General features: G+C 41.9%; 3 protein-coding genes across 7 annotated transcripts; 1 reads left to right on the forward strand and 2 right to left on the reverse strand.

Annotated features, from left to right (window-relative positions):
* The first annotated feature begins 3,818 nt into the window (after positions 1–3,818).
* On the forward strand, positions 3,819–20,007 carry BTBD2 (BTB domain containing 2). The gene is made up of 9 exons (XM_088149469.1): positions 3,819–4,577; positions 6,691–6,810; positions 7,945–8,101; positions 8,957–9,062; positions 11,469–11,666; positions 14,715–14,907; positions 15,979–16,066; positions 16,294–16,440; positions 16,851–20,007. The coding sequence occupies exons 1-9, from the start codon at positions 3,850–3,852 to the stop codon at positions 17,010–17,012; spliced, it is 1,899 nt and encodes a 632-aa protein (XP_088005595.1). The 5' UTR covers positions 3,819–3,849; the 3' UTR covers positions 17,013–20,007.
* Positions 20,008–20,674: 667 nt separating this feature from the next.
* CSNK1G2 (casein kinase 1 gamma 2) lies at positions 20,675–91,467 on the reverse strand. 4 transcript variants are annotated; one of them, XM_088149472.1, is made up of 14 exons: positions 91,190–91,467; positions 89,051–89,164; positions 82,743–82,874; positions 59,293–59,839; positions 46,079–46,119; positions 44,015–44,084; positions 42,805–42,953; positions 42,095–42,329; positions 39,271–39,356; positions 37,721–37,805; positions 34,107–34,255; positions 33,369–33,452; positions 25,033–25,139; positions 20,676–24,405 (listed from the first exon to the last, which is right to left on the reverse strand). In XM_088149472.1, exons 4-14 carry the CDS (start codon positions 59,477–59,479, stop codon positions 24,351–24,353), a joined length of 1,248 nt encoding a protein of 415 aa, XP_088005598.1. In that variant the 5' UTR covers positions 59,480–59,839; positions 82,743–82,874; positions 89,051–89,164; positions 91,190–91,467; the 3' UTR covers positions 20,676–24,350. The 4 variants fall into 4 exon arrangements, with proteins under 4 accessions (XP_088005599.1, XP_088005598.1, XP_088005597.1 ...); XM_088149473.1 differs by lacking the exons at positions 82,743–82,874; positions 89,051–89,164 and adding an exon at positions 27,316–27,423 and having other exon boundaries at positions 20,675–24,405; XM_088149471.1 differs by lacking the exon at positions 82,743–82,874.
* Positions 91,468–103,958: 12,491 nt separating this feature from the next.
* Positions 103,959–128,931, reverse strand: SCAMP4 (secretory carrier membrane protein 4). 2 transcript variants are annotated; one of them, XM_025168644.2, is made up of 7 exons: positions 128,801–128,931; positions 115,786–115,842; positions 115,312–115,440; positions 113,433–113,589; positions 112,948–113,049; positions 109,733–109,850; positions 103,959–107,623 (listed from the first exon to the last, which is right to left on the reverse strand). In XM_025168644.2, exons 2-7 carry the CDS (start codon positions 115,790–115,792, stop codon positions 107,453–107,455), a joined length of 684 nt encoding a protein of 227 aa, XP_025024412.1. In that variant the 5' UTR covers positions 115,793–115,842; positions 128,801–128,931; the 3' UTR covers positions 103,959–107,452. The 2 variants fall into 2 exon arrangements, with proteins under 2 accessions (XP_025024412.1, XP_007431429.1); XM_007431367.4 differs by having other exon boundaries at positions 128,614–128,931.
* Positions 128,932–133,243: the final 4,312 nt, after the last annotated feature.

Here is a 133,243-nt window from a genome sequence, read left to right on the forward strand (position 1 = left end):
AGTGTATTATTTGAAGGTTGGGGTTTATATAAAACATGGCTTAGCACAATGTGCAGACCAGGTTGATGAGTTGCACTCTGCCTTGTCTCTATCCAAATTTTGATGGAAGTAGTCAAAATTAAAAGGCACTGGCTCCGCTACATCGCAACTCACAATAGTGTTTATCTGTCCTCAGTGGTGGCACACCCAGAACAATGACAAAGAGTTGCAAAATGCCTTTTCTTATTTTGAGAATACAGACCTTTTGCATTTGTATTCAACTTAGAAACTGATGAGGCAAGTAACTATTCTAATTTATCTTTATTTTGCATTATGGGAAAACGTTTACAGTGTGTTTTTTATGCTAATGCTGCTCAGGTTAGTGCTGTTTTTTAAAATCTGTAATTCAGCCTCCCCCTCTCCCACCACCCCCTCCGGAGATCCAGATGGCCCCAACCCTGCTGGCCTTCCAAAGGCGGTTAAAAAAAAGGCTTTTCCCATAGGCATTAGGGACAGGTTGTTAGTGGAGCCCAAAATTGGTAAATTTATGGCTGCAGATTACACACAGTATGAGGTACTCTCGGCTTTAGTATGTTTATTTGGTATTGATTATATTTGTATTCATGTGGTTTTTACACTATTGTTTTATATTATGAGCCGTCCAGATTATTTGCTTAAGAGGGATGGCCATATAAATTTCTAAATTAAATATGAATAAATAAATAAGATGACCTACTTCTAAGAATGTGGACAATGCTGTGTAAGAATGTCTCTTCAGGCGGACAGACCAAACTTTGGAACTTTATATCTGGAAGTCAGCAAGCTTTAACTCTATGTTCATGCATACCCTGGCCTGTAGCTACCTCTAGTGTCCAATTGATGCATTTTACATTATGGCTGCCAGAATTTCTAACATACAGTACAGTGTATTTTTCACTTTGTGTCTGCAATATCCACAGTCCCAGAATTTGGTGGTGGTGGGGATGTTATGTTCCTCCAAATAAACACATTGAAATTGATCTTCCCGATTGGTTGCTGGCTGACCAGATTTTTGCCCTCTGCAAGATAAAATATAATTTTCATCTAAAAGTCCCAATAATTTTCCAGTCTTTATAATGGTGGTTGTTTTTGCATACCAAATTGCATAATAATTCTGTAAACATATCTTAGTTGGAGTTACACCAGTTGGAGCCTCAGGAGGATATACCTTACCTTCTTCAATATTTAATTTGCTGTTAGAAGCTTTGTGATGGTTATTAGTAAGACAATCTATTGATATTCAAGGCAAATGGCAGGAATCAAACACAAGATGTTTTTATATGCTGATGATATCTTGGGCCTTTCCAATAATTATCAAAAAATTTATGCAGATGGCACAGAAATATTCTGTAAATACTCTGAATATACAATTAATTAGAACAAAATTAGCATTTTGCTAATTGGTAATAAGGTATCTATGAAAATATGTAAAACATGTTTTTGTTTTCTGCTCAGACTTTTAAATACTTGGGGATAAGTGATCTTACAAAAATATTTTGTTTGGTAAATGTTTCAAGCTGTATACCACAAATAAATGCAGACATTACTAGGTAGATAAAAATACCCCTAAGTTAGTGGGGAAGAGTAAATGAAGTGAAAATGAATGAGGCTTTAAAACTGATAGGTAAATGATGGGTATGTTGATTCTACTCAGGTATTTTAAACAATTATAATATTGAATAAATAAGGGTCCAACTGGAAAATTATGTGGCACCCTTGAAATCCTGGCAAACATTCAGTTCTGAATACAGTAGGAATTGTTTGTACTTCTAACACTGAAGTTAATTAGGGCACAATTGGGCAAGAAATTAAAATCTGACTTTTGTTCTCATGACAAACCCTGGCTAATCCTTATTTAAAAATGGTCAGGAAAACCTTTATTTGGGAAATAGGAGTGTAAAATAGTTCTTTGTTGGCTTGGTGTGTTTCACAAATTCCCCCCAAAATGTATTAATTCAGGATTGTTCCCTAATTTGCCCTCCTTGCCTTTCACTTAATGTTTGTGCAAATTTAATAATATTGATAAACCAAGAGATCAAAGACATTGATTGCAGGAAAGAGTTTCCTTCTGCAGTAAAACAGACACCTTTTTGCATTAGGAAGAGTCTGGCAGGCATGTCCAATTTCAAGAAAAGCAAGGTACCTTCAGTGATCAGCTGGATCCAGAATCAGACAAAGGAGTGGTGTACTAATACCCTCCCTTTGAATGGAGTCCCCAGCTCTTGGAGAACTGAGGTTTCAGGAAGCCAAGGAGCATACTGAGCAGATGAAACCAGAGAACACTGAAAAGCAGCTACTGACAGAGATTGCCTTCCTTCCCCTCTGCGGGAGAGTCCTCCTGACATTGCCCTTTGAAGACCAGAGCTCTGCACATAACTTGCAAATGAAAGGTGATTCTTTTATTTATTTGCTATTTATATTCTGCCTGTCACTCAGCTCGAGGTGGCATATATAGTGCTCTTTCTTCCCATTTCCCCCCAAAAACCTGTGGGGTAGGTTGGACTGAGAAAATGATTGGCCTAGAATTCCCTAGGGAGCTTCCATAACTGAGGATGAATTCTGAGTTTCTTTGTTGTAGCAAGTCTCTCCATTTCTCTTTCTGTTTTGTCCAGCTGTAGCTAGCCACTGCCACACACTGAGCTTCCACTTCAATTTTCTCATTGAACAGAATGTGCTATTCTCTAAACCCCTTGTCTTTCTCTCATTGAATTGGATAATGTGCTAAATTCTGATAGATTACTGCTTATTTCTATGCTTGGCACAAGAATTCCTTGTACTACCTTCCCCACAGATTATCAACTGCTTATTTGATTGTCCTTTACACCAAGAATAATTTAATTGTATTGATCAGTTATTGATTAGTCCACCAGGGAGCTTCTGTGGCTGAAGTGGTGGGGCTACCCTGTCCAAGTCCAACATCTTAACTGCTACACCACAGAAGACTTCATTACAAAGAAAATTCAGGATTCAACTGTATGCTTAGAAAAATGCAGGGACAATGTCATTAGTTCTCCTTCAGGACTAATGGTAACTACAGTTAAAATTCTACTTTAGAGTTTAAACTTGAATTTAAATCTGTTTTTATTCCATGATATCCATCACCTGAGAATTGTTATAAAAAGCCTTATAAATAGAGAATAGGAGGTGCAATAGATATTCCTATACAGTTTTTCCTATTGTGCCCCTGAATTAATTTATCCCTGAATGAAATATTATTTTTAATAGGAAAAAAACATCATGCAAACATTTTAACTCCTTTTCTAAAACTGTCAGAAAGGAACTCTTTTTTCCTTTTGCCTGCTTGAAACGACAGTCTCACAAAACCGCATCCGTCATCAAACAATTATGGGTAGCTTGCAGTACTCCTATTTACAAATTCAAACAGCAAGGGATAAGTATATAAAAAAAACCCTTTATTTGATGAAGAGAAGCGAGCCCTAAAAAATCAGAAAACCTTTTCTGTCATGAAAAGGCCTGCATTTCAAATAGGGACTTTTTTTTTTTTTTAAACTTCAAAATCCCTGCTTCCAGGGAATCATGACCTCCCAAATCCCGCACCGCCTTTTCTTCGTAAACACAAACCCGCCCAACCACGTTTTCAAAGCCTCTTTTCTTTCCTGAAACGCCTCAATTCCACTATACATAATTTTTTTTTTTAACCAGAGCCTCCCCTCAGTCACAACCCAAACGAAGAGAAAAAGACGCACTTCTCTCCCCTTCGCCCGCCGCCGCCGCCTCCTCCTCGTAATTAATAGCGGGGCAGGCATGGCAGCCCCTCCTCCTCACCCGCCGCCGCCGCCGCCGCCCTGCCCGCCCGGGCTCCTTCGCCTCATGGGCCGCGGCCGCTGCTGCTGCCGCCGCCGCCGCCCGCCTTCCCCCGCCGCCCAGCCGCCTTCGGGCCTCCTCCTGGCTGCTGCCCTCGTTGTCCTCTCCAGCGGCTCCGGCGGCCGCCCCCTCCTCCTGCTGCAGGCGGCCCCTCCCCAGCAGCCGCCACCGCGCAAAATGGCGGCCGGAGCCGGGCCCGTCGGAAGCGGCGGGGGCTGCGGCGGCCTCTCCTCCAACGCCTCGGCGCCGTCGCCCCCTCAGGCCAGCAATGGGCCGCCCCCGCCGCCGTCGCCGCTCCCCGCTTCACCTGCGCCACCGCCGCCCTCCTCCTGCTCCAACAGCGGCGACGGGCCTCTGCTGCTGCTCTCGCCGCCTCAGGCAGCGCCGCCGTCCCCGCCTCTCGCCGCTGCTTCGCCTCAGGCCTCCTCCTCCTCCTCCTCCTCCGGTCCCACGCACAACCACGGAGCGGGAGGAAGAGGCAGCAACCCGCTGCCGGTGGCGGGCAGCGGGGCCGCGGCGGCGGCGGCGGCGGCCGCTGCTTCGCCCTCGGGCCCAGTCTCCTCTTCGCCTTCGCCACCGCCGCCCGGGCCGCGGGAGCCGGCCTACAACTGGCAGGCGACGAAGCCGACGGTGCAGGAGCGCTTCGCCTTCCTGTTCAACAACGAGGTGCTCAGCGACGTCCACTTCTTGGTGGGCAAAGGCCGCGCCGGCGCCCAGCGCATCCCCGCCCACAGGTCGGAGAAGGGGGCCTGGGGGGCCTCTGCTTCCGAGGAAGGGGTCTTGGGGGTTTGGTGGAAGAGGAGGGGGGTCGGGTTTTTTTCCTTGGGGAGGTGGTTGGGAATTGGAAGGGGGCAAGGAATAGGGTGTGGTGCCCTACCCCACCTCAAAGAGGAGGGAGATGGGGGTCCTGTCCTTGGGGCTATGGATAGGGTAGCTAGCAGTAGGAGTGATATGTGGGAAGGGGAGAGATCTGTAGAGGCCGGGAGGTGATTGGGGGATGTCAGTCATTTGGGGTGGAATTTATACCGCATCCTAGAATGGGAAGGGGTCATTGAGGTCATGGAGTCCACCCCTCCTGTTCAGTGCAGAAAACCAAGTTAAAGCACCCCCAAGGGATGGCTAAGTTGCCCCTGCTTGAGCACTTTCAGCAAAAAGGAGCCCCCCACTCCTCTGGCCATATGCTGGAGGAAGGAAAGGGGTGGCAGATTTGGGGTGAAGAGAAAGGGGCTTGGGGAGACCGGGGTGACCAAGGTAGGATGGGTGGGGCCGAAGAGGGGGCTGGGGTTGAGGTGGGGAAAGATGGGAAGGGCCAGAAGCTGCAAGGTAGAGTTTATGTGGACAAATGGCTTTGAAAAGCCTATTTTCTATTTTGTGGCTGTTGGTGGAACTGGGCTCAGGGCAAGGTGGGTGAGGATTGTGCACAATAGGATGAAAGGGTAGTTGTCCGGAGATCAGGCGAGGCACAGTTGAAAATGCCCTGGCTTTCCCAAATAAAAGTCTGCAAATGCAGGCTTCAGATACACTGTGGGGCTGCTGATCTTTCTGTACAGTACTGCAGAACTAAACTGAAGAGGCTATGGACCATTTTTGCTTAATGCACCGATGGGCAAAGTTTAAGTGTGCCCTACTCACAGTATGTTAGTTAGGGGATGGCTCTCTTGGGAACTCCAGCTCAGGGAGAACTTGGCCCACAAAAATTCCAAGGGCTTTGGGCTGTGGCTGCCCTGTTCATTTGCAGCCAATGATCAAGCACCAGAATAGTTGGTGCCAGTCTGCGCTGGGTTGTTTGAGGTTGATTCTCTGCTTTTTTGCAGGGAGGGGCTTTTTTGTGGTCTGACTGTGTTATTTGATCTGTACAGAACTATTGAATAAAGAGTTGTTCCTGACTTATAGTTAGGAAATGATTTCTGTGTGCAGTCTTTTAACAAGGTGAATTTATTTCAATAAGTTTGCAGTATCATGTGTTTCCTCAACATGTACACACATTAACGGGTTGCTACAATGCTTAAATCATATCTGTTTGCTACTGCTAAATAGAGCCTTTGTACTACCTAAGAATGGAATTCAAAATCCTGGCCATGCGTACAATGCAGTTCATGTCGCTTTTGCACAACGGAGCTGATGCCTGCTAAGAGTAAGGGGAGCAATTGTAAAATGAAAGGTTTCTGTTTAAAACTCTTTTTATGTATGTAAAGATACTAAACAGAATATTTTCCTTGAAGATGAATTGCAAAGAACTTTACAGAATCAAAGGCTAGTACTTACATGACAAAGTAATGTTTTTCCAGAATATGGAAAGTTTTAAAACCAGTGCTGTTGGCTTGGTCTAAATATTCATTTTTGCATCATTAGGACAATAATATGTTCACCTCTCATACTTAAACTGACTTTGAAAGTTATATTTTTGTTCTTGCTTTGATTTTTTTTCCTATAGAAAAACAGCTTTTGATAAAAGGCCACGGATTTGGTGTTAAGGACTAACAAGAGTAAACCTTAATACAGTTGTAAAACATTCAGATACCTAGTCAGGTAATGAAACGCTTGCAGTCAAACAACCAAGCTCAGAGAGCACCAATGACTCTACATTCAGATACAGTTTAAACTACGTTATATAGAAATTATGTAATATAACTACAATTGTTAAAGGACCCACTTTTGTTCCAAGCTGTATGACCTGTGCACTGGAATCTGTGAGTGTGCAGATTTTCAGCATCATTCTCTATAGTATAATTTATGTAAATCTTAACTTGGGGGGGGTGTGAAACATGGTAGAATAAAGATAGATGAAAGATCGAGAATGGAATCCAGTCAAGCGAGGCTTTTCTTGTTTGTGTTTTCATATGTCAGGTTTGTGCTGGCTGTGGGCAGCGCGGTCTTTGATGCAATGTTCAATGGCGGGATGGCTACAACCTCCACAGAGATAGAACTACCTGATGTAGAGCCTGCTGCTTTCTTAGCTCTGCTGAAGTAAGCCCTGCTTCCATGCAAGTAATGTGATCCCTCCAAATTGCAACCTGTCTGCAATAGGGTTGGTGCAGCGGCGTTCCATGCACTGCTTTTATGTTATATATTTTAAAAAGGCCCTAGCTTATAGTTCTTTAGGAAGACGTGTTGTGTCTTAGATGGCAATCCTGTATTTTTAGAGCTCTTTCCAGTTTTTTAACTGGATTCCTTCCTTCCCACCTGTATTCATATGCTTCTCTTTCTGATTTTTCATACATTCCCTTTCTTATCCTGGATCAGATTAAAATGCACGCGTGGGATGTTGGGGCTTGAATCTTAAAAGATCAGAAGCAGTATGTTTAAGGGATGCCCCTTCTACTTCTTAGCTTCTCCTTTTACTTAGTTTCTACTTCCATGTTCAGTATCACACTTTTTACCTTCAAACCTGGCAATATGATGACATCTGCTTCTGGTCTTGTAAGCCTGGTTTGCACTCATGTATAGTTTATAAACCCTTAGGAGGTAGCAGTGAAGATGATGAGTCACAGTCCCAAAATTGATCAGCCTGGTATTGCAGTTTAATTAACTGCTACAGATATATTTGGATATGAAACACATTAAGTGTCCTGTCAGAAAGGCAGGATATAATAGAGATTGAATTAAAAGTTATAAACCATAAAGACACTACATAAATATAGACATTTTTACAACAAAGATGCACGTTTTCAGGTTTGCCAGAATAATGTTTGGAGAGTTGGATTAGATTCGGTGGATTCCCTGTAGAAATATCTCAACTGCAGAAGTCATTGAATGACTTGGTTTTAAGATCTGCAAAGGAAAGACAGGACCATAGTAAATAAAAATATGTAGTCCATATGCTCGTGTGCTGCCCAGTGTAGCATACTCTGTCTAAAGAGTTCCAGTTTTAAAAAGATGTTTCTAGTCTTCATGGACTTATAGGTGAGATGAATGGTCCTAGTTTAAAATAAACTGTGGTTGAATTGATACACAGTTGGAATTTACTTCTCAATTAGGCAAGGATCTTCTGCATCACACCTAATGATCAGACATTTCTGATGCGTTTTCTTCAATAAATAATGTTGCTTTGATTGCAAGAATATTTTTTCATTTCCCCCACCCCCCCACTTCCCCCCTCAGGTTTCTTTATTCAGATGAAGTTCAGATTGGGCCAGAGACTGTGATGACGACTCTTTACACTGCAAAGAAATACGCAGTCCCTGCCCTCGAGGCTCACTGTGTGGAGTTTCTGAAGAAGAACCTCAGGGCAGATAATGCATTCATGCTTTTAACCCAGGTATATTTGAAAATCTTTGCCTATGGAGTAGCCTTTTCTCTTAAAGGTTCTTGGCACGAGTTGAGGAAAGTGCTGGCACTAATTGCCCACCTTCCCTGATCAGTTCTCTGCAAAGCTGCCAGTTGTCATCTACTGCTGGGGTGGATCCTTGTGAGCTTCCATAGCACAGCCTAGTGACTTGCATGGCTTCTGGTTAAAGTTAAAAAGGAGAAAAAAAACAGGACAGCCAAGTTAGTTATGTTTTTGGTGCTTGCTAGCACCAGTGGAGTATATGTGAAGCCACAGTGGATATCCAAGTGAAACAACTTTTTCTGGGGTCGCTCACAAACCATGGAATGCGCTTCAGGTAGAATTAAAAGGGAGCTTAGGAAGGGATCTACTTCCATGTCTTATTTGTTCCTCTAAATTGAGGCCAGTGATTTTAACATTCAAATAGGGGTTTATGTTTACATTTTTATGCAATGTTTTCCTTTGATTTGTTGCACATGGCCTTGGTAACATTTGCAGTCATATGGTATATGAATGGCTGAAATAATATTAGCAAACTGCTGACAAAGTGGTGAAGTCTTTAAGCTCATCTGGCTTGGATGCCATGACCCTCTCAGATCTAATGTAACCAAATACCAAATGTATAAACTATGAAGTGTGGTCACCATATGAATTTTGTAGATGTTTATTTGTATAACATTTTTATCCCATCCTTCTGTGCATTCGGAGCATTTGGGGCAGGTATAGCTATGACATCTTCACCCTCCTACAAAGTAGGGAATGGAATAGGGTAAAAAGTCCTGAAGTTAACACACCCCTCCGAGAAACCCTCCCATTTATTCTTGCTGGTTGATGGCTGTTTCTTAGGCGAGACTCTTCGATGAGCCCCAGCTGGCGAGCCTTTGTCTGGAAAACATAGATAAAAATACCTCTGATGCCATCAATGCAGAAGGCTTCACTGATATTGACCTAGGTAAGTCTTTCTCGGAATTGAAAGATGTTCCGATCGTTTCTGCTAGTTTTCTTTTGCTTGGGTGTTTTTCCGTTCTGTTCTCTGAAGCGACAGAACTGAGTAGAGGTATCTTTGTACATGCTTCTCAAGGGTACAGTGCTTTTAGAGGGCTTACATGGGGAGAAAGTTTTACTTCTCAGCTGTAAGAATTAGTAATTTAAAGTGGGCAGGGTCTGTTGAAACCTCAAATGCGTATTTATGTCCCTGCCATTGGCAAGTAAAATTAGAATAGATGATGCAAAATTGTCAATCTGTTCAGTTTGTCTTATTTATACAGGTTAAAGATTTCAGTTGAATTTCTAGTGCAGAGTTTATTTCTTTAAAGCAAGTTTATTCTGCTCTTTAGTTTCATAGCTCTTGGAATTGTTTATAGTTATCTGTAAACAATTGCAAGAGAGAGACCTCTTTTCCACAGGCTTTAAAACTCCATGCAAAAAAAGAGAGAGAAAGACAAAGGGAAGAAGAAGAAAACAAAGGCATTCAGACCCCAGTCCTTAAAGTTAGTACATTTAAGTGATGAGCTTGAATGTTTACAGTTTAGGTGCAGCTTTCAGGTTCAGTCTCATGAAAGCACATTTCAAAGTTTTACTGCTTTGGGTTTTACACAGACGCTTTTTAAAAGCTCTGGAGTTCAGCAAAACTTTCCCTTGGATGAAGCTAAGAGATTCTTAGTGGAGATCAAAGTATCAATCTCAGAAATAGAGGCAAATATTATCCCCTGCGTGACTGAATGTTTTTCCATACATAATAACTTAAGAAAAATTATATCCATGGAAATGTCAAGAAAGGGGTTTTTTTTAATAATAATTTTATTGAGTGTTACAGTTAAATAGATAAAAAGCTAATATAAACTACAAAAAACAAAAGAATAAAAAGAAAAAATAGAAAGTCCAGAAAAAAAGAAAAAAATAATATAGAAAGATTAATAGAAAAGAAAAAAATATGGCAAAGAAAAAGAGCATATAAAGAAGTGACTTCCACCTTTGTCACAACAAGTATAAACCATTTTATGAACTTATCACCTTCTCTTAAAATATAACAAACGATTTCTTAATCCCATATCTCATCTCTTATCTTTAAACAGATTCTTAAAACAGTCCTGGTCAGCAAAAGTCCATTAAGGATTACCAGAAATAACAACATATCTATTTTAACCTTGATCAAATAAACCCACTTTATATTCCTTCCTTTTACTGATGTCTTAATTAAAAGGGACATACAAATAACAAACCAGAAGGGTGACTTGGATAACTTTCCTGTATTGGATTTACGAAAGAGAGCTGTTAAAGTTTCGAAGAATTTTGTGAGAAGGGACAAAGAAAAAATGAAAAGAAGTCAAGTTCTAGGACATTACTTGAAGCGATTAAAGACCAAGATGAAAAGAAAACAAGCTCTAGGACTATTTGAAGGGATTAGTTATTAAGACTGTCAAGAAAAGTTCTGATTTAGCCTGACTTGTGAAACACTAGTTTCTTTGTGGAGGAATTTTTTTTTAAATTTCTGGGTAGAGGAGCATATAATCATGTGAGTCCTTTTCCTGCAGCTTGAAGTGGAGCAAACTAGATGCCTGCCTCTTGAGCTGCATTGGTGTACTGACCAAGTCAGTCTCAACATTCCTCCCCATGCTTTTGCATCAGGCGATGGACAAAGAGGACATTTGGTCCTAGCTTTTCACCAGCAGCACAAGATGTCACAAAATGCATTCTCTTGCTAGATTTGCTATATGGAAAGTTGCCGGCAAAAAGGCTAGGTTTCTGCTGTTAAATTCCTCCAAGCTCCATAAAACAACAGGACAGTTTATGTAGGGAGCAAGCAGCTTCTGGAAGGAAGATAACAGTTGCAGCAACTTGCCATCGTTGTCTGTGTGTGATGGATGTGAATGACCTCCTTCCGCCTCTTGCCAGTTGGTCATCTGGAGGGTTGATTTACAAACTGTTGGGGGAGCTCTGCTTTTCTGGGAAAGACAGCCTACCTGTCACCATCTAACTTCCCTCTTCAAATTGCCTTGGGTTCTGCTTGTGATTTTCCTCCAGGCTTTCCCTGGCCAATGTGTGAAATACAGTGCTGCACTCTACCTTGGCTCTCTTGCAGGTGTATTTTTCTGGAAGGTGCTCTAAGCTCAGATGAGGCCCGGCAGGTGCCTGTATAAATTGCAGATTCCTCAGGACCCTCTGTAAAAATAGAGGCGTGGAGCACTTCCTGAGCAGGCGGTTCAGCCTATTAAGTACTTGAAGTTAGGAGATTTTGAATACTGGCTGATTTTGATAGAGAGCAAAGGGGAGTGGAAGCACCCCCTTTTTAACCCTTATGCAAAAATAGCTACAAATGATGAATCTTGCAGGTAATGATGTTCTCTTTGTCGGATAGACACATTGGTCGCAGTTTTGGAGCGAGACAGCCTTGGCATCCGGGAGGTGCGCCTCTTCAATGCAGTGGTCCGGTGGGCAGAGGCTGAGTGCCAGCGGCAACAGTTGCAGGTGATACCAGAGAACAAGCGGAAAGCTTTGGGCAAAGCACTTTCCCTCATTCGCTTCCCCTTGATGACAATTGAAGAATTTGCTGCAGGTATTTGGGGACTGTTTCTCAAAAGTGGGGTTTTAAATCTGCAGAGATCTGACTGGTTAATAGCTTTATGCCAGGGTGGGTATTTCTATATTAAAAACATTTTTACTCCTTCGTTTTGATTCTGATTCCCTGTCGTCAACAGCTACTTACAGATAAAAAGATATGGCAGTTTAGGTAACAGGGCAGTTTACAAACTAAGCATGCTTACCCACACCAGAAATACCTATTAGAAACAAAGGAGCATGTTTGGCGAAGGTACAACTGTAACCAACCTATGAATACCTACCTTCATATGTATCCACAGTCACCCAGATGAAACCAATTCATGCTTTCTGTCTTACATATAATTCATACTGTAAGCCCTTGTATTCATAATTAAAACTTCCATGCATTCTTCTGATGGCCCCTCATATCTGAAACAGCCTCCCTCCCCAGATATTTGGATCACTGTCTCCCTATTATATTTTTAAAGAGCCATGACATTTATTTATATAATATAAATAATGTTATATTATCTGTAAGATGTTTGTAGCCTTCAGATATGGAACAGCATATAAGCTGAAGAATAAAATAAATAAATCTTCTTATAAGACATCAACTATTTACTTCTCAGAATTGTCATTTAGCTAAGAAGCAGCCACATTCCAAGTATTTGTTGGGGAGCGCGGGGTGTCTTTACAAGAGTTTTCAGCAGTTTTAGAAAGTGAATATTTCAAGTTTTCCTTACTGGAGCCTCCAGAGTAGAGAATGGTGGGGCTAGAGCTCTTTGGTGAAGAGGATGAAAGGCAAAATGGTCAGTTGTCCCCTCTGTTATTCCCCTTCCTTTTCTCCCCTCTGTCCCCCTTTGATGGGCTGTTGACTAAAGGAGAGATTATTCTTGCCATCCGTCTGTATTTCAGGAGAGGATGAAATTAGGCTAAAGACCAGAGATTGCTCACGCTTGCTCTAGAGCAGTGTTTCTCATCCTCGGCGACTTTAAACTCTGTGGATTTCAATGCTGGCTGAGGAATTCTGGGAGTTGAAGTCCACACAGCTTAAAATTGCCAAGGTTGAGTCACACTGCTGTAGAGCATCAAGGGAGCTCATTTAAATATCTTTGGAGTGACCAGGCACTGCAGATTTTTTAAACTGGACAGAGGATCTATTTTATACTTTTTTCTCCTAACCAGTGATGTTGATGGTGATGGGTTAAGGAGATGTAAAACCAGTTTAAATAAATATGGACAAGAAATGAATATATGTCTGTAATAGATGAATCAGTTTGGACAATTTTTTAGGGATAACTGGAATCATTTGGTAAAGATGCTATTTTGCTGAGAGATAGCATGTTATGCTGGTCAGATAGATACTATAGTATGATAAGCTAAATCTCCGTCCATTCTACCATATTTCAGTTTTAGGCATAGATTCAAAATACTTTCCCTTCCAGTAAAAACATAGTTGAATTTTTATTTAAAATTTTTTTACATTATTGTAGCTATTTGGGTACTGACTTTAAAATATGGCTTGATTTTTACCTGCATTGTTCTTCTCTGATTATTATATTAAGACAAGTTAAAAAAAAAAAAGACAGGCAGAACTTTTCTTGTGTTGTCTGCCAATTAATTTCATATTATGTGCTTTCTTTATAGCCTGCATCCGTTTATAACTTTTTGTAAACTAGAACATTATGGTAGCCTGGTATTATGCTTAACATTGAACAAAACTGGGGAGATCTCTTCTGCTCAGTGTGTAGAACTTGCTTGTAAAACTTGAAGTGTTACTTTGTCTTTGTCTTGCTTCATGTTAGACCAGTATTTCTTAACCTCAACAACATTAAGAAGTGTGGACTTCAACTCTCAGAATTCTCCTTCATGCTAGCTGGGAAATTCTGGCAGTTGAAGTCCACATATCTTAAAGTTGCTAAGGTTGAGAAACACTGTGTTAGATGGTCGTTGTGAGAACACTGGACAACAGTGGACATGGGGAGGGGGTATACTCCATAGAATCACAGAATTGTGGACCTGGAAAGGACCACAAGGTCCATTTAGTTCAACCCTCTGTAATGTGCAGAAAAAGCAATTACAGGTAGTCCTCGAACTACGATCATTCGATCAGCAACCGTTCCAAGTTACGATGGTGCTGAATGAATGGTGGTTACAACCAGTCCTCGGAGTTCTGGCCATCCAAGGATCCCTGCGGTCATGTGATCACAGTCTAGTGCTTGGCAACCTGTTTGCACTTACAACCAATTGCCAAGCACCCTGCGATTGCGTGATCGCCATTTGCAACCTTCGCTACCAGCTTCTCCAAAAAGTAAATGAGGAAGCTGGCAGGGAAAGTCGCAAGTCACTGGGGTAAGTCTCCCCCACCCGCCCATCCTCCCCCAGCCCCCCTGCGCTAGCACCACACTGGCCACTTGCACACCTCGCACACGCTCCCTGACCCACACTGCGCCTCTCGTGCACCTTCCCCAACCCGCACTATCCCTCTCGCCCCCCCTCCCCTCCCCTCCCCTCCCCCATTGTGTGGTGCCTCTTGCACACCCCTTCTCAACCCCAACCTGTGCTGCGCCTCTTGTGCACCCCCTCACCCCTTCACACACCCTCACTGAACCTCTCTTGCACCTTTGTGCACCCTCCTCATGCTGTGCCACGCCTCTTGCATACCCATACCCACCCACCCCCACACTCCCTCTCCCACCCGGCAGCAGCAACTGATCTGCTGGCTGGCCTGGGCCTTGCAACTTCCTGCCAGCTTCACCACTGACTTTGGTTGTGGGAAGCCAGCAGGAAGTTGCCTCGGCTAACGACCATGGGATTCAGTTAACAACAGCAACCAGAACTGCAGGGATTGCTGTCACTAAGTGATGCAGTTGCGCTTTGCAACGCATTGCTTAGCAATGGAAATTCCGGTCTCAATTGCCATTGTAAGTTCAGGACTACCTGTAAATCATCCTTAAGAGATAGCTGGTCTCTGGGAGGAAAAGCAGGAGAAATGTATCTCAGTGAAAGTAGTGATCTTCTCACTATGGTTATCAGAGTTCCTAAGGTGTTCTGCTTTCTCCAGGGCCAGCTCAGTCGGGGATCCTCACTGACCGTGAGGTGGTTAGCCTGTTCCTTCATTTCACTGTCAACCCCAAGCCACGCGTAGAGTTCATTGACCGCCCTCGCTGCTGCCTGAGAGGGAAGGAGTGCAGTATCAACCGTTTCCAGCAGGTGGAAAGCCGCTGGGGATACAGTGGGACCAGTGACCGGATCAGGTATTCTTTCCAGCACCGCTCCATTGATCAAGTCAGTAAAAACATCATTGGGTTCTCAGGTGGGGAAGCTTTGTGGTTCATCCAGCTGCCTTGGGAAATTTTGGAAGAGCTTCTGAAATTATTAGAGCAGCCTGTCATTTAGAGCAGTTCTGGATATCTGAACTACATTCATCATCAGACAGAGTAGCAAGTAATAGCGCTCCTTTGTTGGGGGGGTGGGGGGAAGAAGCCTTGGGAGGAGTCCAAGTTCCATGTTTTGCTTTTGAATGGTGTGCTCAAAAAGTAGGTGGGGTCAGGATAAAAGTGGGCAGGAACCAGGAGAAAATTAAATGAAAAAATAAAATTTTAAAAAGTCTGTAGTTTGAGCAGTGAAATATAATCCTGGGAATGTCATTGTGGGACTGAAGGCAGAGAAATGAGGCTAGCTCCAGTTGATGGACTCCAACCTGGGACATGGCTAGGAAAGGGAGAAATGTGATTCATAGGTGCAAAGGGTCAGGTGTACCCCAATATGAGCCTTGCTGTCTTCCACATAGTTAATGTGTACAACTCACTTCTATCTATACTTTGTGAAAGTTTAAGCAGGGCTGAGTGTGCCCCCGAGCAGTGGAGCATGGCCAGCAGTGGATCTGTTGATCCAGCATTGATAAGTGGGTCAATAATCCCAAAACATCATGTAATCTGCTGTTACCTTGCAGCTGAACAGGTTGAAATTGATGCTTATCAGTTTATTCACCTTTTTCTTGTGTACTGTAGCAAAAAAGCATCTGGGAACAAAACAAATGGTAATTAGGTGCAGAAAGCAGAAAGCATCTGGCACTGCTTCAAAGGTTTGCCCCCTTTTTTGTTTCCATCCCATTAATTTTTATTTGAAATGATGGTGTGCAGATCTGGATTGGTGGCTATTGCTGACTTACATGACCGAATTATTTTCAAATCTCAGGCTTTGGGTATTCAAAATGCGAGGGCTGTCTCCCAGAGAACAGCGGGAGAAGACGGCGCAAACTTTATAACTGGAGTAGCCTCTTTCCCATTGATTTGGCCTCTCTTTTTTTTTTTCAAACTCTGCAGGTTCTCTGTCAACAAGCGGATATTTATAGTTGGATTTGGGTTGTATGGCTCGATCCATGGCCCCACAGATTATCAAGTAAATATACAGGTAGATAACTTCCTGGATTTGATTTGCATGAATGGGTTGTGAGGCAACAAGAGTGAATGTACAGGTACTTCCCCGAGATCTTGTTATCAAAAAGGAACATTGCTGTTTTTGCTATAAGAGAAGTTGCAACTTCTTCCATTAATGCATATTAGAAATTAGAAAAGTGTATTTATGTTCCCAGAAAATCATAGTTAAGTTTTCTGTCTCTTTTCCTTCCACCTTTTCAGATAATTCACACAGACAGCAACACAGTCCTGGGCCAAAATGATACTGGGTTTAGCTGCGATGGATCCTCCAATACTTTCCGGGTGATGTTTAAAGAGCCTGTTGAGATCCTGCCCACTGTCAGTTACACAGCCTGTGCAACACTGAAGGTGCTCTGAGTCTGGGAGGAGGGAATATTCTTGAAAAAGCAATTCTGGAGCTTTTTCTGAAGTTGCTTTGCTTGGTGGGGAGAAAGCAAGGAATCTGCATAGCCCAGCAGGCTGACTTTAAGATTTGGTGATAGGGTGGAAGCAAAGAGCCTGGGTGATTGGTTATTCTTGTGAGGTACTCCCTTGTGTGTGGTATCTTGCACTCCCAGGGGAAAGGCAGAATATAAATGCAGTAATTAAAAAAATAAATCACTGGCTGTGTTCACTTTGGTGGGTTGCTCAGTGTTCAGGCCTGCTGTGGTCTATAGGAGTCAGGTGGGTGGCCCGAGCCTCAGTAGATAAGCCTCAGGGCTAGATAAAGGGATGCTGTTCTTACAACTTTTTTTTTTCCTGTCTGATGATTCATGTAGGGACCCGACTCTCACTATGGAACCAAAGGGTTGCGGAAGGTGGTCCATGAGTCACCAACAACAGGGACAAAGACCTGTTTTACTTTCTGTTATGCTGCTGGGAACAACAACGGCACCTCAGTGGAAGATGGACAGATCCCAGAGATCATCTTCTACACATAGCTGCTGCTGCTGGAAATTCGCCACCAGACAGGCTCGGCACTCCCCTCCTGCCCCCTCCACATGCCCTTCGAAGCCGAGATCGCCAGCTTGTTTTCTGCTATAGTAATAGGATGGACTCCGGTCAGCAGACTCAGGGCAAGCACTCCCAGATTGCATGTACTGTACATGGCTGGTGTGGGATATGATGTTCACAATCAGAAGCATGTCGGCCTTGCTTGCCAGGCTGAGGCGGGGCTGGCAATCCCTTCTGTATGTGTGGGCAAACTGGCTGGGTGATTTTGTTGCACTGAATGTAGCTGCTTTTCCATCTAGCCATTCTCATGGAGGCATGCTTACTCTTACGAGAAGTGAGCCCCCACCAAAGAGACCCCCCTCCCCACATTTCTGGCAGGTAGGAGGCTAGCATGGGGGGTGGAGAAGGCGGCTTAGATGGTAGTTTGGTAAATAGCAGCAGCGTGGCAGGGCTTTATTCAAAATGCACTTGTCCCCTCCCAGTTATCTAGCAGGACAAATGGTTATTCTCTTTGGGGTAATTGTGTACAGAGTCTGAAGGCAGGGGCGAACATTTTGCATGACAGGCAGCATTTCAAGACAATCCTTGACATGGAGTAAATAGCAGAGCTAAACACAGGCCACTCAACTGACCTCCCAGTGTGTGTTTGCTAGCTTTCAGGGGCAAGTAAAATAGCCCTTAAGGCATCCGTTACTGACCTGGTGTCTTCCTGATATGTTGGATTGAAACCCCTATCATGTCCAGACAATACAGGCAGCCCTGCTTGGTGAGGATGATGCAGGTTGAAGGCTACTACTTCTGGAGGGCAATATTGGGAAAGGAAAGGCTGTCTTAAGATCTCCCTTAGATGGCTTTTCCTACTTGGGTGAGGTTGCTGAACAGTCAGGAAAAGGTTGTGGATTTCCTTTGGGACAGCCTTGGCCATGAGGCACTTCATGACCATGTGTACTTGATCATTGTAGTAAGAGAAGCATCTGAAATTTCTGGACTTCTATCCTCAGAAGGTTTCTGCTGCTGCTAATATAGTGCAACTTAACAATGCATTTTGATTCTTGTTACCTTAGTGACAGGCTGGTGCTGTGGTTAGTTTGTGTGTGTGTGTGTGTGTGTGTGTTTTCCCCCTAAACAGGGAGTGAGCTCACTGTGTCTTAAGCCATTTTTTGCAGGAATCTAATTCAGAAAGAAGGGTTTCAGGAATATTTTTGGTGGGGGGGAAATGCCCCTTTATGTTCACCGATTCTTAAGCTAGAACATGATTCTCTTGGAGTGGGCAGAAAAAGCATGCCTTGCTACCATTGTTCCAGTGGTACCGAAGATGCATTCAGGATAGCCCTAGGCAACATCAGCTGTTTGGCAGAACTGCTTCCCCAGCTGTCCTGTGTTCCTACTTGTAAGCCTCAGCTGTCAGTGTGCCATCGATGCTACATACCTACATTTGTTACTTTGGGGAAATTGCAGTATGAAGCAATCAAACCTAGAAAGTATTTGAAGGGGTTGTCCAAAACCTTTATTCTGGCAATAAGGGTTCCCCCCCACCCCAAAAATGGGGTGGGGTGGGCTAGTGGGTCAGCTTTTCCTTCTGGTTGGAGGGCAAAACTAAATCCTCCTGTGATGATCTACAAATTCATTTATCCATTGTTACTGCAAAATTGTCAACATCCATGAGTAATTGTTTTGGTCAAGGATGTTGTGTGATTATTTGCACCCAAACCATATTCCAAACCATATACATGCCCTTCTCCAGAGTAAGTAATCAGCAAGAAAACAGTTCAATTCTCTGAGAAATAGTTCCTCATATTAGAGATCTGTGTAATTCATCTAATACTCAGATGTGTTGCGATATGTTTGTTTCTCAGATGTCCAGACTGCAAGGAAATGATCCTTACTTGCTTTCTCCAACCTGGTGCCTTCTTGAGGTGCTGGACTTCAACTTCTATCATTCTCCAGCCAGCAATCAGGCCATTACTTTGGGAAGACTGCTTTCCAACAGGACACATTGGATTTGTCCTGATGGCACTAAGGCCATGTTGGTGCTCCACAGTTGAATCCACCTTCCTCTGGTTCTTGCTAGCAGAATATTTGACCACAAAAAGTCTGCAACCGGGGCAAAATCTTTAATGAGGAAAAAGGGTTGCCCTGGTTTTCCGTCTGCCACTGTCAGTAGGTGCATTTCCCTTTGAAACTGCTTGTGTTGGGAAGTACGGATTTTTCCGCAGAGGTCCTTGAGGCTTATTATGTCATTCAAGTCTGTTGAGTGTCTCCCTGTATATTGTCACTCACTATGTAATACATGTGTGTACATTTCTATTATGGCCAGTATGAAGAATGGAACCATTCTTCATTTACTAGCTCCCCATCAGCAGAGTGGAGAAAATACGCGCCTCAGTGGTTTTTATCAAAAGGCTTATTCAGTATCCATATATTAGTTTGTAGGGCTATAAACTTTATAGCTTGCTTTCCTGCTAGACCAAAAGGATTCTCAACATCCCCTTATCTCCTCCTCCACCCTTCATTTTTCAGAGACATGTTCTCTCAGCAATGTGCTAATCTGTTTTTCTGTAGATAGACAAAAAATAATCATTGACTACTTTTTTTAAGCCTACTTAAAAAAATAGCTTAAAAATAGTTTGTAATTATGATTGCAGGCTACTTTAAGTTGGATGACTGAAAGCGCTTCTGTGCAGTCATCCTTTGAAATCCCTTTGGGAAGTGGGTCTCTGTGTATCAAATCTGATGTTTATTAAAATGTCACCAACTGAAGGGAAAGTTCAGTTTAAATTCTTGGAGCTTGATGCAGATTCTACCATTTGCAAATTAATCTTGGTGATACCAAGAGACAAACTTCCAATAGTGTCACCAACTGCTCATGCCATGCTATACAATAATAAATGTATCAGAAACTGTATTATTCAGTGTTTCACCACCTCTCCTTCCTTCCTCCCTATTTGTAAATAGCAAATGAATAAAGGCAGCAAAATTGTCTTTAAGCAGGCTTTTTTTTGTGTGACATGAGAGAATGGGCATCCATGGCTAAGTTTAAATTGCAGAAGGCAGAATATGTTTTGTGTGCAAGAGAGCCCTGGTTGAAGCCTAGACGTTTGCAAAAAGGCAAATGGGAAAGCAGAAGAATTGTTGACAGATAGCACGGACAGTGCTCAGCGCGATGGACCAAGAATCTGACGTTGAATAGAATGGCTGCTTCTCTTCTTGAAACTATTTTTGACTCAGTAGATTGGAATTCAGACACCTGGTATCTACTTCTGTGAAGCTCAGCCACTGGACTGTTTTGATTTCCAGATTTTCTTGATTTTGTAAGATACGTAGAAAACCATTGTTAAGAGGAGGGGGGGTTTGTTGTAAGTGACCACTGGTTTCCCCAGTCTGAGTTCAGGGATGGTAATTTTTGGCAAGGAATACTGGTAAGGAGAGATGCACCCTCTGGCACGTAGGTATATGTTAAAACCTATACCACTCAAACAATATTCTTACCAAAGAATAGCAAACGTGTTGGAGCAGAAACAACTGGCAACTCTGTCAGATGATCCTACGGGGTTTCATTTGGGAAGCACAATCACAAATGTGTGAACAAGCATCAAATTATAAGGATGCACTACCTCCATTGACATGTTCTGGAACAACATGGTGTTAGGCTAAAATGGGATTCAGTCATTATACAAGCCACCGCATTGCGGGATAAGATGGTTTATTTGCTTGGGTATAGCATGTTAACTGAGCACAGAAATTGGTTTTTTTGTTAAGCTGAGTTTAAGGTTAAACATTTGGGTGAGTCCAACCTGGGTGTAACAGAGTAGTTATTCGTGGGTGGGTGGGTTGTACACTCATGGGTAGTGAGTAGGAAGGAAGGAATTGAATCTTCATTTTTGAATACTGGGGGATTAGGGGAAAGTGGGAGATGCTCATGGGCTGGATCTCATGCCACGCTCACAGGCTTCCTGGAAGCATCCGTTTAAGGGAAGGATTCTAGAGACACAATACTTTCTTCCTGTATCATTACAGCACTGCTTTTCCAAAATAAAGTCACTGGAAGCTACTTTACTTCCACTCTTCCTCTTAAGACAAAACATCTGTACTTCAAACCAAAACACAAGGAAACATTTTTGCAGAATTTATTTTTTAAGGTTTTTTAATTTTTGGTTTTTCAGGTTTTTTTTTCCTTTTTTATTATTTTTTTTTAAAAAGCCCTAACTTCTATGGCTTCAAAGAAGCTTCAAGAGAAACTTATACACCATATCCTGTGTACACTTTTTTTTTTAAAGCAGTAACTAAACTTGCAATGCCACAGTCTCTCTTCTGCTTTGGAGCTACACCAGTACAAATTTCATTTCTATTCAGACTTGAAATAACCTTTTTCTTTTGTTACACAATTAAAAAAACAAAACAACCACACAATTAAGTCTGCAAGATTCATTTCAATGCAAATCAGACAGCATGGGCCAAAACTTACACCTGATAAGACCAGAGAGCTGGCAGGGCCAACTACATCCCTCACTGATGTGTTTTTGTTTTCTGTCACTTTAGTTGTCCCTTAAAACTTTGTCACATTTAAAAAAAAAGAAAAAAAATGAATAATCCACATTGCAACTGGTAGTCCAAGCACACTCATGCACTCTTTACATAAACATTTTAATATTTTTTTTAAATTTCTTTTACACCTTCCTGGGACTGGAACTATATATTTTTTTCCAGCACAATGCTTAAGGCTGTATTCTTTTTTCTCTTTGCATTGTTTGGGAAACAAGTTCAAACACTGCACATACCTAAGCAATCCTATTTTAATGGAAGTCGCCCAAATCAAGGATTTTTTCCTAGAAACTCCACTGCTGTATCCTCTTGATTCTGTTTAGCATGGCAGAGGCACTGCTGTAATAAAGTTTATAAACTAAGACCAATAAAGTGAGATAATATTCTGAGTTTTAGTCCCTGCTTTCCTTTCGTTTTCTACTTCAAATGGCCACAAAAACATTCATTCAAATAGGGCAAATAAATTATTATCCACCTTTGAAAAGCACAAAGAAGTAAGTGCCAGCTTTTGCAATAAATGGTTGGGTTGAGAGGATCTGTACCCACTGCATTCCCTTCAGAGCCATCTGCAGGACTGGCATCAGTTACGCAATCCGAAAGGAGGGGATTAGAATCTTAAAACCCACATTTTGGGGGGGGGGGTTAAATCTAATCCTAGAAAGTGAACAACTTCAAGGCTATTAGGTGAAGAGGCAGTAACCCTCTCATAATTAGGAGGGGTGAATGAAGTCCGATATACATGATTTAGCACTAATGATGGGGGGTGTGGCAAATTTTAAAGATGTACTCCTTTGGTCTGTAGCACCACCCACCCACCTGAGTGATCTTTAGTTTAGCAGAGACCAAAGTACTCCCCCCCCCCCACCAGTACTACCCCCACCCTGCCACTTCCCCAGCAGGCCACTTCCTGACATCCCAAGTGCCGTAATTACAACACAGGGGCGAAAGACAAGTATTTTGGAGCAACACAGGGCCAATTGTCCTATCCCTGGTGTAAAAGTATATGTAAGGAAGTACTGAAGCCGCACTGCTATTGTCACAATGCTGAAGCAACTCAGATGCACGTAGCTTTGATGGCTGCAGACCAGCTGTTCGTTTTGACCTGGCCAACGGGAGGACCAAAAGGGACGGGTGTACGCAAATCCAGGAGTTATGCAGTCAACAGACATAGTACGGGCTGCAGTGTAACCAGGCACATCTTTGTCTCGCACAGTGGAAGGTTGGGGCAGACGTGTGAGTGAGTGATGAAATGCAAAGGGGTAGACATGCTCCTCCCACCATATGAAAGCCAGAAGCAGGCCATATTCTAAGCCCATCTCCTTCCCTAGCAAAGTAGATTTTGGCTTGGCTTGGATATTTTTTGTAACAGACCCGCTAAACCTTTTGCTCATTTCCATCCTCCTAACAGTCATTCCGACGTTTCTGCAGGAGCTGATTCAAAGTTAGCCATCACCCAACTGGGAAGCTGGAAGTGCAAGTGGCTGATGGATTTTTGAGAAAGAACAGACAAAAACAACAGAGTGGATTGTCCTTACACAAAGCTTCATCAGAGGGCCTCTCTCCACCCAAATAGAAGTTTGTGTAACTCTTGCCACCTATTTATTTCAAATAAAATTGGCAAGTACCTCCGATGCCCCAGGGGCTGTGAGGGCCACCATATGGAACGATCTCACCTAGTGATCCTGTCCATGTAGGTTTCACTTTGGTCATGAAAGGTCCCCTTCTTCTCCACGATTCTCTAACAATGGACGTTGGCTTTGGGGTTATGTTTGGCAGGTTGCCGTTCCTGAGATCCAAGACTTTTGCCCTTATTCTCCCCCACCTGGGAGTGGGTAGGTCTTATTTAACATTTTAAAAATAAATCTAAAATTGGATCATTTTCAAGACACAGATGTTGCTGGTATTGCTACAAAAGAAAGTGCACTGAGAAATGAGGAAGTGTAATTATTCCCCGACCCCTGCACGATACATCTATTTTGCCTCTCGCGTGATTTGGGGAAGGGGGGCAAAGCTCCCCTAACGGATGTCACCAATGAGTAATTTGGCAGGGCTGGGGGAATTAAACTGAAAGAGGGCAACCAGGCAGACATTGTGGGGGGAGGGGGGAAACATCCTTAAAAATCAAAGCAAAACAACAAAGCAAGACCATTTGCATTGCTACAACGGGAAGGGTGTAGGGGTGGGGAGATGCTCCGGCACGAGGACCAAAAATGCAATTTTTAAATTAAGAGAGACTGAAGCAAACAGAGAAGAAGAAATAGGTGCAGGCGTTGTTCTCAGAATCATCACTTCGCTTCTTCTAAAGGTAAACAAGTAGAATTGATTCCCATTTTCTGTTTTTGTTCCAAAAGCTATTCAAGGAGCTCCAAAGAGGGGTGGAGGACAAATAAACTGACAATGGGGGGGGGAGGGGGGAGAACCGCTGCATAAATATTAATGCTTTTTTTCTCTATGGACCAGGAGGAAGAGGAGGAGGACACTTGAGCAAGAAGTCCAACGTGCTTTTCTGTTTCTGCCAGTGCCCGCCCCACCCCTCCGTTTGCTTCTCCTGGGAGGAAGGGAAAAGAAAAAAAAAACGGATGGGGGAAGCCCCCGATGTGCCTGCTAGGAGAGTCAAAGCCGCTTGTGTCCCTACCCACCAATAAAACTGGAGTGGGAGAGCAGGCGGGGAAGCTGTTCCCCCTTCCATTCAATCAAGATCCATTATCCTCAGCCAGGAAGTGAAAGGAGGGTGGGGAAAACGCAGTCCCAGTAGGATCCTGGCTTTGGCCAACAGGAATATTTCACTTGTGGCGCTGGGTGGTTTTCCTCTTCCTCCTCTTAAAGAAACAGCAGCACCTACGGAGAAAGGATATCCAAGTTATATGATTATTACTTAAGCGAAAGGAGACATTTTCTGCTGGTGAAAGGCTAAGTTGAAGATGATTACAGGTATGTGGAGAGGGAAAAGCCAAGTTAGACGGAGGGCCAGAGAAAACCCATTCTTCATGGGGCCTTTGGCTCTATCAGACATCAGAAGGATGGCTAACCCTTAAGTCAGCAGTTCACACAAGTATTATTTGACCAGGGGAAGTCAGCTTAGCCCCAAATCAGACTGGGATACAAATGAACATCTTGTGGGTTATGGCTGGGGCAATTAACTTAGTCTGGGACTGAGTTATCGCTCCTCATTCATTAAAACAGACTCTGTGAGAAGACTGGTAGTAATCTGAGATCTTGAGATAACTGAGAATGTGGGCTCTGAACAGATATTTGAGAATGTGGATTCCTGATAAATTTTAGGTCAAAGTAAGTTATGCATGAAGCTACTACAGCCGCTGTATCAGAACCACGGCCGTCAGCAGGCTGTCATAATCACAAGGCAGTTCCCAAACACCATCCTCCCCATTATCTTCCATTTTATAGTGTTTAATCCGAGCCACAGAGGCTCCCAGCAGAACTAGGCCAGGTCAACAAGCTACTCACTTTGTGTCGTCTGCCACCTCAACCTCGGCAGGTGCAGTGATGGGGGCATTTGAGTGGCCGGCAGTGGGGTCATCCGTGTTCAGCTCCCCATTGGTAGAACTCATGACCTAAAAGAGAGCAAGCAGGTAAGCAGCCAAGAACTTCGGGCAGGTGTCCAGGTAGAGGCGCTTAGCATATCTGCCTCTGTAGCAGCACCACAAAGGGGGGAAGACTGGAGAGGCAAGGCAGGCCTCAGACGCGCTCTGGCCTCATGCTACTAATGTATAAATCAAAACTTTGCTCCGCTTCTTGTCTTGTTCTGCTCCCTGCAGAAAGCAGCCACAGGAAGGGGCGTGTGCTTGCATCCTCTTATGATTCCGGCCAGGCTTTCAAAGAAAACGAGGCAAACTTTCAGATGAGATGTGAAATTCCATCCAATAAAAACCTGCCTCCAAATGAAAACTAAACTGTCTTTGGATGCACAGTATCTGGCTACGTAAGAAAAAATCTAAAATAAAGGAATACATTCTTGGGTGAGGTTGAGCATCTTTATCAAGCGGGCAGGGAGATCCTAAAATTTTGAAAAGCTGCAGTGGTATTAGGGCTAAAGCTGTTTTCCTGCACAGTGTCATTTCATATTCAGGAGATTCAGAAATAATGGTTCTTTCCTAAACAAAATGCTCCCTTCCTCCCTGGCCCAAACCAAGGTTTTACCTTACAGCTGCACCAATGCAAACCAGTTACACTCACTACTGTGTATGCAGACCCAGTTCAATGTATGGTTTCAATTGCTGGCTTATGAGGGTTGACACGCTTGCATTAGCAATGGCTGGTGCCGGTCACAGATGTGCGTAGAATGGGAAAGCAGTGCATACAAGAGCTTGGGGGAGGCAGAGATGGAAGGGGGAGGCAGGGACAAAGACACAGAAAAGGCAGAAGCTTCTTTCCACAGGCTGGCACTTTAAGGAATATACTTAGCCAGGACAGCTAGAAATCCCGCACAGATGTGATTAGGCAAATTTTCTATCCCATGTTGGCAGAATCATACAGATGCTGCTGATTTGAGAATCCCAGCATTTAAAGTTTATCCACTGTGAGAGTTTATTGCTAGACTTGTATCAACTATTTTAATTTTGTCAGGCTTACCTTATTATTAATATTACTAGTATCATTATTATTTTAATGTGTCTAGTCCTCATGGAGGTGGAAGAGTCCTGCAAGCAAATTTACAAACTGGAAAGAGCACCTGAATAAGGGGAAGGATTCCTGCACTCAGCATGTTGCCCAAATATTTAATTACCTGTTGCTGGTACTATATGCCAAAAAGCTTTACCGAGGAGACATAAAGCATACATTAAATCTTGCTATAAGCAAACCTTGAACATTAAGGTGCAAATTAGATTAAAACAAATATTAAATTCAGTAGCCCAGATGGGATTCTCAAGTTGTAGAATTCCAGACTCCTGGGATGGGCCTCTGTGCAGATTTCTGGATCAGCAAAACCCAAATGAAACCAAACAGAATGTGATGAACACCTGCAAATCCAGGAATTTAGGTTTCTTTCATTGTCCTGGTGCAGATTTTTTGTGTCTCCAAAAGCAGGCAGATCGGCCTTGCACAGCAATGACAGGCAAACACAGAGGAACACATACTGGTGTTTTCTATATATATGCATACATTTTTTCCTAGATACTCTCATGGTGGAACTAGCATCTTCTGCATTGAAGTGGCAGACACACACACACACAGGAACACATCTCAGCTTTAAGCATGGTTTCTATTCCTACCTATATTTACCAAGATTTTGCTAATGGATTATCTTCATTTCTACAAGTGGCTTTTAAGAAGACTGAGTATGGCTTTCACATTTTCTTAAGTTTACAAATATGCTTATATATTTGGACTCCCAAGTTGTTGTTAATTTCTTCTTTTTCCTTTGCTTCACATCATTAAAAGTTTAAATGCGGCCTGAGGCCAACCTGTAACAGACCTGATTTCTTACAAGCATCGTTTCAAAGAGAGGAATTTTCTTTGCTCTTCTCACACATCCTTTGGGAGCCAAGCAGGATGAGCAAATGGGAGAAAGGAAAACTACACATTTCACGGTGCCCAAGGCAGGGCTTCTGAAACAGCCCTAATGCCATCAAAACAGGACTTAAAAGCAAACTGGTGCAAGGGTGGCTGGACACACAGAGGGTCAAGGGGAAAAAGCTTGGAACGCTTCCACTGCATGGATGGGGTCCGGCAGCAGCTGCTGGGTCACCCACGCCGCCTCCCACCTCCCGCCTCGTCCCTCTCATGTACCTGAACGGAACCCCCAAGCCTGCTGGCTGCCAAGGGGGTTCCTAGAGTGTCCTCAGCAGGCTGCTGGCCAGCCTGGGGATCCCAAAACTCCGTCCCCTCGGGTGACTGCTAATGACGGAGGCAGGAAACAAAGGGGAAAATCATAGTAATAATAGTTTAAAAAAACATGGGGGGAGGGAGACAGAAAGAAGTGGGATTTTCAGGGCAAAGGAAAGGGGAACAGAGGTGAAGAAAAGGGGGAAAAACAAAAACGCAAAAGCAAAAAGAATATAAAACAGGCTAGAATGCAAATCAATATATCCATCCCTAAAAAATAACCAGCATTGCCAGTTAGAGAAATGGGCATGATCCACATTGGAGTGCCGATTCTGTTCCCTACTCAGTTCAGTTCAGAAGCTCTGAGTCTGCAAGCAAGTGCACATTCGCCCACGCATTGCCCAGCTTCTCATATCTGTGGTTTCTCGATGGATTTCCATAAATATTCAATCTCAGAAAACATCACAGGTGTATTTTCCATCCCTCCCCCACACACTTTGTTTACAATGGCTGCGTTTGCACAACATACGTCAGCTGCTCCCCGAGGGGGAATGCCTTCGGCGTGCCAGCAGTGCTCAACTGCAGATGCCCCTACAAACAAGAAGTCGTCCCTCAGCTGCTACGTAGTGGATGGGGTCACTGAGCAACATCCCCCTCTAAAATCCAGGGTGCTGCACTCAGGATCTGAGCCACTGCCACCAGTCAGGGAGGGTTACCCACCCCCTCCTCTTCTGCCTATGTCCCTTCCAAGGGGCGGCCAGAGGGAAGGCATACAGTATGTAAAAAGAAAAAATAGGTGGAGAGACTCAGTCCTTACACCAGCCCTGGTTTTATTTAAGCTTCCTGTCCCAAATCCTTCGGTTTTAAAAAAAAAAGATCCCTGTCACTGTTTGCAACCACTTATTTCAGAACAGAAGAACCTAAGAACTGCCCTGCTGGGTCAGGCCAAGGCCCACCTTAGCCCAGAGTTTTGTTTGGCCACCAAAGCCAACCAGATGTATCCATGGTGCCTCCATGGCAAGGAGGCGAGAGAGACGTGCTACCCCAGCACTGCTGCCCTGTGCCTGGGAAGTGGAGGCACGCTGCCCCCAGACCAGACACAACCTGGAATCTCCTGGCCCTTGATGGACCATGAATTTATCCAATCCCCTTCTAAAGCCCCCCAAGTTAATAATCACCATCATGTTTTATGATCATGAACTCCACAGGTTCATGACACACTACAGTGGGGCAAAAAAGTATTTAGTCAGCCACCAATTGTGCAAGTTCTCCCACTTAAAAAGATGAGAGAGGCCTGTAATTTTCATCATAGGTATACCTCAACTATGAGAGACAAAATGGGAAAAAAAATCCAGAAAATCACATTGTCTGATTTTTAAAGACTTTATTTGCAAATCATGGTGGAAAATAAGTATTTGGTCAATATCAAAAGTTCATCTCAATACTTTGTTAGATATCCTTTGTTGGCAATGACAGAGGTCAAATGTTTTCTGTAAGTCTTCACAAGGTTTTCACACACTGTTGCTGGTATTTTGGCCCATTCCTCCATGCAGATCTCCTCTAGAGCAGTGATGTTTTGGGGCTGTCACTGGGCAACACGGACTTTCAACTCCCTCCAAAGGTTTTCCATGGGGTTGAGATCTGGAGACTGGCTAGGCCACTCCAGGACCTTGAAATGCTTCTTACGAAGCCACTCCTTCATTGCCCGGGCGGTGTGTTTGGGATCATTGTCATGCTGAAAGACCCAGCCACGTTTCATCTTCAATGCCCTTGCTGATGGAAGGAGGTGTTCACTCAAAATCTCACGATACATGGCCCCATTCATTCTTTCCTTTACACGGATCAGTCGTCCTGGTCCCTTTGCAGAAAAACAGCCCCAAAGCATGATGTTTCCACCCCCATGCTTCACAGTAGGTATGGTGTTCTTTGGATGCAACTCAGCATTCGCTCTCCTCCAAACATGACGAGTTTAGACCAAAACGTTCTACTTTGGTTTCATCTGACCATATGACATTCTCCCAATCCTCTTCTGGATCATCCAAATGCTCTCTAGCAAACTTCAGACAGGCCCGGATATGTACTGGCTTAAGCAGGGGGACACATCTGGCACTGCAGGATTTGAGTCCCTGGCAACGTAGTGTGTTACTGATGGTAGCCTTTGTTACTTTGGTCCCAGCTCTCTGCAGGTCATTCACTAGGTCCCCCCATGTGGTTCTGGGATTTTTGCTCACCGTTCTTGTGATCATTTTGACCCCACAGGGTGAAATCCTGCGTGGAGCCCCAGATCAAGGGAGATTATCAGTGGTCTTGTATGTCTTCCATTTTCTAATTATTGCTCCCACAGTTGATTTCTTCACACCAAGCTGCTTGCCTATTGCAGATTCAGTCTTCCCAGCCTGGTGCAGGTCTACAATTTTGTTTCTGGTGTCCTTCAACAGCTCTTTGGTCTTGACCATAGTGGAGTTTGGAGTGTGACTGTTTGAGGTTGTGGACAGGTGTCTTTTATACTGATAACAAGGTCAAACAGGTGCCATTACTACAGGTAACGAGTGGAGGGCAGAGGAGCCTCTTAAAGAAGTAGTTACAGGTCTGTGAGAGCCAGACATCTTGCTTGTTTGTAGGTGACCAAATACTTATTTTCCACCATGATTTGCAAATAAATTCTTTAAAAATCAGACAATGTGATTTTCTGGATTTTTTTTCTCATTTTGTCTCTCATAGTTGAGGTATACCTATGATGGAAATTACAGGCCTCTCATCTTTTTAAGTGGGAGAACTTGCACAATTGGTGGCTGACTAAATACTTTTTTGCCCCACTGTATGTGAAGAAGTGCCTCCTCCTGCCTGTTTTAAAATATTTTCTAACCACTTCATTGTGTAGCCCCTTGTGTGTTCCTAATGTTTTGAGAGTGAGAGAAATTTCTCTTTCTTTAGGCCGTGCGTGATTTTAGACGTCTCCACCCTACCCCTTTTTTCTAAGCGAAAGGTTCCCAAATATTTTGGCTTTTCTCATAAGAAAGGTATTCAAGTCCCCCAGTCATTTTGGGTGCCTTATTCTGCACTTTGTCCTGCTCTATTTTATCTTTTGTGGTGACTAGAGCTGTACCCATCATTCCAAATGCAGATGAATCTATGGATCTATGCAAGGGCATTGCAACGTTACCAGCTTTGTTTTCAATCCTTTCCTAATGATGCCTAGCACTGAATTTGCCTTTTTCATAGTTATGACACACTGAGTTGACACCTTCATTTAACACTCCATTATGACTGCAAGATTTTTTTTTTATTAGTTACAGAAGCTCATCCTGTATCACTGGATACATGAAGTTAGTTTTTTTTAATTTTCCCAATGTGCATCACTTTACGTTTACTTAAACTGAACCACTGTCTGACCGTTCACCCAATTCACAGAAATCCTTCTGGAACTTCTCACAATAAAAAAGTTTACCACTCTGAATAGCATGCTACCATCTGCAAACTTGGTTAGCGCACTGTTTATTCCCACATCACGATAATTTATGGACAAGTTTAAAAAGCGAGTTCCAACAGAGATTTTTCTTACTCCCCTCCATTAAAGAAAAGGTCCCATTTATTCCTATGTTCTGCTCTTTGATTTTGAACCAGTTAGCAATCCATAAAAGGAGAGCTATTATTCCACAATCATTGAATTTATTAAAGAACCTCTGATGAAAAACTTTGTCAAAAGATCTTTGAAAATCCAAATATATAATATGGCCAGGGTCACCTCCTCCACTTACCAGCTGACACTCTCAAATACTCAAAATGGCTGCTGAGCCAAGATTTAGCCTTGCAGAATCCATGCTGTCTGTCTATCATCAGGGCTTCTTCTTCTATGTGCTTAATTTTTTTTAAAAAAATGTCTACCATACAATTAAACTACAATAACATGTTCTGCCTCCGAAGACAGCTGGGAGTTTTCAGTTAGTATAAAATGGATTATCAGATTTAGCAGTGCTGCAGTTGCTGCGATGGTTCCTACTTTGCTTTGGGTCCAATTCAAAGTGATGGTGATTAACACCTTTAAAGCTGAATATGGCTTGGCATCCAAGCACCTATAGGACAGTTTATCCTGAGGTACAGGTAGTCCTTGTTCAGTGACCAAATTGGGACTGGCAACTCGGTTAAACAAAGCAGTTGCTAAGAGAAACTGCAGCTGTGTTCATGATCTGACTTCAATTCTCCTTTGCTTTACAGACCTGCGAAGGTTGTAAATGCAAGGACTGGTTGTGACGTTACTTTTTCATCACCGTTATAACTGCAGATGATTGTTAAATGAGGCAGTTGCTAAATGAGGACTACCTGTAGGAGGAGGAGGAGCCACAGACTAGGCAATGGCCAGACAACAGGCAGTTGAGTCCGCAGAAGGAATGGGGGCGTGGCAAACATCTCAGAAGGGACCCTCCCTAGTTTCTTAGACTGTAAAAGCGAGGGGGAAGAGATGTTCTTTCAGGCTTGCAAGATTCTGTTACTCTGACTTACAAGAAAGGTAGTGTTAGTATTCATGGTTGGTGGGTAGGTAGGCCCAGACTTGGCTCTAGCCCATAAGAACTTTAAGGCCATGTGTGATATCCACCACTTTTGCAACAGGCAGACAAATCACCCTTCCCCATCCCAACTCCCCTTTCCTTGCTTGGTCTTCTGTTTATGTGTCCTGATTGCAAATATCTCTCCTCTAGGATCCTGTATAACATCCTGGTTGCATTCAGATGACACACTTAATCAAGTAAAAAAACAAGAAACCCCAATCAGTAGTGGGATGAGAGAGGGGCAGTTTTAGTTCAAAACAGCATGTGGTTAATTGTGGGTTAAACTACATTCTGCCTATCAGCCATGCTCTGCAAATGCCAAATTCAATAAATTCCAAGGCAGTGTCTAAGCCCAGCCCAGTAAGTCCTCCAAGAAAAAGAGTTGGTGATATAGAGTGGCTGAAAAAACAAACAGTGCTCTCCATTATGGAACTCATTACTGCACCCTGGAAGTCATAGAAGCAGCTTTCCAAACACTGAACCTCTATAATGAACAAGCCATGTACACACTGCTGTCTGCCTGGCCAATGGTGAAGGGATCTTGACATAATCAAGTCTTGCCAGTATTCTCCTGGCACAAGAGCCACCACCAGGACTAGAAGAACTGAGTGGGGACTCCTCATTTCCAAAATGGTGGCTCAGACACTGTTACTATGGCTATAGCAGACTAGGTTGAACATGTTGTGCAAACCCAGCTCAGGAGTCCTTGGAGAAGAAACTAAGGTTAATACAGAGATAGACAGGTTCTTCACCTGGGGCTTCAAGGGCACACACAGCTCATAAGCTGCCTATCCCATTACTAGTGGATAATTTTTTTCCTATGGAAAAGGTTTCATGTATTTTCATTCAAAATATTTTTTGGTGACACAACTCTGCAGGAGATTTTACCAGTCAAGGCAGACAACTAGACCAATCGAGAAAGGCAGCGGCATGGGGGCCCATAGCAAAATGATACAGCATCTGCCTTTATGCAGAAGGTCCTGAGTTCCACTCTTGGCATCTCCAGTTAAAGGTAGCAGGATGGGAAATGGCCCTGCTACCCAGAGATAGCCCTGCAGATGTTTTGAACTACAATTCCCATGATAGCTTGCTGCCAGTCATGCTAGCTAGGACTCATGGAAGTTGAAGTCCAAAACCTAAGGAGAGAACCATACCATCTATCCCAAGCATTATCAGCTGAATGGACCATTATTCTGGATCAAGATCAGGCATCTTCACATCAAGCCATCCATTTCCTTGTTTAGCAGCACTTCCAGGAGACAAAGATACCTATGGCTCTGTCCACCAGGTGGCACCAAGCCTCCATTTCCACCTCTAAACTGGCAACCCTGTGGGCCTCTCTGGTCAGAGTACCTTGTACCTTTGCTGCACAAGCTAACACTGCAGCCTGATTCTCATTCAGCTATTCAGCCAATCACATTCCAACCCTAGAAAAGAAATAAATAGATCAATAAATCAAAAACTAGTTACCTGCTGTTTGATGTACTGCTGTGCTTTCTCCCTGTTTGGAGGCTGGACTTGTACGTCACTCTGGATTGTGCCAATAGGGGTGGGCTACAAAAGGAGGAAAGAAACAGGGCAAAACATTCAGCTGACTGGGGAATGATCTGCCATCAATTTAGACAAGTGGGCTTTAAAATATGACCCACACAGGGGTCTTCTAGAGGAACAAATGCCTCTCTCCCCCAGAAAAGAGAATCAAATGTTGCTCAGTGAGGCACACCAAAACCAATGTCTTGAACTGAAACCAATGTCTTGAAATAGCCAGATTATTTGTTTATCCTGTTGTTCTACAATTAAGTGCCCAAGACTGCTAAAAGGAACAAACATTCCAATAATATAGAGTAGCAGCCTCAATGTTTGTTCCTTCCCTCTGAGAGTGGACAGTGTATAAGTTACTCATAATTAAGAAGTCACAAGAAGCACCAGGATTCTTACATTTAAGGAAAAGTGCAACTTTGGCCACTAGATGAGCTGTTCTTATTTACTTTCCAGAGTAATAAGATGGTTCTCAAGAAGTGTTATAACAATCCACACAATATTCAACCATCTTCCTTGATAATATTTGGGTGATCAGTTTTTTTATGCTTATAAATGCCATAGCATCTCTATTCACTTTCTCTATTGAACCAAAAGGCTTTGTGTGTATGTATAAATAATACTGTATTTATCTTTCTCCACCCAGAGACCTCCCTGGCTGCTACTTACTAAAGGCTTCCCAGCCCAGTCATATTCATAATCAAAGACGTAGCCGTTCCGGTCAAACAGGTCTGTGAAAAGTTTCCTTAGATAGTCATAATCTGGCTTTTCAAAGAAGTCCAGACGCCGCACATAGCGGAGATATGTGGCCATCTCCTCTGCAAAAGAAAAAGGCACATCTACTGTTCAAAACTCAACCAAGGACTTGAAGCAGGAGGAAAAATGCAGATGTGAAGCCCAACAAAATTAAGATGGCAGCAGTGGGGGTAGATAGGAGCTAAAATTATGTGACTGAATTGTGTGTGCACCTATTATTTTTGTTTACATCCTGCCTTTCTTCCAGGAGCTCTGATAGGAAGAAGGAATTTATTTCTTCCAATGCTGCATGGAACTCAGAGCCCATCAGGCTTGTGGCAGCTGATTCAATCAAAGTAATCCTGCCAAAGCAAGATTCTCAGAGTCTTCTTTAACAGGATTTATTGAGGTGAGAGGAGTAAGACTACAGTAGCTGAACTAACCCAATTTAGAACCAATTTCTCCTTCAGTATGCTAGAGTGGAGACTTTTTCAATTTCTATCAACTACTTTCTTGTGAATAAGCAAGGTGGTGATTCCTTTCATTGGTAACAGAGGAGTTTATGGGTGGCTGTTTATAATACTCTTTCCTGATTGCTCATCAATCTGTGGACTGACCGTTACAATGCCACAAAACTGTGTAAGAGCCCCTGACTTAAATGCCTTTATAAGTGGATAAAACTGAATCATGAAGGAAGTAACAGCAGAAAAGAGGCTACAAGAAGCTCTCCAGCAGGGACAGAGGAGTGAGTAGGACACCAAAGAGTGGGAGAAAGGCCTATGGCAGAGGCAAACACATGGAAGAATATAATCCAAAGAAACAAGATCAGGAGGCAGTCAGTGCTAGTGGAACTCAGGAACCAGTAGAGAGACTCCTTCTAGATGACTGACAGCCATTCGAGCAAACTGTATCAGAGAACATAGTAAAAGAAACATGGGCTCCCATGGATTGAAAAGATCCAAGAGCCACCTGAGACAGAAGAAATGCACTTGATGCTGGGTGATTCCCTGTTAAGGAGTTGAGGCAGTTGTATTGTGGGAGGTATGTTAACTTCCAGATACTCATAGTATTTGAGGGGTTGGGGTAGTAAGGCTGGAGCATGGGGATTGCATAGATGAACAGATATAGATGATTGGGCACCTGGCTTTTCTTGATTTCTTGTTTTATTGTTTGTGATTTAATCATTGTTGTTAGCCTTTCAGAGTCGTGTGTCGCAAGATGGGTGGCCAGATAAATCTTTTAAATAAATAAACAGAATGTGGTGGAAAGGTGACCAAGGCTATTCAAACCCACCAACATACAATCTTTCTTCTTGATCCACACAGGGATGAATGATGCAGCCAGGAGAGATCCTGACAGAATCTCTGGAGACTATGACATCTCAGATAGGAAAGTGAAGGAACTGGGAACAAGTAGTTTTTTAAATCAGTCCTTCCATCTGAGGGCCATGACACAAGAAGAGAAATCTTGGAAATCAACTGGACACAGAAATGATGGTGCTAAGAAGGGTTTGGACCCTACCATAATGGACTACACTATCCTCACAAAGGATTTCTAGGAAGAGATGGGATATCTCTTACAAAAACTGGGAAGGAGGTTTTGTCAAGTGCCTTGCCAATCTCATCAGGAGGGCATTAAACTAGAACAAAAGGGGGAGGATGGCAAAACTCAGAACTAAATATGCAGTCACAGGCTGGACCCAAGAAAGCTGGAGGAGTATGAGGTCAGGACGGGGGACATTGCAACAGAGATGCCAGTGGGTGGCACTCAAAACTTCAAATGTTTCTATATTTGTGCAGAGTCTGGGAGAGAAAAAAGGAGAACTAGAGATGTGGACTCAGGAAGTCAAATATGATGGGGCAGGCATTACTGAAACTTTTTTGTTGTTGTTCAGTCGTTAAGTCATGTCTGACTCTTTGTGACCCCATGAACCATATCGTGCCAGGCCTTCCTGTCCTTCACTGCCTCCCTGAGTTTGCTCAGTTTCATGCTCGTTGCTTCAGTGATGCTCTCTAACCATCTCATCCTCTGCCGTCCTCTTCTCCTTTTGCCTTCAATCTTTCCCAGCATCAGGGTCTTTTCCAAAGAGTCCTCTCTTCGCATACTGAAACTTAGTGGGATGATATTTATGATTGGCACACAGCACTGGAAAGCTACAATTTATTCCAAAGGAGCAGACCCAAGAGAAAGGGTGGGGGTGTTACACAGGAATCAGAGAATGGAAGTCCTGCTGAAACTTTTGGGTAGGAATACTGTAAAAGGAGAAATAAATACAGTGGAACCTCAGTTTACGAACTTAATTCGTTCCGTGACTCTGGCCGCAACCCGAATTGGTCGCAACCCGAAGCAAATTTCCCCATAAGGTTCAATGTAATAACCGTTAATCCGTTCTGGCGTGGAGGACAAGGAGGCGGCTATTGCTTGGAGGGAGAGTCCCCCTCCCTACGACCACGTGTCAGGGGCGGAAAATGGCCGCGGACCACGTGTCAGGGGCGGAAAAATGGCCGCAGACCACGTGTCAGGGGCGGAAAAATGGCCGCGGACCACGTGTCAGGGGTGGAAAATGGCCGCGGACCACGTGTCAGGGGCGGAAAATGGCCACGGACCACGTGTCGGGCGGAAAAATGGCCGCAGACCACGTGTCAGGGGCGGAAAATGGCCGCAGACCGTGTCACGGGAGGGAAAATGGCCGCGTATCCTGCTCGTACCCCGAGGCGGTAAATTTTTGCGGCCGGAGCCATTCAACATTTTTATCAATGACTTAGAAAATGGAATTGAGGGGGCACTTATAAAGTTTGCAGATGACACAAAAGTGGGAGATTCAATATGATCTAGATAGGCCCAATCAATGGCTTGAAATGAATAGAACAGAATTTAACAAGAATAAATTTAAAATTCTGTATATGGGTAGGAAAAATGTGAAGCCTAAGTATAGGATGGGGGGACATGGCAGGATTCCATGTAAAAGGACTCTGTGTGCCCTTGTCAACCACAGCTAAGCATATTCCAGCAGTGTGATACAGCTGCTAAGGCGAAGTCTATCTTAGGGAACAGTTGCTGGGTTTGGAGTTTCTAGTCATCCATCAAGACTAATGTTTCTATTATTTAGAGCACCTCTGCTTAGGTAGTCAAAGCAGTACCACCCACACCCAAAACAGAAGGACTACCAAGAGACACTGCCAAGTCTTTAGTAATTCAAAACATTTCAGAAATGCAATGAAAGAGTCCAAAGTGGACTGTGCATGTTTAGGAACACAAGTTTGCTGACTGTTATTTAGGCACAGAGGAGAAAACCAAGCCAGCTTTCTCCAATCCAGTTCTTCAAATTTGCAGCCAGGACAATGAAAGTTGGCACAGAATATTTTAGGAGATGTAATCAGGCAGAATTGTGAGCAAAGACAACCTGCACTGCAACTCTTTACTGCAAACCAAGCTTAACCTAACAATACCTCTTTTATATAAACTGCTTCCTCTCCTTTCATTTATCTAAATCTCTCTTCTTGGCAGCTGAAACCAGACACTGTCACTGCATTGCTGGTGATCCTTACCGGGGAAGTTTTCACACAGCACTTCAACGGGTGTGGCTCTCTTGGTATCACCAATCTTCTGGTACCGCTCTTTCAGGGTGTCTGCCTAGGAAGAGAAAGCAAGGGTGGGAAGAGGGAGGAGAGAAGAGTCAGGTCAGGCTGTGGAAGCCAGGTGTTTCTTAGGAAAAGCCTGCCAAGAAAAACACAACTGCTCCACAAGACATTGGATAAATTGCGAGGATTACACAAAACATGCACTAGGCATTTATTTGCCAAGGTGTACTAATAAAAACAAAAACATATTATTGTAATTACGTGCTTTTACTAAGGTGTGTAAAGATCAGAAAAACACAGTAATTCAAAATCCCATCCCATCCAGTTAATTCACAATTTAGCAACCAACCAGTAGACAGATATTAATAGCCAAGACAAACCAAAGACAGTATCCAAACTAGTTTTTAAAATACCCTGCAATGCAACCAAGCACCTATAAATTTATCATTCATTCATCATGGCCAATTAAGGAGGCAAGGCTGGGATAACCAGGCACTACACTAACTCATTTGTCAGATAGAAAGATCTTTAGTCCCCTTTTAAAGGCTATCAAACTTCCACAAGAAGGGAAGGAAGGAATTCCAGAGCCACAAGGCTACGTCTCTGAAAGCCAGAAAGCTGGAGACTGAAACCCTGAAACATGGTACAAAACCCCATCCAGAGGAGTGTAAGGAATAAACAGGATTGCAGAGTGAAATAAGATCAAAGATTGGGGTACTTGTGACCAAAGGTCTCTAAACAACAGCATGAGTAAACAGGGGTCTGCCCTGACTAAGAAGCCAGTGAAGAGCTGTGTGATGTAATGAGACACCAGAATAGTTTGGAAGGTCCAGAACAGGGAACAAGGAGAGGAATCAGGAACACCTTCCAGGAGACAATTGTAATAATCTAAATGGGACGCAACCAAGGCCTGCACCAATCAAGCCAGTCTCTTCCAGTGGAAACCCCTGGATTCAGCAATTAGCAAATGGAAACTAGTGATTCTCGCTGCAAGAAAATAAACAGGCACAAAGTCAGCTGATCATCATTCAAGACCCTGAATGATGCAAATGGAAGAAACTGGGGTGATCCAGAAGCTCTAGACACAAATAGGGAGAAAACATAATTTTCAAAGTTACAGTCTTCACTGTTCTCTGTTCTGCATGTGTCTTAATGGCTTGGGTGACGTCAAGCCAGCTGCGTGAAGGTGAACCTGTGGACAACTAACATTTGTAATTGATTTCAGTCTGCGGAAATCGGACCCGCTTAACACACAAGCAAGTCTTGGGCGTGTTCCACAACCATACCACCACGAGAAAATCATTAAGGGAGTAGAGGTCCAAGAACCTTGGCTTGTTCTTTAAAAAGGGAATCATAAATATGTCTAAGTTCCTAGCTTCCAAGAGGCTATCCAGATAAGATGGAAAACATACTGAAGAACACAATATTCGGAGGGTAAGGTCCCTACAGTAGCAAAAGGGAAAATACGCATATGCTTAGTATAAATTTGCATATTTTTCCATAGAGACAGGACTCACCTTGAGGCCTTGCCAGGGCAGACTTCCTCGGAGGAAGTACATGAACATGTGACCAAGTGCTTCTAGGTCATCTCTTCGGCTTTGTTCTGCACAGAAGATGACAAAAAAATCTGATCAAGAGTGTTATTTCAATTACATTTCTTTCTTTCTTTTTTAATGCTTCTGACTGGGTCTCCATACTGCAAACCACTGCAAGCTGGAAAATGATTTGATTGGTTTAGTGTACTGTATGAACCCAGCATTGGTAAACCATGGTTTAAGGCTTATTCTACGGTGTGAACCCCATTTATGACTCATTCAATAAAGCACAGAATGGAGAACATGGGTTACTACAATGTGTGAACCCAGCTAGGATGCCCAGTGTGGTAGACCAATTCACACATGACTTGATCCTGTCCCACTCCTCTGTGCACAAGAATCACCAGGATAAAGAAGTATATTATAAAAGTTCATTGTATCTTTATCATCATCATCATCACCACCACCACCACCACCACCACCACTCTGCTGAATTAAATAGAAGAACCCATCCAGGTACTTGCTTCTGACAGTAGGTAACAAAACCATTCTAGAAATCTTCCAAATAAGGTTTATTCAACTGCTCCATTTCAGCTTATCTCTAGATGTGGAATTCAGAGAGACTGCCCTGTGGGGGTTCCCCACCCGTGATAGCAAAGCTATGTTCACACAACTCAATCATATTATGGTTTGCTCATTTATGTCTTTGCTTGCTGTCTGAACCTAGCCAACTGTGAGTATTCAATGAACCACAAATAAACAACTTGAGGTTTAGGATGTCATTGTTAGACCTCAGTGCACATTTTGTAGCACTGAGTCCTGTGAAGTCTGTATTGTATCCAACAGAGACTTTGCCCTAGTCATAAATATTTCTACTTAGGCTGGGCAGGACACTTCCACTGAAACACCCATGCCCGCCGCTAGCCTCTGTGATCACCCCAAAACTGTTACTTGGGGTTGGTGGACTTTCTCAAAGCACGTGCGAAACTGCAGGGAGAATTGCAGCAAGCAGAGAAGTGAGAAATTGGTGAAAATATAGTGCCAGTTCTTGTGTAAGCAAGGATTTTCCTCTAGTCCAAAGCCACCTTTTGCTACATAACAGTTCCACAGGAAATTCTGAATCTACCTGCAATCAGTTTCACAGAGAAACCTTGCTTCATACATCTGCTAAGTTATATAGTACATTCATTTTACCTGCAGACACACTTTCTCCTCTTTATGCATATAATTCATATTTCATAACTTCAGGCCCAAACAGAAAGGTGGAAAAAATTGTGATGAGACATGAGGCACTTTCCAGATACTATAAAAATCCCAAACTGGGAAGCAGAAGATATGAACCAGACTTGTATTTTGTGATCAATCAAAATATGAGCTTTTATGCTCCAACCATAATTCATAAACTTTTCCTGGGGAATTGGCTGTCTGTGGGCCAAGACTTTTTCTCTGCCCTCCTCCTTAAATTCACAATTATGTTTTCAAAGGGTAAAAGACATTTTCTCCCGGCCTCATTGAATGACCAATATATATTTATTAGGTAGATTTACCCCTTTTATTCAGGAGTTCAAGTTGCGTCCTCCTCCAATTTTTTCCCACAACCACCACCTTCTGAGGTAGGTTGGGCTGCAAGAGAGGGACTGGTCCGAAGTCACCAGGGAGCTTCTGTGGCTGAGGTCGGACTAGAGGCCAGGTCTTCCTGCTCCTAGTCCAGCTCCTTCAATGTTTTCCAGGTTGCTTCTGTGGCTGAAGGGGGACTAGTACCTGGGTCTCCCGGCCCTGAGTCCAGCACCTTCCCCACTATACCTGATTGGCTCTTGGGCTGAGAGGGAAGGGCTGGCCCAAAGTCCCCCAGGGAGCCTCCCTGGCTGAAGAGCAATGAGAACCTAGGATTCCTTGTTCCTAATCCAGCACCTTTCCCACTACACCACATGGGATATTATTCTCTTGGTGTTTATGGTATTTTTCTTCCCTGATATGGTAGTTTAGTATGGTTTTTATTTCTGACTTACTGGGGTATTTTTCTTTAACCTTTTTAATGCATTGTTCACCATCTAGAGTTGCTTCAGCAACTGAGGCAACTTATAAATTATAAATAAATAAATTATTCACCAATTTGGTCATTCTTGGAATTTATTTATTACTTTTAAGATTGTTTTTACATTGTATTTTAATTGATTTTATCCCCTTTGTAAACCGCCCAGAGTCGCTTTTCAACGAGATGGGTGGTGACAAATTTGATATATAAATAAATAAATAATAAATTGATTAAATATGCAAATGAATAATATATCTCATACGCACCTGGTTGAGAGCCACTTTGGTGTAGTGATTAAGGCACTAGGCTAGAAACCAGGAGACTATGAGTTCAGGTCCTGCCTTAGGCATGAAGCCAGGTGGGGGACTTTGGGCCAGTCACTCTCTCTTAGCCCTAGGAAGAAAGTACTGGCAAGCCACTTCCAAAAATATCACCAAGAAAACTGCAGGGACTGTTCCAGACAGTCGCCAGGAGTTCACAGTGACTCAAAGGCGTGCATGTGCACGCGTGCACACTCACACACAAAAAGTGCCTAGTTAGGAAAAGCAGATTTAAGCTGTAATTTTTAGTTAAAATGAAATTTACGAGAACTCCCCCCACACACACATATCCTCTATCCCAGTGTTGTCCAAACTTGGCCACTTTAAGATGGCTGGCTGGGGAATTCTGGGAGTTGAAGTCCACTCATCTTAAAGTGGCCAAGTTTGGACAACACTGCTCTATCCCCTTTCCCCCCCCCGGGAAACATGTCAAAGAGTGCCCCTTCTTCACCTTTCCCCAGGTGGGTGTTGATGCTCATGTACCGTGCCGTTCCTGTCAGGCTCTTGTGCTCTCGGTAGGGGATATGCTTTTTGGTCTCTGGGTCAATGTACTCTTTGGCCAGGCCAAAGTCAATTATGTGGATGGTGTGCTGACGCTTGCTTCCGGGCCGCCCCACCAGGAAGTTTTCTGGCTTTACGTCTCTGTAGATCAGGCTTTTGGTGTGGACGTACTCCATCCGTGTAATCTGGTTAAGAAGCGAAGCCAGGGAGGTTTACTGATCAGAATACAGTTAAAAGCTTGACTAAAACATCCAACATCAGAAGTTCTCTTCCTAGAACTTTTAACAGCAAGATGTGTTCATTCAGCCTGGTAAGCCCACCTACAAAAATTACTACTCTCTAATTTTTTGAGATTAACCTTTCTTCAAGCTCAGTAAGGAAACAAAGCTACTCTGCAGGTTAAAGAGAAAACTAGCTTCTACTGCGTTTTTGTGCTGAAGATTTTTCTCCACACAAATCAAGAAGGCTAATGAAGGAAGAATTGAGCAACTCACTGCCTTGGCAGCTGCTCCTTAAACCAGAGAATTCCAGGTTACTGGAATGCTTTAACTGAGCAGGAGGCTGGACTGGTTCTAAGTCAAGGGAATTCTGGGAGTTGAAGTCCACATATCTTAAAGTTGTCAAGGTTGAGAAACACTGCTCTACAGAATGGATGCTCACCAGTTGGATGGCAATCATAAGAACGGTCTTGAGAGTGAATGTCCGGTCACACAGGTCAAAGAGGTCTTCCAGGCTTGGGCCCAGCAACTCCAAGACCATGGCGTTGTACTTTCCACATGGGCCAAAGTAGTACACCTGAGGGATTCCTTCTGGAAAGGGTGGAAAATAAAGTGGTGTGGGTGCAAAGGGATGGTTGGGAGAGGTGAATATGACTCTACATTTTACTTCTAGATTACGAAGCCACAAAGATAAGCAGCCTATGATATGCCACATGCAGGAATATAAATGGATAGCACTATAACAGAGTGTTGAAATGTCACACTCGCTGGCCTTAGGGCAGTTACTCCAGGTGGCATCTGTGGGACTCCATTTAAAAAAAAAAATCTGAAATCTTGTAAGATCCCCAAACTTCCAGATGTTTTAGTTCCTGTCAGCATTAGCCCATGGCAATTGTGAATTATAATCCAAAAAGGCATCAAGTTACCTAAAATACAGCCTTCCCTGAGTCTAGCTCAACTCCTGGTTACTATCAGAATATGCCCATAATGGTTTTTGGGGGGCAATAACACAGGAGTTATTCCTACAGGACCTACTCCTACTTGCCTTGTTCCATGACAGAAAATACCGTGTTTCTGCTGTGGACAGAAAAGCGAATGAGGGAAAACACAATGGAATATGTCAGAGGAGGGCATGGTTGGTTGGTAAGTGCCATTCTGCAGCTCCTATTTGAAGGCCTTATAATCCCTGGGGAGAGAAAAGTCTTCTCTATGTGTACCCCAGCTTTTCCTTTGTACTGTATTTTTAACAGATGAAATTTTAAAGTATTATTCACACATGAGTCCACAGAAGATAAAAAATGTAAAAATGTACCACACAGCAAAATCTTTAAACACCTGCAGCAGAATCAATACGCAAATAAAAATTCATTATTACTGAGGTGAAGTTTTTATTAAACAATAAAAGCCTAAGGAAAAAAGAGCTTTAGAAGGAAGAATGATTAGGACAGTGGGGACAGGAGAGAGATTAGTAATAAGATAATCAGTGTTAACAAGGCTTATTAAGAAAGCATGTTCCAAGCACTAAGCTTCTTACAATCACTCTTAAAACAAAGCAACAATTCCTTTGTACTCATGAGGACAAGAAAACTGAAAGAACTTAAAAAAAAAAAAAGTCCTCTGGGTAGTTCTACAAGTCTGTTGCTTTTACTCACCTGCATTGCCAAGCTGTTTGTAGAATCGGTACTCCAAATGCAACTGAGGAGCTCTGGATTTGATAGGTTCCTAGAGAAAGGAAAAGTTACAAATCCTATTATCACCCCTGTTAATGAAACAGGAGGTAATTACAAACAAACAGGGAAGGTGATTGTTGAGTGGAGGCAAACTAAGGCTGCAGGACCACCTGACTGAACGCAATGGGACTTGCATCTGAGTAAACGTTCAGGCCATCAAGCCAACTCTATGCTCAGTGCAGGAATCATTCAAAGCCCACCAATTAGCCCGACCCTCCAACTGTGTTGCGACCACAACTCCCAGAATTCTTTCCAAAAAACAAAATGGCAATGCCAGCTAGGCACTTGGGGAGATGGAATCCCAGCACTTCTGGAAAGAATGCAGTTAGGGCAGACTACATTAAAGAAGGGGGGACAAATTGTTAGGGATGGCTGTGATAGCAAAACAGAAGAACTAGCCAAGTTCTAACTCCTTCCAGTAATTATGGGGAGAAATACCAACGCACCACCAATTTTAGAAGCATAGTCACATTAGTAAGTCTCAGCAAGAACAGGCTGGAGCCTTGTGGTACTTGAAAGGCTAGGACAATCATTACGGGCCAAACATTTGTGGGATTTTCATCAAGCCAAACCTTCCGCTGCTATCAGCCTTTGAGGCGCGACTAGATGACTTGATTTTTTTCACAGGACAAGTTCATATGCATCAATCAATATTTTACCCTAACTTAAAATCAAAGTGACAATTATTGTGTGAAGTTTCTCACTTTCTTGAGAGGAACTGTTCTCTCTCTAACCGATTCACTGGAGACTGGCTGCTAATCCAAACAGACCACACTAAGCATGACAGAGATCAACAGTGTGACCACTGTAATATGAAAGACAGATTTAGATCCACAGCCCAATAGCAGGCCACAAGCCTGGCATACAGAAGAATCTAGGTACATTCATTTAAAAGGAGCAAATACTTGCGAACTCTCACCAGTCGGAAGAGTCAGTACTGGTGAGCTAAATTAATTCAACACTGACTTTGCACGAGGCAAGTAATAAAACCAGTCTGCACTTAGCAAAGCAAAATTCAGAACCAAGAAAAAACCAGGTGAAGGAAGGAAGGAGAGTGTAACACAGCCTTCTCTAATGTATTTATTCCAGATAGGAATGGATTCTAACTCCTAGAATTCCACATGCTGGCTATAGAGTTATGGGGGTTCCTGTTTCAAAATGTGTGGTGGGCACTAGGTTGGAGAAGGCTGTAATAACACATACATGCCCTGGGTATATGGGGCCATAAGCGAAATGATGGGAAACTCCAGGACTCCAACACTCAGGGGAATATGCTGGCTGTTTTGGATGTAGAGAACTAGATTCAAATCACTCTTTAGCCCCTAATATAAATCATGACATTTGGCTTCTATTAATTTATAGGACTGCAAAGAGGATAACAACTGCTATAGAACAGGGGTCTTCACACTCTTTAAAGCTGTGGAACTTAGTTAAAAAAATATTTATTGGAATCCTTGATCTGCAAAACGGTGCCATGGTGTTTTTTTCATGGGAGAACAAGCCCCATCCTTTTCGCTGTACTTTTGGCTGTGCTTGAGTTAACTTCTTTGTTTTGTTCCATCCTTGGTCTCTAATGGAAACTCATCAAGTTCTCAAGAATCTTAGGGATCCTAGAAACACAGTTTGAAAAACCCTGATTTAGAGGACAGGGTATACATGTGAACTAAGTAAAACAGGATTTTCCACAAACTCTGGATTATTTCAGTAATGCAAGGCAATACAATGTTTTCTCCATCTCCTCCAAGAACCTGGAAACATCAGATCAGTAATATGTGTCTAGTTCAGTGTTTTTCAAACTTGGCAACGTTAAGATGTGTGGACTTCAACTCCCAGAATGCTGGCTGTGGGATTCTGGGAGTTGAAGTCCACACATCTTAAAGTGGCCAAGTTTGAAAAACACTGATCTAGTTTATTAGAAATTAGTGGGAAGGAAGGAAAGGAGCAGTTTCAAAGCCTGACCACAAAATGCACTAGAAATAAGCTTACCAACTTGATTGCTACATATTCATTTGTGTAGAGGTTCTTCCCTGTAAAATAAGAAAGAGAATTGAGAGAAAAACAAACATTTCCCATTTAGGATCATTGCACTGGGAGATCACTCAAGACAGTTTTGTGGAGAAAATATGCTAACAATACTCTGACTTCTAATTTAGGGGCATACTGGTGGACTGAAAAAGACTGAAGAAGTCATGAACACAGAGCCTGCTCATTAAAGGACAACTCACTGACCACAAAACAAGATTTAAACAGACATCTGCTGCATGAATCTAGAGACAACCAGAATGCGATGAGTGTCCCCCCTGGTTGATGCAAAATAAAAACTCTCACAAGAGATGCAAAACAACAATGTGGTTTTTTGGGTAGGAATATACAAGTGGTTTGCCACTGTCTGGCGATGCTTTTTCAACTGCCCAGTCTAGCCTACAGCCCGGCCCTGGGATTTCCGTGTAGTGTCCCTTCAAAGTACAAACCGAGTCTGACCTTGTTTAGCTTTTCCAAGATCAGTAAAGACTGGCTAGGCGCTGCCCCCTGTTGCAAAACTCCAATGAAAAAAACCTAAAATAGATGATAAAAAGGACCGTTCTCTTTTTGACATTCCAGACACAGGAAATGTCAACCAAACGAAATCACACATGGCTTTCAGAACTGATAACCTGACCATGATTCTCTCTATTTATTGGCTATTTAAGTGTCATCTCCCCTTTTCACCCAAAAAAGGAGGATCACATCCTTTTTCCCCACATTCATGGCTAAAGGGTAATGCAATTAAAAAAAAATGGCAACAGAGGCACAGGACCTGCTTCAGAGAGAGGGAGAGAGAAAGACTGTAGACCGGGCCTGTATAACCTGCGGCCTGCCGCCATTTTTAAAAAACTCAATTAAATTCACTGCCATTACACACGGCTGCTGCCAGGAAGGATCTACTGCCACCATCCCAAAAGACACACTGTTGAGCGCCTCCAAGCCTCACCGATGCCCCCAAGTCCATCGCTGCTACTGCTTTGCTCGCCACCGAACAACTGATTGGCACACCAGCTATTCCTTTGTGGCCCGCAACTGTTTTTAATTTTATCAAGATGGTCCTTTCTATAAGTTGTGCAGGTCTGCTGTAGATAGAAAGGGAGCTGGAAGGGACCATTTATGAATGCAGCCATCCTAGTTAAAGTGCCCCCCCTGCAAAATGTGATTGTCTAGCCCAGTGTTGTCCAAACTTGGCCACTTTAAGATGAGTGGACTTCAACTCCCAGAATTCCCCAGCCAGCATGTTGAATATGGAGTGGAGTTGAAGTCCACTCATCTTAAAGTGGCCAAGTTTGGACAACACTGGGCTAGCCTGCCTGAACACATTTAGAGAAGCAGCACTCACCACTACCCTTGGTAGATGATTCCTCTCATCATACAGATTTTTCTTCCTACTGGAATCCTGTAACTTCCGATAACTTAGGCCCTTTATTCTGTATCCTACACTCAATGAAATGCTTGAAAAGTATTGTCATATTCTAACTCCTGTCTCATCTTCTTTTCTCAAGATGAAACACAGCAGTTCCCTTGGTACTTCTTCATAAACCAGTTTCCATTCCCTTGATCATCAGGGGAGGACAGGGTTATCAAAGGCTCCAGACTGGGAGCAACCTACCTTCAATTACCAGTTGCAGGGAAACAATAAATAATAGCAAAAGAGAAGTATATCTTACCGTCTGCTTGCAAGCCCTTCAAAAGCATATGGGTGGCCATTGCTAGAATTAAAATGGACTGAAATGGGCCTTGGACTGAACCAACAGAGTTACTTATATTTTTTATCATCCTTGACCATCTTTCTCTATATTTCTTATAATTTTTCTGAGCAATTCTTAAAACATGGTGACCAAAACTGGGTGTAATATGCATCCTGACCAATGCAGAATAGAATGGAATTATTATTTCCTGAGATTTGGAAATTATCATTCTACCGATGCAACCTAATACTGCATTTGCTTTTTTGGCAGCCATGTCTCGCTGCTAACCCATATTCAGCAGGTGATCAACACCAATTCCAAGATCCTTTTTGCATGTATTACTACTAGGCCAGGTATCCTCCCATCTTTCATCTGTGTGTTTGATTTTTGTTCAAAATAAAAAGTGCTGCATCTGTCTCTTTTAAAGTTCAATGTTATTTCCAGCCCATTTCTCTAATCTATTGTGATCATTTTGTTTCTGTTGTCTAGATTCTTAACCATCCTGCCCAGTTTTATATCACCTGCAAATTTAATAAGTATTTCCTCCACACCTCTTCATCCAGGTCATTCATAAAAAAAGAAAAGAAAAAACACTGAAGAGCACAGGTAGTCTTCATTTAGCAACCACAATTGGGACAGGTAACTTGGTTGTTAAGCAAAGCAGTTGCTAAGTGAAACCATGTCTGTGCTTACAATCTTATTTCAGCTTTCCTTTGCTTTACAGACCAGTAAAGGTCATAAATGAGAGGGTTGGTCGCAAAGTTACTTTTTCATCACCACTGTAACTGCAAACAGTTGCTAAACGAGGCAGTCACTAAACAAGGGCTACTTGTATAGGGCTTAGGAGTAAACACTGTGGTGATCCACTGAATACCTCACTCCAGTCTGAAGTGGAACTATTAATTTCAGTACAATTTTCAAACCAACTATTAATTTAATAGGCACATTATTCAACTCATACTCCGTTAGCTTGCTGATCAGAATATCATGGGGCACTTTTTCAAATGCTTTACTGAAATCAAGATATATTACGTCCACAGCTTTCCCACACTTTACTACAGAAGGCAGCCAATCAAAAAATGATGTCAGCTAATCTTACAAGACTTGTTCTTGATAAATCCATGGTAATATACAGTAGTCACTGCACTGTAGTTTCCTGTTCTACTTATTCTGTACTCCATTCATTCTGAGATTTCTCAAGACCAGCCAAACCACCAGCACATTCCTTCAGTACCCTGGGATGCAATCCATCTGGGCCTAGAAATTTCCAAGTCAGTTATATTCTTCATAAACATCCCATGGACTAAAATGGGAGTTGAGAAGCTTGCTTTTTCTTTACTGTCATTCTTTTCTATTGCCACTAAGCAGTTGGCATACTGTTTCTCTTCCTTTTATTTTGGACATACAAAGTCCAAAAGTAAACCTTTGTTACTCCTTTTAGCATCCTGCAGCTTTAGTCTTTCTGACACTAACTCAGCCAATTCTGGTCTATCTCTGTATGCTCTTCCTTAGTAACCTGTCCTTTTCCAACCTCCCACAGACACGCTTTTTGATTCTCAGATATTCATTAAGCTCATGGACATAAACTGGCTTCTTCTACTGTTGGAACTGTTTGCAATTTTACTTTCAGTGTCTCTTTTTTATGAGCACTTCCCCATCTTGCCCGGTAACCAGCAGGCACAGCTGCCGCCAGTCTCTGAAGATGAGGAGTATAAGCTGCCCCCCACCCCAATGCAAGGGCTTGTCATGCAGAGAGGAGAGCAGAGCAAGGCTCCTCACAAGAAAAGAGCCTCGCCCTTCTAAATGAGCAACACCGGGGCTGCTCCTATTTAAGAGCAGCAGTGAGCTTAAGCCTCCCCATTGGCAATAAGTGCTCATTTTCCCAGACTCCATGTGCCTTGGCTCCTGATTTGAAACCTCCTGATTTTGACTCTGGACCTGGACTGGCTGACAAACCTTCTACAATGTTTGGACCCTTGGACTTCGCTTGACCACTCTCGTGCCTGCTGTTTTGGACTAGGACTCTTTTAAGGCAAGCTTGCTGAACTTTTGGGGACTTGTTTCTCTACTGTGTGTGTGCGCATGCAAGTTCATCTGCACTCACATTTCCTTTATTTACTTCACAAAACTTATCAGTAAAGTTTGTAACCACCTCTCTGTGTGCTTGGCCTGGGACAGGACATCATCTACCATGAATTCATTGCTTTGGATTCTGTTTTTTTTCTTGGTTCAAGGTATGGTTTCCACTCTACACAGCTTTAATTTCTCTTAAAAATCAAGAATTCCAGGCTTCTATGGACACTTCCCCTAAAAATTGCTGCCACCTCCACTTTGTCTATTAAGTCTTCCATATTAGTTAGTATGAAATTATTGGTTAATATCTGATCCCCCTGAGATTAGATCAGAATCCTCATTACTGGCTTTCCAAAAACAATTAAGGACAGAGGCCAGGCCTCTGGGGAATGGTCACTATTACACTTAAGGTTTAACGGTTGCTTGTGTTTTTAATCAGCTTTTACGTTTTTACTCTGTTTTTATGTGGTAAAAAGCCAGTAAATAAATAAATAAATATCTGGTGGTATATAAACATAAAGAAGGGGAAATGGTGCTGATGCACTCACAAGCATAATACAGTAAGCAAACAGAATAGCTGACTTTTCCTTGCCTTCCTCTCCTCTTTGAATGAGAGAGCTGTCAGCGAGACGTCAGGAATTTTCTGAAAGGTTTACAACAGGCACAATATCTTCAACCCCGTAGGCCTTTCAGGAGACCTTAAAAGCCTGGATCTTCCCTCTAGCAAGGGTGCTAGTGGAGCCTGGCTCTGTGGTTTGCTCTGCTTTGTTAAGGAGCTGGTGATTTTTACCTGGCGTACTGCTCTTTTCACTGGTTTGAATGCTTTTGTTTTATGCCTGGTTAGCTGCCCGGAGTTATTGGATTAAGGATGGGCAAACAAATAAATGAGTCTCCCAAGTATGGTGGGATGATTAATGCCCCCATTCCTACTGCTGCAATTTGTTTTGGGAAAATCATCCACATGTTCGGCCTGAATGGTTGATCGGCAGCAGTCACCAATCACAGCAGGTGGCAGAATCTAGCCAACCTTGGCTGATTTTAGGGAAGCGAAACAGGACCAGGCCTGGTTAGTATTTAGACAGCGAAATCCCAGAGCTACAGACTGGGAAGGCAAAAAACATCCTGGAAAAATGCAATGGTAAGCCATTTCCAATTAAAACTCCACAGACATAGATATGTAACCACTAGGAGTGAAGTCAAACTCAAGGGAGTTTATCAATTTTTAGTAGGTACCAACAACCATCTTGGTTTTTAGTCTTTCTTTCACATTTTAACCCATACGGTTACCAGAGCATCAAGTACGCTCCCCAGAACTTGTGTGTAGACGAGGGTACACAAAGATGTAACGATACCTTGGATATCTTTAATACCCAAGGTATTTGCTCTTGCTTCCATTCCTCTTGAGTAAGTTGCCTTTTTCAATTGCTATATCCATTTATGAGACTATCCCATCAGGTCTCAATTATAGCCATTAAAATCATATTTTTCTTCCTGTAATAAGAGTTCAAGGTCATCTTGTTTTTTTCTCATACTCTGTCAGGTAATTGACTTCCTGATTTTTCAGTGAGTAGGTTAACAGGCCTTAGTACAATTATCTCTGATTTATTCCAGTGGGGCACAGATTTTTATCTGAAGTTCTTATTCCTGGGTTTTCATTCCCAATCCCCATACTTAAAGCATTAAAGCGTGATGTTCTTCAGCCAAACACATCATTCTTAAGTTTTTCTCCAGTGCAATCCATCTTGCCCTAGCAGGCCATCATCCTTAACACAGACCATGGTCCTAGAAACTAAATCCCTCCTGTCAACATCATTTCCATGGCCAGCCATTCTCCTGTGATATTCACAATATTTTTCTTTCCCTTTCAAGTCTTCTTCCATAAACGGGAAGGATGGATACAAACTACAGAAGAAACTCCTTTCCATTTTTTAAAAATTATGTTGGAATGATAGACTCATTTTAAACACTCATCTAAAAAGCAGGTATCCAAGACCTTATTTTTTAAGAGCAGGGTGGAGAGCTTGATGCTCTTCAGGATCTAATTCCCTTGTTGGTCACAGCAATATTGCCCAATTTTCTATTTAAATACTACATTTAAAGAGCCATATTTAAAATTTAAATATTTGCTTTCACTTAGGTGTTGAAGATTGACTGCAAACACGCAAACTGAATGCAAATCCAGAGTGAAACCAGTACCACCCTAGCAGGCTTTGTTTTTTAAAACTCCACATAAAATACATTTTTTACTAGTTTGATTGAAGTCACTTTCAAAATGCCATGAAATTTTCATCAAGCAAACAGGTTAGAAGGCAGAGGGAAAAAGGATAAGGAGGGGTAAAATGTGTGCAAATGGGATATCATCAAATATAGAGTTACCTTTTTTTTGTAACTTTTTTTTTTTATAACTTTTGGATATTTTTAAAATTTCTAGGGGCCTAAGGGACAAATTGTCTTCCTTAAAACGTATAGAAGGTCAAAGTGTTCATTTTCCTCCTTAAAAGCTCCACCACAAAATGGGTCCTGGCTTTGCCCATTTTTGGAGTGTGGCCCTCAAGATGCCATGGAAAACCTTATGTGGCCCTTGAGTTAATGAACATTGCTCACTCATGCATCAAGGGATTTTACAAGGTTGGTCCATCAAAAATACACCCCAAAATTATTACATTATTTTTACACCATTAGGTAATATCTTTATCAGGGCTACCTAAAATGGATGGCTCCAATAAAAGGGTGCTACAAGCAGTTAGTAGTAGCTGGGGATGGGATAAAAGGCAAATCTGTTTTGAATTAATTCCAATAAACTTATACTGAATTAATTCAATACATTTGCTATGATTACTTTCCCCCATTTGTCACATTAAGAGCTATGATCTGAGCTCTGCAAAATACACCTAAGTTTATAGGGTGGACAAGCTAGATCCCTTTCATATATATATTGCTTTATTTACATAAGCCTTCACCAATCTGGCTTCTTTAAAAACATCTGTCATACTATAGAGAACCTTCCATTAGCTGCTCCCTTCTCCTCCTCCTGACCAAGGAGGCCTGTGGATTGTAAACATTTCAATTATACGTGCAATGTGCTGGTGGTCCCACGCATACCTTTAATGTTGGAACATGAATGTATTAAGTCACTGCTAAAAAGCCTATGGCCCGCCACCATCATCCCCCCTCCCCAAAGTAATTTGTCCTTGCAACTCAGCACATGCAATGCATCTTTCCAACACCTGCTTCCTCACATCATGCAGACTTTCCCTCTGACCTTTTATTCCAAATACTCTCAAGTATTTAACCGGAAAAAAAAAAGGGGGGGAAGGAAGGAAAGAAAGAAAGAAGGAAGGAAGGTAAGTGGGTAGGTGATTGGAATACAGCAGGGGAGATGAGCTTCAGTGCTTCTATTTCCAGCTCTGGTGGACACCAGGTTTTGGTGTCCTTGGTAGAGAAGCCTTTCCAATTGGATCTCTTCACTACCACCACCATCATGACCAAGACAAGAACCCCCTGAAGTTTCTTTCCTGGAAGAGATTCTGTGTTGTGCTGAAAAGTTACCCCAACTTCAAAATATTCTGAGTTAACATTCACCAACTGCAGCTCTTTTGGAAAAACCAGAGCCAAACACAGCAGTTTGTAGACTTATTCCATTTCCACTTTGGGCTACTGTAATATACTCAATGTGGTCCTGCCCTTGAAGGCTGCTTGGAAGACTCAGTGGATTAAGAACCATGTTGATGCACTTCGCCTTGGTCCTATGGTTTAGCTCACACTGACACAACTGTGTCCCACTTACATATACTTCCAAATTTGTTTCCAAACTCAATTAAAAGCATTAATTTTGGCTTTAAAACAAAGGCCATATATCATCCTTCCCCCAAAACTTTGGTATACACATACATGTTAAGCTCTTCCGCATGTTATCTCTGAATTATATATTTTTTTTTAATTGAGAAAGGAAAAATTGAGAAATGATTGAACACAAGAGGCATAATTGTATTAACTCATTAATTAATGCAACCTTCACCCACACACTAGGGACTTAAGTCAAGCTCTTTCAACTCCAAAGCAAATTCTCAGATGGTGAGACGAAGCAGGTGCACCAATGTCCCCAAGACTGTGGCAACTGAGTGTGCAGCGTGAAATGAGGAGAGTCACACAGTTACTTCTTCCCCACTGCAGCAGTAGGCCTAAGCCCACAAGGGTCTCTCCTCACTCCCCACAGAGAGCCAAAAAATGACCTTGGAGAAACTATGCAGAAATGGTTACAGAAACAAAAGCAGGTTTTCTCTGCCTGGGAAACAGAGAAAGCATGAGAAAGACACTCAGGCTGGATCCACCCTAATTTACTGGGTAACATGAGGAAGGGAAGGGAAAACATAGTCATTCTTCCAAGATATTGTTACTATAGTCTATGTCAATAAAGTAGAGTTTATTTATATTCAATTATATGATTTATATGGCCGCCCATCTCACATGAGTGACTCTGGGCAGTGCCCAAGGATTAAAAACACACAAAAAACATGCCACATAACCCCTGGCGCCCAAGGATAAACCCCACTCACAGAAGGAAAAAAAGCACAACAATAACAGCAGAGCTCATCTAACCTCCTGACTCAAACACCTGGGGAAACAGCCAGGTCTTTAGTGCCTTACGAAAGGCTAACAGGGTTGGGACCATCCAAATCTCCAGGAAGACGCTGTTCTGTAGGGCAGGCATTGCCACTGAGAAGGCACAACTCTGGGGTCCAAGAAGATGACTTGAAGGGATCTGGAGCATGCCTGTTCTACTAGATCTGATGGGGTAAGCAAAAACAATGGGGGAAAGGCAGTCCCACAAATAGCCTGGCCCTATGCCGTGTAAGTCCCAGTCTAACATGTGGAATCTGTTTCTGGATCTGGCCTATCTCAAAGGGCTGACATCAATAATGAAAGCTTGTATTCTCCCTTCCCTCCCTCTTTTGAACATGCATAGTGATGTCATACGCATAAGGTTCAGGCCTGGTATTGCGACATTATGATGTGCATGTTGTCATTTTGACAAAACTTCAAGATTCAGCCAACATTTCTAAGAAGAGCTTTGGCTTGATGAAGTCCAAAGACTCCCTGGATGCACCTCCAGAATGAATCCTTATTTTTTGCTATTATCATTGGAGCATCATGGGGCACTTAGTTAAAGTAGACATGAAATCTAAGGGCTGGTAAAAATAATAATCATAATCATAATGAAAGCAGCAATAAAGCCAGAGAACAGAAGGTGGTGACACTCACAAGTGGCTAAAAAGAAGCAGGGTGATTCATATTCCACAAGTAACATAAAAAAGAAACATCACTTCAGAGTTTTGTTGCCGTGTCTCAAATGCATTTCAAGCTCTTCTTCATCAGAAGCAGCTAAAGGCAAACTGTTCAAAACACCTAATGCACTATATGCAAGACTTTAATACCTTACGCCAATGCAGGCCACTTGACAATTTTGCATATATTTAATTATAAAGAGGAACTTGCCATTTCCTGTCAGTATCTTTCTCCCCCTTAGACTGAGGCCAAAGGATTCATGGAAATACAGTGTGTACCAAAAGTGAGGCCCCATGGATAATTTATTATGTAAACCACATTAAATGTTTGAATTGGTTGCCATTTTCTTCTAAACACTTCCTTAATCATTTGACGTACAACCTTTGAACATTCCCAAGTACAGTAACACATTCTCTGAAAAAAAAAATTAATTAATAACATTAATAGAACATTGGATTGGCCTATGGGGCCTGACTTTGGGTATATCCTGTATACCCAAAGGCACAGCGTAAATATACGAATGGAAAATATTCATATCAAGAAGTCTTTTGGGAAGGCACCCTGGGCAGAGCTGTTTAAGGGAATGAGAAACTTGGTTATTTTTTTCCATCATTATTTAGGTACCCTTAGTAAATTGGGTATTTAGAACAATTTGCAGCAGGAAACCCTCAAATGGACAACACTTCAAAGCCCTTGTTTTGAGATGCTCCCTCTAAGTCAATAAAGACAAAATACTGAGCTGGTATATAAACTGTGCTGAGAAAAAAAAAACAAAAACAGATTAGAGTGACCTGTATTTGTTTCATTTAAGAAACAGATCTTCTCTATTTACATAATCTATTTTGCATGGGAAAGTTGAACTTCCACCTTCTCCACCCAAACGCAGTCCTTCACTATGCACTTTTTTTTTTTTTTAATTTGTTAAATGGGAATTTGATTGACTGCCTGACATATATGCCAAAGGTCTTTAGGGAGTAAAGGGGGAGATTAAGTGGCATGGGCAAAAGTGAAGGAAAGAAACAGATAATCCTCTGCATTTGCAAGGATGTAGGGAAAACTATAGCCTTAATACAGAGTGATTGACAGAGGTGTTTATCATCTGGCAATGTCAGCAAAGCTACTTGGTTCTGGGGATCAACTGGTTGCTGAGAGCTGAGAAGTTCATTGTGAACAGGACACATCTACAAAACTGTATCTGATTTGTTGCGAACTGCCGACAGCAGCCCAGCCTATAAACGATTTTCAAAACTTCCTGCTTCCAGAAGTTGATTCATCAGCCAAGAGGCTGAATCTCTACATATATTTATACAACCGCCCTGAGTTCCACTGGTTAGATGGGTGATTGTATAAATTTGCATGTAATTACATGGCATGGAAGCTGCTCTACATAGAGTTGTATGCAAAATTTAGGCACCCCTGATCAAAAGGTATGTTTCAATTAATTCCTAAGCAAACAGAAGCTAACCCAACCTCTATATGGTACAAGGTTAAACATCCTTCTGAAAATTTGAATGCATAATTTAAATTTGCTTACTGATTCAAATTTAACAGAACTATGAATATGGCAGGTGCCAAAGTCTGGACAGCATTCCAGTTGATTCACTGCTATTCCTGTTTTTACAATAAAGTTGTTAATAAGCTGCAAAAAGGTGATTGAGTCATTAGGCTCAAAATTAGCCAGGTGAAGATAATTCCACAGGCAAACAAATACTCTGACCCTTCTAAGCTCTCCGTTTGGGATTGCTGTTTGGTCTACTTTCCACAATTATGGGCTCCTCCAAGCAGCTGAGCATTTTGTGAGAATGAATTATCATTCATTCTCACAAAACAAGGGAAGACTATTTAAAAATCTCTAAATGCTTCCAGATAGCAACTTCAACTGTGAGAAACTGTTAAAAATGGAAGTTACATGGAACTCTTGAAGTCAAGGCAAGATCTGGAAGACCAAGAAAAATATCTGCTGGAGGTACGCAAAACCCAGCCAGGTCTGCTGAAATGACCTGCAGAAAAGTTTAGTTAACACTGGAGATGCTGTCCACAGGACAGTGCTTACACAACAGTGATCTGTGTGGAACACATGCCAGAAGGAAATTTTCTCTAATCTAATCTCTAAACACAAAAAGTCACAATCGAAAATATGTGAAATGAAAGTTTAATAACACTGAAATGATTTGAAGCAAACAAACTGATAAAACAAAAATTAAACTGTTCAGCCACAATCACACAAGAGAAAAAGGCTTGAAGCATCTTGCCAACCATTAAGCATGGGAAGAATCTATTATGCTTTGGGATTGGTGTTAAAGCCAGTGGCACAGGAGATACTGTACAGGTGGAAGGAAGAATTGATTCTACTAAATATCAACATATGCTAGAGGTTAATGTTCCAGTCAGTGAAGAAACATAAGTTTAAAAGATATTGGATATTTCAGCAAGACGATATTCTGAAACATACCTCCAAAACAATCCTCAAGTATTTACTTACATGAAAGAAAAACAAAGGTTCTGGAATGGCCTTTACTGTCCCCAAACCTGAACATTATTAAAAATCTCTGTGGAGAAATCAAACATGTAGCATGTGCAAAGAGAGCTAAGAATATTTCTAAGCTAGAAGAGTTCTACAAGGAAGAGTGGAGAAAAGTTCCAAAAGGAAGAACAGAAAGAATTTTAGCTGGCTATAGAGAACATTTGGAAGTTGTTATTTTTGCCAAAGAATGTGTTACAAAATACTGTCCAAGCTTATATACCTAGTTTATTCACTATTTTCTTATTATAAAGGTGCTTACAACCGTATGAGGATGTATTCAATTTTGCAGAAAGATGTCACGTTCAGCCTTGTATCATGCAGAGATTGTGTCAGCGTCTGTTCCCAAACAGATTAACTGAAACATACAATTTGATCAAGGGTGCCATGTGCATGTACCTCTACTACAAGGGATTCTGGTGTGGGTTTTAAGGTAAAAATCTTCACCTTCTCGAGCACACAAGTGTATCTTTACCATCAACCTGCAAAATGTGATTCCTTTTTACATTGTGAATTTACACAGTTAATAACTGGACTTTCCTTCTCTGTATCTCAAAACATCAAAGTCTGCTATCCAGAGATAGGCACAAGACAGCAGGTGGCTCAGAAAATAGAGCCAATTATCTACTGCACTCCAGGAATTCTAATGTGCAAGTTACGAATGATCAGAAATTCTAATACTCTTGGGATCGATGCACACACTATTTTATGTATGGTTTGAAGACCATGGTTTATGGCTTTACATTATATGGGCAAGGTGCAATCATGTGTGGCCTTTTCGTGAGGCTCTGAAGCCTTCCAAAGCCTCATGAGAAAGCTGCATGTGATTGAAACAAGGCCGCACACAGCCTCAGGAACGCCTGGAGCAGCCAGCAACTGTGTTGCAAAGGGCCAGGCCAGGCACGCCTCATCCGTAGTGCAAGGAAGAAGACGACAAAGGTCAACTGGGAGTGGCAAGCCTGGCAAGGCGAGCAGACTGCAGGGCGGCAGAGTGAGCAGAGTCCAAGGCACCCAAAAGGGCAGAGATGGAGGAATATAGGCGGGTGCAGGGAGTTGAACAGGAGGCAGAGGAGGCAGTCACTTACCTTACTGAGGCTCAAGACTGGGAGGGACCAAGCTGAGAATGGCTTGGATCAGGGTGAGTCTTTGCCTAAGACTGGTGGAATTCAGTTAACAACGGCAACAGGGACTGCCAGGATTGCCGTCGCTAAGCAATGCGGTCACATGACAACGCACTTTACAACTGCATTGCTTAGAGATGGAAATTCCGGTCCCAGTTATCGTCGTAACTTGAGGACTACTTGTAATTTGTATTTGGGGCAAAGCATTTTACAAGGATGTCAAGAAAAGTACAGAGGGACCTCAGGAATTATTTTACTCTGGAAGAAAGCACCTTATTTCTGGGAGACATTTATGAAGAAGCAAAGATCATATATAATACTGAATTAAAGCAGTGTTGAATTAAAGCAATGTTTTTCAAACTTGGCAACTTTAAGATGTGTGGCTAGGGAATTCTGGGAGTTGAAATCCATACTTCTTAAAGTTGCCAAGTTTGAAAAACACTGAATTAAAGTAACGACCATGGATGATATGTAAAGACTTACCTAGCCGAAGTTCCCCAAAGTTGCCACATCCAATCTTCTTCCCAACGCGAAAATTCGGGCCCACCATTAAGACTCCGGAGTTGGTCCCTGCTGTTCGGCTCCCATGAGTGCTCCGGCTTCCACCCGTTTTAGACATTCTTCTAGTCTCCTCGTTTTCCCCCTTCCCTCCTCTCTTATCAAAATCCATAAGTTTGTGATACCCTGGCCTCTCCACGGTTACACCACTGCCATACAAATCCCAACACGGCCAAAACTTGAGGAGTGGCTGGGAGGGGGGTTGGGGGAGGGGAGGGGGAAGGGGAGAAAAGACGGAAGAGGAATTACAAAAGCAGGGTTCTTCTTGGTTAATAAACCATCGCGGATGCTGGAGATGGAGGAGGGGAGGGTGCGAGGGGATAAGTCTCCACCCACATGTGCTGGGCTAGTGGAACGGCTGTCCTCTTGCCAGGTCCACGAGGACTCCAATCAGCATCTCCCGTCGGATGCTCGCTGGTGAAGACGACATGGCGCAGAAGCAAACTTTTCGTGGCAAGTCTTCGTTTCTAAGCTGGGGAAAATGGAGAGGAAGAAAACAGGGTCAGGTTATTGCATGTGACAACCCACCCCTACCCCCATTTTTTTAAAAAAAGCAAAAGCAAGGGCAGGGTAAATAACCAGGTTAGCAAGTTAGTTTCAGAAAATGGGTGGTTTTTTTCTAGTTAAGGAAAAAAATCCATAAGATTGCAGAATCTCATGGAATTTGGGTGATCTCACCCTGAAATCTCATAGAATTTCAGCACTCACCTGAAATCTCACAAAGTCTTATGTGACAATATTGAAATCTCATGAGATTTCAGAGTTTTTAAATTCATTTTTATTTAATTTTAAAATTCCACAGACATCATTAAAGTATATGGCAGGTACCCTAGAGGCTACAGGTATTATGCTGCCAACTCCCAAATAAACAGAAAGGAAACGTCTAAGGAATAGTCACATATTACTGTCAATTCTGGAGATTGCTACAATCAGGAGAAAATGATTAGTTCTAGTAAAACATGGCATTGTCTGAATTAACTGGACAATCTGTTATTCTTTAAAGTAATTACTTGTTCAGGCTCTCCCAATTAGTTGATTAATCAGTTAGATCCATTAATTAAGGCTGAATTACAAGGCGGGGGGAATTGCATCTTGTCAAAAAGATATTGGATTTTGCTTCAGATCTAAAAGACCATTTTAGATTTATTTATTTATTTATTGTATTTATATCCCGCCCATCTCAAAAAAACATGACTGTGGGTGGTGTGCAATAAAACCATAAAAACAGTAATTACAAAAACACTCTACAATTAAAACATTATTAGTATAAAAAAAAAAAAACAGAAGGGCTAGGGAGAGCATTAGATGTTACACGCAATGTAGCCACCTCATTAAATCCCCACGTCCATGAGATCCCCAAGCCTGTTGACATAACCAGATTTTAAGGGACTTCCAGAAGGACATCAAGGATGGGCCAGTCTTACATCATATTTTAGCTTTATTAAATGCAAGAGAAATAGTAAAATATTTTCCTCATCTATCCCTTCCTCAATTAACCTGCCAAACTCATGTTGTCCTAGTCTGTAAACTGCTCCTAGTCTGTAAACCCTCTAGGATAAGCTATTTACATGGATGGAGTTACTTCAGTTTTTTTATACTGTAAAAGAAACATTCCAACAAATAAATGAATAAAACGGATGCCATAACTCATGGTACAAGGATGAAATACTTCACAGCAGAAAATTTCCAAACTATATAGTACAGCCTCCCCAAACTGGGAGTCTTTCAGATGTGTGCTAAGTCTACAGCTCCCATGCTTCCCAACCATAACTTTAATCATATTAATTGGGAAGGCTAATACAACTTTTAAACCAAGTTATTGGTGTCCATTTTGAACTCCTAAGGAAGGGGAGATGGAGTATAGAAGGGAAAAATTCATATACAGACAGACAAAAACTTTTTTTTTTAAAGCATCCTTCCGTTAAGATGAATAATTATTCTTCAGGATTGAGAGGAATAGGCTGTCAATTCCCAGAAGATTACCACAAAGGCATGGGAGGGATGACTGGATCATCCTTCTGAATTAAAGAGTGAAATAACAGCATATATGATGCAATGAAAAACAGAGGGAAGTTAGATAAAGATCAAGGAACTGTACTGTATTTTAAGATAGAAATAAAATGTAGCATAGCTCAAGTGCAACAATACTGCAGAATGCAGGCATGCGTATGCAACTGATATATATTATTTTTAAAAACATTTTATCAGTAGAAAGCTAGCATTTCAAGAAGGACTCATTGAGGAACTCGTTTTCTATATGCAGCAATGGCCCAGTTTAGGAACAAACATCACCCTATGCAACAAATTCACAGGCTTGAGCTTTGAAAAGTCCCAAATCCACCCACAGGAAACAGAAAGTAACAGGTTAATATATTTGGGGAGGCAAAATATATCTTTCCCATACAGCTCCCACTTCCTTTTCCCACCGTGATCCAGATCCATAAGGAGCCACAAAGCCTGTAAATCATCCTCCAGTTATGCTTGGCCACGTTACCTGGTGCAACATGGGAACGGAGATCCAAACACATCTGGAGGACACCAAGTGAGGTGGGAGCATAATGCATCTGAATTGTTTGGGTTTTCATACCCCTATGAAAGATCATCACAGTTTAAAATTACAATTTGTATGACATGAAATAAAGAAGGAAGGAGGGACTGAGACTGGATTTGTCTACAATTTAAGAATTTGGCCACCCAATGAAACAGTACACACAGGACAAACAAGAACCAAAATGGAAATCTCTTTTACACAACCTGCAATTAACTTATGGAACTTGCTACCACAAGCTGTAGCACAGCCACTTGCTTAGAAAGCGTTTCCTCTTTCTATCTTCCTTCCACAGCCACTTCTCCAGCATCTTTAGTTTTTCAATGTGTACATGTGTATGATAACATCAGATGATAAAATCTTTGAGCTGAGCTTGACTCCTGGTAACTTCTAGCAACTATACGGAAACAGTTGTGATTTCTTCTTCTAGGATGTATGTTTTTTTTTCTAACTTCCCAGTCTAGCTTGTAACTCCATCCAAGTAGTGACCAAGCCTGATCCTGCTTAGCTTCTGAAACCATGCAAGATCAACCAAGTCTGGCCACCTGCTGAGGCCAAAGTATTGCGCAAATGATTAAAAAAAAAAAAGATTAAACACATTCATGAAGAGTAAGTCTATTACTATTAGCTTATGGAAACTTCCTGTTTCAAAGAAATCTAGCTTTGCATTTGAGACATCCGGGGTCAGCAAGAGTATTCATCAACAGTTTCTCATCAAATTGGAACAAGGGATCAAAAAAAGGTGAAGTCCTGTGTCTTGCACTCTTCAACGCTTTTATCAGCAACTGGGATGAAGAGATGGAGGGAACGCTTATCACATGTGCAAAAGAGAGAAAACTGGATGGGACCATTAATATTGTAAAAGACTGAAATGTAATTCTAAACAATCTTGATAGATTCTGAAAATAACAGAATGAAAGTTGACAGATGCAAATGCTAATCCCTTCTCTTCAGAAACAAAAATACAGAGATATAGAATGGGGGATTCCTAGTTTGTCAATTATCTCACATTTATGAGAAAAACCTTGGAATAGGAGCTGAGTGCAAACTGATTATGAGTCAGCAATTTGATGCTGCCACGGAAAAATCAAATGCAATCTTAACTATATCAATAGAACAACAGCTTCCAAATCGTGAGTAGTAATAGTTCCCTGTTATTTTGTGATCACAGACCTCACCTCAAGTATCGTGTTCAGTTCTGGGTACCCCACTTTAAGAAAGATTCAGACAAAGTGTAACAAGCTTAGAAAAGGCAACAAGGTTGATTAAGAGACTATTAACCAAGTTCTATGATGAGAGATTTTCTAGCAGTAACAGCAGTTTGACAGTGAAACTAATGTCCCAGGGAGATAGCGGCTCCCTTTCATTGGATGTGCTCAAGCAGAAATTAGTCAATCATCTGTTTGGGATGCTTTAATTTGGATTCCTGTACTGAGCACAGGGTTGGACTCAATGATCTAATTGGCCCCTCCAATTCCATCATTTTAGAAGCTCCAGTGTCACTTTGCTCCAAGCTAGGGTGGAGAACTCAAGGCCCTCCAGAAGTTGGATTCCATCTTCTATAAGCCCTAGTCAACATGGCCAAGGATGCTGGGAGTTAATTGCCTAACATCTGGACAGCTGAGAAGACCCCCAGACCTGTTGGACCACTTCTGGATTGAAAGATACACCACCCACTCGCTAGCTGTTTATTAAAATAGCATTTTGCTGGGTGGGGAGAAACACACACACAAAGATGGTCCAAGATCTCCCAAACAGTAGTAAAGCTTTGCACAGCTGAGAAAACAAAAAAGAAAGGAGTACTTTTTCTCCTTGCACCCCACTATAGGATTAGTGTGTTCTATTGCAGAAAAAAGCTTTGACCCTCTTTTCTTCCTAGTTATGGTCTAAAAACAGAATAAAACAAAGCACACAAAAGCTTCTTGGCCTAACAAGGAAGAATATACTAACAACCAACTTAGCTCTGGCTAGGTTCTAAAACAGAATTGAGGATGACAATGGCTGGAGTTCCTATTTAGCCATAAGGTGGCTTGTTTTTGTCTTAACATGCTGTGACGGACATGGTTAAAAAAATATGCCTTAGCATGATGTGCAAACATAATGATAGCTACTCGGGAGAGATTCTGTTCTGAAGTGCTGGGCAAGGACCAGAGAGACCAAGGTTCAAGTCTACTATCAGTCATGGAAGCCCACAGTGTGATTTTGGGCCAGTTACTCTCTCTCAGACCAACCTGCGCTACCGGGCTGCTGTGGGGAAATTGGAGGAGGGCCTGCTATGTATGCCACTTGACCTTCAAGAGAAAAAGTGAAATCTAATACATTTTTTAAAAAAACGTTTCTGTGTTGAATTAAGATTGGAATGCAACTTTGTCCTTGAGGAGCAACTACATACAGTGGGAGAGAGCTGCAGACCAATTTTCTTCCCCTACCTCATAAGCAAGTACAAGTTGAGTGGTCTGATAATGAAGCCAATTACCAAAGACAATGGAGAGCTCTCTGTCGCTAGATGTATTCAAGAAGAGATTGGACATCTCATGGGGATGCTTTAATTTGGATTTCTACAGGAAATACAGAGTTTGGATGCAGTTACCTTAAATGGCCCTTTCCAATTCTATTTACACCTCTCCATACAGCATTTGTTTTATTTTATTTTTTTACAGTTCCTACAATTTTATCCCAGTCTTCCTCTTAAAGTGGCATGCATGGAGTGAATAAAAGTGCCATTTCCAAGAACCCATTTCTCTTCCTGTTCAGCTTTTGAAAAGACAAAAGTGGGAAGTTGTCTTGAATGTTAGAAATCACTCAACAAAAATGCCACAATCTAGTCTCCAAAGTTAGTAATTAGGGCTACATGCAATAGATGGATCACTTTTAAATTAGATCAACTGGATTACAAAAAAGTGAATTCAGACCAATCCGCAGGGGCTAAAGAGACTCAATGTACTTTGTACAATGTTCTTCACTTTAGCTTAGTGGTTCTTCCATATTCCTAAGCAGCCTATTTTTGAATACCAGACAGAAAAATCAACAAAGCATGGCTGTCGTCCTTCATTATCTCACTGTGTTTCAGAGGATTCTCATTCACCCAGGTTGGAAACAATACACTGAACTCCATGAACTTTGGGTCCAATGCAACACAGCACATTGTATGTTGCAGAGGATTAACCAAGAAAGACATTTCACCATGTAGTACTTAAAATGTTATGACGTGTATGGTTTTCTTACCCTCCTTTTCCTTCCTTATGTGCCCTGGGACAAATGGTAGCTTTAAGGGCTTGATTTGCACGAGTGAGAGTTTTCGACCCTGAGCGGAACATCCAAGGAGCAGCCTGCATAAAATGCTGTTTTCCTCCTTTTCCTGTACCCACGTAGACTCTTATTTCAACAGGAAACTCCTTAACTACTCACAAAAAAGACTGAACGGATCATCGGCTGAGTCTACGTCAGGCAGAAGCTGACACTGCTTGAGGGAGGAGGAGGAGGCCAGCTGTTGGGAAAGGAAGCAACATCATAAACATACACACACACACACATAAGACGCCGGCAGCGCCAACCCACCACCGGGGAAGGCTTTCCTGAAAGTGTGTCAGTGTGTGTCAAGAGGGAGGGGAAGGGCTAAGCCTCAGTGGGAACATGTGCTGGTGCCACACAAAACAAACAAACTCTACCTGCAGTGCAGGCTTACAATCTAGGAATGCTCACAACTTCAGCTTCTTCACATCACAATTTTGTAGAGACATAGAAAAGGGCCACCTCTCAGATCAGACTGTTTATACATCTAAGCCTAGTATGATCTTCCACCATGGTTATCCGCAGCAGGGTCTCAAGAAAGAGGGTATATGGCAATTCTGGTGCACAACATTCTGTAATTAGAACTGTTTTCATGTAATACATAAGCTCTGCCACTAAATCACATCTCCCAAGTCTTGTTCTCCCATTTGAACATGTGCCTGAATGGCAGCAAGCTATTCACTGTTGATTGTTGGTGTTTTAAACTGCCCATACCTATGTCCTTCCTGTTTGGTACAGATAATTATCTCTATTGGATTTTAAACTGAACACATTTGATTAACACAATACAAATCACTAACAGAACTATAAACAGTAAGCAATACATTAGACCAATACTAAAAGTTATAGATCAGATGAAATTACAGATATAATTCTGTAGATAAGAAACCCAAATATTTGATAAGGCACAATCCACATATAACATTATAATCCAAAAATGATTTCCAATTAGAATTAAATTCTACATAATTTCCTTTTTACATAGGAGGTTATGGTGGTCATCAACGTGTATTCCCACAATTAACCTTTCTTCCAAAGAAGGAATCAAAGGTCATTTCCAGTATAAAGCACACCAGATCCTTGCAGCCATTAATGCAGACCATGCTAGCTTGCTGCATTTTGAAGAGATATATGATTTGCTGAAATTGAATAAGAATTACTCAGGTTGCAATGGAATTATAACCTTCAAAATCTGTTCCATTCTATTATGAATTATTTTCCAGTATTGTTGGGCTTCACAACATTGCCATCATATATGAAAGAAGAATCTAACCAGTTCATTACATTTCCAACATTTTATTGGAAAAAGAATGATTCATTTTAGCCATCAAGACTGGAGTAATATACCAACACCAAAACATCTAATATCAGTTCTAAGTATAATGTTCAAAGTAAATTTAACATTCTTCTTCCACTGAAATTCCCACTGTTGCATCTCTATTACTGTGTTCAATTTCTGCATCCATTTAAGAAAGCCTACCTGGCTTTCTGTTGGCCTCCCCTCCATCAGACTTATTCTTGGCCAGCTCAGCTTCCTGTTCCATCTCTGGTGTTCTCCTGCTCTGGTTATTTTCTGAGCTTTCGGCTTTTCATGCACCACCCACCCCATATATGACTTCCTCTCTATGAAATGTAAACACCCCGCACGTCAAGACAAGAGAATAAGCAGTGGCCCTTGAACGCTGCTTTGGGCAACTGGAGAAGATCAGAAGTTGTGGGAACTGGAGAAGATCAGCAAGAGAACCTTCAACTCAAAGGAAATTGGTCCACTATACAGTTTATCACAGCAACAGTCTTGTCTGTGACAAGGGGACTAGATTCCATGGGGCACATCAGCACTGTAAAAAATCAAGCAATTTTCTACTTTCTACTCCCTTTATTTTCAGTGCCCAGAAATGAGGAAACGAAGAAAAGAGGGAAACAAAGAAAAGAAGAAAGTATCAGCCAGGTCCAGAAAAGCCCACAACTTACAGAAACGTATAGAAGGAATTCAAAAGCAACTATGTGCTTAGTATGCCCAGAGAGTATTCTGGTGCAGGGATGGAGAAGGCAAGACTGAAAATCGAAATGGTGGGGAAAAAATGGACTGGTTGGAATTTTAAAGAGGGTGCATTCTATACCATAACATTTTATTGCAGGGCCCACCTGTAGGAGATTCAACTTTCCTGACTTGTAATTTCATATACCTAAATGCAAGAGGGTCTTGTACCAGCACTCTCTTAGCAGTCTTCCCACAAAACACTAAAAACAGATTAACCAAACAGAATTGCTACACCCAAGCAAAAAAACTATAATATGGCTTAACATAATATAATTCACACAACGTCCGTCCATCCATCCATCCATCCATCCATCCATCCATCCATCCATCCATCTATGCATTCATTCACCACCCCATCCATATCCAAAGATGGAAGATCCCCAGAACTAGGAGGTCCAAAAACCCAGAGCCACTCAGTATTGCTTGGGTTGAGCTGAAGCGTGCTGCGTCCCATCCAGGCTCCTACAGCGTCCAGGCAGTGAGACAGAACCTCCACAGCATCACTCAGGTGGCCTGGGGTGGATATAAAATGCTGGATATTTTATTTATTTTTTATTTAATAGACTTGTCCCCGCCCATCTCCCCACAACAGGGGATGATACCTCACCCCAAACCATTGGATGACCTCACCCAACGGATAAGGCAATGGCTTACTGGATTTCTACAATATGCTAAAACAATTTTAGCCTAGTCCAGTGTTGTGGGAACCCAATTTTCTAATTTTAAAGGACAGGTTGTACCTTGGAGATTAAGTACATACTTTGCATGCTAAAAGCCAGATTCAATCTGTGGTGATCTCAAGTTAAAAGGATCCCAGGTAGCAAGCACAGAAAGTATCCATTTGTTATTGCAGACTCATTATATACTGAAGGAATTAGTATCTGAAAGATTTTTTAGCCTGCTCATCAGTTCAGAAAACGATGCTAGAGTGGTTTGCAAAGACCAATGTAATTCAGTCAGCTGGCTTACAACTGAAAAATTTGACCCAAATGCACCAAAGGAATATAAATGAGGAAAATAAAAAATAAACAAAAATAAAAAGGTAAATATAATACTTAAAATAAGGCAAATTCCCTAGTTCAAGGGAAATCAAAAATTCAGAGGACTGGATCAATTCTAGGAAAAAAAGCTAAAGGCACCTGAGGTATTTTTGAGTTTAAAAAATCAAGGACCTGATAAAGGTTTATAAAATTCTGCCTGTTGTGGAGCATAGTTTTTCTTCTTTTTCTCATAAGAAGGAGACCTACATGGGCAGCCCAGCCATAGGAACTGTAGACCAAAACATATGAAAGGCACTAGGGTGGAGGAAACTGCAGGAAATATTTGATCTCATCCAGTAAGGCTCTTGTAGGACTTGATTATGTGCCATAAAGTTAGTGTTGACTTTTAGTGACCACGTAGATGGATCTCCTCCAGGACTAACTGTTCTGAACGTGATCCTTCAGGTCTTCCAATGGTGCATTCACTGCTGCCATAACTGAGTCTATCTACCTTGCAGCTGGTCTTTCTCTTTTCTTTCCTTCTACCTTTCCCAGCATCAGATCCTTCTCCAGAGAGCTAGTGTTTGGGTAATGTGTCCAAAGTAGGATAATTTCTGCTTGGTCATTTGTGCCTTGAGTGGGTTGATTTTTGATGATCCATTTGTTTGTTTTCTTGACTATCCGTGGTATTCTCAGGAGTCTTCTACAACAGCAATGTTTAAAGGCAACAATACTCTTTCTATCCTGTAGTTTCAAAATCCATTTATATGACTTACTCTCTGCAATTCACGGCCACATGGGCACACTACTCAGTTGGAAGACAGATGCATTTCAAGCAAGGAAAATGGAAAGCCTGTTCAGGCCTAGCCAGTAATGAATCTGACCAAAGGACATATGCTAAAGAACATGTTTCCAGATTCCTCCTGAAAAAATTGGGTTTATGGATTTTTTCCCATTTCATGCAAAAAGTCTATAAGGGGTTTCCAGTCATCCATAAATGTAGATAGTCTTTTCTCTGATCAAGGATGTTAATTTAGCTATCTATGCAAGTTCCACCATCTTCACCAACCATTCCTCCATTATGGGTACTATCGAACCTTTCTACTTTTGAACCTATAATAGTCTTGCTGCAGTTGTCATATATAAAAACAAAGTTCCATGACTTTTTCCTAGTTGCCTGTCCATTAGTCCCAAAAGAAAAGTCTCTGGTTGCAGTTGTACTTTAACCTTTAAAATCTTCTGAATTAATGTATTTGTATCCAAATATTTTTGGCTTTTTTACATGTCCACCAAATATGATAAAATGTCCCTTTATGTTGTTCACATTTCTAGCAAAGATTTGAAGTACATTTATACATTCTAGACAATTTTTCTTGGTGACAAACACCAATGATACATCATTTAAAAAAAATTCTCTTGAAGGCTAGAACATAATGTAAATTTCAATCCTTTCAACAACATATTTTCCCATTGATCCATTTGTCTATTATAGCCAAAAGTTTTAGCCCATTTTATCATACATTCTTTCACTTCTTCTTCTTCTGTCTCATCCTCCATTGGGGGAGATGGGCGGCATACAAATTTAATAATAAATAAATAGAATAAATAAATATTTCAGCAAAGGTGTATACATTTTAGCAATAACATGTTCATCACTGGTACATTTCAGAAATGTGCCCAGCCCGGTTTACGGTTTGGCACCAGCTGAGACCCCAGGGCAGGGGAGGAGGGGTAGCGGTTGTCATCTGGGAGTCTCTGTTGGCCTTCAGGGGAGCTGCTCCACAAGTGGCCAGTTGTGAGACCCTGTTCCTGAAGTTGGGCTCATGAGAACGGTTGGGACTGCTGCTATTGTACCAGCCTCCCTGCTGCATAGCAATCTCAGGGCTGGCAGTGGAGTTCCCCAGACTCATGGTACTGGGTGACTTCAATCTGCTGTCCCTGGGACATGCCTCGGAGGCAGCCTGGGAGTTCATGACCACGATGGTGGCCATGGGCCTGTCCCAGATTATTTGCAACCCGACTCAAGACAGTGGTCCCACCCTGGACTTGGTTTTCTTATTGGAGCAGTGGCAATGTGATCTGAAGGAGGAATTACATCTGTCCCCCTTGTCATGGTTGGATCATGCCCTGGTGGCCTTGAGATTCTCCTATGCTACCCCCCTCCGCAGGGAGGCAGGACCCATTCGAATGGTCCGCCCCTGGTGACTGATGGACCCAATGGAGCTCCAGAGGAAGCTGGGGACTATACCCAAGGATATGCTGCGCAGTCCAGCGGAGGCCCTGGCCGCCACCTGGAATAGGAAGGTGGCCAAGACCATGGACAAGATCATGCCCGTGTGATCTCTCTTGACTCATCGAGCCCGATACTCCCCATGGTTTACAGAGGAGTTGAGGGTTCTGAAAAGGATTAAGAGACGTCTAGAGCGCTGCTGGAGGAAAAGAAGGACCGAATCCGACCGAACACAAGCTAGAGCCGCTATTAAGGCCTACCTTGTGGCAGTAAGAGTGGCAAAATGTCAACGCTTCTCCACTCTTATTGCATCTGTAGGATGCTGCCCAGCAGCCCTGTTTAAGATCACCCAATCTCTTCTGGGAAAGGTGGGCCCAGTGACCCACCTACAGGGCCGCACAGAGGAGTTTTCTGGGCATCTGGAGGGTAAAATCGCTTGGATACGTTCCCAATTAGATATCAAGCGTGTGGCATGGCCTGTGGAGATGCCTGGGGTATGTGCTTACCCTGTCATCTGGGAACAGTTTGATCCTGTTGGACCTGAGGAAGTGGACAGGATCTTCTAGGCTGTAAATGCCACCACCTGTCAATTAGACCCTTGCCTCTCCTGGCTGGTCAAGGCCATTTGGGAGGTGACATGTCGGTAGGTCCAGGCAATGGTGAATTCATCCTTGAGGGAGGGGGTATTTCCAGTCGTCTTTAAGAGGTACTGGTACATCCCCTCCTCAAGAAACCATCCTTAGATCCCACCGTATTGGACAATTTTCATCCAGTCTCCCACTTTTAGGGAAGGTGGTTGAGAAGGTGGTGGCATTGCAGCTCCAGGGGATACTGGATGAAACGGATTATCTGGACCCTTTTCAGTCAGGTTTCAGGCCCGGATGTAGGACGGAAATAGCATTGGTCGCACTTTTGGATGATCTCTGGTGGGAGCAGGATGGAGGTAGTGCATCTATCCTTGTTCTTCTTGACCTTTCAGTGGCTTTCGATACCATTAGCCATGGTGTCCTTTTGGGTTGGCTCAGGGAGTTGGGGATAGGTGGCACAGGCTTGTGCTGATTCAACTCCTTCCTCCAGGGCTGGTCCCAATCGGAGTTGATGGGGAGCGAGAGGTCTAGCCCATGGCCCCTCTTTTGTGGGGAGCCACAGGGTTCGGTATTTTTTCTGCTCCTTTTTAACATCTACATGAAACCCCTGGGTGAGAACATCGCCATCATGGGATGAGGTATCATCAATATGCAGATGATACCCAGTTATACATCTCCATCCCAGGTGATGTGAGTGATGCTGTGACTACCCTTTCGCAGTGCCTGGAGGCTGTGGGAGTCTGGATGGGGAACAAGAGGCTTCAGCTGAACCCTGGTAAGACGGATTGGCTGTGGGTTGGGGGCTCCTCTGTATCCGGAAGCTTACCATCTTTGGTTCAGGATGGGGTGGCATACCCCAGACAGACCCTGTGTGTTATCTGGGGGTCCTCCTGGACTCACAACTCCTGCTCAAAGAGTAGTGGCAGGCATGGCCAGGAGGGCCTTTGCTCAACTACGTGTTGTGCACCAGTTACGCCCTTTCCTGGATCTGGAGGCCCTCCAGTCAGTCACTCATGCCCTAGTTATCTCCCATATAGACTAGTGCAATGGGCTCTACATGGGACTACCCTTGAAGAGTATCCGGAAGCTACAGCTGGTTCAAAATGCAGTTGTGCGGGCAATTTTGGGTGCCCCAAAGATGGCACACATCATACCTTTGCTGCACAAGCCACACTGGGTCCCAGTTTGCTTCTGGATCCAATTCAAGGTGCTGGTTGTCACCTTTAAAGCCCTACATGGCATGGGACTGGGTTACCTGAGGGACCGTTTCACCCCCATTATATTGATCCATCCCACCCGGTCAAGCAGAGAGGGTATGCTGCAGACCCTGTCGATGAAAGAATGTCAACTGGCGAGACCCAGAAGGAGAGCCTTCTCTGCCATGCCCCCCGCCCTACAGAATACCCTTCCCCAGAGGTGAGGCAGGCCCCTACTCTCTTGACCTTCCGGAAAGCAGTCAAGACCTGGCTCTGTCAACTTGCATGGGGTGAGAAAAGGGGCAACCAACCCTGGGGGTGGCTAACACCATGAAGGTGCTCCCATATGTTAATATATTTTCGATTACCAGCACCTTGGAAGATATTATTATTATTTCTATATGTCTTTGGTTTTATTGTATTTTATACTATTTTTATTGTATTTTAATTAACATTTATTTGTTGTTTTTATTGTGAACCGCCCAGAGTCACTTCCTCGTGAGATGGGTGGTGTCAAATTTGAAATACAAATAAACAAACACTGATCTAGATATCGAATGTTTTCTTAGATTCAGGAGGGAGCACTCCTCCTATCCTTTTGAATAATGAGCTTGTCCTTTCTTACATTTTTTCAACTTTGTGTATTCCTATATAGAGCTATCCATAAATGTCCATTTAATTTCAGCAGGGCCTATTCACAGAAAACATGATATATGGTACAGTATAGGTTTGGAGCCTAGCCTGTTAATTGTCAGACTAGGTCTTGCATTCAAATTCCCAGTCAGTGTATAATGCTCACTGAATGAGTTCGGGCTAGCCAAGCTCTCTATAAATTTGTTAGTCCACCTAACGGGGTTGCTGAAATGATAAAATAGGGGTAGAGAGGGAAAGCGTGGGATTAAAAATGTAATAAGTACATAGCCAAGACTGTATCCTATCTATATTTTCTGTTGCGCGCCTGAAACGTGCAGAATACATACAGTCTTGGGCATGCAGGGAAAAATAATCCAAGATGGTACCCTCCCCAAAAACGTCTGCATTATGTTGAGCATAGTTAAGCATTTTCCCATTCAAGCTCAAATCCCTGCACTATTTCCTGCCTTGAGGCTGTTTATGTCTCAAGCAAGCACACCGTCCCATTTTTTAAGATTCTTTATCCCACCTTTATTATTTTTATGAATAACTCAAGGCGGCAAACATACCAAACACTCCTTCCTCCTGCTATTTTCCCCACAACAACAACCCTGTGAGGTGAGTTGGGCTGAGAGAGAGGGACTGGCCCAAAGTCACCCAGCCGGCTTTCGTGCCTCAGGCGGGACTAGAACGCACCGTCTCCTGCTTTCTAGCCCGGTGCCTTCACCACCAGACCCAACTGGCTCTTTACCAAAAGCCAGAATTCTGAGAAAAGTGCAGCAAATCACTTTTCACCCCTCTCCTTCCCGGCTCCCCAAACCAAGAAACATCTAGCAAGGAGAAGCACGTTTGCTGGCAGCACCGGGACACCTCAGAAGTTAAGACATTGAGAACTGAAAATCAATTGTTTTTAAATCAGACAGAAGTTACTGCTGTGGTTCTGCTGTTTTGCTTGTGATTTTTCTTTTATTTATTTATTTGCCCTCTCTTTCCTTCTCCCTTCCCTGCCTAGCTAAAAGAAGCACACCTAATAGTTTCAGCAGGCCAAGACCTATATGTTCTCCTGGCCCATGGCAGCCATGAAGGGGGGAGAGAAATGTATGAATGTTCCCTCTGTTTTCCTGATGCTAAAATAAGACGGGGTCTGCTGCCCACCCTCCGTTAATTCTTGGGCTTCTCCTTGTGGGGCAAGCCATGCCTAGGTGGAAAAAACACATACACACCAGGCAATACCAAAGGGAACTAGAAATGTCACAATGGAAAAAAAAACATTTTTTTCAAGAGGTGGCACGGGGATTGAAAAGCAGGAAAGTTCTAAAAATAATAGGCACACACATGCTTCTCCACATGAGCCAGTCACTGAAGTAAAATATGTGTCTGCTTGTAAAGAGGAAATGAGGAAGAGAGATTTTGGGGGGGGGGGAAGACCAGGGAAAAGAGTGAGCAAGACTCCAGCCCAGGTAGGCAGGCATAATCTGGGACTTCAGAGCTTCAAGTGTTATTCAATTATGATTTCTGACGTGACAGGACAGGGAAATTATTAAATACAGGAGCTGATAAAATTAACTGTAATTTTAATAAATTGGAAATGAAATGAAATGAAATGAAATGCTTATTTTTGTCCTAGCCCCAACCATTAGTTTTGCAACATGGCCCCTGGCCAAGGTAAACTCCCCTGCTTCAGACGGTGTGAAATGCGCATGCACTCCGAGCGTGCAACCAAATCTCTCCTGGAATGCTCTTGTGGAGAGCCTCTGCTGGTGGAAACCTTTCAGGGTTTCACATTTCCCTCAAGAGCGAAAGGCCATCTTTTAAACGGGGCTCTGTAAATCTCCACTTTTCTAATCTCTCGAGACTACTAATGAGCTCCTCTGCAAACTAAGGAAAATTCCCTTTCTCTTTGAGCCGCAGGTGGCACTGCATTCAGCAGCAGTGACATTTCTTGTGAACTAGCAACTTCCACAATTTTGTTTGGGGTGCATGGTTTCTATTTCGCTTCTGCTTCTCCGCCCTCCCCTTTCATAACTAAAGTGTCGCTTTACTTCAAGAACTTTATTGCTTCAGTACATTGAAGACGTGAATGCTTCAAGATGAAATTGTAGAGGACGTGGCCTTGCAATTTATGAAATAAATAAATGAATAAAATCCGAAGCTACTGTTAACCTGATCGCTGTAACCAATCAGGGAAAACCCAAGCTTGTTTAACTTCCTTGGATTTTCCCTGCAACTAAGGTGAAACTTACGAAGTTAATGAACGTTACACCAAGTCGGCTTATAACAGTCCTGATCTTTGAATCATCACACAAATATTATCTGCACGGACTGTCAGAATGTCTCCAGAGTTTTCATTTGTTTCCCGGCCTAGATAGACATGACAGGAATCAAACTGGGACTTTCTGCATTCAGAGCATCTGCTCTGTTTTAGCTGTCACTTCAACTGACGAAGTTCCCTAGGAAAGTATCTGTTGCTTTTCTGTGAAGGACTGTCCTCAAGACAGAATACACACCATGGTGGGGGTGCCCAGCTAAGCCATCATCCATGCTTAATTTTTCATTCGACTGAAACCAGTGTCTTAATTCACACACACATACACAGAACCTCTGACTGCAGAGGTGTCAAAGTTTTTTGTGGGTTGTTGCTATTCCCTTGGAAGTAACCCCTGACTGCAAACAGAAGGAGAATTCATTTCCAGTTGGCTAGTCAGCAGAGGCTTCTACCATTACGGTCCTCATCTGTTCCAGCTGTTTCTGAAAGACACGTGGCCCAGGAGAAATGCGATGCCCACAGTTTGGCAAGAGGGAAAGATGGCAATGAATGAGGCATTTTATCCATACTAACCACATCTCCCAAACAAGCAGCTGACAAGCGGGTCTGTGTCTACTCACTGTGACTGTGTCAAGAATAGCTGGATTCTGTGGGCCTGTGAAGGCAGACAAAAGTGTGTGCTTTGGTAAAACCTCTTTTGCTTCCACAATCTATTCAGCAATTTGCATCACTCTGCTTAAGACAGAACTCACTCCCCTGGTGCAAAGATAAGTCTTGCCTAGTTCAATGGGGCTTGGTCTCCAATAATCTTTTCTCAAGCTGCAGCATTTTACCCCATTCTAACTCTCAACATGAAATAAAGAAGAGGTGCCAGATAAAGTCCTCCTCACACCTTTCATTTCCACAATATGGGACCAGGAGGTCCTGCTCATGGTCCTTCATACTTCAAGCGCCTCTCAGTTGGACTACAACAATGCACTCTACATGGGGCTGCCCCGAAGACCATCCAGAAACTACAACTAATCCAGAATGCAGCAGAGCAGGTAGTTATGGGTGCACCTCGATATGCCCATGTAACACTGCTACTTGGTGAGCTGCCCTGGCTCCCAGGAGGCTTCTGGGTACAATTCAGGGTGCTAGGTATCACCTATAAAGCCCTATATGGCCTAGGGCTGGGTTATTTGCAAGACTGCCTGTATCTGGTTATTTCTGTCTGTCCCACACACTCCAGGTCCATTCAATGACAGCTGTCAGGACCCAGGAAAATGAGTCATGCCTTTTCCATTATAGTGACTGCCTTGTGGACCGATCTCACTCCCTCACTTTAAAGTCCTCAATGTTCCCTCAAACAGTGGGACTAGGATGTTAGGTGGGTTCATCCTGGGAGGTTGAATATATGTGGCTCTGCCCTGATCAAAGGGTTTGCTCTCTTTTTTTTAATTGGGGTTTTTAAGTGTTGTCACTGAGATATTGTGATCTGTTTTATGATTGTATGCTGCCCGAAGATGCATTTTGTGAGTTAGGCAGCCATATAAATTTGGTGAGAAAAGATAAAGACATCCAGGTTATCTGTAGCTTTAGGGAGTGGCAGAGGAAAGATAATATTCTGTTCCCATCCACCCTCCAAAATCATATCCAGCAATTTCTCTGTCTCCTAATAATCCTGTTGCTTACACAAATCTCTTCAGTAAGAACCACGACAGTATTTAATGTTATTGATTGATGTTTTGATATGATACCTATATGGTACCAAGCAGCCTCCTCCTCCCAAGTAGTCAAGAAATGCACCACAGACTAGCACTTGGTAGAGCAGCCATGAAGGCCTTAGAAAAGATATTCAGATCTCCTGATGTGTCTACCTATACAGATCAAAATAGTGTAAGCCATGGTATTTGCTGTGACACTCTATGGAAGCGAAAGTTGGATTCTGAAAAAGCAGGATAGGAAGAGCTTTGACGCTTTTGAACTTTAGTATCCGAAGAATACTATGAATAGTCACGAAAACAAACAAATGGATCATTGAACAAATCATAGTTCTCACTTGAGGCTCAAATGGTCCTACTTCAAACACATTATGTGAAGCCCTAGCTCTCTAGAAAAGGCTCTAATGCTGGAAAAGATGGAAGGAAAGAGAAGAAGAGGATGACCAGCAGCAGGATAGAGACAGATCGTCATGGAGAAATGTATCTATTTGGTTGCTAAGAATCAACATCAACTTGATGGCACATAATCAAAAAATCAATCAATTCCTTTGTAGGATTAGTTGTATAGGTTAAGAAAACTTGCATCCATACAGAGTTGCTCATCCATGATTGACCTAATTCACCTATCCCCAACAATCTATGTACCAGAATGTCCTCTTTTCCCAATGTTGAGGGAAACATCTGCAAATATTAGGTGGAAAACCCTTGAAGATTAGTCTGCTTTAATTAATAGCTTTGGAAATACAGTAGCTCTGCTAGACAAAACAAGAGTTATATTTTACTCCGTTTTTTTTTCCTGCAAGAACTCTTTCATTCTTTCTAGCTAAGGCTACTATAAGCTAAAACCCACAAGGGAATCAACTCTCTCCTATGGTCTATCCATGAGGGGATCCTGGTTAAGCGAAATGCAGCCCAGAACCTCTCTTCCTAGGAAGTGCCATCCCCCATTGATCTTCAAATCAGGCAGAGCAGCCCCCTGCCTCTTGAATTCCAAGACCCCACGAAGACAGGGCAGCACCTGGCATCAGAGAAAGAACATCAGGGCCTCTGCATCAGAAATCAGCTGGCTGGAGACAATCAAGGATCAAGACAAGCACACCACGTTGATGCCTGATTGGTGAAGATTGAGAACCCCCCCCTCAAAAAATGGCTTTGCCTCTTCACAGAACAAAAGTGCCATGCATACAAAGTAAAATATCATTATCTTTAATACTCTTTGCAGACACTTAGGGAAAAGGCAAAATCAAAACTACAGAGTGCATTATACAGAATATGATTATCATTATGCTATCTTGTTTACTAGGATATACAATCCTGTTTGGAGCTGGCCACCTTTGAGAAGCAGGCTGCAGCCTCTTCCCAACAAACTGGGCCATGACAAACTCTAAGGCTGATTTGATTTAATTTAAATGAATTAAGTACAGTGAATATGAATACCTCCTCTGTATTTAGTGCTTCCTTCTGCATGTCACATTAACAATTACAATCCCATTGCAATGTATGTAGGGATTCTTTGGGCAGCCTAGGATTTCTTGGGGTGCATATCATTCCAGAATCTCAAGTTTTATATTTTTGTTATATTCCAAAATCAAAAGTAAATCCCTCCTGAAATGCTTTTTAAAAAATTGTTTGCTAGAGTATTCTTTTTTTAAAAAAATCTGGACGTTAGGTTAAAGAGCCTAATTCCACACTCAGCACATCCATGGAAATGAGGGAAAGGCATTTGTGCAGATGCTGTTTAAAACAAAAAACAAAAAACAACCTCCAGGTGTCTCACTTCTAAATCTAAATATAAAAGTCTTCAATGCCAAGCCATGCATCTCTAAGAGAGAAAGAACATTCTGGGAAGACTGAAATATTACCACAATCTATCTAGGAAACAAGACAGCTACCAGATTTTGGGACAAAGGGAAAATACACAGCCAAATCAGGTTAAATACAGAATCCATGAGAGAACCCTGCCATAACAAAGCACTTTATAAAGGCTTCCACATAAGATGCATTGCCTGACTCCTGAGGAATAAGAAAGCCACACCTAAATTTTGTATGCGTAAAATTAACCAACTTTTGCTCTGGGGAACATTACATAAATTAGCAGGCATAGCAAACATAATTGCTCACACCAAGCATGGCATTTTGAGACATGAATAAAAGCTTTTCATTCTTGTTTTCCTACCTTATCGCATTAAAACATATGACACATAAGAAAAACATTAGCTGGAATTCCAACAACTTTGAAGCATCCCTTCCTCTATCTTTGATGCCACTTAGCAAACCCCCATCATACTTTGAACAGAACCTTCCACAAGGGCTGAAATCAAGCGATGTTTCTCCACAGTGGCCCAACTTTACGGAATAGCCTTCCTTTTAATAGCAGACTGACTCCACAGTACAGGCCTTCCAAAAAGCAACTGGTCCAGAGAGCTTGATGGTCACTCATCTGTGATGTTTGCTATAAATGTTAATAATGGCTGTGACTGTTATTCACTTACATTAACTATTTATTATTTTATTTATTCATTTACAAGCATGATAGGCCTCTCCAATCAACTGAGTGGTTTACAACTCCCAAAAATATACACAAAACATAATAGTCAAAAATTAAAACCAAAACATATAATGTAAACAATTATGTGCACTGGAAATCAAACATTCCAAAAAAATAGCATTACAAATAGTTACTCATACAGAGGAACAATCATAACATTCCTGCCCCCAAGGGTTGGAGGACATTCTTAAGTTAATGTTGGTATGTTTATTCCTACTGTGGATGTTTTAATATAAGTTGTTGCAAATACCTTTATCACAGACACTGTTTTATCATGGATGTTTTTGCCACTACTAGAGATATTTTAATCTTCATTTTTGTAGGCCACCATGAGTCAGCATCAACTTAGTGGCATATAAATCTAATAAAGAAGTAAACAAGACAAGGTGAGTCTCTGAGCTTGGGAGCAGACCAAGTGAGGTGGCAAATGGCTTCACCACTGGCTTAACTTTGCCACTGCTCCTGGCTCATCCATCAACTTCTATATGCCATGAAGTGACCAGCATCAGCAACTAGGGAGCACCACTAACCGCTTTACTAAGATAACAATAACCAAAGTTAAGGACTACTTGCCAGCAAAGCAAAAGAGTTAGTTGTGCTCCTGATCAACTGGGTCTTATCTCCTCACTTGGACTACAATGGCCTTGTAGGTAAGGCAGCCTCAAAGACAGCCTGTACCACTCTCACTTTGCCATGGCACCATATGTTATTTCTTGCCAAGGCAGCTTCACAGCAGCTGGTGATATTCTAACCAAGCCTCTTGGGAAGAGGAAGTTTATCTACTTTTAGCAAAAAAAGAAAAAAAAAAGGATGGGTTGATGCATCATGCTGAGTTGAACCAATGGTTTACATATCTCCATTAAGCCAAAAAATGACAAACTAAGGTAGTGTACAAATGGAAACATCAATGGGTCAGAATTATGTCTGAATTAGTGGTCTGGTCCTGTTCTCTTCCCTTCTTAGATGCAGCCAATGCTTCTCATCCAGTTCAAGGATAAACTGGGTACCATCCAAGTGTTTCGGCATACAACTCCCATTAACATGTGACTCCTAGTCAAGCTAGCTCAACTTTATGGAGACTGTAATCCAAGCACCAAATTGGCTACATTCATCTTGTCTGTTTAAAGAAGGGTGCTAAAAGCCCAAGAGCTACAGCAGGTTCCTATGGCGAAGGGACAGGCAGTCTTACTGGGGACTGCAAAATTTAAGATGACCAATACGTGGCAGCAAAGTGTAGATTTTTCAGTATCTCACTGCTGCCATCTAGTGGTTACCTACATGGTGACAGATCTGGTAGCTCTATTTTAATCAATATGGGCTATAATTATGTCAGCAGATTCAAAACTGAGGATTATACTCACAAAAGTATTACATATGAGCAGCAGAATAGGAAAAAGAGAAGCAGAAATATTAATGAGTATTACTGCCAAATCATTAGCTATTTCGTATAAGACTGATGTTATTTGAGAATGGTAAATGCCATAAGCCTTTCCTTCTGAGGGAACCTGTTCATTTCCTGGAAGGACAAAGCCCTTTCTTCTCTAGCAATGTCATCATCCATAGAGAACAAGGGCATTCTGCTCCCCAAATCACCACTGTTTACTTATTTGATTTTTAATTCACCCAATCACTAACTTTTGCTGAGCCAATGAGGAACTTAGTTAAAAAAATTAAAAAGCAAAATAAAAAATGATAAGCTGCAATTAATAATTAGCAAAAGGAAGACAGAAAACAGATAAAAATCACTAATCCATTATAATGCTGACATTTACAAACAAAATCAAACAAAACAAAAAACAAAAACGTCAAAAAACAGAATTAACAGACCACAATCTACTGAATGTATTCTAAAAGAGTTCAACCACTTCCTTAAACCAGAAATGGCGAACCAGTGGTAGTTCTTATTGATTTCAATAAGATAATTTCAATTTATAATTTCAATTTATACAGCTGCCCATCTCAAATACATGGCTCTGGGGTGGCTTATAGCAATTAAAAACAGAATATAATATAAAAAAAACATAAAAACTATATAAAAAACCATATAACACAATCTGCAGCTGAGGTATAAAAAAAGAGTCAACAACAAATCAACCATACCACTGTACAAGTTCTAACGTGCACCCGGACCCCGCAGCCCAATGACAAAGCCACTTCTCATTGATGAAGCTCTCAGGCAGAGACCTTTCGAACAGTGGACCTTTAGCACCCTGAGGATTGACCTACACGCATCCATATGCTGGGTTCACCTACTGCACAAGGCCGTAACTCCTTGGGTTCACACATCATGCTCAATCACAAACCACAATTCATATATCAAAATGGCAGGTTTACAAAATACATTAAGCCAAAACAAATCACCCCCTTATGGCTTTGTAAATGTGTGAACCCAGCCAACTGTGCCTTATTCAATCAATCATGATATTGGCAGTGTGACTCCATGGGCTCAGTTCGGGAATAGAATGTCACAGTCCCAAGAGCCTAGTCCTTTGGGAATATCCACATTTTTGTTCCAATAAGCTAGCTGGACTGAAAAGCATCACTGATCAATCACTTACAAAAATACTGCGGGTGTAATATTTAGTCCAAGTCCAACTATCAGGTCACTGAGTCACATCTTTAATATGGATGCAAGGATGGTCTTGCTTTTACTGCACCATGTTAGGGCCTGGACCCATATCTACAACATCTAGAAATCAAAGCTCCCTCTTGGGGAAAAAGACGACCTTGGGAAAAAAGCAGGAAAGCAACCCAATTCACTATAGAATGACTTGGAGCTCTATGAAAGTTGTTCTCCCAGCCTGGAAAATTATTCCCTGAAATAATGACCCAAACCTTTGCCTCCCGCCAACATTTGGTCTGCATTTATTAGCCAATGTCATTAGACTCAGCATCGAAACTGGTGGGTGGAGGCAAGCTGGGAATTTACCAGGAACACTCAGACAGTCTGTTCCCATTATGCTGTTCTGATCAGCACCATCATGCAGAAGAGAGATGGACAGATATAGCACCAAAACACACAGGTGCAGAAAGAGCAGAAGGAGCAGGCAGGCCCTTGCCAAGAAAGTGCAGGCAACCATCAGGATGGGAAGTAGCTTTATCCCCCAGGAGATCCTTGGCCTACTGCTACTATCACACCAGCCAGCAGCCAAAAAACTCCATATGTTGTTCGCTTTGCTGCTCCCGGCTGGCGGAACAGAGAAAGAAGCCCTGGTTTGCCATCTGTTTTGCAAACCAGGGCTTGCCAATTTCCCTGAAAAGGGAGCCACCTCCTCCTCTGCCGCCTCCTCCTCCTTTCTGCAGGGTTGCAGATCTTGGGAGAAGCAGCATCTCTAAATCCAGGTCCATTTACCTTCCTCCCTTCCCTGGAGCATGGCATTTGCTTGCCTTTTGCTTTGAACGCTGTGTTTCTACCACGAGCCCTTCCATATTCCAGTGGAAAAGGTCACCCCAGGAGAATGATAAGTCAAACAACAGGACAGTCCTGAAAGGCAGAACAAGCAATATGAAATAAATATTCTGATCTAGTGTTAAGGATTATGGAAAACTTGAGTAGGACAGACTCTATCCAGCAGCCCAGAAATAGCCACGATGGAGCTAGCAAATCTCCTGTGAGAAGAAACCACAGAAATCATCTCCGCATCTTAGTTTTCAAACACAATATTATTACAGGTAGTCCTCGGTTAGCAACCATAATCGGGACCAGCAATTCCATTGCTAAGCACTGCGGCCGCTAAGCGGAAAATCATGTGACCACAACGGGCTTACGATGTCACTTCCCACTCGGTCATTAAGCGAACCACCATTAAGCAAGACATCATGTGACTTGTGATTTTACTTCCGCATTCTCCATTAACTCTGTCAAAAGCCAGTTGTGAAGTACACAAACAGTGATCATGTTACTGTGGGATGCTATGATGGTCATAAATGTGCGCCAGTTGTGAAGTGCCCAAATGGCGATCATTGTGACCACAGGATGCTGCAACTGTTGTAAATGTGAGGATTGGTTGCAAAGCTGTTCTTTTAACACCATCGTACTGAGGCAGTTGGTAAGCAAGGACTACCTGTATATAAAAAAGGGGGCCACAGGCATCCAAGGCATGGTGGGGAGAATGACACTGCGCAGGTCAGGACATCATGATGTGTGTGACATCACTTTGATATCACTGTGGCTTCTTAGAAATGTCTGTGGCCATCAGAAGATATCAACTACTAGTCAGATTCCTACGGGAGAAGCCGATCCTTCCAGATGTTTTGTATCCAAAGGCAAGTTAGAAACCAATAGAGGACTGTGAACTTTGGGGAAAAGAATTTACACAACCAGAGTGGGCCTGAAGAACTTACAGTCCATCAGGCCCACTCTGAACCAACAAAAATGTCAAGCCATGCCAGGTATGTGGACCATGGATAGATCCACATACTGCAGTAATCAAACCTACCAACCCCAAAACCAAATCTGTAGCTATTAGCCTTCAAAAATAGATAACTTTCCAGCTTCTCTGCACAAACACTACAGCAAAGGTCTGGTTTTTTTTTTTTTTGCTATATCTAAAGCCTGAAAGGAAATAAAAGTGTAATAAGGGTAATAAGTCATTTTTCTCAACCTGCCCAGAGGAATTTCTTGCATGCTTTCAGTTATTTGGTATTATTTATTTGATTTATATCTTGCCTTTCTATCCAGAGGGCACTCAGCTAAAAAAAGAATTAATTTGATAACAGATAAAATTATACTAATAAATAGTAATAGTCTAAGGATTAATGGGAAGATAAGGATTCTTGCAAACAACATGCATAACTGAAGAAATTTATATTCCCTCTCCCCCAGTCTGCAAACTCAGAGAAATAATAGTTCTGAACCCTATTTTAGCACCCTGGGTACAGTTCTTGACTCACTGACAGCCTATCATTTAACCTTTCCTCATAGGGATAGCAAAACACCCCGATCAATTTAAGTGCCTCATTTTATATTATCCCAGTCTCCAATAGCACATTCTATCACTCCCTTTTTGGAGGCATGAGCAACATTAACTCCAATGTTCACAGGCTATCAACCTATCACCTGAATTTACAACCCACCCCAAACCTGTTGGATTTAAGGCAATGAACAGCAAATGCAAAAAACAGAAATTAACAGCAAAAGCAAAGAAGCAGAAATTACAACAAAATACGAAGAATGAAAACACTGATATAATTAAAATTCCCTTGTGATGGCACCCACAATCAATTAGAGCTGAAGGTATGTCGGAACAATACCAATTTAATTTCTTTGTATAATGCAAGGGGCAGTAAGGCCAAATTAATTCTAGGGAAGAGAGTTCCAGAGAGTGGGGGGCTACCATGGAGAAGATCCATCATTTAGTTCACAACCTATGTAAACTGGAAAGGGTAGGGGGATTCTTAGCAGTCCCTCTCTAGATGGCCAGACTGGAGAGTCAGATTCATTTTTGGCAGTCTACCCCATATACACAGGATGTATACGGACACAGACATCTATTTGAGGTGTGGAGTCGTTGAGGTCTCTAGACCAGGTTTGCACAACTTGTAGAGGGAGAAAGGGCCAGATGGATACCTTAAAAACAATCTGGGGCAGCAGATTGATTATGTTTCAAAAACCGCCAGTGGGTCACACAAGACTGCTAGGCAGGCTGCATGTGCCCTGTGGGCCATATGTTGTGCAGGCCTCCTACTTCACTCCTCAGCTTCCTATTCAGGTCTCCACATATCCCAACCCCGCCCCCCAAGTCACTCATAACCCCATGATAAAACTTTAAAAATACTGTGTCTGGTCACAGATTGTAAAGTGTTTAGACACTCTTAAAACCACACATTAAAACCTGGAAGATTAAAACGTGAAGGTGTACACACACCTACACACACATACACTATAAAAGTTTGGGTTAACTTTCTTCAGTCTAACACTTTCCAGACCTGAAATGACAGTATTCCCATTTATTTTATAGCCAATATGCCCAGAAGCTGAGAATCATAGGAGCTGTAGTCCCAAATCATCTTGAATGCACCAGGTTTATACCATTTATTATTTTTATTCTGCTTTCCTAATGCATTATGAGAACTGTTCAGTTCTTGGTGTTCTCTGAGCTTGGTTTTAATCTTGCAGATGTTTAATTACCAGGCTAGGTAACATTATTAATGCTCAGCACCAAGCTCGGAGAGCATCAAGAGTCAAACAATTCGTTCCTGAGCTATACAAGTAGTCCCCAAGTTAAGTATGCCCAGTTTAAGGATGACCCATAGTTAAGAATGGAGCCTACTGTAGCAAAATTCAAGTTAAATACACAATGATTTGAGTTAAATACACAAAGATTTGAGTTCATTACACAACATACAGTATTATACAATACTGTTCTGGCTTACATACAAATTTGACTTAAGGACAGAACTTTGGAACGGAACTTGTTCTTAAACTCCTTAAACTGGGGACTAACTGTATATATTCTCCACTATTGCAATTATGAGAATAATATCATAGGGGTGTGTGTGTGTTCCAATCAAATCCCCCTCGTACTTCTGGTTCACTCAAGTTAACTTTTTATTTCTTTCACTTTATTCTTATTCTACTGTTCTGCATTTGTTGTTTAAAAAATGCACCCAGAGTAGATAGCAAGGAACGCTAATATACATTTTGAACACTTTTTAAAATGAAACAGAAACAACAAAAGCAGAAACAAACCCACGGATTACTATTATGGGATTCTCCTGTGACTGTGAGCGAAGTTGCAGCATCTGAACTATCATGTGGACACTTAGACTGGTATGACTGCTCATATTTTTAAGAAAGGAAGGGGGGAATCATAACACACTTGGTAGCAGCCCTCCCCCTCCTGATTTGCCTAACCACCTCTGTAACTACTAGCCAGCATATCCACTCACCATTGTGGCCAGAAACTGTAATCTAAACCAGCGGAGCATCAATTCAATATAGAAACATTCAATATGATGGCTTAGCAAGTCTGGACTTGTCCCTTAAAGCTCCTAGCTTGGGAACTGCTATTCTAAAGTATAAAAATGCATGGATGCTTATTGATGTGGAAAAAGCCTACATCTTAACCAGATTTTTTAAAAAGAGAGGTAGAGTTAACTAATATATGGCAGGGAAGCCTACAGACTGCAGTTGGCTAAATGGAGTTTATATATTCAATGGCAGCCCAATATGCCTATTCAACAGATGCAGAACTAAGTTATTGCCTTCATGCAGAGTTTGTTCGGGTACGGTGGAAAGCAAAATAAATATATGCAAATATTTGCTCTTACCCAGCTTTAAAAGAACCTCCCCATTCAAGAGCAGTATACTTCTGTTGTTAGTCCTTAGTACAGGTAGTCCTCGTTTAGCAACCACAATTAGGACAAGCAACTGGGTTGTTAAGAGAAGTAGCCACTAAGTGAAACTGTAACTGTACTTATTATCTTACTTCAGCTTGCAAAGGTCATAAATGCAAGGACTGGTTGTAAAGTTACTTTTTCATCACCATCATATCTGTGAACGGTTGCTAAATGAGGCAGCCGCTAAATGAGGACTGAAAAGGTAAGGGCTAATATTTTCTCTTGTTATTGGAAAGACCCTCAGTTCAATTGATGATGTACATTCTTAAGGATCGGACACAGAGCTAGCTTGTTTGCTTCCTGAAGGATGGGGAATCTGTTTCTCTTTTGAAGCTGTGGAAATGCAGTTTTCTTAATTCATGGCTACAGGTTGGTTAGTGCTGATGGGAATTGTGGTCCAACACCTTGCTGATATGGAACAGTAGCTTTCTACTTAGAACAAAATTCCTTGGTGCATTCAACCATTTGCTGAGTCACTTATTTTTTTAACTCCTGTGATGACACTTGCACAGCTCATTTTGGCTAAAGCAGATTCAAGAAACAGAGGAAAGCTTCTATACTATTCTTGCAGACAGGTGGGGGGGGGGGTTCCACAAGAGGAAAGAAGAGCTGAGAGCTGAAGGTTGTTCTGCAGCTCTCACATCTTCCCCAAAATTAGACACTTTATATTTATTTGGTTTGATGAATTAAGAAATCACCTCAGCTTGTGGCCGCAGTTCTAAGGCAACATTTTTTGCATATTTTAGCTCCTCTATCATGGTTTCAAACATTCTTCCTAAATGAGAGGCATTCAGAAAAAAATTCTCTCTTATCATGGGTGGCCCTGGGTAATTTTGTTACACCTCAACATCACCCTACATGAACTAAAATTGCATTTAAGCCACTTAAGAACCATTCACCTCAGTGTCCTATAGAGGAAGATCAATCATGGCTGACAAGTTCTGTTTAAAGAAAACCTGTACCTCATCTCTGATTTTGCTCACCAAGGATCAGCAAATAATATTATCCTACAGTCCCAGGGCACAAATGTGAAAATCAACAGTCCAAATAACTATTTTAATGATTAACACTCATACGGTAGCAGCTATTTAACACTGGCCTTTCACACGCAAGATAGTATTTTTTTCAAGATAGTTTCAAGAGAGAAGGGAACCGACTGGAAAGATAATTGATTATAACACCCACATGTTTCCTGCCATCTTCCTTGCTCTCCCAGAATGGCCAAAAATTAGATTTTTCTGCCTCAATCAACTAACAGGAACAAGCAAGTAGAAAGATGGAATTTTTTCCCCTAACTGTTCCAAACAAGATGCACCTTTCACAAGAATGCACCTTTCTCAGACCTATGCAACAATGAAGCTAGCAGAGACCAATTATTTTTTATTTTCAATTTTCTACATCAAACAGTCTGTTAGAGAAAGAATTCATGTTTATCGCAGAAAGCCATATAACAGAGGGACCTGAGAAGCATTTGCAATATCACTGCAGCCTCAATAGGATGGCCTGCACACTTAAAATGGACACAGTACTGTAGCTGCGCACGGCAAGGGAACTTTCAAAACAATTGGGGGAATCCTAGAGGAAGGGACAAATTGGAAGGAAGCCCCAGAACTGCAAATGTTTACTTCTACATGGTAACATGGAGAGGGCTATTACTATACAACAATCCACACACTATACAGATTGTTATCAAGGGTTGCCTAGGAATTCTGGGAGTTGTAAACTCCACATTGGAAAAGGGCAAACTGCAAACACGATTTAGGATTTATGAAGAGCTGGCTAGAGTGTCACATTTCTGAGTGTCTTTCTCAGTGTGTGAATATGCATGCAAGGGAAATCCTCTCCTGGAGACATGCAAAGGCTAACAGCCAAGTCATGGCACACTCTTTCCTGCCCGCAGAACAGATGCACAGCACTGCACACGCCAGCAGCTACTACTGGTGGTTCAAGATCAAAGACCTCATGGAACCAGAAAAAAAGTTAACGCCTTACAGGCTCACCTTACACGAATCCTTCCTAAACCTGAAGCTTTAGGTCAGGCACTTCTCAGTCCAAGCCTGCCATACCTCAGGAAGATCAGAGACAGAAACAAAGAGGGTGAGGCCCTAAGACCCTCATTATCTAAATTTCTGGTAGGGGACGTAGATGGGTTTGGGTGGAGAAAGAAGAAAGGAAGTGAAACATCATTTTATTTTATTTCATCCCACTCAGACTTGGCGCATGCATTACATTCCCTCATCTTAACTGAACAGGACTCTTCCCATATGTCTTATTCCCTAATTTCAGAATTTCCTCCCGATTTTATTTTTAAAAACTAACCTTTAACATTCTTTGCAAAGAAAGCGGGGGTGGGGGGGAAGCTTATGTACTTCCTGGTCTGTTGTTCCTTTGGCAAACGAATTCACACACTTTCAATTTCAGATCTAGAAAGACCTGAAATAAATAAAGGCAAGAAATCAGCTTTATGTATACAGTTAAAAGCAAACACATTTTGGAATGGGGGGGCGTAATATCCAACTATTTTTAATGAATTGCTTTATAGTCTGGCATGAACTCAGTTAATTCATGGAAATTACAAATATAGAGACACCAAAGTACAGAACAATCTACAGTCTGGAGGAATAAAAGAACCACAGAGAATATGCTGATGAAGGCAAGGTGATGGTGTTAAAATACATTGTATTTAACTGTGAAAAACATAATTTTCGCCAGTCTTGAAATAATAAGTTGAATACACAGAAAAAGAAAGTATTTTTCTTCTGCATATGCATAATGCAACCATTTCCAACTGCCATGCAAAACTAGATCTAATCTACCAACATTTGCATCTCCCGAAACCACCACCTAATTTATAACTCACATTGAACAAAACAAGCCACAGGCTTTGAGGAAGGGGGGGGGAGAAGAAAACATACAGGCTTTGTGTGTGGCTGCTTGGAACTCCCCTGCTTAAAATACAAAAAGATACACCTCAGAAAGGACTGTAATAAGAAACAGGGTTTTCTGGGGGGAGGAGGAAATACCATCCCAAAACATTGCAACAGTTGGCTAGAGGACCAGAAGTTAAATCTTCATGTTTATGTGTGAATAAAACAAGGAAACTGGAAGAAAAACAGAAGCTCAATCCAGTGGGGTCCAAGGTATCTATTCTGCTCCTCCCTGGGCACCCCATACGCCCCCTATTCAATAAAGGAGAAAAATTAAACAGATGTAGCCCCCCCACCCCACCGCATTAATGCACCCATCTTCAGTTTTATGAATATCATGCCCATCAGTCAGGCACAAAACCTTTGAGAGGATTTTTAATTCCTTTCCTTCCGTTCTTTTTCTTCCTCCATCTGCCTCCCCTTTTTTCTTTTCCACAAACACACCCTGATTATGGAGATTAGTAATAATTTGTTTAGAAGTACAGAGACCGGGGTGGATAAGCTGGTTGCCAATGGAAAATGAAAAGGAAAAAAGAGGGCACTCAGAAGAAAACTAGGGCTCACCTGTTTACTTTCTATCTCCTCCTTCCTTTTACAAACAATCACCTTAAAATGCAAGGAAGCCTGGAAGCTCTAACCACCAGCCTCCATCCACCTCCACCGGTTTTTTTTTTTAATTTTTATTTTTCAAGATTTCTGAACAAATAAAAACCTCAGCACTCCAAATATATAAACAAATTAAGCACAGGCCTGGCATGCTGTTGCTTCCTTTCCTTCGCAAACCGTAAAAAAGCAACCCCCCTCCACCTCCAGGTCCACAATCCCCCCCCCCCCCCCCCAGCCTCGCATACCCCAAATCCAGTTTTTACAGTTTAAGGCCTTTGGGATTTGGAAGAGAGAAGAGTGTCAGGGTGGAGGTTATATAAGTCTCGGTGTCTGTGAACCAAGGTAAGCACCGAGGCGTCCTCGCGCATCACATAAACGCAGAGACACCGAGGAAGGCGGAAGGGAAGGCAAGGAGTTGATGGGGCTCATTCAGGAGAAAAACTGTGGGGCACCGTCGTTCCGCCCCCCCCCACCCCGGATTCCTGCTCAGCATCCCTTCCACCAAACGAGGTTGGGGGGAAGGAAGCAACAGGAAGGCCTCCCAGCCCAACCCTCCCCTTTAAGCTTCCTCGTTTCTCCTGCCTTTCCCAGCCCCCCCCCCCCCCGCATAAAACGTGAAGGGAAAGTACGGGGCAGGGCGAGATGAGGTTGCACTGAACTTTGCCGAATTAAAAAAAATAACAGGAATAACCCTCGCAAAATGTGAGAAGCCCTCCCATCTCCTCCACCTTACAAACTGAAACTTACTCCTTCTTTCTTCCCTCCTCCACCAGCGGCGGCCGCCTCGGGCTCCCCACATCGGGGCACATGCACGGGGCGCCCCCCGCCCCCCCTTTGCTGCAACCCCTACCAAAGGAAGAGACCCCCCCTACGAAATAAGCCCTCCACGGATAAAGCCGCCGCCTCTCGCTCCGTCGCAACTCACCTGAGCTTCTTCCCCCGCCCCCGGCTCTTCAAGGGTGGGGGCCCAAAGGCCTCTCCCCCCCCAGCCCCTCCATGGCTCGCTGTTGTCTCTTTAAGCCTCTTTCTGTCCCTCTCCTCCCCAGCAGGCAAAGAGCAACGCCTTTGCGCTAGCGGCGTAAAGCCCACGGGCGCCCTATGGCGTTGACGTCACGGCGCCGGCGCAAACCGCGTTAGTGAATAGCGAGCTCCGCTTCAGGAGCTTAGGAGACTCTCGCCGCCTTCTCTCTAAGTCTGGCCATCCGCTGGAGGGGAGGGGGGCGGGCTCCCGTAAAGGGTTTTTGGCGCATGCGCCGAAGAGAGGGGAGCTGGAAGAAAGAGAAAGGAGAGGGCGCAGGCGGGAAGAAGAGAGGGAAGCGTAGAGGTGGCGACGCGGTGGCCGTCTCGAAAAGACTTCCGGCTTTCTGTGGGATGCTGGCCGGGTCGCCCACGTGCGGGGAGAGAACCGTGCAAACTCGCACGCCTGAGCACAGAATTTTGGAGGCGTGCTAACCACGAACATTACCCCAATCAAATCGTGCCTGTGGTGACTTTGGAGTAGGCCCCGGTGAAAACGATTGTTCCAGTGGGGATGATGGGATTCATAGTATAATTACAGTGACCATGTGTCCTTGTATGATTAAGGACAGCCCTTTATTTCAGAAAGCTGTCCGTTAGATTTATTTCGTTATTTATTTTCTTGGTTTTGCTCTTGAGCTTTCCTTGGCAAAGCAAAGTTATAAACAATTGATTTTTTTTTTAATCTATGAATCTCTTTCAGAGTTGCCTCTTTTTCAGGTTTGTCCTTTATTTTTTCCAAGAAAATATGGTCGCTGTAAGGATAATGCATCTCTACTAGGGTGTAGGACTGGCTGACGATAGAATAAATATGCGCTGGATTGGATCGCAATGTTCTGCATGTTTGCCTCCTACCATACTTTTGTTTTTTTTTTTTGTTAATTTATTTTATAACTTAAAAGACAAGAATGCAGAAATTTGACAAACAATGAAATATAAAATATAAGAAACAAAAAAAACCCCGAACTAATGAGGAAAAAAACTAAACAGAACCAAGAATAGAAAAACCCTCCCAATCATTCAGCATTTAAATATTTTTATTGATTTATTATGTGCAGTCAAGCTGTTTCCAATTCCTAGTGACTACATATCACTTAAATATTGTATAGGAATCTCTGGTTTACAAAAAAATTACCTTATACTCTATTAATTACCAAACAAGAGAAGAATAATACCATGCTACCGTGCTTATAAAAATACTTAAAAAAAAAACAGGAAGAGATTAAGTCTGCACCTCATGCATGTCTGCCTGCCGTGGCTTTAAAAGACATGATATGGTCTAGCTCAAGGTAATCAGCTTGTGTCAGTTCAAACCACTGAAATTACCAAATGTTTCTCCATTTACAGCACGGTTTCTCAACCTTGGCGACTTGAAGCCATCATGCTGGCTGGGGAATTCTGGGAGTTGAAGTCCACACATCTTCAAGTCACCAAGGTTGAGAAACCCTGATTTACAGTATAAAACTTTTCTGGATGCAAGGGACCTCTAATTACCCAAATGAGCATTTGTTTTGTGCTACAGCCCTGCAGTCTAAAGTGATGATATCTTACAAAATCAGATCGAAAACCTGTTTCCAATCTGCTATGCTGTGCTTTTAAGGAGACTGAAGGTAGGGGAAAAAGGGGCAGTAATGCCATAGATACTGGTAAAATCCGGTCTCCCTTGAGTCAAGCTTGAGGCCTGATGACAAAGGCCTACAATTCAGACATGGTTTCCCACTGTCATCTGGGGTTTTTACAGCTAAACAGTCTGGTCCGTAGCCCTGATTTTCTGATGTTGTCCTGTCTGAGTAGGTCTAACCTGCTTAACTTTTTCAGATCAACCAAGGTTAGTTAGGTGCTGCCATCTAGTGTTGCCCAGCTACCACTACTCAGAGGTATAGTAGTCCCTACATTAACGCCCAGTTTATGGAGGACCCCCAGTGCTTCTGATGCTGGCCTTGCAGAAGTTAAATGTCTTTTGACAATAAGAATAACAAATTTTATTACGGCTATTGGCCAATCAGAAATATCTTTTGATGCCCTTGGGAAAACTTTTCTTAGGTAGACGTATCAGTATTGTGGGCTCATTTATATAAATCTTTGGTGCCAATGTAGTTTAATTAGTATGTCCTGTTCTGGCATTGCAATAATAATAATAATAACAACTCCCAAAAATTATTTTGTTGGTCATACCCCATCCTGAGAACCACCTCCATTTGAGGGTTCAGACAAACTGGAGAGGTTCAGAGAAGGAGAAATGGAGAAGATCGGGACTAAAAATTAAGTTCCATGAAGAGTGACCGAAGGATAATAGGATAGCAGTCTTCAAATACTTGAAAGAATATGCAGACGGCCAAAACGTGTTCTCCGTTGTTCCAGAGTGCAGGATATGGAATAATAGCTTTAATAGTCTGACAGAGGAACCCATTATCTCAAGAGATTATGGGTTCCCCTTCATAGGTTGCATTCAGGCAAAGGCACTTTAGTTTGGATTCCTGCAGTGAACCTCAATTTAGGCTATCTTACAGCAGAAAAGATGCAGAACAGGACAGCTGAAACTGTCAAGGCCTTTGAACAATTCCTGTGTAAACAAAGGTGACAACGCTGGGGAAAAATTAAGACGGGATATAACACACATGAATATAATTAACCAAGAGGGGTAGAAAGTGAGAAGGCATCTTTCATAAAACCAGACTTTCTAAGAGCCTGCCTGGCTCAATATGAACTTGCTACTGAGGTCAGCAGGAGAAGAGGCCTCTGAAACATGCCCTCTGAAAGATGCCCTCCATTTGTTGAGTACATGGAAAAAGATCCCCCCCATGTTGCTGTCGTTATGCAAAGGAATTATTTCACACAGTAATTATCTCAGCACCCACTTTTTTCTCTTTCTAGAAGAGTCAAGCTCTTCCGCTTTAGCCCAGCCTTTCCAGTCTGAATTAGTTAATTGTGGTTTTAATTTTTTAAAATCTGATTTTACCTGTTTATGTTGTATTTTTTTCTAGTTAGCATCCTTGAGTGTCTTCTGAATAGGAAAGTGGCATATACAATGAATTACTGTTACAGTATTATTGTTATTTACACAAGATCCAACAGATAGTTCTAACTGGATTTGGTACTTTTGACTATCAGCTCCTTCTCAAGGATTTAGGATAGCTAAAGAGACCATCATAATAAATGCACTCTTCCAAGTAATGCTGCTTTTTGTAATTGATGTGTTGAGTTTCTGTCCATTCCTATTGTGTCCAAGTGCTTTGCCAGATCTTTTGGGATGGCACCAAGTGTACCAACCACCATTGGCACTACCAACTTTCCACATTAAAATACCCTAAAATTCCTAAACTACATCCAGGTCTAAATTGCTGGCTTGCTAATGCCCCTAACCAGTCCATGTGTGTCATTCAGGCCTGAAGTTCCAGTTGGCACCACCCAAATGAGGTGTATTGGCTGCAATGCGAGGAACAGGACATAGCCCCAGTGCGAATCCATTTTGCTGAATGCTGGCTGAGGATGCAACTGGATCTACTGGTGAAAAAAGCAATGGCTTAGCTCAGTGTTTCTCAACCTTGGTAACTTTAAGATGGGTGGACTTTAAGATGGGTAGATTAAAATGGGTGGAATTCCACAGCATGCTGGATGGGAGATTCTGGGAGTTGAAGTCTGCCCATCTTAAACTTACCAAGGTTGAAAAACACTGGCTTAGATAATAAAACTGATCATTCTTCTGGCTGCTTTGATCTCCTCCTTGGCTGGAAAAAAATTCATAGCCACAACCTTAGGCTACTGCCAAATTAGCCCCATTTATAAATAACCACTGCAAGTGAGAAAATGAGCATGCTCATTAACATCAGAGATTTGTGGCATCTTAAAGACTAGCCAAGTTGGATTGACAAGCTTTTGAAGATTGGAGGTGAAACAGAGTGATCTGCAGAAGTTTATGCAATACTCAGTTTATTTGGGTTTAAGGTGCTGTAAGGTTCTTTGTGGTTCTTGCTGTTGAAGAATAACACTTGGATGTGATTCATGTTAGTTAAAAACATGAAACAAGCAAACCCATACACATTTTTTCCAGAGTTATGTGTTTATTTAGATCAGTGTTTGTCAACCTCAGCAACTTTAAGATGTGTGGACGTCAACTCCCAGAATTCCCATGCTGGCTGGGGAATTCTGGGAGTCTGAAGTCCACACATCTTAAAGTTGCTGAGGTTGACAAACACTGATTTAGATGCACAGGTCTCCAAATCAAAAGATTAGTAGCCATCACTCTCTTCCAAGAAGTTTCCTTTCAAGGAACCATAAATGGAATTAGATCTTGAATTCCAGATTACTATATTTTTTTTAAAGTTATCTGCTGTTTTTCTCTCCTGTGCTTAGAACTGACTGAATCCTTTACGTTTCTGGTGTTTAAACTCAGCATATTTATACTCTTAGAATTAGGTGAAGTGCAACATCACCAAAAAAGAAAAGAGCTATTCAAGATATATAGAAGGAATGGCTATTCCGAAAAACTGCAAGCGGCGCTGAATGCCAAAAACAAATATGTAGAGAAAAGCGACACAAAAGGGATTTTGTTGGTTGTAGCAACCGAATAATGTATGTCTCTAATACTGTATCCAATGTTTCCCATTCTTTCTTCTGGCCTTCCACCACTCATGTGGACGCATCCAATCAGATCCGGAAGTCAAGGCCTTTTGAGAACGATTGCGGCCTCCTCTTCCTTTTTCTTCATACCTTTGTCTCTAAAGACAGGAAGAGCGTAAAGCACATTTGAAAATCTGGCAGCCAGAGTGGGAAGGCGGTTTTTGCGACGGAAAGGGAGAAGGTTTTGCGACACTGTCAGGCGGCGTTCTTTTAACCCTTTCCTCTCCGGGTACTTTTCTTCTTTTTTCACGACAAAGAAGTTTCCATGAACTCGAGTCGATCGGGAAATCTATTTCAACTTTTCCATTTCCAACAGAAAATAAAAAATATTGCACAACACATACAGGAAGCTCACAAGCAGCTCTCCCCATTTCTCCCCGATCAGATAGGGGACAAACTTTATTGCCTTGCAATAATTAATGTGCAACTGCCTCTCCAATAATTTATCTAATTATTTCTCTTTAAAATTATTCTAAGGAAGTGGTCACAGGAACCCCCGTCTTGTGACAGCGAGTTCCAAAAGCTAAAAGAGCATGGAAATAAGGAGATCGAGTGATTCTTTCCCCCCAGCCCCGCTCCTTTTCAAAAAGCAGGGATGTTCTGCTGGATCAGCCAAGGATGCAACTTATCCAGAATTTAGGGTCACACAGGACTAACCAGCGCATTCAGGAAGTCCATGTGTATGGAGCGAACAATTTGCCCTGCTGCTTTGCAGCCGCTGGTACTCAGGCGGGGGCCACACTTCCAAAAGTTAGCAAGGAGTCCAAAACCTCCATCATTTTGTCCAATTCCCTTTTAAATCATCTAAATCACAACATCTGATGGCCCTAAAGGCCACAATGATGACTTGAATCCAAAGGGGTCCTTTTACTGTCCTGAATCTCCCTGCATTTCATTTTTATGGATGACCCCAAGTTCTCACACTGAGAGGAGGAAAACTTTGTGATTCACATTTCAAAAACAATGTGCAGTTTCATCTACTATGCCGTCTTCTACCTGCCTTCAGCTTTAGATTTATATCCCGCTGTTCATCCAGGAGCTCAGGTGGCGTGCATAACACTCCCTTCTCCCATTTTCCCACAATGACAACCCTGTGAAGTAGGCCGGCTGCGGGAGAGAGAGGAGGACTGGCTAACACCTTCACCGCTGGATCAGAGTTTCACACAACGCGTGAGGCTAAAAGTAGTTGGCTAGTTTGCACTTCAGGGTGTGCTATGCAGAGTCTCTGTTTCTCAACCAAGCCACACAGCATTGTGTGAAGAACACGGGAAAGAGCACAGGCTGCCTTGTGCTCCTTGAACAAACAGCAGGGTAACATATTTTGGGGAAAGAAAGAAAAAAATTCTAGAGGGCCAAAGAGCTGACATCATCCTGTCAGTAAGAAAAACTTTCCAGCACAGCAGAGGGGCTGAAATCATAACTGCCTCTTTGCAAAGTGCCAAATATTTCCACCCTTTTACTCAATATAACAGTCAGGGAGCAGTGGCTAAGTTCTGGTATCTGAAGAGTGGCTTTTGAAGAACGTAACAATGTACCTAAGTTGGCTTTGTTTGGATTTGGAAACTAGCCAGGGTCAAACTTGGTTAGTATGTGGATGGGAGACCACTAGGAAAGGACTGTAGGCTTGGTTGGGAATTTGTGAGAAGACAGCAACAAACCACTTTCAGACTGTGCTAAGAAAATGACATGATGACATCCATAGAGTCACCAGGAGTTGAGGTCAGCTCAAGGTTGTCATTATTTCATAGTCTGTTGAGAAACTATTTATATAAATGTTGTAGGTTGTTGGATGACAAAATTTGTTCAAGTGATGACTAGCTGGACAATTGGAAAGAGACCGACAATGTTGGATTCCCATTTTTTTTCACAATATGTACTGCCCAGCCGTATAACAGAAATTTATTCTTTAGAATGATGATTTGCTATGCTTTGGAAATCACAAATTCTATTTCGAGCAAAATGATCTACATTTTGGTTCGCTTTCTTCTCCTTGGTCTCTTTCTCAGGCTGGGTTTACCTGCCTGGTAAACTCTCACGTGCTTTGTTCACCTTTGGTTTAGTGCCTATGAATTTGGTCACAGTGGTTGATAAAGCTTGGAGTTTAGCATTGTGCATGAATCCAGTCCCAGGGGCTTATTCAACAAACTGTGGCTGAGCAGAATGGGTTACCCAAATCATGAGAAGCTGATATTGCAGTTGACTTCCGGGGAAGAAATGGCAACCTGAAGACAGCTCTGCTAAAAGAGCTCTGGCTCTTCGTAATTTCTCTCCGGACAAGGAGAGGACTTGAGATCACCCCCAAGTCCTCCATACAGTTGCCCCATGCGTGACCACAAGACAGCAGTCTCCGGCAGGTGTAGAGCTCTGGGAGATGAAGGAATAGACATTTTTTGCCCAAAACACAGTCGGCGCCTTCAAAAGGACATGCGGTTCACATATTTCCTTTTCTAATCATGTTCAGAAATTGCTTGTTAACTGCTTTTCAGCTACAGACAAGACTGATCTGAATGCCTTAATAACTGAAAGGGATATACAAATAGCAAACCAAGAAAGTGACCTGAATAATTTTCCTATATTGGATTTGCAAAAGAGACTTGTTAAAGTTTTGAAGAATTTTGTGAGAAGGGACAAAGAAACAATGAAAAGAAATCAAGTTCTAGGACATTATTTGAAGGAACTAAAGATCAAGATTTTTAAAAGTAAAAGGAAGGAGTATAAAGTTGGTTTATTTGATCAAGGTTAAAATATTTATTTATTTATTTATACATCACATTTATATAGCTGCCTATCTCACACAAAGCAACTCTGGGTGGTGTTACAACAATTAAATAACAAGTGAATAAAAACAGACATTAGAAAAAGATTAAAAATCTTTTTTTTTATTAGAATAAAAACATTATCACACATTTTAAAAATTTTAAGTGCCAAATGGAGAGAGCAAACTATCAATTACAGTTGATATACAAACCCCATGGAGAGAGCAGACTATCAATTACAGTGCAGCCATCTAAGATTGTCTCCAGTTCCCAAAGACCCCCAGGCTGATGACACAACCAGGTCTTGGGGGACTTCCTAAATGACAGCAGGGAAGGGGCGAGCCTCATTTCAGGAAGGATATGTTGTTATCCCTGGTAACCCTTAATGGAATTTTGCTGATCAGGATTGAAATGACAAGGTTTCAAGGATTTGTGTATAGATAAGAGATGGGATATGGGAAGAGGAGATCATTTGTTGTATTTTAAGAGAATGTGATAAGTTACTAAAATTGTTTATACTTGTTGGGATGAAGGGGGAAGTCATTTCTTTAAATACTTTTCCTTTACTATATTCCTATTTTTTCTTTCTTTTCTATTTCTTTTCTTTTTTCCTATACCTTTTTAAAATTCTTTTATTCTTTTTTAGTTTGTATTCATTTTTTTATCATTTAAGTATACTTTTTAATAAAATTACTATTTAAAAAAAGCTGGCATAGAATCTGGAGAGAGCAGGCCTTGCCCCAGTAGATTTCCTCTTCCTACCGTGGCTGAAGACAGCTGCCCTTTCCAACAGTTGACCTTCTGGCGTCCCATCTGTGCACGATGCAAACTCCAACTGAAGTCCAGATGGCAGATAGCAAAAGAGATGCTCTGTGCACATTGACCATCCAAACGCTCCAGCTCTCCTGTTATAGATCAGCAACAGTGGCATTTCCTTTCCTTTCATCACACTTGGCACCCAAAGATGGGAGGTGTAACCCTTTTGGCTTATCCCTGTTAAGCTGCTTGGAGCGAAAACCAGTCACGTGATGAGAAACTGGCTGTGAAAGAACTCAATAATATTTCAGGACTTTAAGCACCTTGAGTAAGGTAAATGGAGCAGACTGATGTGCAAGACCTCCTTTTAAAGAGATGGAGAGGTCAAATACTATTTAGATTTAGATTCTTTTTACAGAGCTACTGGAAATGCTGCTGCTGTTTCAAGGACTCTATCAATCCTCTGTCTACTTATTTATAGAGGCTGCCTGACTCCAAACGATCCTGGGCAGTTTGCTTTTTAAAAAGCAGGAACAATAATATATAAAGAAATAGATCATATGTGTCCAGAAGGCAAACTCACCTGGCAGAACAGCCAGGTTTTCAGTGACTTTCTGAACGTCAACAAGGTGGAAGCCATGCTGTACAAATCTCTGGGCAGAGGCTATTCCAGAGAGCAGAAAAGATACTCTTCCCAGGGTCCTGATAAATAACCTTGTTTAATCGAAGGGACTTGAAGTGAATCCATTCTGCCCTCTCTTGCTGGATGGGCAGAATGAATTAGAGAGTTGCCAGTTTGCTGCCCTTATTGTATTGCTTGGAGGTGAATTTCTTCAAGAGGCCCTAAACCACTGTTTTTCAACCTCAGCAATTTTAAAATGGGTGGACTTCAACTCCCAGAATTCATGCTGGCTGGGAGAATTCTGGGAGTTGAAGTCCACACATCTTAAAGTTGCTGAGGTTGAGAAACACTGCTCTAAACAATGCCTACAGATAACCCTTCATATGGAGAGGAAGCCTATTTTCACATGTACAGAACAAGAATTCAGACTTGCTTCTGAGTCAGAAGCAGACTGGGCTACATCAGAAAAATCTGCGAGGCTTCAACTTTTGTTACCATCCAGTATATTATCAGCTCCTACCAGTATAGTTCAGAGGACAGGATGATGGGATTTATTGTCCCAACTGTAGGAAGAATCACAGTGTTCTCATTTAAGCCAGATGGATTGTTGACCCTTTAAGGGATCTGAAATCCAGTTCCACTTTCTGCTAGAATTGATACATACAGGTGGAAAACTGTGGGCAGTTGACATAAGCAAAGTCTTCTTCAAATTGATTATGTTGATTATGAGCCATCAAGTTCTTTTTGACTCCTAGCGACCACATAGATTTTCTCTGTGACGATCTATCCCTAACCTGGTCCTTCAGGTCTTCCAACGGTGCCCCCATCTGAGCCCATCCACCTTGCTGCTGGTCATCCCCTTCTCTTTCCTTCCACCTTTCCCAGCATTAGAGCCTTTTCCAGAGAGCTGGGTCATCATTTGTAATGAGAAGAAAAGCAGGTTTAACATGAGAAACAGGGAGAGAGAAACCTTTTATAAAAACATGAAGTTGACAAGCAAAACTGCAAAACTGCTACATTCTTTGGCTGAAAAATAAAACATTAAGGGAGAACAGGCAGAGATCTGTTCACAAATGAAAGGCTAATATTACCATGGTTTGTGCTACAATTAATCTTGGGACTATTTTGGACCTGACAAAGACTTGGTTGTTTCTTCTTCCTGCTGCCCTGCTAGTGGTGGATGATGGAAGCTAGACCTGCAGATGTGATCCATCAAAGTTAAAACAGACAGGTGGAATTTGTTGAGCTGCCAAGCAAGCTGGCAGTATCCCCTGAAAAGAAGGGATTTAAGTTAGATGTGGGTTAAGCTCCATTGTTTGCAACAGGATGTCTTTAAGCATAATTTAAATCAGCATTTCCCAAATGGGATAACACTCCCTCCTGTGGGGCGATTTTGTAATTTAAGGGCAGCAAGACCCCGCGCCTTGTTGAAAGCGTGCCTGATTGCAAAGAATAATAGAAGATGATTAATAAAGACAGAGCAGGGGCTCACATTGTTGGAATTGGCTGGTGGGATGATCAGTACTGCTCCCCCCCATCATCTTGAATTGTATATAGTCTTTTTATATAGAATTATTTTAATATGGATATTTATATTTTTATTGTTTTGTATTTTAATTGAGCTGCCCAGAGTCGCCCTCTGGGGGAGATGGGCAGCATATAAATTTAATTAATAAATAAATAAAATCCTCCAGGAGTGGAAGATAGCAATGGGCAGCCTTTTGATTAAGTGGTCCTTCGTCAGTGGCTCCATCTCCCCCAGTAGGTTTGTTATGAGAGCAGCCACCTATTCTCAAAATCCCAAAAGGTCTCAGAACTCCACCTTTGACATTCCAGAGTCATAAGCATTTGGAACCGATGTTCTCAACATTCCACATTCTAAAAAATCCACAAGGTCTAGAGGTGGTTTGAGTTGGGTGAAAAGGTAAAGAGGACCCCCCCTCCAAAAATCTCCCTTTCATATTTACAAGCCTTGATGGAAGCCTTGGAATTGACAGCTTTGTGTGACTCGTGTCTGCGCCCCACAGAGATGGGGCAGTTGGTCTCCCTTTGGGGGAATGGCTGACGCTGTTGCATCTCTGCGTGAGAGTGGAACAAATTGATCCATGAGAGAGAGAGAGCAAAGTGAGTGACAATCAGTGGGGGCTGACGGGAAGCACTTTTCTGGAGAGACTCAGCAAAACTGTTACGATGAGTAGCTGCATGTTACGTAGGATGCTCCCAGTTCTTCCATGCATTTGAACAGGATCAATTGTGCTATATATGCATAAAGAGAGAACATGAGCTATGAATCTATTTATCCCAAGTTAAGCTTACATCTGATACCTGTAAACACCGTTCATCAAAGAGCAGTTGTATTCACACATGCATAGCCTGGTCAGATGATGACCTAATGGCTGCATTTGCACATCATGAGAACTTGATCAGGCTTTTTTTATCGTTGTACAATCCCAGCAGGTTTGGTGGATTTGTGATTCTGGGTTATTAGCTAAACCTGGAAAATGAGTTGATTGGGTAACCAGATCTGGTTTGCTGACCTAATGCATCACCTAGACATTGTGGTCAACCTGGAAGATTGTGGGAACTGGACATGGTTTGTCTTGAGAAGGGATGACAAGGGATAGAGTAGGTAGGTAAGTTCACAGCATTCTGGAGGAGAATCCCATAGAGAGATTACGATCGGTTTGCTCTTGTCTCTGAGGTCAGTACCCAGTCTGGATTGCAGCTGAAAAGCAGGAAAAAAAATTTCTGATGGTAAGAGCATTTTGACAGGAGGACCCATTGGATGTTTGTCAGAAACCCTTTAACGTGGGTTCCTGCAGGATGTTGGACTCAAATTGTTTTAATGGCCCATTCCAAACCAGGGGTTTCCTCTTCCTCAGTAAAGACTGAGAATGACTATAAAGCAGTGTTTCTCAACCTTGGCAACTTTAAGATGGGTGGACTTCAACTCCCAGAATTCCCCAGCCAGCCATGCTGGCTGAGGAATTCTGGGAGTTGAAGTCCACCCATCTTAAAGTTGCCAAGGTTGAGAAACATTGCTAGAAAGCTTGAAACTGGTACAGTGAGGATAACTATGAATACAGATGGAGCTGTTTTCCTCCAGATTTCAAACCAGGCCACAGACTCAGATTTTCAAACCGAAACATCTAAGTTGTGTCTTTTGTTACTGGCAGTCTTTTAGTAACTTATAGGCAAGCTACCCAACTCAACTTTATTATTTATTAATTCCCCACCCCAGAGTTAGGGTACTCCACTTTTCTGGTCTATGAATTTTTTATGCATTTTATGTTTCCACTGATGATTATTAAATGTAAATATATAATAAAATATATTTTCCCCCAAGCATCTGGATCCAGTTAGGTGGAATCCCCTTTTAGTTGTCGAATTATCCAATTTAGTTGCCATTTTATATTTTATATATTGGGTTTTTTAAAAAAAAAGTTTGCTTATTTTTCTTTGTCATTGTTTGTTTCTTTTGTAGGCCGCCCAAAGTCACATTATCCATGAAATAAATAATTACAATGATATATCCATACCTATATTTATCGATCAATCAATCGATAGATGGTTGATCAGTTTTGGTTTGGGATGGAAAAACATCACATTGTGCTTATATCTGAGTAGACCTGCACAGGCTGAATGCCAAGATGGAAGAATAGCAATTCTGTTCACACAAAGAAATATTCTATTTCGCCTAAAACCAAATGGAGGCTCTGTATCATGATGAAGCTCTGTATCATAAGGCCTCACTACATACAGCATTTTTCATAAAAGCTTTTAAGATGGCACGTATTATCTGCATTTTTAAAAAACGTGTTCCCAAAACGTCGAAGCATGCTATCTAAAGTACGGCTTCTTAATCTGAAGAATCTTTCAATCCTAAAAGCTCTTTCCAAAGGACAGAACAGGGTGGGTATTTCACCTGACATAACATAAATACAGCTTCTACTTCCAGTAGCCAAGCTTCATTTATTTTTAAAGAAAAAAACTGAATGAATTAACACCATACCACATCACAATGCAAACAGATCATCTACAACATGATGCAGAATAAGAATGGTAGAGTTAATTCTCCACATCCCCCCCCTTAACCCCAAACCATGATATTAGTTCCCTTGGGAATAATGTAAACATTTACAAAATTTTAGAGTTATCAGTACATTATATTAAGACAATGGTGGACGCGATACATTGGCAAGCGATCCAGTTCTCAAAAAGTTGTTCTGAAGCACAGCGTGATTTGGGGAGGGGAGCGAAGGTTCCAAAACAGAAACGGCAGCAGGAGACCATGGTTGGCAGGGTTCCTGGGGTGGGCAGAGCCGTGGCACAGAAATGAGGTGGTCTCATGAGATCAACCCTGCCCAAATGTTTGCCAAGACCTTTGGCTATGGCGTTCTGCTTGGATAATTTAATTTGGAGATCTCATCTAGAAAATTTTCTTCTCTTGTATTAGAATTCCCGCTAGGTACCCAGAGAACAACTGGCCTGCACTGTAATCCCCCCCTTCTGCAAAATAGCCCAACATGAGCAAGATTTATTGTTGCTATTAACTGGCATTAAAGGAGAACATTAGGGGTCTTTGCTGACTGAGACTCCTGCAGAAGACACAGACCCCGTCACAATTTGGCAGGAAGTCTGATCCCAGAAGCCCCACTTTTGAGAAAACACCCAGCCATCTGGGAGTCCACCAAAAGGCTTTGGGGTTGCATGCCTGGGTAACCTGAGTTTCAGGAGCCAGTCACATCATTTCTCCTCCCAGCAGCCAAACTGGGAAGTCCAAAGTACAGGGTAAAAAAGCAACTGGTGGTATTTCGGAAATGTTTAGCAGGGGGCTACTCTGCGGAAATGGACATGGGGCATACCTATAATGTGGACCCTGCAGGATAGCTATTAGCTAGGCAGCCCTTTTTTCTGTGGCTCTAATTTTTCTTCTTTCTTTTAAAAAAAAAAAGCAATTAAGGCAAAGGCAGAGGAACTAAAGCCCGTGTGATGCAACGGCCACGATGTCAGCAAGCAGTTTCAAAGCGGCAGCTGCCTGGCCCTTTGGAACAAGGGTAATGCATTTTAAAATTGCAGGTACCGATTTTTCAAAGCCCACCACCACGTTTGGAATGTATCAAGAAATCTCACCAAAAGAGAGAGAGGCTCACTTTCCATGAATCTATTCCCAAAGAAAGCCCGGTAGAGGTTTTTGGCCTCTAGCATTAGCAGTTTACATTTTCTTTGGCTCACTTGTTAACATATCCTTGAGGGGGAGAACTACGGCGTTGGCCTTTGTATTTACAAAGCAGGCGGTCTTGAAATGAACCAAGAGGGAATCCTTTCAGGGTCACTAAGTATGCAAAAAGGCTGGCTGGGGGTGGGGAGAAACAGACCAGAATCTGTAAAATCGGATAAGGCACATATTACAACCCACTTCTCTGTCCTATCCCTATTCTCCATTCTGCCCAGAAGTGCTTTTTCACATTTACAAATAAACTCAAAACAACATGTCCCCAAAAGTAATACATTCCGCAAAGAAGGAAAGGAAAAGGAAAAAAAAACCATAGTGCAAACCTGCTCCTTGGAAGGAAAATGAAAGCAATGGCTTGAAAAGGCAACCCACTGCTGAGGCACCTGGAAAATGTGTAAGGCCCAGATGGCAGACAGCCCTACCCTAGACCAGGCTGCCCTAAGACAATGCAGAGTCTCAATGCTTTGAAGCAGCCTGGCCCCATCTTCCCCCCTCCAGATATGTGGCCAATACAGCACGTGAGATCCCCAACCAGCCTAGCCACACTAGCTGGGTGTTGCAGCCACACTACACCGGGAAAGAGCCAGACTGGGCAAGGTTGCCCAAGGTAGCACAGCATTAGTGCCTTCCAGAAAGCATCCTCAGGCAAGGAACTGGCTCAAAATCTGGGGAAAGCTTCACATCCCAGGATGGCAGAATTAGACTCATGTGGGGGAAAGGGTGAGAAGAAGGGCACTGATCGGAACGTGGCACCCCAAAGCCATTGGAGAGGAGAGCCAAGATCAAGGCAGAGTTTTGGAAAAAATGGATGAAAACTGCTTTCAGTTGCTGAAATGTCAAACTGGCCCAGCCTGTAGACCAGTATTCCTCAATCTTGGGAACTTTAAGATGTGTGGACTTCAACTCCCAGAATTCCCCAGCCAGCCATGCTGGCTGAGGAATTCTGGGAGTTGAAGTCCACACATCTTAAAGTTCCCAAGGTTGAGAAACACTGCTGTAGACAAATATAAAGGCTCCTTGCACTCAGCGGCTACTATACATCCCCAAAGAATCTGAGGAAACAAATAGCTGTAGATGCAGCCTGACTCTGGGTTTTGACGTTCTGCAGATTCTCACCCATCCACCATGGGGTGAAGCAGAAAGTCTCAACAGAACTAGATCTGCCAGGACCAGAAATGAAAAGAATTCTGTGGTTCAACTATGGGAATATTTTTTCCCAGAGGGACAGGCATGGACCAGCAAAAGCTTTAAAAAAAAAAAAAAAAAGCTTGGGGAGATTATAGGCATCATCTTCAAAGTTTCTATTTTAGCAAGCAAGTTAATAGCCAGCAGTGGGGAAAAACAGCATAAAGCAACATATTCCAAACAAAACAAAGTCCTATCTTGGCAAAATCATTAACAGATCAAAGCTTCCAGGAAAATGGCTCCTATTTTGGGAAAGCAGGGGCCATATTTGAACACCCCCACCCCCGGAATACAGTTCTCCAATACAGAAAGCTAGCAGTTCAGAGGGAAGGCTAGGCTAGAACATTCACTGTGCTGCTAACTTTCTATTTCCAGGAACTGTCTTCCTGGGAGAAGGATTCTGTTACGCAACTCCTGCTCTGGCAGCAGCAACCATCAAAAATAGTTGTCGTAATGAACGATCTGCTCTCTGCGCCTATCCCGTATTTCCTTTCACAACAACCTCTAGAGCTGCAGGATCCCCAAAGACATGAGGAGCCAGCATTAGCACACCAACAAACCGAAAGCAGGGAAAAGGTGGGAGAAGTTTAAGCCATCTTCCCAAAATCTTCAGGGGACCCTGGCAGTGAACTGCTGCTCTCTCAAAACGAAGAGGCAGTCGAATAGAAATGGCAGTTTATCCTGTTCCTTGTGCATCCATTGGCAACAGTGATATAGGCTGGGGTAGAGAAGGGGATTCCTCTCAGGAAAGATAGGGCTAGTCAAACAGGGGCAACAGCCATGTCTTGGCACAAGCGGTTGCCATCCAAAAGGAGAATCACAAATAAAAACATGGCTGGGGGAAGAAAGAGCACCACCCCTCAAAAGAAAAAGAGAGAGAAAGGGAGGCAGAGAGAGAGAGGGAGAGAGAGAGAGAGAGAGAAAGCAAATGAGGATTGTAATGTGTTTCTTGCAACGACTCAAACCAAACTACTTGAACAGCCCAAGCAGCCAGGATCAGGACCAGGGATTTCCATAATTGGGGACAGTTGGATACTCAGGGAGGCTGTTTCCTGAAAAGTTGCTGTGCTGGGCTTCTCTGCTTGGAGGATCTCTCCACAATCCGCTCTGCCATTCGGTCTGGGCTTTCTGAAAGCTTCCACCCCCACTACGGTAGATCCGGTGAACCTGGTGGGAAAGAGAAAGGGAGAGAGTAGGAATGGTGCTCTTCCTGTTGGACATCCATTCTGCGCTTCTGACAAAGCCCTGACTCTCTTCCCTCTAACCTGGTTTAAGAAAAAAATGGAGGAATCAGAGATGGGGATGCAGGGAGAATGTTTAGTCTGAGACACAGGGACTGAGATCTCACTGGGTGATTTTTAAATGTCCACCTTGTCATTTTGAGCTGTGGCAACTGGTGAAGATTCTGCAGAAAATGGGTCCTCAGCCCCAGGAGACTGTCTACCATCAATTCCCACTTGTCCCTGGCTCCAGAACAGAAAAACCCAGACACATATTTCTCTAACCCAGAATTAAAGTTGGATAGGTCACGTGGTATCTGTGGACACCTATGCCAGGCTTCCTGCCCCACTCAGTTTCACTGTGTTAACCAAACTGGAGGTTGAAAGGTTTCAAAGCAAAATGCCAGCCTTTAGCATAATCTTTATGGCCAAGAATACTTCAGGCGACAGTTTCTGCTTCGTTTGGGAATATGCCCTCTGACCATAAAGAAAAATAAGACAAAGAGAGGCATGAAAGACAGTGACTGAGGCCTTTGTCATCTTTCAGTTAGACCAAGGTTTTCCAAAAAGTGTCCTGTGGAGCCCTTGCATTATGTGAGAACTTGTTGAGGTGCCGGGAAAGACTATGGGCCAAGCCAAAAAAAATCACTTGAGCACAACCAATATCCTAGCACTAGAACTTTGCTTCTTGAGCAGAGATCCCAGGATATTTTTTAAAACACTAACAAGCTTAGCAGCCTGAAAAAAAGTGTGAAACCACTGAGTTAGACTACCGTTGAATGTGGGGCTGGAGCAGATGCTGGGAGTAGCTGCCCCCAGAGAGATCGGGGGTGTGGTGGGGACATGGGAAATGTTATTCTCAGCACAGCCTCCTCACTCTGGATCAGCTTAACCCAGTGTTTTTCAACCTTAGCAACTCTGAGATGTGTGGACTTCAACTCCCAGAATTCCCTAGCCAGCCACACTTTCACACATGCTGGCTGGGGAATTCTGGGAGTTGAAGTCCACACATCCAAGTTGCCAAGGTTGAGAAACACTGCCTTAGCCTGGAGTTACGCCCCTACTCTTTATTCTTTAGATTGCAGTTGGAGACGCTGCCTTCCAGACCCTGCTTTGAGGGAGTAAGGTGGAACATAGTCCAGATTTTTAAAGATTTTTGTAAAAAAGACTTTAACATTTGGATTTTATGGAAGTTTTTTATGTATACTCTGGTAAGCCACCAAGACAGTATATATAAAAAAGAGTAGTACTATTATTGCTAGAGTAGTACAAGTATTATTGTTATTATTTAGGATTATATGGCCGCCCATCTCACAGAGCTATTCCAGGCAGCTAACACAATAAAAAATATCAATATGAGAGAGAGAGTTTGTGTAGTGGTTAAAGGCACCAGACCAGAAACTCAGAGACTGTAAGTTCTAGCCCTTCCTTGGGCATGGAAGCCAGCAGGTGACTTTGGGCCAGTCCCTCTCCTCAACCTGCCTCACAGGGTTGCTGCTGGGTTGAAAATAGGTGGGAACATGAGGTATGCACGCTGCCTTGAGTTGACTAAAATAAAGGTGGCATAAAATCAAGCAAATAAATAAACAGCAAATAACAAAAGCAAAGTGTAAAGCAGGTGGCATGCAATTCATTGTAAGTATATACAGGATGTACCAAAAGTTAGGCCCCATAGGCCCAGCACAATATGTTTTATTAATTTTGTTAATTAAGGTTCTTTTCAGAGAAAATGTTACTGTACTTAGGAATGTTCAAAGGTCATGTGTCAAACGAATAAGGAAGCTTTTAGAAGAAAACGGCAAGCAATTCAAACATTTAATGCAATTTATATAATAAATTATCTTTGGGGCCTTTTGGCACACCCTGTAAGTTGGGGACGGGGCAGTAGGGGACCAGAAGCAGCAGAGCATTATGTGGTGCCCAGATGATGGCTTTATAGCTGTGCTCAATGGAGCTCCAGAGCAACCCTCTTTTGCATCCCCCGGCCCCTGAGTCCCCATCTGTAACATGGAGAGGCACAGGATGCACCACAAAATCCCCAAAAACTCTGACTCACCCGGATGAGACATATAAACATCCCAATAGCGCACAAGGTGAACATAATTGCTGGGAACAGCATGACCACACCAGCCCCAACACTGGTGCTGAAGAAAAGTACGGCAGCCATCCACCCGCTGAAAGAGATCAAGAGGAAAGAAGGTTGCAATTTCACAAAACATTTCCCTGCTTTATTGGGCCAAGACATACGGAGATGATTGTTTTGTTCAAATAGGCATCGACCTTCCATCCAAATGGAAGCAAAGCGGGATGTTAACCACAGTTTGGAACAAGCTAGAATACTTAAAACAACTATCATAGTTTACCTGCTTCAGCTCAACCAGGAAAGTATGGTTAGCTGAAAGCTTCCTACCTTACCTGTAATTCATTCAGATTCAGAAAGAAACTACTGTCAATGTTTGCATTACAAAAAATCAAAATAAAACCCATGTCATTTTTAAAGACATGTGTGACTGGGAAATGAGGAACACGTAATTTTCAAAATAGTTCAGAATACTTGGAATACTCCATTTAGAGTATTAATTTCTCAATTAATGGCCATTGAGCAGAATCATGTCCCACCAAGAGCAGTAGGCTTGGTGGGACATGATTCTGCTTTCCTAAATCAGAAAGCCCCCAAGAGGGAGGAAGAGGAAAGCAGAGGAAGGGGCAGAGCTGCCAATCTCTAATGGAATGTGCTGAGACGAAGAGAATGGAGTGCCTTGCAAGAATGTTTCTTGGAGTTCAAGCTGGGAGGGATTGCTAACACCTCAGAAGACAGGCTCAAATTTCAAAAGAATCTTGATTGACTTGAATACTGGGTTCTATCCAACAAAATGCTGTTCATTGGTGAGAAATGTAAGCTTCTACAGTTAAGAACCATAAGGGGGAAAAAAACACATATATAGGTACAAGATAGAGGTAGAACCTGGTTTGGCAGTAGCACTTGAGAAACATCTGGGTGTCCAGGTGGACCACAGCTTAAGCTTGAGCCAGCAGTGTGCAGCAGTTGCCAAAAAGGCCAACAGCTTTTTTAACAGAGGCATAATGTCAACATCATGGGAAGTGATCATACCACTCTATGCTGCCCTGGTTAGACCATTCCTGGAATACTGTGTCCAGTTTGGGTCATCACAATGCAAAGAGGATGTTGAGGAACTGGAAAGAATGCAGAGAAGAGCAACAAAGATGGCGAGGGGCCTGGAGGCTAAACCCTAGGAAGAACAGTTAAAGGAACTGGGTACATTTGGCCTAAAGAAGAGATAGCAAAGGGGGGACGTGAGAGCAACGTTCAAATACTTGAAGGGCTGTCCCAGGGAAGAAGGTGTGGATTTCTTCTCTGTAGTGCCAAGGACAGGACCAGAAGCAATGGGTGGAAGTATTACAGAGGGAGAGCCAAACTCTTGGAGTCATGGATGCTCCATCACTGGAGGTTTTCAAGCAAAAGGTGGCCAGTCATTTGTCTGAGATGCTCTCAGGATTCCTGCCCTGGACAGGATTAGAAGACCTCCAAGGTTTCTTCCAACCCTAGGATTCTATGAGGATACATTTATTTATGCAATTTATTCCTTCTCAATTCAGAGGGACTATTAAAATATAATAATAATACAGTAAGAACAATAAAAAATTACAGGTTTCTTAATAGATACATTGACTATGAGACACCAGTGGGTCTACAACTAATCCTCAAAGGTCTTCAGGAAACGAGGTTTTTACCAGCTTTCAGAAGGTCATGGGAATGGGGGCCACCCTTGCCTCTGGAGACAACATGTTCCACAACAGCTGTACATTCTGCTAGGTGGAGACCCTTAATAAGTGCTCCACAGTTGCCTGGGGCAGACAAGTAGATACTATCTGAGAAAGGTGGTCTCTCAGATATCCAGGCCCTGAACCATACAGGGCTTTAAAGATGGTGACCATCATCTTGAATTGCACTCACAAATATGCCAATAGCAGTGCAGGTCCCGCAGTTGTGATGTAAAGTGGCATTAGAACAGGTTTGGGCTTAGAAGCGAAAAGAAACTTTTATCATGCTTGGTGGACATGTAAAAAAGCTAGAAAATTTTGGACTCCATTACATATAATAATACAGAAGATTTTAAAGATTAATATAGAAAAAAACATGGAACTTTGTTTTTGGATATGACAACTGCAACAAGATTATTATATGCACAAAGGTGGAAAGACTCAACATTACCCACAATGGAGGAATGGATGGTGAAGATGATGGAACTTCTGAGATGGCCAAATTGACAGCTTTAATTAGAGATAAGACACTGTCTAAGTTTAATGCTGACTGGAAACCCCTGATTGACTTTTTGTGTGAAACAGAGAAAAAAATGAAATTATGATGTACGGTTTGATGATTAGAAAAAAAATAGATTATAGAAAAAATGTATGCAATGCTGTAACCATAGTGTAAGAGGTTAATTTACATTTATATTTATAACCATGTAAAAGAAAATCAGAAGTCATTTCTTTATAATTTTTTTCTTTTTGCCTTTCTGCATTTTTAGCTTGTTCTTTCCTTATTTCTTTCCTTTTCCTTCTTTCTTCATTCTAATTATTAGTTCTTGTTAGTTTTTATCTTTCTCTTATATATAAAAGTATATAAAGTTATGTACTGTCTATATATAAAAAAGGAGCAAAAACAAAACAATATTTTGCACTACTGAGGCCTCCCTAACTGTTCGGAAGTATCTTTTGATTGGCTTTAGAAGAACTGCTCCAAACTGATAAAGACTGCATCAGCCCATTTAACAGCTATTTACAGTTAAAGAAGTATTGTTGACAGCTTTACTGCAATCTTTATTCTCTTAAACAATTAGCAATTAGCACTTAGGGTCCTTAAACTCACTCTACATCAGTATTTCCCAACCTTGGCCACCTTCTCAACCAACCATGCTGGCTGGGGAATTCTGGGAGTTGAAGTCCACACATCTTAAAGTGGCCAAGGTTGAGAAACACTACCCTACAAGATCGATAACAGAATGCCTGTAAAGTTGTACATCTTCCTTGGAAAAAGTGGCCTTTTTGTTAAAGATCTGGGTTCTTTAATAAAGGGACAAGTGGGACTTAAGTTATGACATGTTAAGAACCATTGCACTGATCTATGAAATTAAACCAATTAGATGTCACAGCATCAATGTTTTCTATGTATAGGTAGATAGATTTTTTAAAAACTAATTGGGGGGGGGAATGGAAGATGCATAAGAAATCAGCTACGTTGCTTACCATGCTCCCCAATTACCGAAACCAATTGCCTGGATGACTGTCAGGAGAAACTGGATTCCAAAAATGAAGAAGAATGCCATGAAATTAAAAGAGCTGTCTGACCTGGGGGAGAGATGGGGAAGAAGAGAAGAAACATAAATTTAGTACACAAGGAAGTGAAATAATGGAGAATAATTCTATTAATTAGTTCCATTGGGTGGCCTCTAATTGTAGCGTTATGGGTAAAAGGTCTTCCTGCTCACCCATTTTTTTTATGGTGCGTCATTTTATAAACCTCCTTGTGTTTTTTCTATAAACTAAACGGCCCCAACTGTTGCATTTTCTTCTCGGAAGGTGTTCAATTCCCTGATCAAAATATTGAAGTAAGATTTCGGGGTATGGTTAAGGAAGGCTGCTTCAACTCATGTCCTTATTCTGCATCACCAGACCTGGAGCTCTGATTATGGATTTTAAGAAAAGACAAATACACTGATGTGAGATTTTACCGGAAGGCTTTGTAGACTGGCCGGAACCAGCAGACATAACTACAGGGGCTGAAGAGGACAAGCCAAAGGATTGCCAAGCCAAAATTGGAACCACTTCCACCACCGATCCACCAAGCCAGGCAAGCAATCAGGTTAACACCCAAGGTGATGCAGTAAACTATGGAAGGAAAAGAATGAGACATTTAAAGCACTGGGAAAATCCAAGGCATTTTAAAGCGATGTATTTATGTGTGGAGTTTGAAAGCTTAGTGGAGAAACTGGATCTCAGTGAATTACAGGAGGGTGAATGTTGAAGGACTGCTAAGGAAAGCTTCTCTAAACAGTACTTTGGCAATAAAGGCAATTAGCCAAGGACCAGAAGTCCTACTCTCAGAAGAGGTCTTCACAAAAGAGGCTGGACATTATTTATTCATTTGTTTATAGAATTTATATAGCCCCCCATCTCAAGTACATGACTCTGGGCAATCTGTTGGACTAGTCTAACTTGGATTCCCTGCATTGAAAGAGGGATAGCCTACACCAGCTTTCCCCAGCCTTGCCCCTTCCATATGGGTGCTTTTCTGCTCTCAGAATCCCTGGAAGTCTAGCCTGTCCGGATTTCCCAGAGGAGACCATCAACTAAGAAAAGGCTGGATTAGATGGTTACATGGCTGCTTCCAATGTGATGGGTTCAGGTGTGCTTGCTTTATACAGTGACAATGCCAAGTTCAATCCTTTACCAACACCAACTCTGGTCTAAGAAATAGCCCTCTTGCTGGAGTAGATTTAAGCTAATCTTCTTTCTTAAATCAGACTTTGGCTGGCAACAACAAAATTTTTGGAAAACCCCGAAAAGGGCATGAAGGAAACAGCCTCATCCTGTTGATTCACTTACTTCCCAGAAAAGACTATTCTAAACATGGACACCCGGATGAAGAGCCATCAGTAAATCACCTCTTCTAACTCTTATTTGGACCCATGAGGCAAAGCCCTAGACTTCTGAGAAGTCCACAATGCTGAGACAGGTGGAACGAAAGAGAACAGGGCATCCAGCAGCAAGGTGGAGGGACTCAATTACAGAAACAACAGGTGGACTATTTGGAGACCTGAAGAGCCGGGTTGGGGACAGATTATCCTGGAGAAGATTTATCTAATGTAGTTGCTGAGAGTTGGTACTGCCTTGATGGCATATAATCAATCAATTAACTATTATTAGTTTAATCCTGCTTTTTATAACCTCTTGCCTGCCAGATTTGGGGAACAGCATTACCAACACATCTGGAAAGGCTAGATAAGAAAAGACTGATCTAATCCTTCTAGCCTTTTAGCCATGAATTTTGCAGGATAAATCATGCATTATGATCTTTGCCAATGTTCTGCATATATTTTGCAAGATTAACTAGATATACATCTTTGCAAAATATCTTTTCATCTCCCTGGAAGTCTTAACCTGCCATTTGTCTGGATTGAAGTTTTTACTAAATTTTGTGTTCACCTTCCACTCTACATCCATAATGTAATGGTATGTGAGAAAGACCTTGAGAAATGGGGTGAAGAGATGCCGCCCAGGGAGCGGTCAGATAAGAGAGGCATAGCCCGCGTGGGAGGAGAAAGAGGCTCAGAAGGGACCCTCCCTAACTTCTCAGGTTGTAAAGGAGATGGCAGGAGATTTCTACTTTCAGACTTGCAAGATTCTGTTAGTAAAGCTTTACAATAAAGTAGAGTTAGCTCATCTGGTCATGTTTCCTGTCTGGTCTACCTGGCAAGGCTGACACATAAGGACTGGTAGCTTGCTATTTAAAAACAAAACTGAAAACCTAACTCAAAAAGATATTGGGCTGCATTTTTACCCCCCCTCAACTGTCCCTGTGAATGCGCTTTACAATACAGCTGAACTTACATATCCACAAGCGATAGATCCTCCTCACCAGAGTCTGATAATCAATTGGGATTTCATCAGTGAAGTTCTGGTAAAAGCACGGTTTCAGCGGGATAAATTTAGGAAGTGGGGGGAAGTTGTTCACTTTCTCTACAAAGAGAATAAAAATCTGCTGCATTACAGAGGAAATGGCAACTTTAGTAATTGGAACGGCAAATCAGTCTCAAAATAAATACTCAAGCAAGCCTGCAGGGTTATTGGGGAAAACAAATCAAAGAGAAACAGTTGAACGTGATCACCTAAGCAACATTATGTTAGAATTTTAGGCAATGCAACAATGAATGAAGTAGCTTTGGAGGTGACATATTTAACAGAAAGATATTCATATTATTCCATACATGATATAGCTCAATGGGGCCTAGGTTTCTCTAGCTGTCATCTAAGTCAATTTTAGCTTTGAGAGAGAAAACTTGAATTGTTCCAGTAGAATTTTACCTGCCATTCCTTCTTCAGGTGCCTTGTAAGAAAGTGTTAAGTCATGAAATGCTGGGTCTATAACAGAGGAAAATAAATGTAAGTCCAGGTAGAGGTTAGGCCTCCATTTCCCATGTTGTTGACTCAGGTGGCCAAAAGATTCAGCGCTGATAAAACAAGGAGGCTGAAGGGTTCAATTTGTCAAAACCTCTCAATGATGAGTCAGCAACTGGCCATCACTGGGCCAGATCCTACCCCTTCAGCTGCCAATCCAGAGATCCTAAACCCCTTCATGAACCAGTACCACTGAAGATTTATTTTCAAGCAACATGGTTTCCCAGAAGACCTCTTTCCGCATCTTATTCAAATCCTGCCCCTTTCATGAAAAACTTTGCACTGTATTTTCATTGCTTGCACGTAACAGCCTTTGGAGAGGTCCAAGGGCCACAGTGGGCAGGTCCGGGGTCCCATTGCACACGTTGATAGGACCAGAATTTTCTGGTTTTTTCCCCCCAGGTTTGGGGGTGGTGCTTAATAAGCCCACATTAAACCTTATTAAGACTATTCTAGTCTTCTGGTTTCTGTATATTACCACCTCACAATAGAAATTAGAGTCCCTTTTTTCAGGAACTCAAGGCAATCATTTTTTTCAGCAACATTGCCCAAAAGGTTAAGATGTGAAAGAACCTGGCCTGTGTTTGGAAGTATTCATGCCAAATGAAGAAATAAACCAACAAGTGACATGATAGAAAAGCTTTTCCCACTACAAACAAAAATCTCTGAAATGAGAACAGATCTGAAAAAAGGAGAAATTACAAATAGATCTTCAGGTTCATGAATATTTTGCATGACACAATGTTTATTTGCAGACTTGGCTTTTTCTTGGCTGTTTTCTGAAAAATAATTCTTTCTGTGTTGAATTGGTGCACTGGAGGCGAAAGCCCAGAACACCTAACTTTCTTCATTTTTCTACAATACTGACATTTATTTCTCCTAAAGGGGCAAAATAAAGAGACGTCATATTCCTTAATTTTCAACAACGTGTATCTCCATTTGTAAAACAAAATTAGAGGTTACTTAAAACATTTTAAATAAGACCAATGAATTAATAATTTAAAAAGTATACCTTTCAATTGCTACTACTAGAAGTAAACCAAGTTATTCATAACATTTTATAAAGCAACAAACTAATTGTATAGCTATAAAGGGACCTAAAATATACTACATTCATTTCAATATTTTTCAGCTTTTGCTTGCCCGCATTTTTCCTGAATTCTAAGAAGTATTATGTCTCTAGGTGAGAAATAAAAATAAATTCAAAACAGACCACAAGTGTATGCCTTCTGGGTTAAACTATACTCCGCAATCTCTTTGGAGCAGAGCAGCATTTACTGCTTAGTTTTTAAAAAGTGTGTGTGGAATGTGCTACTGTATATAAAAAGAATAATAATCTGAAAGCGATGCTAAAATAAAAGGCTGTTGGCACACGTCTGTATTATGCACTGCATAAGTGCATAATTACTGAAGTCCGGAGAAGACAGAAACCATTATAACTTGATTATTATTGCGGAACGTACCGCACTTTGCTCTATCACTAGCTTCAGCCAAGCTCCCTCCCAAAGGAGTCACACAACCTGCGTAATGCAGGCCTTGTTCTACAAAAGGGGCAACAAGCCCCCCCTTCAGCAAATGGACAGAAGACTCCTTGTGCCAATTCTAAGGCCTTTAAAAAAAAAATCTCGGGAGAATACAAAGAGGCAAGTGTCTCCCCTCAGCAGCAGCCAGGTTTGTCAGAAGGAGCAGCAGCAAAAGAAGGATTCAAAAGATCAGTGCTGCTTTAGGGAAGAAGACCAAAACCATATATTCAGAAATGCTAAGGAAGGTTGGTCTTCTAGAGCATCTCATCAAGCAAACAATTTAAGTATACATTTAAAAAGAACAAGTTAAGTATATATAAAAGGGGAAATACCTACATTATTCCACACTTCTGCCTGTGGAATGAAATATAAGAGACTGAAGTCCAGCCTCACCAACCTGGCACCTTCTCCATAAGTTGGGATTGGTCAAGAATTCTGGTGGTTATAGTCCCAACCCATCTGGAGGGCATCAGGTAAAAGAAGGAAGGTCTTGAACTAGAGTCCAGAATATTTAAAAGTTTGCCCCTTCCCAGTTTGTCCTATTTGTCCACTAAGGGTTTCATTAGAAACCCAACAATTATTCCAACGTCTATGAGAATCTCATTACGGTAAGGTTACAGATTGAGCTTTGTTTCTGTAGCACCCCAGGTACGCAGCAAACATTTTGTGGCATGTTAAAGACTTAAAAGTAATTTAAGATGTAATTTAAAAGTAAATTAAGTTATGTCTTACTTTTAAGACGTAACTTAAAAGTAAATTAAGATTAATTTAATTTGTAATTGTTTTAATGGCTTTAACTTGAGGGTGTTCCCTCGGATTGAGATGGGCAGCTACAGAAATTGCGTAAATAAATACATAAATGTTTTCATGGACTGAATTCACTTCCCTGGATGCATGCATGAGCTGTGATCTACAAGTGATAAATGTGGTAATAAATTTAAAATCTTAACAGCAGTGTAATTTGTGTGTGAGTGCACACACACCTTCAAGTCAGTCTTGACTCCTGGTGCCTGCCTGGACCAGTCCCTGTATTTTTCTTGGCAACATTTTTGGAAGTGGTTTACCACTGCCTTCTTCCTAGGGCTGAGAGAGAGGGACTATCCTTCATGACTAAGGCAGGACCAGAAAATCTCCCAGTTTCTAGCCCAGTGCTTTTAACCACTACACCAAAGTGGCTTTCAGCATAAAACTAGGCCTAGAAAAAGGAATAAGCAAACATTTATTTCAGAAGCAAATGTTAAACACGCTTACAGACCTAATCCAAGAACATGGATGGATTTACATGATACTCAAAGCCAGTGTTTCTCAACAACTTTAAGGCATGTGGACTTCAACTCCCAGAATTCCCCAGCCAGCATGGGGAATAAGATAATTGAGCAAATCAAGCACAACATGCAAAATCCATCTGGGTCTGAATATACCGTACCACACTGTTTTGGATCAGGATTAAGTCCGCATCTTTGAAGGGGGGGGAAAAAAGGAGAGGCTGACCTGGAAGGGGAGTTCCAGGTGTAAGTGAAAGGAAAAAGAAAAAGAGGAAAATATGGTAACATTGTGATTTAGCCTGATGATTTGGCTTTGAAATTAATAGGGATAATCTCTCTTTATCTAGTTTAGCTTAATGGATACATGGACCAAATCATTGACATTTTGAGATGTCAAAAGGCACTCACATAGGGGTGGGGAGCAATCAACATTAATAAATCCCAACCTTTGTAAAGCCAATTTTTTCTTGCAATGGGCCAAGTGAGCAATCGCTTGGATCACATGTAAATTTATTTTCCTGGAAAAAATCCAGGCTTATACCAATGATGATGATGAATTTCATTCTTATGCTGCCTTTCCTAAATGGCGCAGGGCCATTTACATTAAAGGTAAAATCATTAAAGCACATTACAACAAATTATATTGATTAAAATCAATATAAAATTTATATTAGACCCATTTAAATATAATTACAAGCCAGCCTGAAAATATGGGCCTTTTGGGTTCTCCTGAAGACTAGAAGGTAGAACCTTTAAAAAATTGTTACTGTTTTAACATACAAACAGAAAGGAAAGAAGTGACAAACAGGAAAATAAAAACATACAAGCTAAATAAAAAAGAAACAGGTGAATTTTAAAACACAGCATTAAATCTTGACCATATGGAATATATTAATCAATCTTTCTATTATATAAATAAAAAGCCAGTTCATGAGCATACAATGTGCAGATAACATCAATTCAGGATTATAAACCTAGGATAGCAATGTTTTCCCATAGTTAATGTAAAGGAATATAAAGAGAATTTTGGGGAAGGTGTTAAAGAACTGTTAAGAAGGGACTCACAGAAAAGGTTATATTGCCTAGAGATGGGTGACTATATAGTTTAAATAAAATAAAAAGAAATCTCTGGACTTTTCTGCAAGTCTCTCTTTGTGGTCCTTTCATCTCTTTCCTAAGTCACCTCTATATTTCTTTACAGGAAAAGAGTAATTTTTTTGTAAGACTTCATGCTTGGTAAATCCTAATTCTTCACATAATGATGAATTCCAATTCTTTGGTATATAAAATTATATTAGCAACTTTAAACTGTATTTTTCATCCCCACACTATATTAATATAATAAATGTTATTCAATAAAACAAGAAGATAGTGGGACACGCTCACATTAATAATAATAATTTATATTTTAATAATTTAAGACCAAGCCTTAAGAACAAATGCATACAAAGCCAGAATTGAGAGCAACAGACAGCAAATGCTGCCTCTGCAAAGAAGCTGAAGAAACAGTGGACCTCCTAGTCAGCTGCTGCAAGAAGATCGCACAGACAGACTGCAAACAACGGCATGACAAAGGAGCAACCATGGTGCATTGGAAGATCTGCAAGAAATACCATTTGCCTGCAAGCAAGAACTGGTGGGACCACAAAACAGACAAAGCAATAGAAAGTGAAGACGCTAAAGCGTTCTGGGACTTTAGAATTCAAACAGACAAGCACTTGTCACACAACACCCCAGACTTAACAATGATTGATAAGAAAGACAAAAAAGTCTGGATAGGCGACATTGCAAGACCTGGAGACAGCAAAATAGAAGAGAAAGAACTGAAGAAAATCACAAAATACAAAGACCTGCAAGTAAAAATAGAACGACTGTGGCAAAAGAAAGCACAGTTAGTACCAATAGTAATAGGCGCCTTAGGTGCAATCCCAAAACATCTGGAGCACCACTTGAAGACCATCAGCATTGAGAAAATCACCATCAGTCAATTGCAAAAGGCAGCTTTACTTGGAACAGCTTCCATCCTGTGACAATACCTTTAGCACCATCAAACAACATTTGCCAATTCCAGGTCCTTGGGAAGGACTCAATAGGTGGATAAAAATGCCAAATCCAGTCCAAACATCTGGCTGGCTGTGCAACCAACCATAATTTATAAAACTTGTATGCTGCCAGACTCTCAACGACTCGGGCAGCCCACAACAATCAAACAAAGAAATTACAATAAAATCAATAAACCATAAAAAATAAAAGATGATAAGTGCGATGGAGTGAGTGGTCTCACTCTCCTTGTCAAAGGCCTGGGTGAAGAACCAGGCCTTCACAGCTCTTCCATACATAATTTTCCATTCCCAAAATAATGAAGTTGACAGTCAAGCCCTTTTAAAACATTCTGTGGTATCAAATACACATGAGAAAATATTTTGATGAATTAGTTTCACCCCAAGATCATAAGAAATATTCTTTGAGACCCATAACCATTGATCTGTAAATATGGGATATTCCTACGCTTTACTGTGAAGTTGGGGATGCGGTGGCGCAGCGGCTTAATGACGCTGAAAGTTGCCGGCCAGAAATGGTCAACACTTCAGCGGTTCGAGCCCAGCTCCGCGCAGCAGAGCGAGCTCCTGCTTCCTCCCCAGCTCCTGCCAACCCAGCAGCTCGAAAACTTACGTGAGTAGATAAATGGGACTCTCACCCCAGTGGGAGGAAAAATGCTGGCGGCACTTGCACGGGAGACGGGAGCAGTTGCCAGTAACGTGGAAGCCGCACACGCCCGAAAAAGGCGCGAAGCAACGGAAACCCCGCCTCCTGTGCTCGCCAGCTGGGCTCTGCTCTAGGAAGGAGGCCCTGGCAAACCACTTCTGAAACACCTTGCCTTGAAAACTGCAGGGACGCATCCAGGCAGTCGCCGCAGAATCGGTAACGATTGAGTGCGGATTAAAAAAAAAACTGCGAAGTTGTTGCAGATAACCAGTATCAGCTTAATTACACATTTTAATTGTTAAAAATCCTGTAGATTTAGGATTGGCCAAAACACATTTCCATACGGATAGTAACTCAGCAGTTTTAGATGGTGCTAATGCTTCTGGACCAAACTGAGAAACCAAAAGTTGTTTTAATTGAACATACTGCAGTATACATAGTGATAATTTAGCATACTGTGATAGTGGGAGAACAGAGATGAGTTTTGGGGGGAAATCCTGAATTAATTTGATGATACGGGGGAAAAAATATTCTGCTAAGCGACAGGAATGGATAACTAGGCATGAGATGGGAGAGTACCGAAAAGGGGAATGAGCTATTTTTCAAGATTTATCAAGAGAATAAAAATTGTAACTGATGAGTATCTACTTAGAAAAAGATCTGTTCTGAACGCATGGTTTAAACTTGTTTATTCATAGGTAGACATGATAAAGGAATTCATATAAATTTAAAAGCATGCTTAATATGATTGTTTGTAATGAAAGATTGAGGGGGGGTTGGTAGTGTCAAAAGTAGATCTTGGGTAAAAGGAAAGGACAGGAAAAGAAACAAGAATGAAAGAACAACTGCAGGAAGCGAAAATATCAGAAAGTAGATTAGACTCCCAACCAAACTAATGGAAAGCAGATATAAAGAAAGAAGATTAGGAATAAAATGAAGAAAAAAAAAAAAGATCTTACAGAGTACCTCTGAAATGTATGGGGTTAATGGGAAACATGGAAAAGGAGGCTTGGTGGAATGACGAAGCCGAGAGGCCACAGCTGTGAAAGAAACGTGTAAGAGAACCCAACAAATTAGGATGAGAGAAAGAAACTGTGTCGGGTGTGTAGAGAGAAAAAGAGAGGGAAACAGAGCACGGAAGGATTAAGAGAAAAAAGAATGCAACGAAAAAGGACACAGAAGGATTAAGATTAAAAGAAGCTGAGAAAATATAGAGAATTTTGATGGAAACAAAACCTTGTTTTGGAAGCAGATGAAGAGGGGTGAACAAGGAACTTCCAGCAGAATGAATTAAATAACATACTTTTTTTCCCCCAAACATGCACTGGAACCTATAAAAAGTATGTGAAACTTATTCCTATTAATTCATGTGAACATTTTCCAAACTGTTGTACCATCTTTAATAAACATTCATAATTATCAGTAAGGCATAATATTCCATGTACTTGTAGTAAGAGTTTGGGTTCGACTCCAGTTGCTTTTATGCCCAAAATTGTCCTTCAATTTCCTTGAAAGACTGGCTAAAGATGCCAATATCAAATTATAACAGTATGTGGGGATGACCTTGGGAGACAGGAGGAAGAGCTGCAGACTAGAAAACTGTCATGCAAAAACCCACAGCAACAGAGGAGCATAGGAAGCATTTCAGAAGGGACCCTCCCTAGTTTTCCAGACAGGAGGAGGAAAAGAGGGGAGAAATACTTTCAGACTTGCAAGATTCTGTTAATGGAACCTTACAATAAAGATAGGGCTAGTACTTCTGGTTGTGCTTCTGGTCTGGACTACCTTGAAGGGCTAACATACATTAAATATAAGAAGAAACACTCAATGCAGGATGCCTTAGTTCTGATGTAGAAAAAGGCTCTCCCCATATTAAATTAACCCTTTGAAAAGATGCAGGAATTAGTACTTTGGGCAGACAGCCCAAGAAACTGTAGGAGAGCCAAAGGTGTTTTTATCTTCCTAAAAGAGAGATAATAAGGGCTTCTCCACTCACTATTGATGTGATGACTTTGAGTAATCATGCGGAGACAACAAATACATTCTGGAATCATCACGTATTTGCAGGTATTTGCTGTTTCACATAGCATTATCTGGATGGCGTTTCACCAACTCTAGCTATATGGTAGCTATGAACTTTACTGTTCAGAGGTGGTCTATCTCTGTATGCCAGATATCAAGGTTGCAGTAGAAGTTAAGACAGATTTCTTTAAATTTCATTTTTTAAGCCCTTGGTGGGTTTAAGACAAGTTCATTAATTTCATTTTTGTTTATGTTGCTTTGATATTTTAATAAGCTATGATTGCACCTGTGGAACGTGTCTGGATGGTTAGTGTTCGGTATTCCATATTGCACTCAGCTGGCCTTTCAACCTAACCTGGCTTACTTCAAAGAATACTGTAAGAAACTTTCATGATGATAAATACACTTGGGACTGCATGGAAAAGGTGAGCCAGGGACTTCTTTCGCAGAAAGTTGGAAGGGGCCATTAGATCATTCAGTTCATCCCCCTTCTTGCTGCGGGAATCCAAAGTAAACAATGCCCAACAGATGTCTACCTGACCCCTATTTGAACACTTCCAATGAACGGGAGGCCACCACTTCTCTGTCTCGTTCCTAAGAGGAGTTTCTACGCTGGGCAGGCAGATAAGGCTTCCCAGGCTTGCATCTTTCTTTAGCCAAACACCAAACAGCTGGGGCTGAAGCAGAAGCAAGATCTAGCAGCAGTCTAGGAGTGAGCTAAAGAAGTAAAAAACAAAAAAAAACAAAAAAAAACAGAGGGTACAAGGGAAGAACGGGGTCAAAGGACAAACTGGGTCCTGGTAGTAAGTTGAAGGGCATTAGGCAAGGGAAGGACATTGGCCCCAGCACTGGATGAGTGTGGTGGTACCCTGAATACCGGAGGTAGGAACTGGTCAGTCAGCAGAGATCCATTCCTCCATTTAATTTTTGTTGATGTAGTTTGCTTTTTTGGCAGCCACATCATACTACAGAGGAATACTTTCACAAGTACTATGGACAAGCTAGGTCTCCCACACCCTAAGCCTGTGCATTTGATTTCTGCTTCCTACATGAGGAATGTTACATTTGTCTCTGTTAACATTTTTATCTTCAGCCCATTTTTCTAGCCTATCAAGGTGATTCTAATGTTGTTTCTCACTTATAGGATATTAGCTATCCCACACAATTTCAGACCATATGCAAATCTGAAAAGCATTCCTTCCACTTCTCATCCAAATCCATTACAAAAGTGTTAAAAAAGACTAAGCACTGCAGCACCCCACTTGATGCCTCACTCCACCGTGATGAGGAACTATTGATAAGCATTCTAAGTATGATTTTCAAGTCAGCTATCTATTCATTTACTTGTCAGGCTACCCGGCCCATATTTAACTAATTTGCTCATCAAAATAGCACGGGATGCTTTGTCAATTATTTGCTGAAATATTCATAGTGTTCCCATAAGGGAAGTGACGCAATCAGATATGATTCATTGGACCAGAGGTGTTCCTGAGAAAACTAGGCTGACTTCAGACAAGCACATTCACACTGTACTCCAGGACCTCACAAACTAATAATTATTTGCTACAGATACCAGATTGACAAATGTGTAATTCCCTGATCCTCCCTGCAACTTCCTGAAAGGAGGGACAATATTTGCTCCCCTCCAGGATTCCAGGATTTCTCAAACATGATAAATAAAGCTTTGGCTAGAACTTCAGAAAACTTCTTCAGCGCACTAAGATCCTACTGGTTCTGGAAATTTTAATTCATTCAAGGAAAACAGATACTCCTGGACCACATTTCTATCAAACTCAATCCTGTTTAGTTTGTTCTTCACAACTGCTTAGTAGAACATACATTTACTTAGATGAAATTGGGTGGAAGTAGACGTTGACTAGTTCCACCTCTTCTTTGCTACCACTTAACATTTTATCATTTTCTCTGAGCAGCTGATACACTTTTTCTCTTTTATTCTGAACCTGTCCAAACAAGCTCTTTTGCTGTGCCTAATTTCCTTCACCAATCTAAATTCACCCTGAGTGATTCTGACAATAAACCTACAATTCTGGTGGACTTTTCCTTGGTGACATATTTCCCTTTCCACTTCCTATCTGGCTTAAATTTTTCAGATCTTCCCTAAGCTTACTGTGCATTAATGCTGGCTTCTTCTGCTCTTGGAGTTATTTGCAATTCAATTTTCAATATCTCCTTTTTTTAAAGGTAGTGCCCCTCCCCCCCAAAATTTTGAGTTATTTTTCTCATCAGCTTCTTTCTCTATGGCAGTGTTTCTCAACCTTGGGAACTTTAAGATGTGTGGACTTCAACTCCCAGAATTCCCCATGCTGGCTGGGGAATTCTGGGAGTTGAAGTCCACACATCTTAAAGTTCCCACGGTTGAGAAACACTGCTCTATGGAATTGTACTTATCATGGCTCTTGGAGTTTATTAAAATCCACTTTTCCTTAAAATCAAGAATTTAAGCATTACATGGTCATTACCCCTTGATGTTTTTTTTTGTTGTTTCTTTATTTGCTACTTCTATTCTTTGACTAAATGTTCCCTGCGGTTTGTATCAGGTCAAGCATGACTGGTCCTCTTGTGCCTTTTTCTACTCTATGAAGTTTAAGTTATCAGCAAGCCAAGTCAGGAAATTTCCTGGAAGGACCATGTTTGACAGTGATTCCCAACAGATGTCACTGAATTAAAAAAAAAACAAAAACCCTTCACTACAATACTACAATTTAAGATAGCTATATACAGTACCACTCTATGTCAACATCTGGACACAGGGCAATTTACATAATTGGGCTGTATCCCTCACCAAATGACATATTACAGGCTTCATATTCCATTCATGCTGCTCTCTTATCACCCTGACAGGCTGTTATCATTTTAGATTTACCATTTCCTAACTTCATTTCCTTCACTCAAGCAAAGCTGTACAGAAAGGATGTACGTACATCAGCAATTCATGTTCCCCTTGGCAATCAACCACAGCTGAGAAGTTCCAGAAAGCCTTCTGATTTGTCCCATTTTAATTTGGTAAAATATTTTTTTCCTGTTCAAATGTTGCTGTTATTGTTGTGTTAATATATTTTGATGCTGATAAACTTTCATGGGTACTGAGCTGATTTTCTTTAGCCAGCAAAGACAATGAATTAAAAATAAAATATATCATTCTTCTTCTGATAAAGGCTTCGGGGCTTTTATTCTCAGCAAACAAAAAACTAACAATGGTAAGTTTCTAGCAGGCTAAATCTACAGTTGTTAATCCCATAAATGAAAGATGCTCGCTAGACAGTAAAACTCAATGAACACAGTGGGACTTACTTTTGTACAAATACGCACAAGAATACACTGCCAATCATAAATCCACACTTTGAAAGGTTAGTGTTGATTAAACAAAAATACTTCCTGACTCCCAATTACCTAATAATAACTAAGCCACAATTAGACCATGGCTTGCTGAATAAACTACAATTACCTGGATTCCTCCTTATATACTAAGCTATAAGCTACCATTCAAACCATAATAGCTCGGTTCTCATAACATGAAAAATCAAAGCCAAACGTATTATATTGTATGACTTAAGAACCCAGGTAAAAACTCTGCTCCACAGAGAACGTCTGTGAGCGGATCCATCAGGAGTGGGTTTGGGATTATTATTCTTGCACACCTGTTTCTGGTACTGTACTGATCCTGAATTCCTGAACAAAGCATCCATGAATGCTGGGTACAACTCACTAAAAGCAAAGTAAATTCTGCAAGCTTGACCATGACTGGTATCCCACAGGAGTGCTTCCTCATTTTAAATGAAATGGGCAACTCTCACTACTCTGTGTGTGTGTGTGTGTGTGTTTAAATAAAAATTATCCCTTGGCTTTTAGCTCTCAGAAGGCCCTTCCCCATGGCATTCCGCCCGTTTAATTTTTTCCAGATGAGCTGAGAGAAATCACAAGTTCCAATAATGAAACAAAAATTTTAAAAAGAGCATTAATAATACCCAAGAACACTTAGAACTTCATGCTAGTCCTTCTGTCCTGCTGTAACTAAATACATCATATGACTGAAGGAAATATATATCCTTCCACAAAAGGAGTCTAAAATTTTTGATTATGGGCTTTTATCTGTAAAAAAAATCAGAGCATGCACTTTGCGTTTATATATCTTAGCATTTATTTATAAATTATATACATGTGCTAATATATTACGTGCATTATAGAACACACCTGAACATATGTATATTCTATATATTAAATATTAGCATAGCCTAACTTCTTGGCTATTTTCTGAGATAAAAATATAAATAGACATTCTAATATTTTCTCCCATATTCCAAGAGATCACCTTGTGCATCCGACTTCGGAGATCACAGTTCTACAAGACTGAAGTTATTTTTCTCAAAGTTATCATGAAAAAAAGAATAGTTCTCCACCATGGATGGTGGCAAGGCTGGAACTGGTTTCTAACATCGCATTTCTTTCTTTGACACATAGACTGACCAGCAATTTTAATAAAAGGGATCCATGTAGGCCCCAGCATCTGCAAATAAGTTTTATAGCAGGATGATCACCCCAAGGACCAAACTCTACACCCCACTTTGGTTAATACAGCCATTCCAACTTGGTGACTTTCAGATCTGCAGCACCTACGCCATCCCCATGCTGGCTGGGGATAATGGGAGCGGTTATACCAGCACATTTGGAGGTTGCTAGGCTGGGAAAGCCTGGCCCAAACCGTGTTTTTTGCAGAAGACGCCTGGACACAGAATTCCTGCAGACCACGCTTGGGAACCTGTTCCCTGAGTGCAAAATCACTTCTCGGGCCACTTGCTTGCCTTTTAACCCCGCGACATTTCTGCAAAGCCTCCAGCTCTCAGCAGAGCAGCAGGGCGCCTCCTCAGGGCACCTCAGCCAGCAGGAGGCTCTTCCCTCCGCAGAACGGCTCTGCTCCACCTCAGATGCCCAGCCAGGAGAGGCACCCTGATATTCACCAGGCCACTTTTCTACCCCGTCTCGTCAAGTACCCGGGCCCGCACCGACGGGGAACGAGCGTCGCACAAGCCACCCTCGAAGTTGAAACGTGGGCCAACTATCCCAGTTTGCACGCTCACTCCCACGCGTTTCCCATTCACCGCCGCTTTTCTGAAGCAAAGAAGCACGAGCGTGCTAATTGCACAGACTCCTGCTATTCAAATCACGCCCCCGACCATCAACGCCATGAACCTTCCACCAACCTCACAGCTATTCCCACTCGTCCAGCTTCCTTGCACATATAATCCAAGCGTGCGACGCCTCCCTTTTACAATGACCGCTTGTGCAAGCCCCGCCTCTTCCAACGGAGCCGGCCGGTCACCAGTCTCCCGCAGCCAACGGCTAGGAGAAAACAGCGTCGCCCCCTCAGCAGCGCTCCGTGTTATGTACCACGTCCTCCGCCGCCCTGCACATCTGCCGCCGCTGCCTTTTGCTTCTCCCGAAGCCTTTTCACCCGTAGCTGCGGTGTGCTCTCGGAAGTTGTAGTTCTTCAGAAGCCACTGCCTGTAGGACTGAACCAGAGGCTAGACGACAAGTTCCGGCATTCTCCACGAGCGGAAGGGTTGGGAACCGCCTTTCAAGTCATGTGACGAGGGGCGATTGGCTAACGGATCCGTCAAGAAAAAGAAAGCATAAACTTCCTATAGAATCATACAAGAGGTTGTGATTACGAGTTTCCTTTAAATATTTCCCCTCCTCTGAGAAAATGTGAAAGCTTATTATTATAAACATTCCGTGAGACTTGGTGACCTCCAAAGATTTTGGCCATTTAAATATAGGGATGTAAGCAACCAGCCTTAGAATTGCCAGGAAAGATTCTGAAGTGGTAGATAGCTTCTGCCTTTTAGGGTCAACTGACAATAATAAAAAAACAAGGAGTCAAGAAATATGCTGAAGGCTACCACTTGGAAATTTGAAACAGTGGTTTTCTATCAAACACATCAAATTTTATTTAATTACAGTCAATGACTACCAACCTCCCCCCACCCCAATGCTCAGAAACAATGGTCAAATACAAAAATAAAACAATCTAACAGTCACATAAAACCTAAAAGATGAAGACTTAATACTGGAGAAAAGAAAGAATTGAATAAAACAGCATAAAATAGATAAAATAGAAATTGTGTAAAATACAGGAATACAGCACAATAAAAGGGGGGGGGAACCTTCATAATGTCAAGATGGATTATATCTTGGATATAACTCCAAGATTATATCATTTTATGCCTTCTTATGGAAATCACTGCAGACAGCTCAGAGTGATGGTAGAGTTTTAATGTGCAAGTAGGAAAAGGATCCAATTAAGACCTTGGAAAAATATTCAGCTGTCCTGTTGTGTCCATACCTACAAAGATCAGAATTGTGCAAGCCGTTGTATTCCCTGTGACACTCTATGGAAGTGAAAGTTGAATAGGAAGAGTATAGATGCTTTTGAACTCTGAGGTTGGAGAAGACTCCTGAGAATATTGTGGACAGCCAAGAAAATAAACACATGGATCATTGAACAAATCAACTCAGACTTGTGCCCGAGCCTGGGGTCCTAGGTGTGAGACAGAACCTGTCTCCTTTTTTCTTTAAATATAATTTTTATTAAGAATTTTAATTACAATAGTAAAAACGAATACAAACTAAACTTAGAGAAAGAAAATAGAATGGAAAGAAAGAATAAAAAATGCAGGAAAAAAGAAAAAGAAAGAAGAAAAAGAAAATAAAGAATATGATAAAGAAAAATAAAGGAAATATATAAAGAAGTTATTTCCAACCTTTATCACAACAAGTATCAGCAAATGTAATAACTCTTCACTCCCCCCCCCATAATGTTAAACAGATATCTCTTCATCCCATATCTCATCTCATATCCATAAGCAATTCCATAAAACATCAACTTTTCAATCCTGGTGTCAGCGAAAAGTCTATAAAGAGTTGCCAGAATGTTGCAAAAAAAAAAAAAGTCTTATTTTAACCTTGATCAAATAAACCAACTATATTCCTTTCTTTTCCTTCTAACAGTCTTAATCTTTAATTCAATCAAATATTGTTGTAGGATTTGATTTCTCTTCAATTCTTCTTTATCCCATCAGACAGAGTTCCTCAAAGTTTTAACAAGCCTCTTTTGTAGATCCAATAAGAAAACATTTTGCAGGTCATTCTCTTAGTTTACCATTTGTATTTCCCTCTTAATTTTTAAATCTTCAGCCAGTTTCTTTTGTACATCCAATACAGCATTCTTTTCCGAATCATTCTCTTGGCCTGTCATTTGTAGTGCCACATTCTGTATTTTCTCTATCTTATCAGATAAAATTTATTCCATATCTGTCATTCCTTCATTAACATCTTTTAGATGTAGTCTATCCACAGAAGCAGACATCATTACTGACAGTGTTGATATTGTAGTCACTAAGTTCTGACTCTGTTCTTCAAAGATCTCCTTTAATATTTCTGATGTTACAACATTTTATGTCATTTTGTAAGTCCCGGTATTAACTGACATCAAGCCTATATTTTTTTCGTACTTAAAATCTTTAGTCCCCTCTAGTGTTCAGTTCACTTATCTTTTGTTATGACTTGCAATAACCAGGATAGTTAAAATAAGTTTCCCATGAGAAGTTGCTTATTTTTTATAGTTAATTCCAAAATCTTATAGTAAAGGTCAACATTCCAAATATTCCAAACAGACCCTTAATGCATTTATAACTTTCTTAGATCAAAATCTTATTTAGCTTTTTGCTGTTTATTTCAAATTCTTTAAGTTCTTAAGCTTGGAATTAATTTTTCTTTTGTTCAGAGTTGAAGATAAACTCACCTGATGAACAATTTTCAAACCTGTCATTCTGAAAGTCTCTAATAGCTTTATGATGGTTAATAGGCAATTTCCGAAAGTGATTAGAAAGTGAGGTTTGCAAACTTAGTGTCCTTTAAAAGTCTCTGCCATGGTTGCAAGCAAGATGGTTAATCCTGTCATCTCCTGGCTCTCAACCCATAGAAAACTGCTGTCTTGTGGTCTCCTCACGAGGAGCAGCTGTCTGGAGTACATGTGGCAATCTCCCATCCTCTCCTTATCCAGAGAGGTTCTGAGGGTCTATTCATCCCTTTTACAGAGCCATCTTCAGCTCACCATACCTCCCTCAGAAGTCAGACAGAGGACTTCTGTCTTCTGTTTGTGTTAATGGTAGTTTTTGATGACTTCCAACCGCTGTGTGTTTTATTTTTTCTGTTATATGTGTTTTATCTATTTTATTGTATGCTGCCCAGGGTTATATGAGATAGGCAGCCATATAAATTGATTAAACAAATAAATAGTTCTCATTTGAAACACAAATGACCAGGCTGAGGTTTTCCTACTTTGCACACACGATGCAAAGACCCAGCTCTCTGCAGAAGGATGTAATGCTGGGAAAGGGGGAAGATAAGATCAGAAGAGGACGACCAGCAGCAAGGGGGATGGACTCAGTTAGAGTAGCAATGAGTACACCATTGGAAGACCTGAAAGAACAGGTTAGGAATAAATCTTCATGGAGAAAATCTATCTATGTGGCCACTAAGAGTCAACACTGGGTTGATGGCATACAATCAACATGCACATGTATATGTACAGTATATATGTATATGTATACACGCACATGCACAAACACACACACGCTAGCCCCAGAATCTATGTGCTGTGAATCTCATTGACTTAGTTTACTCAATTAAAATCAATAAGCAAACTGTGGCTTATTGCAGAGGCCATGTTTGTATAACCCTTTAAACAACTATTACATCGTTTTGTTTTTGTTACAGGGTACTGTAGGAACCCAGCTAGTTAACAGTTCTGTGTATCGTGTGAACCTCTGTCTAATAACCAGAAATATGTGAATTGGTCTTCCTTCTCCTAGTTCAGAAAACGGTCAGTGTGCTGTCGCGCATCACTTGGGCTGTAGAGAGTCTGGTAGGGCCCTGTCAAGTATTCATACCAGGCTTAATTCTTGCTACTGGCAATTGGTTATTTTCTGTATCATCTTGGCAGTGTGTGTGTGTGTGTGTGTTGGGGGGGGGGAGAATAATTTATTGGCTGCAGGGTCTTGAATGTCTATCCCAGCGTTTCTCAACCTTGACAACTTCGAGATGTGTGGACTTCAACGCCATGAGGATTAATTCAGCAAGTGCAAACCATAAACATTTGATCAGATGGGGGGGGGCTCACCAGCAAACAGATTGAATGAAGGATCCCGAATACCGTACAAAGTCCCCAAAGCTCTTATGCCAAAGAATACGCAAATATAATTGCATTGCGGTTTTCCGGGTGACATCAGGCTGTTGCAAGAAATGGCCATTTTTACTACTAACCAGGAGCTTTCGAGGCTCACTCTGCCGTGAACTTTTATCTTTTCCACAACTTCCTTAATGTTGTCCTATTTAAAGAGAGCCTAATTAGTCCCATCAGTAAAACATTCAGGAACAGCTTCCCCAGTGCTTCCCCATGACAGAAGGGCAGTGGGTTTGAATGCTGCATTTGCCATTATAAACCCACTTCCCTGTTGCATAATTGAAAACTTCTTGAGAAGTTGAAAAGAATCCCAAAAGCCAGGCTCAAAAGCCAGGCTGTTTGCTTCCTTTAGTTGCTTTACAATTCTTGCTTGCTTAATTAGAAATGTTGAAACATTAATGCAGTGTTTCTCAACCTTAGCAACTTTAAGATATGTGGACTTCAACTCCCAGAATTCCCCAGCCAGCCTTGCTGGCTGGGGGATTCTGGGAGTTGAAGTCCACATATCTTAAAGTTGCTAAGGTTGAGAAACACTGCATTAATGGAATAACAATAGGAGGCTGGGGGATTGCTGGCTGGGGGATTCT

Source organism: Python bivittatus, unplaced genomic scaffold, assembly GCF_059951505.1.
Source record: "Python bivittatus isolate LINGU-HERP-01145 unplaced genomic scaffold, Pbiv_v1 ctg000580_np1212, whole genome shotgun sequence".
In the NCBI taxonomy this organism is placed as follows: Eukaryota; Metazoa; Chordata; class Lepidosauria; order Squamata; family Pythonidae; genus Python; species Python bivittatus.

What these genes read in the sequence shown, in the direction of transcription:
- BTBD2 (XM_088149469.1), top strand. Translation starts at nt 3,850, where the DNA reads ATGGGCCGCGGCCGCTGCTGCTGCCGCCGCCGCCGCCCGCCTTCCCCC. An exon ending in GCTTTCTTAGCTCTGCTGAA is followed by an intron (nt 6,811 to 7,944) that starts GTAAGCCCTGCT and finishes TTCCCCCCTCAG; the next exon opens with GTTTCTTTATTCAGATGAAG. An exon ending in GGGACCAGTGACCGGATCAG is followed by an intron (nt 14,908 to 15,978) that starts GTATTCTTTCCA and finishes CAAACTCTGCAG; the next exon opens with GTTCTCTGTCAACAAGCGGA.
- CSNK1G2 (XM_088149473.1), bottom strand. Translation starts at nt 59,479, where the DNA reads ATGGATTTTGATAAGAGAGGAGGGAAGGGGGAAAACGAGGAGACTAGA. An exon ending in ACTGGGCTGGGAAGCCTTTA is followed by an intron (nt 33,453 to 34,106) that starts GTAAGTAGCAGC and finishes CTCCTTTTGTAG; the next exon opens with CCCACCCCTATTGGCACAAT. An exon ending in AGCAGTACATCAAACAGCAG is followed by an intron (nt 27,424 to 33,368) that starts GTAACTAGTTTT and finishes CTCCGTCATTAG; the next exon opens with CAGTCACCCGAGGGGACGGA.
- SCAMP4 (XM_025168644.2), bottom strand. An exon ending in GATCTATCGCTTGTGGATAT is followed by an intron (nt 113,590 to 115,311) that starts GTAAGTTCAGCT and finishes TTCCTTCCATAG; the next exon opens with TTTACTGCATCACCTTGGGT. An exon ending in CCAGTCTACAAAGCCTTCCG is followed by an intron (nt 113,050 to 113,432) that starts GTAAAATCTCAC and finishes TCTCTCCCCCAG; the next exon opens with GTCAGACAGCTCTTTTAATT.